The sequence below is a fragment of the Sarcophilus harrisii genome, chromosome 3 (assembly GCF_902635505.1).
Source record: "Sarcophilus harrisii chromosome 3, mSarHar1.11, whole genome shotgun sequence".
NCBI classification, from domain to species: domain Eukaryota; kingdom Metazoa; phylum Chordata; class Mammalia; order Dasyuromorphia; family Dasyuridae; genus Sarcophilus; species Sarcophilus harrisii.
Window position 1 is genome coordinate 588,473,450 of NC_045428.1, and position 128,080 is coordinate 588,601,529.

The following is a 128,080-nucleotide window of genomic DNA, read 5'->3' on the forward strand; positions in this document are numbered from 1 at the left end:
CCCGGGCACTCCCTGTTCCAAGCCCCCTCTCCCCACCTTAACCCTTCCCCTCAAGGAGCTTCCCTGAGCACTCACCCAGGTTCATGCCATAGGGCTGCAGCGGCTGCTGACTCAGGACGAGGAGGGGGACACGTGAGTTTGGGGCTGGGGGCCGGGGGGTCTGGAGAAGGCCACGAACGGGGACCTTCAGCTCGTCATCGCCCTCTGCCCTCCTTAGGCTTCTTCACCTGTTTGCCGCCCAAGGTCTCCGCTGGTCAGCCTATGCCGCGGCTGAGATGCTGCAGGGCTACGGACAGCTGGACATCCGGGAACACCAGGGAAAGGTGAGGGGCTGTAGCCCTCAGGACAAAAGTCAGAGGTCCGTCTGCTCCGGGCTCACACCCTGACTCCTTTCCCCCACAGACGCCCCTTCTCGTCGCCGCCACCGCCAACCAGCCGCTGATTGTCCAGGACCTGTTAACCCTGGGAGCTGACCCCAATGCTACTGACCACCGTGGCCGGACCATCCTGCACCTGGCCGCCACTTACGGCCTGCCTGGGGTCCTCACGGTGAGAATGGCTCCTAGAGATTGGCCTTCGGGGGCCTCAAGGGGACCAGACGCTGGCCTCTGAGCGAACGAAGGGGGATCCGGAGTGGGCTGGGGGACCTAGTACTCAGAATACAGGGACTGAAGTCCCACTCCCAGGGTCCCTGGGGGGGAAACACTGACCAAAACTGAGCCCCACTTCTCTCCCCAGGCTGTGTTTAACTCAGGGAGTCAGGTAGACATGGAGACCAGGGACTTTGAGGGTGAGTCACATTTGGCTGGGGGCCAGGGGGTAGAACAGAGTGGGCAGGTCTCCCCAGGGCAATCGGGACTTAGTGGTTCCCATGATTTCCCCAGGTCTCACCCCGCTCCATGCTGCTGTGCTCTCCCTTAACGAGGTCACCCAGCAGCCAGCCTGTGGCTCCAGGACAATGACCGTCCCAGCACGGGACAGGCTGGCCTGTGTCCAGATGCTCTTACAGATGGGGGCTGACCACACCAGCCAGGTGAGGAGATGGAGGGAGGGGCGGACACAGTGGTCCCCAAGAATGGACCAAGGAGACCCAAGAGTCCGAGCCCCAGAGGTTAGAGGCCAGAGGGTGGCTCGGTTTCCTCGGCCCTCACTTCCCCCTTTCTCTAGGAATTCAAGAGCAATAAGACAGTTCTGCATCTGGCCGTCCAGGGAGCCAATCTCGCCCTCGTCCAGGTGTTGCTGGAACTGCCCAGTGGGGATCCAAGGGCCTTTGTGAACATGAAGGTGGGTCCTGGGACAGGGACCTTGGGAGAAGGGACAGATATGAGAGGTGCAGATCAGACACGCCCTGGGGGAGGTGGAGGATGAGGATCCCCAGAGCTTGGGAGGGGTCCACGCAGTCACTGGGAGCCCTGTCCTGGAGCCCATCGCACCGGAGTGCTCAGCAGCGGCTGGAGAGCCAAGGCCCCCTGAAAAGCTGGCTTTGAGGGACCCAGCCCTTCCTACTTGTCTCCCCACCAGGCCCACGGGAACACAGCCTTGCACATGGCAGCCGCCCTGCCCCCAGGATTCCCCCAGGAGCCTATCATTCGGGGGCTCCTGGCAGCTGGGGCAGATCCCGCCCTGCGCAATCTGGAGAACGAGCAGCCGGCGCACCTGCTGAGCCCCGGACCGGCCTCAGAAGCAGTAAGGGCAGCTCCTTGGACCTGTGCCCCTCCCCATTTGCTTTTCCAACCCCGACCTAGACCTCCGACCTACCCTAACCCCCCACTCACCCTGAGCCCTGACCCAGACCTCTGATCTCTGACCCCTTATACCCATCATGCTGACCCCCAGAATTCTGATCTCTGATTCCTTATACCCATCAATGTTGACCCCCTGACTTCTGATCTCTGACCCCTTATACCCATCATGCTGACCCCCGACCTCTGACTTGTTTTCCCAGCTTCGGCAGCTGTTGAAGAGAAGCCGGCCCCCACCTCTGGCCTCCTCCTCATAGGACTCGTGGCCCATTACTCGGACTGGTTCTTCAGTCCGCATCTGTTCAACCTCCCTGTCCCTGAGGGACAACCAAGCGTATGCTCGTGTATGCAAACCTAGGATAATTTATTGGATCCCTATCCAACGCTGACCTGCCCCCGTCCTGGGGTGTCTTACATTAAAACTCCCGGGGGCAGGCGGCCTGGACAGAGAAGCTGGGGGAGGGGGAGCCTGTGCTGATTTCTGTGAAATCGAAAGCCCCCCGACTTGTTTCTGTGAAACAGACTTAGCCCCAGACGTTCCATCCAACCCTCTGACCCTCTAATTAAATTTGGTTTGGACCCGAATGGTTTTTTCCTGTCCTTGAAGTGGGGAATAAGACAAGAGGCGACCTGGGGCCTCCAGGGTGTCCCAGGGGATACTCTCACAGCCGGCCTTCCCTCGAGGTATAAGAAACTGAGGCGCAGAGCGGATGGAGCAAGGAATGGCGCTGAAGATCCAGGGGCCCAGGTCCCAAGGGCCCATCCCTCACTCTGTAACTCGGGTCTGGGTCCTCCTCCGAAGGGGAGGTTCATCGTTTCTGGAAAGCTGCAGCCTCTAGTGTTCTCGGGGCCCAAGCTGTCCCTCCAACAATGGGGGCCCTGGCTTCATGAAGGGCCGTGCCTTGATTTCTCCCCAACACCCTCCTCCTCCCCACTCTTGGTGGGACACTCCAGGGGCCTTCCAGACCCAACTGGGATCCCTTCTGGGGGGCACCTGGGGGTGGGGGAGGCAAAGGCAGAGCGAGGGGCGCTCGGGCAGGCCCCTCCCCAGGCTGTTTATGAGGGTGCATAGATCTCAGGCTCACCCCCTACCCATACCCACCTGGCCAGAGGGAGGGGAGGGAATAAGCATTTACATAGCTCCGACTGTGTGCCTCTGCGCCGGCCTTTACTGGACTTGCCATAGATTGTCTCTTTTGATAATTCTCATTCCCTGCTGCCCCCCACCCCCTATCCCCCACCCCCCATCCACTTGACCAAGAGAGACAGGGCTATTGGATAGGGAAGGTTTATTGAGACATTAGTTTCACTGGGTCACAAGGTGGGGGGGGGGGCCCTGGGTAGAGGGGGCAGTTTTTCTGCACCCAATTAACTTAGAAAATAAATTAGGGGAGGAGCTTGGGTAGCCATGGGCTTAGGGGCCTCTAAGGTCAGAGAGCAGGAGTTTCAGGGCCCCTGGGGTTGGAGGTTGGGGGTTAAGGGTCCCCCCAAAACAGGAATTGGGGGCTTGGGGATCCTTCAAGGTCAGAAGTTGGGGGCTTGGGATCCCTCAGGGTTAGGGTTTGGGGCTCAGGGGTTGGGGCTCAGGGTCGCTCCTCCAGGAACCGGTAGGTCGGGTTCTCATACCCGTGTCTCTGCAGCTCTCGGAGCTGCTGCTCCTCCAGGCTCAGCATTGGGTCCACCTGGGGCCAGGGAGGGAATCGGGAGCCTTGAAAGGCCTGAGCCCTGGACCTCCCCAGTGACCTATGAACCCCAGTGCCCCGTGGTCTCCCAGGACCCCCGCCCGTCCCCTCCGCAGAGGGCTCACCTCCACAACCCGTGGCGTGGCCCCGGCCCCCCCGGCCAAAGGGACAGGACCAGCGGCCGCCCGGCCACGGGGCCCGGAGCCGGCCACGGCCCGGGGCCCCCCTGTCCCCGCCCCCATCCCGGGCTCCTGTGGGAGAAAGCAGCGTCACAGCCCGGCCGGCCCACGCCCGGGGCCGCGGGCCCACCCCCCTCTGCCAGCCCGCCCCCGCCCCCCGCCCCAGCCGCTTACCAGCTCGTCCCTCTGGATGTCGGGAGAGCGGAACGGGAGGCCGCGGGGGATGGAGATGTTCACCTGGGGGGAGAAGGCATTCAGGAGCCGCTGAGGGCCCCCTTCCTCCGGCGGCCCCTCCTGGCCACTGGCTCCCGCCCCCGAGTCCTTCCTCCCGCCCCTCGGAGAACCCGGCCCCGGCCTCTCGGGGACCCTTGACCAGCCCCCTCACCTTGTGCTCCGGAAGTCGCTCAGCTCCATCCCCTTCAGTGAAGCCTGCACCCAGGAAACCCCCACTTAGACTCCAGCTGGGCCCGCCCCCAGCCCCTTCCCGGAGACCTCCCTGGACCCCCCCCAGTCCCTCCTGGGGACCTCCTCAGAACCTCCAGCCCCCGGAGACCCTTAGGAGCCCCCAGCCCTCCCCGGAGACCTCCTCAGAACCTCCAGCCCCTCCCCTGGAATCTGAACCCCCTCCCCAACTCCTCCCCGGGCCTCCTCAGAACCTCCACCCCCCCGGAACCCTTAGGCCCCCCCCTTCCCGGAGAACCTCCTCAGAACCTCAGCCCCGGGAACCCCCACCCCCCCGGGACCCCAGGGAAAACTTCCCATCCTCACCTTTAAGCCATTTTCTCCCATGTCTGCCCGGGAGGGGGAGGGAGGGAAAGAAAGGTTAGGGAAGGCGGCGGGAAATGTCCCTTCCCCCCCCCCCCCCTCCCCATCGGTCACCTTCTTCCGTGGCGGGCGGGGCACCCCTCCTCCTCTGCTCCCTGGGGCGGCCCTCCAACCCAATGCTCAGCCCGGGGCTCCCCTGCAGGGAGAGATGGGAAGGGGGCCTGAAAGGTCCGCCCTGGGAAGGGGGGCGGGGAGGGCGGGGGGTGTTGGGGCGGGGGCGGGAATTTGGGGGAAGCCCGGCCAGGTGGGTTCTGCTCAAACACCCGACCTATTATGTTCCTAATCCCAGGTGGGTCTGAACCTGGAGTTTGGAAAGGAGGGGCTGTTAGTGCCGAGGGGCCTTGGAGGAGAAACCCCCAAGAGCAGGGAGCCCCGGGACGGTGGCCAGCTGGGATCCAGAAGCAGGAGGGGCACGGGGGGCTGGACCAAGGGCAGGCGCTCCCCCCTCCCACCGGAAGCCATCTGCCTGCTTTCTCCACCCGCGCCACATCGGTAGTGGCGGATGGTTGTCTTTTTCTTTCTCTCCCCCCAGGTACCTTTCAACCTGGAGCACTGCTCTGCCTGGGGGAGACGGTGTCCAAACCCCCGGCACCCTCGGGACTCGGGACCCCCATCATGCCGGTTCCCCACATAAAGGTCCTTGCTCCCTGCCTCCAGGGTCCCCCTTCCCCGCGGCCCCCCCTTTCTCGCGGCCCCCCTTTCTCGCGGCCCCCCCTTTCCTCACGGCCCCAAGTCTGCGGCCTCCAGGTGCAGCCTCAGGAAGCCTGGAGTCCGGGCCCAGCCCCCTCACCTGGGGCTCGTCCCCCTGAAGAGCTGCCAGGAAGCCTTCCAGGGCCGCCCGGCGCTGGTCGTTGATGAGGGCAATGACGCGGGCAGCGTGGGTCTCCACCAGCCGCTGCCGCTCCCCAGAGACCTGCTCCTCCAACGTCTGCAGGATGGACTGGAAGTGCTACGGGGAAGGACGGGGACAGGCTATGGGCCCGCGCTGAGGGCTGGACGCGCGGTCCCCACGGCCCCTCCGGTCGGGCCAGCAAGGGTCCAAGGGGGCGAGCCAGAGGGTGCTCACCTCGTTCAGAGCTTGCCGGTCGTCTTTAGGGAGGTTCCTGGGATTTCGGCCCCGCCCATTCCCATGACCGCCACGGGGAGTCCAATCAGTCCCCCCTTGCCCCCCCTTGCCCCCTTCTCCCCAAGGACCCTCCCTTAGGGACTCGAGGAGGTCTCTTTGGGCCAGACCTTCAGGGGGCTGGGGGGGGGGGAATTCAGGGTTATTTGGGAGTCTGGTTAATTCTCCGTGAAAAGATCAAATTGGGCTTTTTTTGTTGTCGTTTGGTTGTCGTTTGGTTGCTCTTTGTTTTCTTTCCCGGTTTTTCCCCTTTTGATCTGATTTTTCTTGTGCACTATGATCATTACGGAAATATGCATAGAAGAACTGCACTTTAACATATATTGGATCACTTGCCATCTAGGGGGGAGGGAGGGAGGGGAGCAGGAGGAAGGGGGAAGGGTGGGAGGGAGAAAAATTTGGAGCACAAAGTTTCCCAAGCATGAGTGAGTGTTGAAACCTCTCTATGGATGTGTTTTGGAAATAAAAGCTTAAAAAAACCCAAATGTTATGGGGGCGGTCTGTGGGGTGACTGGAAGTTCCGGGGCATTACTGGGGCAGGAACCTCTGGTGTTTGTGGGAACATCTAGGGCATTAGGGTGATTTCGGAAGCTCCAGGGACATGGCTCACACTCCCCACTTTATTAACCTATCATGTTATAGGGAATACTGAGGTTACTGGCATGTCTGGGGTTCAAAGTATGATGCAAGAACCACTGATCTGCCCCATCAAGGAAAGCACCCTAGGATTATTGGGGCAAAATTCTGGGTGCCCGTTGGCTATTGAGGGGTCCAGGGATTTTTTTTTTCTTGCTGAGACAACTGGGGTTAAGTGACCTCCCCAGGGTCACACAGCCAGGGTGCAGGGATTTTTAAAGAGGTCTGAGAGAGGAACGTTCTTGGGCTAAAAGGGAAAAGGGCAGGCCCAGAGGCTCACCCCGAATCTGCAACCCCTTCCCCAGATCCATCGGCCCTCAGGGCCCCGCTTGGTACCCCTCTCCCTGGATCCCGTCCGCCCACACCGCCGGTGGGGCTGGCCGGGCCCCTGTGGGGTCCGAGAATGACCATTGTAATGGCCTCCCTCAGCACCGCCGAGGCTACCGGGGCCGCCGAGAACTAGAGCCTCCCTCTGGGAGTCTGGACCCCAGAACATAGAGGCTTTTGTGGGCGGCCCAGCTGGAGCCTCCTCGCCTTCCTCCCGAGGGCTGCTTGGTGCCAGCCTCAGGGAAGAGCCAGGGCTTCTGGCCAGCCTGACTCAGGCTCCGGGCACCCGGGGGGCCCAGACTCTGGGGGCAGGTCTCACCTTTGCTGGCCCTGGAAGGGGGTTGGGTGCTGGGGTGCTGGAGCCTCCTGGCTTCTCCCTCCCCATCTTCTTCATCCTCCCCGGGGGGCTCCACAAAATAGTCATCCACCGTCTGGGGAAAGGACTCCTCTTCTTCCTCCTCTTCCTCCTCTCCCGCTGGGGACTGTGGCTGGGTAGGAGCGTCACTGCAAAGATGGCGAGACCCCAGAACTGGCTGTGGGGCCCAGGGCCTCCAGCACCCGCTTCCCAGCTTTCGGGGACACAGGCCTCCCAGACGCAGCCTTCGGGTTCCCATTCAGCCCCCCCCCAGTTTCCTACCCATCTGGCAGGCTAGCCCTGGCCCTCCCGGAGCCTCGGGGGCGCACCTGTGGGGGGTCCGCGGAGGCGTGGAGGTGCCTGGAGCGGGGCAGCAGACATACTCCACACCCCGAAATCGGTCCGTTCCACATGGGAGGAGCATCCCCGAGCCGTGAAGAACCAGGCCCTCTGAGTGGCAAGCCTGAGGAAGAAACCATGGAGGGCTTTGGGGGAGAGTGTGGGGGGAGGGGGGAGCCAGAGGGGAGTGGGAGGGGGGGCTGGGAGATGGGCCCTAAACACCAGGATCCTAAGGGAGACGGGCGGATGTGAGAGGACGGGGCACCGGAGTTCCTGCCTCACCTCTTGAGCCTGATGGTGCCTGTAGGCTGAGCCCTCACACTCATCCATCCTCTCCTGGTGCAGGAACTTGCACCCCTCAGGAACCAGGAGGGCCTCGCTCACAAACTCACCGGCTGTAGGGAGAGCGGGCAGATAAATGAGCCCCCCCACGCCCACCCCAGGGACTGGGGGTTGGCTACTCCCCGCCCCCACCTTCTCAGCGCCCCCCGGGCCGAGGCCGCTCGCACTCACGCAGGCAGTGATAGGGGATCACCACGTGGTGGGGGCATCTGCTCCCGCGGGCACCCCCGCACCAGCGCTCCATGGGGATGGGACGTGAGGCTTCCTCCACGCGGCCGATCTGGAGGTCGGGGTACACCTGGGGGGGGCGGGGGGGCTCCATGGAGAAGGAGGCTCGCGGTTCTCCCCGTTCCACCCACAGCCCCTCCCCGAGGCTTTTCCCGAATCCGCGCACGGCTCCAGCCCCGCTGGCCGCCTGCCCCGGCTGCCCAGGCCACCCTAAGCCCCGCCCCTCCAGACCCCCGGCTCGGCCCGGCCCCCTCAGGCCCCGCCCACCTGTCTGCAATAAGCCAGCACGTGCTGCGGGTCTCGGAGGCAGCGGCGCGAGTGCTGGGGGTCAGGCTCCCAGCGGCCTGTGCGCAGGTCTCTGTGCAGGGTCAGCCGCCCGCAGAGCCCTGCCACTTGGGGGACCCCCGCGATCTGAAAAGCGCAGGAAGCACGAGAGGGTTGAGAGGCAAGAACCCCAAGTCCGGGAGGCTGGCCCCGGCCCACGGCCCCGCCCCCTCAGGGACCCAGGAGTCCCGACTCCGACATCCGAGATCCCGGGCGTCCGGACCCCCGGACCCCGCCCCCCTCGAGGACCCAGGCATCCGAGCCCCATCTCTAGTCCCCCCTCAGGGATCCGGGCCCCAGCCCCCGCTGCGGTGCAGATGGCGTTGCCAAGGCAACTGCTCCGGAGGGGATGGGGGTCGCCATGGAGACTGGGTCCCAGGTGAATCGCCTGGCATCACCGGCTGGTTACCGCGGAGACCGACCCTCCTTCCCGCTGCCGCACCCCCGGCCTCTCTGGCCCGCGGGGGCGGGGGGCGGCACAAGCTGGGGTCTTTCTCTGGTCTCGTTCACGCCCCCACCCCGTGACCCGGTTGCTTTGGTCCCCTAAGCCGCGATGCAAGGACCCGGGAGTCTAGGCCTCCAGCCCCTACCCCACTCAAGGGCCTGCAAACGTCCTGATGCTACAACCCTTGCCCCCATCAGGCTCTCGTGCGTTTTATGCTCACCGACCCTCTCCCCTCAAAGAGCGGGCCCGGCTGGCGCAGGGCCGCGGGGGTCAGGGTCCCAGCCCTCCCCTCCCCTCCCCTCCAGCCTCAGGCGGCCAGACCCCCAGCCCATTCCGAGCCCCACCCCCCATTTCAGCCGCAGGTTCTGGGGACTGCAGAGCGAGAGTCGGGGTGGGGTGGGATGTGGAGGGCGGGGGGGGGCGGCTTTGGGCGTCTGGATCCCCCACCTCACCGCAGCCGGGGGCGTGGGTCTCACCTCCCCGGGGCTAGGCGTCCCCCTGGACGAGCTCCCGGGCGCTGGGAGCAGCAGCAGCAGCAGCAAAAGCGGCAGCGACGGCAGCGAACCGAGGCGGCGTCCGGGCCCACGGGCCGCGGGGTTCGCTGACCCCATGTCCGGGCCGGGGCTGGGGCCCGAGCCCCCTTCTCTGCGTCCCGGCCCTGCCGCGAGCCCTGGGCCCGCGATCTGCTGGCTGGGCTCGGCCGGCCTCGCTTCTGGCTCAGCCGGGCTCGCCCTACCCTTCCCCCAGTCCTTGGTTGGTCGCCCTCCTTTCACTCCTCCGGCCCCCTCCCCCGGGTCTCCCCGCCCTGGGCCCGCCGGTGACAGGAGCTCCCAGCGCCGCCGCCGCCTCCTCCGGCTGCTGCCCCCCCAGCCCCGGGCTGCGCCGGCGCCGCCAGCCCCGCCCCGGCCCCGCCTCCCCGGCCGGGACAATAGCGCGGGTGAGCGCGCCTGCCCTGCCGCACGCTGCGGGCCCGGGCCTCCTCCCGGAGCTTTCGGGGGCCCGCCACGCCCCCGAGGTCCGAGCAGCGATGTTCCCGGCCTCGTGACCTTCCCGCGTCCCCGTCCGGCCTCCCGCCCCCACGGGAGAGCGACCACCTCACCATTACGGCATCTGCACTCCCCGCCCCAGCCTGCGCTGCCTGGGCGGCAGAACGTGGGCAAACCGGGGAAGGGTCCGGGACGGGGCTGGGGGGCGGCCAGCTTCCCCTTGGAGCCGCCGGGTTCAGCGTCTCTGGGGCTGTAGGGCTATAACCCCGGAGCGCAGGGTGGCTGTGGAGAAGGCGGGGGGCCCTGGCCCCTAGAACCCCGCCTCGTATCCACCCCAACTCACTCTGCGGTCTCCAGAGCCCACAGCTGAATGGGGGTGGGTCCCCCGGACGCCTGGGTCTGGAAGGGGGTAGGCTGGGATCCGACACCTGTGCCCCTGAGCCCAGTGCCCGCCCTCTGGGATGGCTGATGTTTAAAACGATTTCTCACAGTGCTTTTTTCCATTTTTTTAATTAAACATAAATATTCAAACCCCGACATTCACTCCTCATCTCCGGACCTGCATTTGTCTCAGCAATGGAGCATCCCAAGAAATGCCCCCATGCGCTCCTTCCCTGCATGAGGCTGCTGTGGCACCGGAGCCCACCATCTTGGATCCCTGGTGCCAGAAGCCATCTTGGCACAGTTGCCACCAGACTGCCATCCCTTCTAGGTCCTTACACCGGCACAGATCCGCTTCCTGGGCGAGGCAGCCCCCCCCCCACATTGACATCAAGTCTCCTTGATCCCAGACTTGCCACTTCCCCTTGCCCAGCCCAGCCCATCTGCCACTTTTGAGTTCTCCTGACTCAAGTGAACTGAGAGGCCTGTTTACCCTTGGGCCTTTTCCATTTGCTGAGCCACGTGTCCATCAAAGTCGGGCTCCTCCTCCCCGCCCCCACTTCCAGTCTTGGGCGGCTGTTCTGAGGGGGGAATCCTGGTTGCCCAGTGATTAGACCCAAGAGAGGACTGGACGCTTTGCAGAGGCCTCCCCTTGGCTGGAGGGGGCGGGCGGGTCACACGTGGGTCTGAAGGCGCTGGTGGCCAGGAACAGGGAGGACGGAGCAGGAGAAGGGCGAGGGCCGGGGAGCCGGGTCAGGGGTGCCGTAGGGGGTGGGTCTGACGTAGCTGGTGAAAGCGCAGCCGCATGGGGTGGGGAGGTAGCCCTCCCGAGGCCTGTAGAGCCCGCCCAGGTCTGGGGGGAATAAGGCCAGGGGAGGCGTCGGGTCATAGAAGCCCGAAGGGCTGCCCGAGAAGGCGGGAGATGCCGGAGAGGAGAACAGGGCGGCGCCGGGGTCCTGGCTCACACTCGCCCCTCGCACCTTGTAGTAGCCATTAGTGGGATCCTGGGGGAGATGATTTAAAAAGGGAAAAATAAGAGGTGAGGGTTGAAGATGGGGAGCCAGAGATCACGGGCCGGCGGGGGGAGGCACAAGGACAGAGCTCCCATGTGAGGGGGGCACTCGTGGGCAAGGCCCGAGCCCACCACCAGAGCCCCCCGACACCTTTGGGGGAGGCAGGAAGTCTCGCAGAGAGCAGGGAGACTGGGTGGCGGCTGACAGACCAGGGGGAGAAACCCGGGGGGACCCACAGACAGGGGACGCACCAGGAGGTCCCCCAACTAAGGCGGAGAAGCTTCTGGCTGGGGCTGGAAACTGGGGGGGGGCAGGAAAACCTTCGCGCACGGGAAGGGGAAGCCCGGAGCTAGGAGGGCACAGGGGCTGTGCCGGGACAGAGGAGACCCAGGGACTGGATGACGGGCCGAGCCGAAGACAGACAGACATGGAAAAAGGAAGCCGGGAGGTGGCTGAGGGGACCCAGGGGGAGGAGGAGGGCAGAAGTCACACACAGAGCCCACGGGCCCCAGGCCCCGCCCCCGCCCCGCCCACCTTGCACTCAGGCCCCGCCTCCTCGTCGCCCGCGAGGTCGCTCTGCTGGGGGAGGGAAGTGGCGGCGGACTCGCTGCTGGGGACCTGGGGGGGGGGGTCGGAGCTGTCAGCGGGTGTCCGGGGAGGGGCCCCGCCAGCCCCCGGGAGCCACCGCCCGCGCCGCCCCTCCCTACCCGGGCTTCCCGGCGGCTCCCTTCCTCCTCCTCCTCCTCCTCGGGCGCCCGAGGGCTGGAGCCGTCGCTGTCGGCCACCTGCACCAGAATGTCCCGCTTGGAGGTCCCGGCTCCGGGGCCTGGGGGGGAGAAGGCGGGGTTCGAGGGCGGCAGCCCGGGAACGAGGGGGCCTGCGGGGCAGGCGGAGGCCGGGGCGGGCGAGGGGGCGGCGGCGACACTGACCTCGGCCTCGGCGCCAGCAGCAGCGGGCGCCCCCCGCCATCAGCAGCAGCAGCAGCACGGCGGCGGCCGCCGCAGCCCCTCCGGCCGCGATGCGCCCCAGGGCCAGCGGGTCTGCGAGGGGACACAGAGGCCAACAGTCAGGGGGAGTTTGGGGACGGGGGGGGGGCAGCCAGGGGCCTGGCCGAGGCTGGGGGGGGCCGGGGCTTCAGGGTTCCCGCGTCCCGGGGAGTGGTCGGGGAGTCCCCGGGGCTGCGGGCGGGGGGGCCCCGGGGGCTTGGGGACCCTCTCCGAGCTCACCACTGCGGGTCAGGCCGGCCCGGGCCCCGGCCTCGCCCAGGCGGTTGCGAGCGCTGCAGTTGAAGTCCCGGAGGAAGTCCGGTTCCCGCGTCCCCGAGATGTGCAGCACCGAGACCAAGCCCCGGCGGCCACCGCGCGGGGCCCCCGGGGCCGGGAAGGTCTCCACCAGGAAGCGGCCTCGCGCCCCCGAGGCCAGGGCGCCCTCGCCCCAGGACCAGACCTGGCCGAGAAGACGGAGAGAGGCTGGGGAGGGGGTCGGAGCTGGGGGGGGGGGCGCCCAAGGTTCTTCCCGTCAGAGGGGAAACCCTTACCACGGCGTCGGGCGCGGGAGAGCCCAGCACCAAACACTCGAGCCGGGCCGGGGCTCCCAGGGCAGCCGGGGGCGAGTGCAGGGCAGTCACTGCGGGGGGGCCTGGGAGGGAGGGTACAAGAGCCAATCAGAGACGGCGCGCCCCCCCTCCTGGCCTACCCCCTCCCTTCCGTCCTGCCCCCCAACCTCGGCTCACCGTGCACCGTCAGCGTTGCCTCCCCCAGGCCGCCCCCCACGCCTGAGGGGCCTGGCTCCGCGCGACACTCGTAATTTCCTGCATCCCCGGGCCCCACAGCCGCCAGGCGCAACGTGGGCCCCGAGCCCAGGACCTGGGGAGGCATGGGGAGAGCCATTAGGGGACGGGGCAGGGGGGGAAAGAGCTCAACGAGCCCCTCCCCCCAGGCCCCAGGCCATTACCTTCGTTCCCCCGTGACGGGTCCAGGTCACTCTGGGGGGCGGGTTCCCCTTCCAGGTGCAGGTGAAAGAGGCATCTTCCCCCACATCCACTGCCACGGGCTCAGGTGGAGAGAGGAGGAGGGGGCCGACTGAAGGTTAAAGACAGGCTCTCAGTGGGACTCAGGCAGCCAGATCTCCCAATCTCCCCCTCCCAGGCACTGGGACTATCCTCCTCCTGCAGATTTCAAGGCATCGGAAGTCCCCCAATCCTATCAGCCAGGGGACCATGGCCCTCACACTTCCCCGGGCCTGCGGGAACCCTGCCCAGTGAATCCCCAGCTTCTTTAGGGGTCTCGTGTCCCCCTCCACCCCCCACTCACACTGCACATCCAGTGCTGTGCTCCGGTTGGTGCTGCCCACGGCGTTGGTCACCTCGCAGGACACAGCTTCAGTCAGGAATGAAGCATCAGCTTTCACCTCCAATAGAGGCCCCCGAGCTCCAGGAAGCACAGATCCCCCTTTTGCCCACCTGGGGGAGAGGAAGGATCAATACTGGAGAGTCTCAAACATGGAGGGAAGGGGGGATGGGTCCTGGGACAGCCCCCTCACTGGGGGCCGGGAGCATCTGCAGGGGCTCACCTGTAGCCAGTGACTGGGGGATGGGCTGTTGCTCTGCACAGAAAAGTGACCTTCCCACCCTCAGGCACTGTCTGGGGCTCAGCAGACAGAGTCACCACCGGGGGATCTAGGAGATGGGAAGGGACTGAAGTCAGAGTAAAGAAGTACCCAGCATCCTTTTCCCCAATCAGCTCTCTTCTCATCCAGGTTCCTTGGGAACCCCAAAGTCCAGCCCCCTATTAACTAGGCGGGAGGGATTTCCGCTCCCCGGGCAGGGCTACTCCCCCTGGAGGGAGGCACCATTCCCCCGGGCAGGGGGGTGAAAGAGGCCCTTTCTCCCCAATTCCCTGCCAGCCCAAGGTTGGAGGGGAGGGGAAAGGTTGGGGTGTTGACTTCCGACCCCCTCTGGGGATGGGAAAGTTTATTTTAGTTGGCCCCTGGTCCCTTTTTCCCCCTGCCTGGCTCCCTTCCCCTCCCGGACCCTCCAAACTTTTGCAAAGGTCTCTATAGGTAATTATTTTCCATCCTCTGTCCTCCCTTGCTGTAAGCAAGAACGCTCCAGATTAAGCTACTTTCAAGAGGCCCCTCCAAACACCATCCCAAACCAACCTGGGGGGGGGGAGATCCTGGGTCCGGAGGAGGTTTCGGAACCCCACAACCGAGCACGGGGGGCCCCCACCGGGTGCCTGGGGGGAATGGGCGAAGAAAGGAACCTCCACCCTCAACAGCCCCAGCCCGGCCCACAAGACGGGAATGGGGGAAAGGGAAAGAAACTTAGACCCCCAAACTATAGGTGGGGAACCCCAGTCCCCAGGGCCAAACTACAAATGGGGGCGGGGCTGATATTTGGGGGCCCCAAAGCCCATTCCCCGCTGGGGGTTGATTCAAGAACGGAGCCGAAACCTCCCGAAGGGAGGGCAGCCTGGGAGCCTGGACCAGGGAGGCTTCATCCCCAAGTTCAACTGGCCCAATGTGCAGATCATGGTGGCCACTGGCCCTGTCTCCTGCTATCCAGTACCGGGACCACCCTGGGGAAGGCAAAGAATAAAAGGGGCAGGGTTCATATGTGCAAATCCCAGCCCAGCTTCCTTAATCTCCCTCCCAGGGATGTTCCGGGCCCCTAAAATCGCTCCCGGCCCCTAAAGTGGCTCCCGAGGTGGTCCTCACCAGGCAGATCCCGTTCACCCCCTAGGGCTAATCCATCCTTTGTCCACTGAACCAAGCCGTGGTAGCCGCTGAGCGCGCAGGGGAGGATGGCCTCCTCCCCCAGGACAACCTCTAGGTCCTCTGGTTGCTGTATGAAGTGGGGAGCGTGGCCTGGCGAGGGGGGAGAGAGGAGTCAGAGCTCAGGGAAGCTGAGAAGCCCTGCGAGGCTTGGGAGCGCCCAGACCGCCCCCGTAGGTAGGGGTGGGAGCACAGCGAGACTCCCGGGGTCTGGGATCCTCCCGCCAGCAGCTTCCTTTGTCCCCAGTCTCTCTGACGAGCTTCTCCGGAGGGTGACAGAATTCCAGCCCACCAGGACTAAGCGCCCGGACTCGGCGCCTCCCTTTTATCCTGGAATCCTGGCAGCCTGAGGCGACAAGGAGGCTCGTTTCTGTCCTTCCCTCCCGGAGCCTTGCTCTGAGGGTCTCTCCCACCCCACCAGAGGGGAAAGAACATACGGGGAAACTGAGGCACTGTCCCTCCTCCGGGCTCCCAAGAGCGTTTGCCCTCCTCCTATCCCGTTCCGTCCTGTCCCGTACCTGCACTGCAGCCGAGGAGGAAGAAGAGAAGGGCGCGCAGCGGAAGCATCTTCGTGTTCTCGAGCCCCCCTCAAGTCCTCAAACTTTCTGAGCTAATCGCAGCCCCCCCGAGTGCGCGGCCGCCCGCGCTTCTGCTCACTCTGGCCCAGCCAGAAGCCTGCTCTGCCCCCCTTGGCCCCCAAGGCGGGCTCCGTGACCCCGCGGGCTCAAGCGCCTGCAAGCTCGGCTCTCGGGCTTCCTCCCGCAGGCTCTCCGCTTGCCTGCCGCTCGGTAAGTCCCCGGGGGCTGGGCCTGGCTCCACACTTAGGCAGCCCTCCTCGGCCCCGCCCCCAGCCGGGCACGCCCCCTCCTCATTCAGAAAACGCTCCTCCAGACGAAAATTAAGAGTGGGGGCTGAGGGGGGAGAGTTTGGGGAGGGAGAGGGGGAGGGGGGAGGGGGAGCCACCTGTCGGGAGGGAGGGGAAGCGGAGCCGCGGCCAGGGGACAGAGGTGAGGGTCCCCACGCCGGACTGGGTTTAGGGCACCGAACGCCCGGCTCTCGGGTTGGCGCGTGGCCGCTCGCCCGGGCCCCGGGGAAGGAGTTCGTTCAGTTAGTGGAACAAACTCGCTCAGGCAGGGCCCTGGGGCTCGGAAGCCGAGTCTCCAGGGCTCCCCAAGTGGAAAAGGAGATATAAATGTCGCCGCCTCGGGGACCCAGCTGAGCAGGGGACCGCTGGGATGCGGGGCTATTTTTACCTTGAGAGCAAGGTCAGATCAGGGTCAGCGGTTTGGGGGGAAACTGAGGCTCGGCGATGGGGGGGGCGTCTCCCCGGAGCCATCCTCCCCGGAGCTGCCAGTCTAATCACGGGGACTACAGGACCAGGCTCTCACTACTAAACCCTGCCGGGCCTTTTTTTGTAATCGGAAGCCAGGAATCCCGTCCCCCAGGCCCCTCTGGGGCCCCTTCTCAGTCCTCCACAGGACTAAGCCGCCCGCCCCCCAACCCCTCCACCGCGAGCCCCAGACAGTCCGGTCCCCACACTTCCCTCTGCGGTCACCCGGGAGACACAAGAGAAGTGGGAGGGGCCGGGGACCAGGAGGCTGGGAACCGAGCAGCTTGTCCTGACGGTTCAATGAGGGTCCCAGCCGCGCGTTCCCACGAGGGCCAAAGGGGTCCAGGGGCAGCTGGGACAAGCAGGTGGGAGGAAGGGCGCGCATCCCTGAGAAATGCCCGCTTCCCACAATCTGCCCACAGAAGAGCAGACACCTGGGTCCCCAGGAAGAGGGAAACGTGGGGTGGGATGGATGCCTCGGCCGCTGGGGCAGCGGAGGGGGATGAGGTGGGGGTCTGGACACCTGGGCAGCCGTCTGAAGGAGGGTGGGGAGGGGACGGGAGCCTGGGTCTCTGAGGAGAGCCCCAGGGACTCACATGGGAGTGGGGAGGGGGCAAGGGGGCAGATGCCCCAGGCTCGACTCTGAGAGACGCCATGTCCTGCAGGGTCAGAAATCCGGCCTTAAATCACCCGGCTTCATTGGATTTAGCCACCAATCCAGATGCCTATCTCGGTAGCACCCCCCCCAGCACGCTGCCCGAGGATTTGGGGATCAGCAGGCACTAGACAGCTGGCTGGATGCCTCCGTTCCCGAGCTGGCAGGGGCTGGGATAAGGAGGGCGGGGCAGAGGCTGGAGTAAGGAAACTTGTGAACCAATCTCCCCAGATGCTTTCCCTCCCTGCCCCCCACGATGGAGATGGAAAGAGGGAGCGTCTGGGATGAGTCCCTAGGGAGCCAAGTCAGGAAATAAGCCGTTGCTGGGCAAAGGGAAGGAAAATAAAAGTGCTGGGGGAGGAGAAGTGAAGGGCCATGGTGAGATGTGATGCAAATTAAAGATGCTGAGATTCCTGGCTGAAAGCAAGTATCCCAGACCTCTCGGCTTCTAAGATCTCTGTTCTAGAACCAAACTAGATTAAGATCTGCTGATCTGATCCCCTAGTTCCAAATCCCAGTCCTCCAATCAAACTCCCAAGCCCCTGATTCCTTTATGCCCCTTCCTACCACCCAGTAACCGTGGGGGGGGGGCCTCCATTTTCCACTTTGGGAGCTTGGATTCTTGCCCTTTAACAGCTCACACAACAGCCCCAAGAGCCCCTGGGTTCTTTAGAGCTGGCTTCCCTGAAGGAGCGAGGCTTAGCGTGACTACAAGACATAAGCAAGGGAAAGGGAACGAACGAGGATTCTGGGAGAGATCCAGAGAGAGTACATTAAGAGGGCAAAAATTCTAAAAGAATCAAACATTTGAGATGGAAATCTTAAGGAGCAGTTGACAGAGGGAAAGTGACATGGAGGATTTAGAGAGCTGGAAACTGGGGCTCCTTCTATAAACAATCTTCTCTCAACAGGGGGTGCTAAAAACCTGGATAGGAAGTGTTCAGGGACGTGGTGGGAGGAAATTGCCAGAAGGGGGGAATGGGGGTGCCCAGAGTGATGTGATTGTGTGAGTAAATCTCTGGGAGCTAAAATGAGAGCAGAAGAGGCTTATCCCTTACAAGGGACCAGCATATGGTCCAGGAATTAAAGGATGTGGGTAAGGGGAGAGACAGAGGGACTGCAAGAAGCAGTAATATTCATTAGTTAATAGTTAACATTTATTGATGGTGGCTTAGCTGTACCAGATCTAAAATTATATTATAGAGCAGCAGTTACCAAAACTATTTGGTATTGGCTAAGGAATAGATTAGTTGATCAGTGGAATAGATTAGGTTCAAAGGACAAAATAGTCAACAAATATAGCAACCTAGTCTTTGACAAACCCAAAGATCCCAGCTTTTGGGATAAGAACTTACTGTTTGATAAAAATTGCTGGGAAAATTGGAAACTAATATGGCAGAAACTAGGCATTGATCCATACTTAACGCTGTACACCAAGATAAGGTCAAAATGGGTTCATGACCTAGGCATAAAGAATGAAATTATTAATAAATTAGAGGAACATCGGATAGTTTACCTCTCAGACCTGTGGAAGGGGAAGGTCTTTATGACCAAAGCAGAACTAGAGATCATTACTGATCACAAAATAGAAAATTTCGATTATACCAAACTGAAAAGTTTTTGTACAAACAAAACTAATGCAGACAAGATTAGAAGGGAAGCAATAAACTGGGAAAATATTTTTACAGTCAAAGGTTCTGATAAAGGCCTCATTTCCAAAATATATAGAGAATTAACTCTAATTTATAAAAAATCAAGCCATTCTCCAATTGAAAAATGGTCAAAGGATATGAACAGACAATTCTCAGATGAAGAAATTGAAACTATTTCTAGTCATATGAAAAGATGCTCCAAGTCATTATTAATCAGAGAAATGCAAATTAAGACAACTCTAAGATACCACTACACACCTGTCAGATTGGCTAAGATGACAGGAAAAAATAATGATGATTGTTGGAGGGGATGCGGGAAAACTGGGACATTGATGCATTGTTGGTGGAGTTGTGAACGAATCCAACCATTTTGGAGAGTAGTTTGGAACTATGCTCAAAAAGTTATCAAACTGTGCATACCCTTTGATCCAGCAGTGTTACTACTGGGATTATATCCCAAAGAGATTATAAAGAAGGGAAAGGGACCTGTATGTGCACGAATGTTTGTGGCAGCCCTTTTTGTAGTGGCTAGAAACTGGAAACTGAATAGATGTCCATCAGTTGGAGAATGGCTGAATAAATTGTGGTATATGAAAATTATGGAATATTACTGTTCTGTAAGAAATGACCAACAGGATGATTTCAGAAAGGCCTGGAGAGACTTACACGAACTGATGCTGAGTGAAATGAGCAGGACCAGGAGATCATTATATACTTCAACAACAATACTAGATGATGACCAGTTCTGATGGATCAGGCCATCCTCAGCAACGAGATCAACCAAATCATTTCTAATGGAGCAGTAATGAACTGAACTAGCTATGCCCAGAAAAATAACTCTGGGAGATGACTAAAAACCATTACATTAAATTCCCAATCCCTATATTTATGCACACATGCATTTTTGATTTCCTTCACAAGCTAATTGTACAATAATTCAGAGTCGGATTCTTTTTGTACAGCAAAATAATGTTTTGGTCATGTATACTTATTGTGTATCTAAGTTATATTTTAATATATTTAACATCTACTGGTCATCCTGCCATCTAGGGGAGGGGGTGGGTGGGGGGTAAGAGGTGAAAAATTGGAACAAGAGGTTTGGCAATTGTTAATGCTGTAAAGTTACCCATGTATATATCCTGTAAATAAAAGGCTATTAAATAAAAAAAAAAAAAAAGAAAAAAAATAGTTAACATTTATTAAGCTCAGAGACCCTGAAAAAACTCCCAGGAAGGGACCTGTCAATCACCCATTTTTACCGCCTAAGTCCACCACAGGCCTAGAGATCCCATAACACTTTGTGATGCCAGTTGAGGTCAGGGAACACAAACTAATATACCCATGATCCCTAAGGAAGTTTACCCTAAGTACTGTGAGAACCACAGATCCCTTCCTATAGCCTAGCTGGGACTCAGAAATACAACAGATTAAGATGCCCGAGTCCCCACTGGGATGAGGAGACCCCACAATAACACAGCTGATGGTCTTCCCTATGATACAACAACCACGTGAGACCAAAAGGATCCTACAAACACCAAAGTGATAAACATATATAGTAGGGGGTGCAGAATGCCAACCAAGCAGCCCTAGGTGCTCACTAGGAACTCAGCAATTCCATGGTAAGTCATCTGTGAACCCCCCAGAAACCTCACAGGAAGCAATGGACGAAGCCCCATCTTGTCCCAAAGATGCCATCATAATACTGCTGGAAGTCCAGCAATCACCCAGAAAAGCCACAAAACTGCCAACTGGGGTCAATACCCTATAATAATAGCACCCACTGGGGGGACAGCAGAGTCCTAAATCATTCACAGTAATACATTTGTAAGCCCACTGGGAAATAAAGAATCCCATAATAATATCCCTGGGAGACACCAACTGGACCCCAGAGGTTCTAGAATAATTCCCATGAATCAATGAAAAAAGCATTTATAGAGTGATTACTGTGTGCCAGGAATTGTGCTACGCATTAGATAATAGATACAAGATGAGATACTTGCCCTTGTCAAAGGTTTACAACACATAAAGGGGAGGTATAAAAGGTGTGAGAAAATAAATACTCAAATGATAGGGTTCCCAGACAAACTAAAAAGAATTCCTGCTTTCAAAGAGTTTACATTCTCCTGGGCAAGAGAGAGCAATTTGTAAATGAAAACTGTTTACAGTAAATAACAATTTGAGAGGGGAAAGAGTACAACTACTAGGAGACTGGAAAAACTTTCCAAAGGAGGTAGAAAACACTCAGGAGCTGGATTTTGAAGGAGGCTCAGTATTCTAAAAGACTGAGGGGAGGAGGAAGTACATTCTAGGTATTGGGGACAACCTGGGTAAAAACATGGAGATGAGAGATGAAATTCTGCGTTTTGGAAAACAATAAGTAAACCAGCTTGGCTATAATAAAAATTATGTGAAGGGAGGTGAGGTACAATGGCTCTGACAAGGACCCTGTAGTGTCAAGCACCTTTGGGAACCTCCTATATATTAAAGGATCCTATCAGAAATGCCAGAATGTTGGACCAAAGACAACAAAACGAGTTCTTTTTTGTTATAAGGTTCCTCATCCCTCTTTTTAAATGGGGAAATGGGGGAAGATAATTGGCAATAATGTCAGCAAAAAAGAAAATGCCCCTGAAGTATTTTTAATGCACAAACGAGAATGGGAGAAAATTCATCAGCAAGTACAGACAAGCAGGAAAATTTTGAAAAATTATATGTTGGTGGCACAGCTAGGTGGCACAGTGGATAGAGCACCAACCTTGAAATCAGGAGGACTTGAGTTCAAATGTGATCTCAGACATTTAACTCTTCCTAGCTGTGTGACCCTGGGCAAGTCACTTGACCCCAATTGCCTTGGCAAAAAAAAATATGTTAAATTTATACTTTTTAAAAAGTGATCATTGGTTAATAACAATTAGCTAGACTTAGCCTTTTTAAAAAGCCTTAAAACTAATGTTTTCAAATACAATCTTTTTGTGTTCTGCTTGCATATATATGTAAGTGCCTTGTGTTTAAATTCTGAAAAAAAGTCCAAAAAATTGACAGTTGTGTGGAGGTTTGGAGAAGTGAGAAAGTGATGACGGACTAATTAGAATGTTATTGCTGTAGTTCAGGTTAGAGGTGAAAAGGATCTGAATTACAATGCTGGCAGTTGAGTTGAGAAGAAAACTGATGAGAGAAATGTTGTGGGGGTAAAATCCAGAGAACTTGGAAACTGGATATGGGAATAGAAGGAGAGGGAGGGGGTTCCAAAGTTCTATGACCTGAAAAATAATGGTTCCCTCAAGAGAAATGGGATATATATAGGGAAGGGAGTAAGTTTAGGGAGAAAAGGATAAAAGAGGCAGGAGGTAGAAGGGTCTGTGGGGATAGCTGGATGGAGATGTCAAGCAGGCAATCGGTTATGGAGGACTAGGTACACAGGGGAAAATTAAGGCCTGAATATTTAGGAATCTTTGGAGAGAGAGATAACTGACCCCATGAATCGATGAGATCTCCAAAGAAGAATATGTGGAGAAGGAAAAAGAGGGGGCTCAAGAAGATGCTTTGAGGTACATCCATTTATAAGGGATAGGATATGAATGATGATCCAGAAAAGGGGATAAAAAGAAGAGGACAAATAGGGAGAACTAAGATCAGTAGAATCCTGGAGTTAGAAAAATCCTGGGAGTGAATATATGTAAAGAGCTTTGGTCAGCAGTATCACATATCACCAAATCGATGGGGAATAAGAAAAAGTCATTGTATTTAATTAGGAGAATATGGAAGGCCAAAACTAAGAAGTTTCAGTTTAGTGGTGGGGAAGGCAGCCCTTTTTTATTGTTGGTCAATCCTGCCCACTCCATGACCCCATCGGGGCTTTCGTGGCAAAGATACTGGAGTGGTTTGCCATTTCCTTCTCCAGATCACTTACAATTGAGGAAACTGAGTCAAACAGGGTTACGGGACTTGTCCAGGATCACACAGCCAGGGGGTGTCTAAGGTCAATTTTGAACTCAGGAAAATCGGTCTTCCTGATTCCGGGTCTGCCATTCTATTCACTGTGCCAGCCATTTCTGCCAAAGCCATTTATTGAATCCTAGGTACTGCTAAGTGCTTTACAAATATTGCCTAATCTGATCTTCACAACAATCTTGCAAAATAAATGCTATTCTGATCCCCCGTTTAACAATCAACTAAGGTAGAGGTTAAACAACTAGGTTGTTGCCTAGGATCACACAGATAACGTAATTAGTGTTATGGAAATTATGAAGGATAAGAAGATTTAATAAGCCCCTTTTAGGTAGATAGAAATAGTGGTCGATGATATGGAACCATGAAAGTTGGCTTGACCTTTGGGTCCTGTTTTTTTGTATCAGCAATGGTATGGTAGCAATGTATTGACCTATTCGTAGACTTGCCAGTGGGTTTTGTTGGTGGAAGATGTGTGTAAAATATCCTAGTATGTTCAAGAAGTTATGTGTATGGATTAAGGGTTTAATTGGTATTTTGTTATTATATCAAGTTCTGTGGCAATTAGATTTCCTAATACAGTTACGATTAGGGCTGAGAGTTTTGTTAAGGTAGGCATGGTTATTTTAGTTTACAAAGGGTCAAGAAGTGAGTAGGATGTGAAGAAGGAGAAGAATATAAGCTATTTTCCCTAAGACTGGCATTGAAAAAAGAAGTATGGAAGACGATAATTTGAGGGGATTGCAGGACTAAGTGAAAAACCGTTGGTGTCACGACAAACATAGAAGTATGTTTAAATGAACTGCACAGATTTAACATATCAGATTGCTTGCTGTCTTGGGGAGGAGGAAGATGAGGGAGAAAAATTTAAAACACAAAGTCTTACAAAAATGAATGTTGATATTTAACATGTATTGATTGGACTATCTGCTAGATAGGGGAGGAGGGGCGGAGAAGGGGAAAATTTGCAATAAAAGGTTACACAAGGGTCAATGTTGGGAAAATTACTGATGCATATGCTTTGTAAATAAAAAGCTTTAATAAAAAAATGAATGTTGAAAACTACCTTTACATATATTTGGGAAAATCAAACTACTATTGAACATTTTAAAAAAGAGAAAAAAAATGAACATTGTTGGTATCTTCCCATTGCCTCTGGGATAAGATGCAAAATTTAAGGCTCTTGGCAGTTTGTCTTCAGTCTATTTTTCTAGTATTATTTCAAGGGAAAGTAATGTGAGAGAGATGGAAAGAATATTGTATTTGGAGTCAGGAGAGTTAGGTTCAAATTCTAGACCAATTATTTCTGTGACATTGAATTTGTCAATTAAAACGAATTTTAAAAAAAGCATTTATTAAACAGTTATGATGTGTAATGCTCCGAGGATACAAATAGAAATGACAAGAGCACCTATTCTAATGGTATCACAATATATATATATATATATATATATATATATATATATATATATATATACAAGGTTTCTGTTTCGAATCAAATGGAAATGTCCCATAATCCTTAGGGTGCAGCAGCAAATTGGGAATTTTTAAAAAGGTGGCATTTCATACCATTTCTGATAAAAACCAAGTTTTGATTTGGCAGTGTCTGGGACTTGGGTAGCAAGCATTTCCTTTGCAGTCTTCACTTGCTGGGGGAGCAGCTGCTAGACTTCAGCTCTGAGGGGTAGCTAGCTAGAACAATGGCTGAGAGCACTGTGTTAGAAGCGATGCTATTGCCAACAGTCTCGGTCCAGAGTCCTGGGGTTTGAGGGGACATGGCAGTCAAGATTTGACTTGGCACAAGCTACCATCTGTCTCTCCCTTGGGGCAAGTAACAACCTTTTTACAAAAATCACCAAATCTGAGAGTTGGAAAGGAATTCAGGGGTCATCTAGTCTAGCAAGAAAAGAATAGCTATTATAATAGCTGACAAGTGGTTGTCCGAGGCCTGTTTAAAGGCCTCAAAGGCAGAGGAACCTACCACTTCTTCAGGGAGGTCACTCTACTTTTGGACATCTTCACTCATTAGGTCTTTTTTGGTGATGTCTAAAAGGACTGGCCTGTTTTTTCCTGATGTATCAGGAGACTCACCCCTGAACCAGGATGAAATTCAAAGTGAATGGGGACGTAATATTGGGCAAGTGGCCTAAGGACCCAGGCTTTATAAGCATGTGCAGAATGCTCAGGTGATGCAATTCCCACATGGACTTTGGAGCATTTACAGACATTCTATAACTAGTTCTGGTCTGCTGACCTCATGGTGAAAAAGAGCCTCTTCCATTGGCCACAATTTCGTAGCCAGAAACGGGGATGTATTTAAAATAGATTACTTCAACTCATTTCTTTTTTCAACTTCTCCCTGTTGGAATTTCCAGCCTGCTGGTTCCAAGGAGAAAAAAGAAACCGTGCTAATGTAAGGGGATGTGCCAAGGGCTCTACCCAGCTAATGTTGACCTATGGTCAGTAAATACACGTTCTGAGTTCTGTGGAAGAATATTAAAAACCTTTTCCATTCAACTGAAAATATTAATAATGTTTTTTCCAAGCTAAAAACTCGTTTCTCTTTTAAGATCTCATCTAATGGACCTTAAGGTAACAGACCAAAGTCTAGGAAATAGATAAAAAGCCATAATCAAGCCTCTCATCTTGCCAACCCTTAAGTGATTGATGTCACCATCCCCTTAAGGGCAGTATCTTCTTTTTCATTCAATAATTGAGTTACTGGATCAAAGGAAGCTCTCTTAGTCCTCAGGGAGTGATCAAGGAAGGAAATGGAGAAAATGACTGTTTTGGGAGTGTTAACTTAAAACTGTATCTAACATATGATCTTTTCCTTCTTCAAGAATCCTACAAATATTACTTTTAAACCATCTCAGAAGGCACAGGGGGAACTATGCCAGTTGGGATCTTTCTATTATCTAGGTATGATTTGGATATAGAATAATGTGAAAGATTATTTTTCAGACTTGTGCTTAAAGTTTACAATAGACATTTTTAAAATCCATGACAATTCTTTGTTTCTATTTTTTTTTAATTTTAGGTAAAGGAGATTGGAGGATACGGTTCTGTGAATCTCAAAACATTAAGAGATCAAGTTGCTCAGTAGATCCAGGAGTGACGCTCATGCTGGAATTTACAATTAGCTTTGAGGTCTAAGGAAGCAACCTTTCAGGACCCGGGACAGCAATATTTGAGAGAAGAGATTGGCCAATCTACTAATAGAGTAGCAATGCTACCCTAGACCTGAACTTGGGGGAATCAATGTTATGTAGAAACTGCATTAAGATTGAACCCACTCATCCCAGAGACTAAGGTGGTAGAGGTGCCAGTGTGCCCCTGAAATATTGAGAAGAAAATTTTGTATTTCTGTTCTTGGTAATGGTTAAATGGAAATACGGTACCAGTAGCTGATGGCTAACAGGAGGAAGCACATCAGGGTGTGAGCTCCAGTCCATAGGATTAGAGAAGAGACATCCCAACCTCTTGAGGAAACCCCTAGAAATTGGAAAAGATGTACCCAGCTATCTCTGGTTGGGCAAAGGAAGCTCTCTCAGTCTTTAGGGAGTGGTCAAGGAAAGAATTAGACGACTGTTTTTGGAGAACTAACCCAAACGGGACCAGAAATCTCAACATTCGCATCAAGTCTAAATTTGGTACTTTGTGGTTCCCATCCACTGTTCCTTGTTTTCCTTTCTATGGTAAAACAGAATAAATTTGCTCCTTTCACAAAATACTTTCAAATACCTGAAGGCAACAAACTCTCATGTTTTCCTGTGTAAATCAGCCCAGTTCCTTCAGTCACAGAGTCATGACCTTTTTGAACACAACACTCCAGGATTAGAACTGGCAAAAGCAGGGAATGGTTTTCTATAGCTTCTCTATTCCTAGAAGCTTTGTCTCCCCTTAAAGTGGACCAAGACTGCCTTTGCTTTTGTGGCTACCACAGCATTTATAATGGCTTTAAAGTCCACTAAAACCCCCAGATCTTTTTCTGAACAACTTCTATCTTTCTGTGCTTACCCACCATCTACTTGTGAAATAGATATCTATGTGCAAGACTTTTAATTATATCTCTATTTTCAACATCTTCAATTTGGACCAATGCTTATCAAGATTCTTTTGGAACTTGATTTTGTCTTCCGCTCCAGCTATTCCTCCCAGCTTTACGTTATCTGTGAATCTGGCAAACTTATCATCTGTAGTTTTATCAAGTTATTGATCAAGATGTTAAAATAGCACAGACCTCTCATCTACTTATATTCATTAAATTCTATTTCCTAATATTAACGATTTTTTAAAACATCTATACAAGTCATCTGGACTCTGATCTTTAAGAGGTTACTTGACAACTTGTTCAAGTGGTTACGTTTCTCTGACCTTGGTGTTCACTTTTTCCATTTTAGATTCACTTGGGAAAGTACCATGAGACATTTTAATTTGGGCTGTAAGTGTTCTCATTCTGCCATGCCATCCGACATATGGTAGATGGGCTGGTGAATGACCTAGCCTTGAGTTCAATCTTTATAAAAAGATTTGTAAACTTTCAAATTCAAGTTTTTCTGTCTGCCAATAAAAGCAAAATCATGCTTTAGAAATAGGCTTTTGAAATTAGGAAAAAAACAAAATAGCACAGAACCAAGCAGAGATTCCTATGGTTCCTTACTGGAAACCTCTCGCCATGCTGGTGCTAAACAATACTTGGAACCTAGCTGTCCAAACAACTCTATTGGAATGTCTTATTATCGAATCCATAATCCTCCATCCTTTCAAGAAAAGTTAAATGATCACTCCAGCATACTTCTCATCCATTACTTTCATCCCAATCCTTTCCAAAAAGGAAATAAGTCTGAGTGGGATTTGAACTCAGGTTCTCCTGACTCCATGGCTGGAGCACTGTCTAGCTGTCCCAACAGGAAATGTTTTTGATGAAGCTAAGCTGATTCTTTGCAAGGCTGTTTCTATTTTTAGATGCTTGTCATTCACGTCTTCAATTGAGAATTTTCCCAGGAATCTAAGTGAAGTTGACTGGCCTCCAGGTTGCAGATTGTTTTCTTCCCTTTTGCATTTGTCGGGACATTTTTCCTCCCCCGGTTTGGGAGTCTCTCTCCCATTTTCTGTGATCTTTCTGCTATCACTATGGCCGGGGTCTCTCACAATCCAGAGATTTATGTCATTCATCAGTGCCAGGAGACTTGAATTCACTGAGAACAGTAAGGTGCTATCTTTTACTGTCTCCTTATCTTGGGTATCGATTCCTTGTCCTTTTTTGTTGTGTCATTTCCAGTATAAAAGTCATTTTCCTTAGCAGAGAAAAAACAAAGACTTGAGCACTTCTATTTTCTCTTTGTCATCAGTTATCATCACCCCTTCTGCCCGAAGCAAAGGTCCTGTCCTTTTTGGTTCTCCTCACCCACCCCTTCGTAATGGGACTCAGTTGAAGGAGATGGACTAAGCGGCCTTAGGTGGCAGGGGTTGCCGGGGCACTTGGCAGGTGTCCCACGTGACAACTGAGGTGCTGCCCTACAGTGAGAACTGTCCATACTTGGCTCCCTTTCTCCTTTCTGCACTCCAAGAAGCAGGTTCTCACTTCATTAACTAAAGTAACCAGATGGCAAAACGCTCAATCCCACAGCTAAGTGTTTTCATCAGCACATTATCCAGTGTGCACGTCCGGGCTTTGCCAAGGCTAGCGTAGCTTCATGCCTTATCACAGGACATCGACTCACAAGCTCTTAGACTATTCCGGATAGAGGTGTGCTTTGGAACATACAAAGCTGCCCGTGGTTCAGTTTCAGGGATAAGGAAGGAGAAAAATGGGACATTTTTCTGAAATATCAAATATCAAGGGGGTCCTTGATCAGTTGAATTCCCCAGTTCACTTGTTGAAGTTATAGTTTTTCATGTATAACATATATTGGATTGCTTGCCATCTAGGGAAGGGGGTGGGGGGGGGAAGAGAAAATCTGCAAAACAAGGGCCAATGTTGTCAAATTACCCATGTACATGTTTTGAAAATAAAAATCTTTATAAAAAATATAGTTTTTGAGTGTATCCATTTGCAAAGCGCTTATATGGTAGATGGGCTGGTGAATGACCTTGTCTTGAGTTTAATCTTTATAGAAAGATTTCTAAACTTTTAAATTTGAGATTTTTCTGTCTGCCAATAAAAAAGCAAAATCACACTTTAGAAAGACTTTTACAATTAGAAAAAAAATAAAGCACAGGACCAAGCACAGATTCCCATGGCTCCCCACTAGAAACCTCTTGCCACGTTGGCGCCAAACAATACTTGGAACCTAACTATCCAGACAACACTGATTCTATCTGAATTTCTCATTATCGAATCCATAGTCCTCCATCTTCTTCTCAAGGATGAGATACTGGTTAACCATTGCTCCTTCTTCCCCTTTCTCCCTCTCTCCATCTCACCTCCAACATAAAACTAGATTATTTTGATTTGACTTTTGTACCTGCCATCTCCATTCTGACCACCATTTCCCAACACATAGGCAATCCACAACATGATGATACACCCTTTTTCATACAAGGAAACAAAATGCTGGTTTGCTGGTTAAATGTTACTTGGTTGGGGGCAACTGGGTGGTGCAGTGGGTAGAGCACCAGCCCTGAAGTCAGGAGGACCCGAGTTTAAATCTGACCTCAGACACTTAACTAAGCTGTGCGACCCTGGGCAAGTCACTTAATCCCAATTTCCTTAAAAAAAGGTTTTTTTTTTTTTTTTTTTAAATAAAATAAGAGTTACTTGGTTGAGAAAGTCAGTAGGCTACTCTGGTTGCAATTTAACTTCCCTCATCCTTGTAGATCTTACTCAAACTCTGCTGGTATCTAAAAGCCGATTATTTTCATTTACAACTCTTGCTTTGCAGAATGTTTTTCCCTCCATCCCAAGAAAGTAAAACTACATTTTCAATGGCCTTCATCTTCAAAACATCCCAGTAAAATATTATAGGGGAGGATAGGAGAGGAGAAACATGGTACTCTAGAGTTACACATTTTAGATTGTTGAAGGTTATTATAGGATTTTGTTAACTCACGTACTTAAATTTGAGCAAAAAGGATTTTCTGAGTTAGTATTTGCATTCTACCATTAAAAAACACAATGTATATTTTTAAAAAGTTACTTGGTTGAGCAGAGCTTTTTCCCTTCTGTTTTCTAAATCTGGTGGTAGAAAGATTCTTCAAGGGCAAAGGAAGAAAAGACTTAAGGATCTGGAAATGTACCCGTTGCCAAGCATTTTTCTACCTCCCAATGGTTTCCAGGTGCAGACTTCTGGAAGAAGGCAGATGCTGTCAGGAGCAGGTTTTACATTCTGCCTCTCCACTATCCCCCTTTACAATTCCCTATTTAAGCCACCTCTCCAAACTTGGCACTCCATCTCCAGAAACACTTCTCACCAAGGTGTGATGGTATGGTGTCCTAGGTGAAGACTTCTCTGATCTCCTCTCTCCAGTTGTCAAGTTTTCTTCCATTTCCCCAAATGACCTTGTACATTTGGCACACGGTTTGTATTTGCCTCTTCCCCTGCCCCTGAGTGTGTGTGAGCTTTTGTAGGGCAGGGGACGTCCTCCTTCCGGAATACTCAAGTGTCTAATAAAGTGATTTTCACCAGAGAGGTTCTTGATCAGTGTTGAGTTCAACTGAGCTTATCTGGATCTTGAGATTCTACGCTAGAACGCAGGGTCTCACCATCACATAATGGCAGGAACCTGAGGGCTTCATATAATGGTTCTCTAAAGTCCCACCGTTCTACAAAATCATAGTCTTATGAACCCCCTATCAACCTTTGTTGTCAGTCGTGTGTTCAATTGCATCTTAACTGTTTCTTGGCAGAGAGGGATTTGCCATTTCATCTTCCCATTCATTTTACAAACGAGGAAACTGAGGCAGGCAGGGTGATGTGACTTGTCCGGGGTCACACAGTTAGGGACTAAACTCATGCTGTTATGGGTCCCCCATGACTCTACCTTGGTCCTGAGATTGAAACAGCCTTTCCCCAATGAACCCAGCCAGAGGCCAGAGACCCATAGGGTCCGTTTTTGGCTTTGCTCCTCCCCCCTCCTTTGACCATGGTATTCGAGTTCCAGGATTCTCATTCCTCCACCATTCTTACTATCTTTAACAAGGCAACGAATGGTCATGAATGGTGCCTGAATCAAGAGTTGTTCCTCCAAGTTCAGGCTACTCTTTCCTAAAGAGATATGGGAAGAGAAGGGGCTCATGGGTAGCTCCAGGACTGCTGTCCGGTCCTACCAGCATGTAATAAATAGCTCAATCAGCATAGAAATCTGGGAACTTGCCCCTAAGAATTCTAGGTCTCTTCCCCTGCCCCCCATCCCAAACTTGAACTCTGCCCCAAGTCTAGTTAATGAGTTACCCATCCCCTATCCGCCCACCAAGGAGCCACTGACCCCAACTGTGCTCCCCCCAGTTAATTGGTCATATGCCATCCCAGAGCTGGTTCCATTGATTGCCCTAAGGCTCCCTTGTGTTGAGACCGGAGTCTGGGATTCAGGCCGAATGCTTCGAAGCGGCCGACCACTACTGTCCCGGGGGGTTTCCCAGCTGCGGGCTTCAGGAGACCAGAGGCCCGTTTTGCGGTTTGATGGAGAAGCTTTCCGCCTCAAAAGGACGGGGGAACTAGTCCGGGCTTTGCTGGTGCTTCGGCTCTGCGCGTGGCCCCCGTTGGTCACTCATGGTCTGACGGTGAGTGTCCTTTGCTCCGGACGTGGGGGTCGGCCCAATTCCGATTCTAAAATGGTTCTGCTATCCTTTTCTGCTTGTCATTTCTCTCTCTCCTCCTTCCTGTCGCCCAGCTTCTGTCTTGGTCTCGGAGGCTCCTGGGCTCCCGGCTCTCTGGGGCCCTGCTTCGGGCTTCGGTGTACGGGCAGTTTGTGGCCGGGGAGACCACGGCCGAGGTGCAGGACTCCGTGCAGAGGCTCCAGGGACTGGGGCTGCGGCCCCTGCTGGCTGTGCCCATTGAGGAGGAGCCGGGGACCGATCGGGGAGGGTGAGAACGTGGATCCGGGGAGGGGGAAACGGAGAGTGGTGCTGAGGTGGGGGGGGGGCATCAGGGTCCTGACAACTCAGCGTCTCTTTCCGGTCTGCAGAGAAGCCTGGTACGAGGGCAACCTCAAGGCCATGCTGCACTGTGTGGACCTGTCCTGCGGGCCCCCGGGCTCCCTGCCGCCCCAGCCAGTGCTCATGCAGCTCAAAGTGACCGCCCTGACCAGTGCCCTCCTCTGTGTAAGAGCTGAGATGGGGAGGGGGGCCTGGGCCTAAAACCGATCCCTGAACCGTGTGCCCCCCCCCTCATTTCAGAAGGAACTGACGCTCAGGCTCGGGGAGCCCCAGTCCGCCAAGGAGCTGAGTCCGGAGAGGCTGGCTGCCGCCATGGACAGCGGTGAGGTGAGCGTCTCCAAGCACCCGTTGGCCCCCAGCGCTTGGGGACGTCTCTCCGAAGCCCCCGAACCTGAGTTCTGCTCTCCCTCAGGACCTCGGGATTTCCAGTCTCAGTTCTGAGCAGAACCAGCATCTCGGAGCCTCCCTGAGCCGCTTCCACCGCATCGCTCAGGTACCTCGTGCCTCAGTTCCCGCCAAGGTCCGAGCTCGGTTGGGCCTGGCCTCCTCCGGCCCTGGCTGACCAGCCCACACTCTCCCCCTCCACAGTACGCCCGGAGCCGGGGGGTGCGGCTGCTGGTGGACGCTGAGTACACTTCTCTGAACCCGGCCCTGTCCCTGTTCGTCTCCTCTCTGGCCCAGTGCTGGAACAGCCGGGAGGAGGCGGGCAGGGATGGGACTCCCTGGGTGTGGAACACCTACCAGGCCTATCTGCAGGTAGTTACAGGGGCCGCGGAGGAGCGGGTTGGGGGGGAACGGGCAGGGCCCTCACGCCTTCTCCTCCCCCCAGGACACGCACGAGCGGCTGACGCGGGCGGCCGAGGAGGCAGAGCGCAAAGGCCTGGGCTTTGGGGTCAAGCTGGTCCGCGGCGCCTACCTGGAGAGCGAGCGGGCGCTGGCCCGGGAGAGGGGGACCGCGGACCCCACCCAGCCTGACTATGAGGCCACCAGCCGAAGGTAGGCCGGGGTGGGGGGGGTGGGGGGGCGGCCCCCCGGGAGAAGGGCCTGCTCCGCCCGCGGCTCCTGTGCCTCCCTCTCCCCCTTCCCTTCTCCCAGTTACAGCCGCTGCCTGGAGCTGATGCTGGGACACGTTTGCCGCCGGGGCTCACAGTGTCAGCTCATGGTCGCTTCCCACAATGAAGAGTCTGTGCATCAGGCGGTCAAGAGGTAAAGTGGGGGCCTGAGGGGGGCCCGGGAGTGTCCCTCCCGAGGCCGGACAGTCACAGGGACAGGAGCAAAGACGAGGGGCTTGGGGACTCCGACACAGGGGGAGGGGGGGGAGCGCTGCAGAGGGAACGTTTCAATCCCTATTTCAAGGGAGAGAGAACTGGTCCAAGATGCTTCAAGGACCCCAAGCTGTCTAGGAGGAAGCGGCAGATCTAAGGATGAGGCTGATCTCTCCATCACATCGAGAGAGATCTAGGATTCGGGGGAAATGGGTGCAGCTGTTCTGGCCCCAGGTGCTCTGGAGCACCTTCCTCACCCAACTGCATCGGGATGATCTGTGTAAGGGAAGGAGGCCGGACTGACCTGGCTCAGAGGCCACAGACATTCCTCGAGCTGGGAAGCCACAATTAAGTCAATGAACCTCCCCATCAGTTTGCTCATCTGTAAAATGGGTACAATCTGCCGTCCTTATCCCAAAAGGTTGTTGTAAGGCTCAAATGAGACCAAGGGCTGTATGCATTTGGCTCTTCTGTTAATAGTTTTGTGACTTGACTTTTCTGTAACTGAGTCTCAGTGGGCCCAGCCAGTGTGATTGGTACCTGTCAATGCATGACTCCACATGGGCACCGGAGAGTCAGAGACAACAATGAACCGGTCTCCGCCAGCGAGGGGAACATAAAACACATTCACAGATGAACACAAAGCCAGAGGGGGAAGAGAGAACGGGGAAGCGAGGGCAGCTTGGGACAGACTAGGGAGTTAGGCCTTGGGGACGGGACGGGTGGGCGAGTCGAGGCCAAGAGGCGTGGTGGGAGAGAAAGCTCGGCGCTGTTGGGGCCGGATGATGGGGGGCAGCCCCCCACCTCGCCCGCAGGAGCGTCCTCCCTCTCCCAGAGCGTGTGCCCGGGGGGCACGAGGCAGGCCCATGCTAAGCCGCGCCCCCGGTGCCCAGCAGAGCCCCTACAGCCTTTACTGGAGGGCCTTAACCTTGCTCTCCAATGCCACAGGATGTCCGAGCTGGGCATTCCTCTGGACGGGCCCGTGTGCTTCGGACAATTGCTGGGCATGTGCGATCACGTCTCCCTCGCCCTGGGTATGTGTCCCCAGCACCCCCCAGCCTGTTCTCCACCCCCAAGATGGGCAAGACTCCCAAGGGGAGGGGAGAATGGCCTTTTCCCTGAACCCCCCCTGGTGGGTGGGAGAGTGAGGGCCAGGGCAGGGGCGGGAGGCCAGGGAAGGGAGCGGCCCTGCCCCTGCCCCATGTCTCCTCTCCCCAGGGCAGGCCGGCTACGCCATCTACAAGTCCATCCCCTACGGCGCTCTGGACGAGGTGATCCCCTACCTGCTCCGCCGGGCCCAGGAGAACCGGAGCGTGCTTCAGGGGGCCAGGAGAGAGCAGGGGCTGCTGAGCCAGGAGCTCCTCCGACGGCTGTCTCGCAGCCCATAGGGCGTTGCCCCATGTTTCCGCCTCATTTCTGGCCCCCCCTCTCCTCACCCCAACGTCTGACATTAAAGGTCCCTAAGAAAACCCTCCGCCTCCGTCTACAGCTGGGGCCAGGAAATGCCCTTCGCTCGACGCTGACTGTGGACCTTGGCCCTTCCTCTACAACATTGGGGGGGGGGTGAGATCCTGAGGGGCTCAGTCTGAGCCACTGGGAGATGAGGGGCCTGGTACCAGGGTAGGGGCTGGAGGGAGGAGCTCCTCGAATTCTGAGAGCATCCAACTTGGGGGCCGCCCCCCCCTTTGTGGGAGTAGAGGCTGGGAAGATACCTCGGTTTCTGAGACCTGTGAGAGGTCCCAGGGCAGGGCTTCAAGGCCGAGGTCTTTGTGGCTTCGTCGGCAGAATGGGCAGAGGTCTGAGGGGTGTCTGGGGATCGTGGCTCTAGGCAGCTCCCAGAGGCCCACTCTGGGGTCTCCAGGAAAGCCTGGAGGGGGCCGGGAGAACGCTAAGGGGACAGCGACCTCTCTGAACTGGGTGTCGAGAATGCGGGGTACAGCTCCATCTCCGAGACCCTTTCTCAGGGGTTTCTGACTAGGGGAGGGAGCCGAAAGGTCTCCTGTTCTGTGCCATCCTTGAGGGCTGGCTGATGGAGGCTGAGGGGAGGCTCCTCCAGGGAGTCAACCAGGGAAAGGATCACTCCATGCAGTCTCCACAGGGAGAGCCCCAATGGGATCCCTCTCTCCAGTCTTTGGGCAGAAGTTGAGGGATGGATCCCTCTATTGACATCCCAAATGAGGGAGCGCTCAGGTGGTGTAGCTGAAGAGGCTAAGGGGGAATCCCTCGATTTATGAGGCTCAGAGGGAAGCAAAGAGGACTCTGTGGAGTGTTTGGGGAGGATGTCCTAGGGGGTAGAGTCCCTTGAGCTTTGGGGTCTCTGAAGCAGCTAAGGGGAGAATCACTCAAGAGAGGAGGGCACCAGTTTGTGGAGTTTTGGAGGGTTGTCATTTGGCTTACAAGTTGAGGGGAATCCCTGAGTTTATGGGATCTCTGGGAGGGTAGAAAGGGTCTCGACCTATGGAATCTGTGTGGGGTGAGAGGAATCCATTTGTATTCTAGGGGATTGGGTATCCACAACATAGATCTGGAAGGATCTTTTTTAGAGATTCATTCCACAGGGGGACGGGGAGGTGGGGAGTGTGTATTGGGGTGGGGGGCTGGGGAGCCTGAAATGGAAGTCCTTAAGTTTGTGAGGTCTCTGGGAAGGGACTCAGTCTGTAAGATCTGAGGGGAATAGGTTTCTGTATGAGGTCTGGGAAGTTATCCTTGGTTTCTAGGGTGGGTAAAGGGGGGGAGCTTCCTGTCTGTTAAGGGGGCCCTTTGATCTCTGGAGTGGGCTAGGAGTGACCCTTGGCTTATGGGATCTGAGGATCTATGGGGTTTGAGGAAGGAATCAATCTATGGTACGTGAGGAAATCTCTGGCTCAGAGCTGAGTGGGAGGGGGTCCCTCCATCAATGAAGAGTCCCTTCCTGAGGTCCTAGCGTGGGACGAAGGATGGTTCCCAAGTTGGGAGAGGTGCGAAGTCTAGAGAGCTGGGGGAGTTCAGGCTGTGAGCTGTGAGAGTACCTGCCTCGGGGAGGAGGTGAGTAGGTTTCAATATAAAGTGAGTTAAGGGGTGTCTCTGGGCCTGTAGGGGCCCTCATTCCAGGTCGTGTGTGTCTTTTTAGTCTTTTGGGGGAGAAAGGAGGGGGACAAGATGTCCCTCATCTGCAAGTGTGAGGGGATCCTTAGCATCTAGGAAGGAGTAATTTCTAGGATCGAGGGGGTCCTTTGGTCTGTGGGATGAGGAGGGTCCCTCAGTCTGTGAGAAAGGATGCGGGGTATGAGACCTTCATTCTGTGGAAGCCCTGAAGAAGGTACCTTGGTTTTAAGGTGGGGTAAGAGATCTTTCCAGTCTATGGGGTCTGTGGAGGGCTCCCTCGACCCCGGTGGGTGGAGGAAGGCATGGGGAATGTCCCTGAAGTCTGTGGGGTGAGGGGACTTCCTCAGTCTGTGGTTTGGGGGAGGGAGTTAGTTCTGGGTCTCTGTGTCAGGGTAAGAGGAGTACCCCTTATTTATAAGGTCAAGTGAAGGGTTCTGTCAGTGCTTGAGGTCTGTGGCGGGGAGAGTTCCTCAATCGGAGATGGGAGTCCCTCTGACTATGGAGCAAGGTGGAAGGGACCCTCAGTCTCCAGGAAGGATCCTTCAGTCTCTAGAGGGGGAAAATGAGGCGGATATCTCAGTTATAGCAGGATGAGGGATCCCCTGTTAATCTAGGGGAAGAGCAAGAGGGTCCCTCTGGGTCTTGTGGGGAGGATGGAGAATGTCCCTCAGCTGGGCGGGATCTCGCTGGTGCTGGGAGTTGGGGGGGACCTTCAGTCTTTACAAGGATGAGGGGGATCCCTCAGTCTCCAAGAAACAAAGGAAGCCCCTCACGTCTCTACAGGGATGAGGGGACTCGATCTCTGAGGGGTGAGGGACTCCCCCAGTCTCTAAGGGGGAAGAGGGAGGGTCCTTTCCGTCTTTGGGGAACGGGAGGGGGTCTCGCTGCTAAGGGAGGGCAAGAGGGGCCCCTCCAGGCTCTAAGGGGGGAGGGGCCCTCTCAGTCTCTGATGGGTGGGAGGGGGACCCTCCAGGCTCAGGGGTCCCTTCAGTCTCTCCAACAGAGGGAGGTGATGCCTTAACTTGGGTGGCACTATCCACATCTCTTAAGGACGGGAGAGGGTCTTTCCGTCTCCGGGGGGGTAGCGGAACTTCAAGGGGATCTAGGGGTCTTCTCAGGTCTCTAGGAAGCTGCAGGCCGGGGAGGAGGTTCTGTCTCTGCCCACCGCGGCTCCGGCGCCTCTGACGTCACTAACGGTCCTCAACGACCCCGGGCGCCCTGACCCCCACGTTTCCCCGGCTTCTAGGCTCCCGGGCCGCTCCCACTGGGCAGGCGCAGTGCGCGTGTGGGGGAGGGGAGGGCGAGCCGGGCCACGCCGGCACCGTGCGCATGCGCCCCCTCTTCTCCCGCCCGCCGCCCTTGACAACCAGCCCAGTCCCCAAACCCAGGTCGGGGCGGTGCCCAAACGGCCGCCCTTCGAGGCTGCTTCCCCCCACGTCTTCCCCCACGTCTGTCCCTCCTCCTCCATCCTCCCTGCCGCCCCCACCCCAGGGTCCTCCTAGCCTGAGTGTCTCCCACCCTGTCCTCTCCTTCCCAGAGCCCCTCTGGAAACCCTGGCCCTTCCTCTGACCTGCCCTGGACCCCCAGATCCCCCTTCGGTCCCGCCCGACTCCCCCTAAGCCCTTAACTTCTCCGTGCCCCTCCCACCCTGCAGACTCCTGCCCTCCTGCCTGAGGCCCGCCTCCCTCCCCACCTCACCTCCTGCATCTACCTTTCTGGCCCCGTAGCCCTCCCAGAGACGCCCCGGGCCTCTGAGAGCGCGCGCTGCCCATGGGCCTTCTGCCCCGCCCCTGTCAGGCTCTCCCCTGCGTCCCCGGCCCGGCCCTGGGCTGACCCGCGGGCGGCCCCTCATGCCCACCCTGCCCCCGCACTGCCCCGCGGAGCTGGGCTCCGTCAGTGAGCGGGACAGCGCCCTGGCCCAGCTGCACCAGCTGGCCGTCGTGGGCGGGCCCTGCTGGCGGCTGGCCAGGGTCCTGAAGAAAGGTTCACCTGGGGCGGGCAGCTCGTGCGGGGGGTGGCGCGCGGGGCGGGAAGTAGGGCGGGTGCGGAGGGTGGTGCCGGGCCGCTCCTGAGGCGCCCGCCCCTCCTTGTGCCTCCCAGGGGTCCAGGTGGATGGGGAAAACTCCCTGGGCCAGACCGGCCTCTTCCTGTCGGCGCTGCTGGGTCGCACGGGCGCCGTCCGACTTCTCCTCCGCTTTGGAGCGGACCCCAACCAGTGAGTGGGGCCGCCTGCCCCCAGCGCCGGCTCCCTCCCAAGGGGCCTCCTGGCTCCTCCCTCCCTCCCCCAGCCGGGCCCTCCCCACGGCCTCCTGACCTCCTCCCCTGGCGGGTTCCCTGACCCCTGCCCGTCTCTGCCCGCAGCCGCTGCCTGGAATGGAAGCACCCCGGTGCACGCGGGAGCTTTCTCGGGCCACTGCCAGGTCTTCCTCTGGCTGCTGGAGGCCGGGGGGGACCTGAGGCTGCATGACCAGCAGGGCTGGACCGCCGCACCGGGGCGCAAGGAGGCTGGCCCGAGAGCCGGCGTGAGCGGGGCGGCGCGATCATGGGGTCCGGGGGGAGGCCCAGTGGGACCCTGGGTGGGGCTGGGCCCCAAGAGGTATGAAGCTGCCTGCGAGCCGGGCAAGGCCCCGCCTCCCTGTGGAGAGGTGGCCTTCTGGGCGCTGGAGACCCGGGTCGGGGGGCCCTGCTGTGGGTGAGCCCGTCCCTAGGGGCAGCTAAGGGGCGGCTCAGGCTTCCGCAGGGGCCTTCCCGAGCCCCTCATGGGCCCCTGAGTCCCCTGGCTGCCCGCCTGGGCCGGGGTCCTCCGCTGCATCTGTCCCCCGTGTCCTAGGTCCTGGAGCTGCTTCGGGAATGCCGAGCCAGAATGTCGCTGCTGGCCCAGGGGGGCGAGACGGGCGCTGGCGTCGTCCCTGGGGGAGCTGTGGGGGCTGCGGGCCGGCTCTCTGGGAAACCTGCACCTGGCGCTGTCCTCCCAGCTCCTGCCTCAGGCCGAAGGGTAATGGCCGCTGCTGCTCCCTCCTTCACTGCCTGGCCTGGGCCCTTCTCCCACGGCCCGGGGAAGGGGCCCTGCCAGGCGCTGACCTCCCCCCCACCCCCAGGTCACTGTGGCCCAACCGGATCCAGCGGTCGCCCCAGGTGCCGGGGCTGGGATTTGGCCAGGTAGGCGGGGGAGGGGCTGCCTGTGGCCGGGGAGGGGGGCGGGCGCCTCCGGGACCTGCTGAGAGCGCTTCTCCCCCCCAAGCTGAGCAGCCTGAGGCCTCTGGGCCTGACCTCTGGGGTTCCCCTGGTTGATCCTGAGGAGCTGCTGCCAGCCCAGGGGGAGCCCGACCGGACCTATGAGTGCGGCGCCGCCCACACCATTATGGTCAAGTGAGAGAGCAGGGAAGGGCCTCGGGGTCCTGTTGGCCCAGCTCCGACCCCCACACAGTGACCCCCACCCTAGTGACTCCCACCCCGGTGACCTGGCCCCAGTGACCCCTGACCCTAGTGACCCCCACCCCGCTGACTCCCACCCTAGTGACCCATGCTCCAGTGACCCCCAACCTCAGTGACCCCCACAGGACCCTGCTCCCTGCTGCCCCAGCCCCCCCTCTCAGCCTCCTCTCCCTGGGCTCCCCTCACTCCTCGATTTTGGCCTTCTGCCCTAAAGCCTCCTGTGGAGGGGACACCCAGTGACCGTTCGGAAATTGAAGCCAGCCCCCGCCCGGGCCCTCCCGGACCTGCTGCTGTCTGACCTGAAGCACTGCAGGTACCACCTGCCGGGAGCCGGCCTGGAGCGCCGCCCCCATCCTCCAGGGCCTGTTGGGCACTGCCCCCCCCGGGCACCGCGCTCAGGGCTGGCGCCCACCAGGAGGCGTCCCCACCCTCGAGCAGCTCCGTCCCGCTCCATGGAGCCTCCAAGGGGCGGCAGAGGGAAAGCCCCCAGGAGAGGGGGGGTGGCGCCCACCAGGAGCTTCCCCTGTCTCCACAGCCTCCTCCATCACCCCAACCTGCTGCTGCTCATGGCCCTGAGCCCCTCCCCCGACCTGGCCGGCCTGTGCCTCCTGTTTGAGCCCATCCAGGAGGGCTCCCTGCACCGCGTGCTGCACTGCCCAGGGGTGAGCGGCCGGTCCCGGGCCCCGAGCCCCCCGCCAGAGCTGGCAGAACCTCCCAAGGAGGACGGGGGCCAGAAAGGGATGGGGCCGAGGGCAGCCCTGGGGTGAGGAGGGGAGGACGGAGGAGCTGGCCCAGGCCAGCAGGGACGTCCCGGCTCCAAGGAGCCCAGAGACCTAAAGGGTGAGGCAAGGGACACAAGATTGATCTCAGCGACCCCTGGGGCTCACTGGAATAGCGAGGAGACCCTCCTCCTCATCCTGACTCGGAGCCGGGGGTGGCTGAGGCCGTCAGTCCCGCTCCTCTGGGGACAGGAGGCCGTGGGGGGTCACTGACCGTGCCCACTGCCTTCTCTCCCACTAGGATGCGGCAGGCCCCAGAATCCCCCCTGGATTCCCCCCAGGACAGCTGCTATTACAGGTGCTAGAGGCCCTGCTCTTCCTCCAAGGCCAGGCCCGGGCCCACGGGGGCCTCAGCTCCCACGCCGTCCAGCTGGTTCGACCAGGGCTGGCCAAAGTCAGCAACCTGGAGCACGGGCGATCCCTGCCCCGGCCCCAGTGAGTGAGCCCAGGGGCCCTGCTGCGCTCCGCCCTGCCCCCCAGCCCTGCCCCCCCAGCCCTGCCGCCCACCTCCCCCTTACTCTCCCCCTCGGCTCTGCAGGCCCGAGCGAGCAGTTCCGTGGGGGGGCCCAAGGCCAGGGCCGCCTCCCCCCCCTGAGCTGTACCCCTGGCTGCCTCTGGAGCTGATTCGGGGGGACTCGCCCACCCTGACGTCGGACTTGTACAGCTTCTGCATCTTGACCCAAGAGGTCTTTACTGGTTGGTGCCCCCACTGTCCCCCTGCCCCGGCTCCTCAGGCTGTGTACCGGCCGCACCCCTAATCACAGCTCGCTTTCCCTCCTGCCTCCGCTGTTGTCCCTGCCCCCTCCCCCCCCACGCTGCAGGGAGCCTTCCCTGGGCTGGGCAAGAAGGCCTGCAGGTCAAGGCGAAGCTGGAGTCCGGGGAGGGTCCGGCTCTTGCTCCCCAGGTTCCCCCGACCTACCAAGCCCTGGTCAAGGCGGGCCTGAGGGTGCGGCCCCGAGACCGGAAGGGCAGCCTGCAGGACGCCCGCTACAAGCTGAGGGTGGCCTTGGCTCAGGTACCGGCCAGGGGGAGAGGGGGGCCGAGGCTGGGGGGGGGGAACGAGGCTGGGCCTGGGGGGGCCGGAGCCAGGGGGCCGTGACCAGGCTGTCTGTCTTCAGGAGCCTGCGCTCAGAGAAGCCTCTGTGGGCACTGTGGGCAGCCCCTCCTTGGAGCTAAAGACCCCACCGCCAGCTCCCGGGAAGGAGGGCGACCTCTCGCCTTGCCCTCCACACGTGGAGCAGCTGCCGGAGCTAGATCCCAAGGTCACCAGCACGCCCAGACCTCCGTCCCCCAAGATGGCCCCCAATCCCAACCCGTCGGAGGTAATGGGGGTGCCGGTGGGAGGGGGACGGGGGGACCGGGCCAGGGCCACCGAGAGAGCAGGCTCTGGGTCCCTCCGATGCCTCCCTAGACCTTGAAGTCCCCAGAGAGCGGCGGGGCCTGGGGAATGCCGGCGCCCGGCCTTGGATGAAGCAGCCTGCCCGGGCAGCAGCCTCGCCGGCTCCCAGCCCAAAACCCAAGGGGGGGAAGCCGGCCAGTCCGGGAGGAGGGGCCCCGCCCCCCGCCCCTTCGCCGACCCCCAACCGGCCCCTTCCCCCTTTCAGCAGAGGCCGGCCCTGCTGACCAGTCTGAGGGAGTCGGCCTCCCTGCTGGGCCAGGCCCAGGGCTCCCTGGAGAGACTGGAGAGGAGGTTCTCGGCCCGGATCCGGGCCCTGCAGGATCTGCTGGGAGATGGCCCCGAGGCCTCGGCGGCCCCCTCCACCTGCCCCCCAAGTGGAACAGGGCCCCCCTCTCCCCGTCTTCAGTTTGGAGCCCGCCCCCCCATGCCTCCCCCCTCCCCCCCTCTCCCTCCCCAGGGCCCGGTTTCAGGGCATTGACCTGGCAGCCCAGGCCCGGCGGCTGGACAGACAGGAAGGGAGGACACAGGTAGGGACTGGGGGACCCAGGCAGGGACGGGGGGAGGGGGGACCCAGGCAGGGACTGGGGCCCTGGGTGCTAGGGGGCTCCCTCCGGAGGTCTGCCGTGCCCGAGCAGGCCCTTCCCCTGACACGCTGGGGCCTTGAGAAGCCCTGCTACCTGCGTGATCCCATTGGGGACGGATTAAGTGCTTGAGCTGGCAGGCGTGGGGGCTGGGCTCAGGGTGGCATTTTGAGGCACCCACAGCCACACAAGATGACCGAGAAAAAGTGGCTATTCTTGGGATGCTGCCCTTAGGAGGCGCACTGTGGGTGTTCAGCTAGCATGAAGCACCTACTGTGTTGCCAGGTTGTGCCCCCTTCCTTCCCAGGTCCTGGTCCCTGAGCTATCCAAGGAGAGCCCCTTCACCAGCCTGCAAAAGTAAGCTCCCCTTCTTGCGCTTCCCAACCCGCTCCATCCAAGCATTTCCGACTTGCTTTGGGGTCTCCCTCCTGACCCTGACCTCGTTTCCCCACCCACAGGCTAGACCTGCTCGAGGAGATCATCACAGAGCTACAGGGTGAGGTGGGGGATGGGGGGTGAGGGGTGGGCTCTTTCCCACTAAGAATGGGGTTTCTGAGGGGTGGGTCTGGCTCAGCCGTGACCCCTCCGACTCTGCCCCTCAGGAGCCCCCAAACCAAGGAGCTGAATGTGGATCGCCGGGCCCAGTCCAGCTGTTGTCGGCCACCTGACCCTAAACCCAATAAAGCTTCCCCCGCCTGCCACCTTCTCTCTGCCTCTCACTCTGGCGCGGACACTAGCATGAGACAAGGCTCCCTCTTGGTTTTCACTTTTATTTGTTAATGTTAAAATCTGCTTTTTGGCCTTTTCTGGGCCGGGGCTGGGTGGGACTTGCACACGCACACCCCCAAGGCCCTCCTGGGCACATCGGCAGCTGCACGTGGCGGGGGCCGGGCATGCTGGGGGACTCTGGGGCTTGGGGCAAGATGAAGACGCTTCATCGAATCCCAATTAGTGCAAGAAACCCCAGATGACGGTGGGGGGGGGGGGGGAGAGGGCAGAAACTACGACAGGTCATGAGATCACATTGGAACCATCCGGTTTACAAAACTTGTTGGGAAAAAATTACAAAATGGATTCGAGTTTGGGAGGGGGGCCCCAGGGCCAGTGATGGCAGGAGGGTCCGTGGTCATCAGCAGGCACACCCGGCTGGGGCCCCAAAGCTTCCCATTCACCAACATTTTACAAAAAGGAGGCGAGGGGATCTCCGGCCTCAGCAGTAGCTATGCGTCTGGCCCTTGGCATGGAGGGTCCAGCTTGGGGGCGGGAGGTAGGAGGGTGGGGGGCCAGCCCCCTCTCCGTGTCCATCGCCGACATTTCCATACGCGACCCCGTGAGGAGCCTGGGTGGGGGTCCTGTAGAGGAGCAGGGGATCCGGGGGGCCCCAGGGTCGTGGAGGCCGGGGCCCCCAAGGTGAGCGCTGCTTGTGAGGGAGGCGAGGGGCCGGGGGGCCCGGGTCCGAGCGACTTCGGGGGTGGGCAGGAGGGGAGGAAGAACAAGAGGAGGAGGTAGGGGAGGGCCCCCCCCCACCTAGGGGCAAGTTGACGTAGACGGGCTCCAGGTGGGCCAGACGTCGCCGGGATTCTTGGGGGTGGTAGCAGAGGCGGCCGTGTTGGGGAAAAGGCTGCAAGGCCGGGGGGTAGGGGTGAGGAGGGGGGGGAGGGTAGCAGAAGAGAAAATCCGGAGGACCCTGGGGCGGGGAAGCAGTGAGTCCCTCGGGGGCCTGGTGGAAGGGGGCCCAAGGCCGAGGCAGGCCCGGATAGGGAGGCCCCTCGGCCCCACTGATCTCATAGTACAGGCTTTCCCCCTTGTCGGGGGGCAGCGTGGGACCACGGAGAGTCCTCCGGCTGGGGGGCTGGGGGCTGGGCCTGTAGGGAGGAGCAGCAAGGGAGTGCAGAGGGGGTTTGGGGGGGCCAGGGAAGGGCGAGGGGCGCTCCTTGGGGTTGGGAGAGGTCACAGCAGCAGAGAAGAAGGAGGCGGGCACCTGCGGAGGAGGAGTCGTCGTTGAGGGCCGGCCAAAACCTCCCGGGGGCGTGAGTGCGAAGACAGCTTTTGGGGGGCTGGCTGGGGGCCTTTTGTGCTCACTCACCTGGGCAGGACCTCGTCGTTCCCTCCGTGGGGGGCCAGAGACGTGGGGGCGCAAAAGGCCGCCGTCACTCTGCTGCCGCTGCAGGGAGGCTGGGGGCCCCAGGGCTTGGGGACTGGAGCTTCCCATGGAGTAGAGGGGCCCAGGGGCTCCCGTCCCTGGGCCTTCCCCACCCGCTTCCAGTGACAGGGAACGTCGGAAAGGGGAGCGAGGGATGGGGGGGACTGTGCCCCCCAGCTCCTGCTGGCGCTGGCGCTGGGCCGCCCTCTGAGCCCGCTCAGCCAAAGCGAGGGCCATCAGGCGGGCCGGATTCTTGGGGGGTGGAGGAGGGGCCCCTCCAGGCCGGAGCAGAGACAAGGGCATCGGTGGCCCGGGGCCTGCACAGAGGAGAGGAGACGGGCCTGGTCAGGAGTGTGGCAGCAGACACAGCTGGGGGTGGGGCCCAGGGCAGAGGTGGGGGTCCTGGGGGGAGGAAGGGGGTACCCTAGGGGGGTAGGGACCCCAGAGGGGCGGTTACTCACTCAGTGACCCCTGCAGGTCTCTCTGGCAGGTCAGGGACAGTTTGCTCCGGATCTCCCTCTGGCAGCTGTCGCTCAGCTCCGTCTCGGCACTGCGCAGCAGGAGGGGGATGAGCTGGGGAGCCGGGGTGCCAGGTGGAGGGGAAGGCGTGGCAGGGGCACCGCCCCCCAGCAGCTCGAGCACAGCGGGGGGCACAGAAACGGCCACTGGCTCCGAGATGTCCAGGGCAGTGGGCGGAGCGGGGCTGGCTGGGCCCCGGGGAGAGCGAGGAGGTGGGGTGGCTTTATGGAGGAATGAGCCTGTGGGGGCTGGGGGGGCAGGACTGGCGGGAGGGGCGGGGTCCCCAGGTGTGGGGCTGCTGCAGCGAAAGGTGAGGGGATCGAAGTCGAGGCCCCTCAGCCCCTCCAGGCACCTTGGGGGGCTAAAGTCCAGGTCATCCCCATCGTCCAGCCAGGCCGAAACCCGGTGTGGGGGGGAGCCCACCAGCTCCCCGCTGCCCACGGACGAGGTGCTGGTGGAGGACGACGATGACGAGCTGGAAGAGAGGCTCTCGCAGGAGCCGGCCAGGCCCGGAGCCACGGGGAAGGCATCGCTGCTAGAGCGGGGCCGGCGCAGCCGGTGGAGCCTCTGCAGGCCTGTGGGGGGAAGCGGGGGGCTGCTGGGCCCTGGTGGACCCCGGACCTCCCTCCTCCCCTCCAACTCTCCCAAGTCTGCCCACGTGGAGACTCCCCACCTCGGAACCCCAAGGGGCTCCTTGTTCGATGAGGGCCCAGACAGAAGCCAGCTCCAGGAGCGGAGGCCCATCTCTGGGCGCCCATTGCCCCAATCCTCCTGGAGCGCACCCCGTCTCCCTACACTTCCGCACCGGCAGACTTCAAATCAGTGCTCAGGGCTCTGGACTCGCCATCCCCCCGGCCACCCGTCCTGGGCTCTTCGTGGCCCTTCCATCTGGCTCCCAGCTCCCCCTCCCACTCTCCCTGTAAGGGCCATCCCCCCTCCCTACTCCCCTGGGCCCAGAGCGGGCTGCCCCGCCCCCTCCCCAGGATGCTCGGGGATCCTCACCGGCTCCGCTGGTCTGGGACGACAGCGACTCCTCGCTCTTGGCCGCCCGCAGCGGGGCTGCCTCCACTGGGCCACCTAGGAGTCAGCAAGAGCCAGGAGGAGCCAGTGTTGGGAAGACCCTCCTCCCCCACATCCCCACCCCCGTCTCGGGCTCAGGCATCTCGCTCACCTGGGGGCGGCTGGGACCCTTGGCCAGCTCCACGCCAGGGCAGGGGCTTCTTCCGGACTGAGGAGGGGCCTCTTCCCAGGGCAAAGAAGGTCTTCCAGCTGCTGCCCCCCGGTTTCCTGCGCTTCTCCCCGAAGATCCCCTTCCTCCTACACAGCACGGGGGGGGGGGGGAGAGGGGTGAGATGGGCTGGCCTCAGGTCAGGGCCCCTGCCCCCGCTCCCCCCATCCCGGGGTCACTCACTGGTCTTCAGGTGAAGGAGCCTTGGCCCCCTGTGTGGACAGCCGGCCCTGGGACCGAGCCTGAGCCTCCTCCAGGGAGAGGAGGCGGGTGGAGGCTCCGCCGCCCACAAGAGACTTGGGCCTGGAAAGGAGACAGCGACCTGGGGGAAGGACGGTGGGAAAGTCCGTCAGCCGAGCAAGCCATCCCATGGGCCCTGCAGGCAAAGCCAAGCACAGCCCCCCCCCCCCCCCCACCACCCCGGGAGCCCTGGCAGGCCAAGCCCCCGGCCAGGGATCAGCAAGGCAGGGACCCTGGGGTGGGGGGAGTGAGAGCAGGGTCCGGGGACATCGGAGGAGGGAGAGGGGCATCAGCGACAGGCGAGGAGGAGGCAGAGGCGGCAGCAGCTGCAGGAGGAAAGCCGCTTCAGTTACCTCGGGAGGGCCCGGCCGATGATCCGTGTCCCGCAGGGGTCCGGGGTTTGTGGGGCGGGGGTGGGAAGGAGAGAAGGGGATGTGGCGGGGTTTTCTTGGGAAAAGGTCATCTCTAAATTGGGGGGAGGGTCTTCAAAGCCAAAGGAGCTGGGAACCCCAGTTGTATACCATCAGTCCTATCGGCAGCCCCCCCGCCAAGTTTCCCCTGGTCCCAAGGGGGCCCCTGAGGGAGCTAAGGGAGGGTGGTGGAGATGCAGCGTCCGGGACCAGTGGGGGGATCCTGAGTCGAGCTGAAATGAGAAGGAGGCTGGGGAAGGGGGAAGGGGGCAGGGTTCTTGGAGTCCCGGGGGGCTGAGCTGGAGGCTGGCAGAGATCCTGGGGCCCGCCCCGCCCCCAGCCCACGGCCTCCATCTCCCCGAGCGCCCGGGAAGCCGGAGTACCTGCAGGATCCAGGCCCGCCGAGGCGAACGTGTCGCTGAATAAAACGTCCACGTGGCTGAGCAGGAACTCCACGACCACAGACTGGACCCGGACCTCGCGGAAGGCCGCGGCGCCGCCCAGCCCCACCGACTCCAGCTCCATCGACCTGTGGGCACCAGGAGGCGGGGCTCAGGGCATCCCACAGATGGCGAGAGTCCGCGCAGCTCGCAGCGGGGGGGGGGGGGGGCCGCCTCCCAGAGCCTGGCACACTCACCGGAGCAGGTTGGGGGCCCACACGATGGCCAGGTTGCGGGCGTGCATGCTGGTGTTGGCGCTGTGCTGGGCCATGCGGGAGAGGTGGCGCAGCAGGTACTCCAGGGTCCTGGGGGGAGAAGGCGCACTCACTGACCCCCCCTCCCCACCACGCCCCTCCCTGCCCGGCCCCGCCCCAGCCCGCCCTCACCATACCGGTAATGAGGCGGGGGCAGCTGCTGGATGACATCGTGAACCCGGACCAGCCGCTCCTCCTCCCCGGGCACAGACATGGCCTCCTGGGGGAACAGGGCCCAAGTGAGCGCGGGCCGGGTCGGGGCCTCGGGCCGCAGACTCCCGGCGCGGCCCCTTCCCACTTACGCTGAATTTCCCGTAGAGCTGGTAGGTGAGCAGGGGATTGGGCAGCTCTCGGAAGTAGAGTTTGCAGAGGGAAGAGACGCTGTGGATGTCCTGGAGGAAGGCCGGTCCGCGCAGCTCGGGGATCCGCTCGCTGTCAAACTCGTGCCTGAGGGCCACGGGGGGAGAAGCTGGGACCTCCTCCCCAGGCCCGGCCCCATCCCCCCTTCCAGTCCCCCACCCCCTCCTGACCTCCAGCCCCCCCCCCCTTTCCCTCCTGGCCTTCAGCCTCCTGACCTCAGTTTCTGGATGTTGGAAGAAACGCCCGAGAGGCGGTAGATCCCGTCCACCACCCCGTGGGCCTCGATGAACTCTGAGCAGCAGCGCAGGACTTGGGGCACTACAAGCGGGAGGGCAGAAGGGAGCACCATCAGGTGCGGGGGATGGGGAATAGACAAGGGGTTGGGGAGGATGGAGCCAGGTAGAGAGGGATGCCCTACGGGGGGGTGGGGAAGCCTCCAGGAGGGCCGTGTGTTCACTTCTAAGTTAGTGACGGCTTTAGCCGAGGCCTGCATTCAAATCCTACTCTGGCCTTGGCTAGTGACCATGAGGCAAATCACCGAGCCTCAGTTTTCCCATCTATAAAGTGGGGGTCATGCTTCACAAGATTGCTGAGAACAGCCAACGCAATACTGTCAAGTGCTTTGGGTGAGAGAACCAACAGGGTGGGAGCCCCGGAGTCGGGAGGGCCGGGAGCTCACCGTCTTGGCCGGAGTTGCTGAGATGCTCTCCGAGGTCACAGCCAAAGACGCGCTGCCGAAGGATGCCCCGCTGCCTCAGCCGCTGCCGGGACGGGCGGGAGCGAATGAAAGAACGCAGGAGGCCCGCGAGCTTTCCTCGGGGCCGGGGCACTGCTCAGCAGGGGCAGCGGCGGGGGAAAAAGAGGGGATTCAGTGTCAGGGGGAGCCACGGCCGTCGAGGGCAGGGGGTCTGGGGCGGGGCCCAGGGGATGGCAGCCCCACTTGTTACCTGCTGTTAGAGAGGGAGGGCCCTCCCTTAGGGGAGCCGGGATGCCGGATGTGGGGCCGTCGGGATCTGTGGGGGAAACCAGCAGCGATGGCTCCAGGTCCCACCCCTCCCCCACCCTCTCCCTGGCACTGCCCGCTCCTAGTTACCAGCTTTGACCCCCAGGCCTGGTCGTTCAGTGAACAGTTCCACACACTCACTGGGGAAGAAACCGACCTAAGGGAAAGGGCCAAAAGCCAAAGGTCAGAAGGTCCTATTGTCCCTCAAGGTCCATATCTTCTTAGGTTTTCCCCTACCCCTTTTCTACCTGGAATCCATGTTTCCCACGCCACCAGCTTCGGTCCTCAGTGGGCGGCATGTCAATCACAGAGACGATGTCACCAACCTGAGAATGGGGAGCAGTGGGAGTCAGGGGGGGGCAATGTTCTGAGCAAGCCCTGCAGCCCCTTCCCCTGAAACATCACCTCAAAGGACAGTTCATCCGGGGCCTGGGCTGTGTACCGTTTGACCACGTGCGCTGCGGCCACCGCGGGGACGTTCAGGGAGGCCTCCTCGCTGAGCAGCAGCCGCCGGCCGTGGTTATCCAGCTGAGAAGGAGCAGGACGTGGAGGCGGGGACCCTCATACGACCTCGCTCCCCTCCTCCCGCTTCACGTGGCCCTTCCGCCGCCCCGCCCCCCCCTAGACTTCCCAAGCAGTGTCTGACCCACACCCCGGCTCCTCCGGCCCTTCCCACAGCCCACTCTACTTCCTTCCCCGCTCCCACTCTCTCCCTCCCTCCCTTTCTCTCTCCCCTCTTTCTTTTCTTCTCCCCTTTCCCCTCTCGTCCATCCCTCCCTTCTCTTGCTCTTCTTCTTCTGAACGCCCCCCTCACCCCCCTACCTCCATCCAGGTGAGCACAGGGCCGCAGTTGAGGTTGCTGTCCACCAGCCCAGAGAGGGTCTCAAGATACTGGAGGAGCAGGGGCACCAGGAGCTGCGAGGGGAAGAAAGCGGCCTGGGGATGAGGTGGAGCCCAGGAGCCCCCTTCCCGCCACTGCTCCCTGGGGCAGGGGGCAGGCTCTACCTGGCTCCGGGAGCCCTCTGGAGCCGGGGGCAGCTCTGGGAGGCGAGAGAAGCGCCGGTCAAAGATGCAGCGGTGCAGGTGGCTATCCAGGGAGCGGAAATCTTCATAGCTTCGCAGAACAGGCCAGGACCGGCCCTGGGGGAAACGGGGGCAAGCAGGGACCAGTGACACTGTGGACCTTCAGCCGGAGAAGGTTCAAGGGCCAGAAGCTGGGATGAATTGGGGGCAAAGCTAGTTACTGATCGGTCGGGGTAGGGTCTCACCTGACAGGTCACCTGGACCCCAAACACCAGCTCATTATCACTAGGGAGATTGGAGCCTTCACGATCTGGAGACAGCAGCAGCTGAAAGGGGAAATCAAGGCCCCAGGGCCCAGGACTCGTGGGCCTTCCAACCCCTCCCCTCACCCCAACTGCCTAAAGCCGGAAAGACACCTCACAAAAGGGGACAGAGCAGGCAGGGGGGAAGGGGCTGCTTTGGGGGAGAGTGGAGGGACGGGGGTCAACTTGGGGACCTCATGCTGCCATGCCCAGAGAGGGGGGACCTCGAGTACCTGAATGTGGCCAAAATCGACGTTCTCATAGTGGAAATGGGCACAGTCAGCCAGCCGGGGAAAAGGGCCCCGAGGGGCAGAAACCCTAGGGTGCAAGTCACAAGTCACCCGGAGCGTCGGGGCTCGGGCCCTGAAGCTGCACTTAGAGCCGCGATCTCCTCCAGAATCGGGGAGACCTTGCGGAGCTCGGGAGGTGCCCTCACTCCGACAATCCAAGCAGCGCCCACCTCTTCCTACCTCTTGCCAGGTTTCCCTTTCACATTGGAGCTCCCCGAAGGGGGTAGGGGCTGCACCGGCCCCTCCCCCGGACCATCCAGGTTATCTGTGCTTCTGGCCTGTGGGAAGAGAACGAGGTCTGAGGAAGGCCTGGCCCCGTCCCGGAGGTCTCCGGGCCCCGGGCTACACCAGGCGGTCGCAGTACAAAGGGGAGGCCTCAGGCCTCTCGGGTGGCAGCGAGAGGACCCTCCGAGCAGGAGCCAGCCGGTGATGAGATGCCACGAGCTGCACAGCAGGGGGCCCGGGAAGGAGGTGCTACTATCCTATTTACAGATGAGGAAACTGAGGCAGACAGGGGTGAAGCGGGTGTCAGAGGCAGGAGTGAGACTCGAACCCCAGGCCCTGCGCCATCCACTGCACCACCGGCTGCTCCAAGACCTCCATGAGATGGAACAGGAACGGTGCAGAAGGGGGAACTCGGCAAATCAGGAGAGGAGATGCTGCCCTAAGAGCCAAAATGGGAGAATGTGTGCACAGAGCAGGGGAAGATGGGGATCCTAAGGAAAGGGGGGCAGAAAAGAGCCCAATCAGGAAGAGACAAGAGGGAGGGCCAGCCCCCCCCCCCCAGCTGGAGGGCAAGGCTATGAGGGCGCTGGAGAGACCCAGGGCAGAAGGGCTGCTCAGGGGCTGGGGCTGGGAGCGGGAGGGAACGTGCTGGCAGGAGGAGGACGGAGCAGGCGGCCAAGGCAGAGCTGAAGGGCAAGACAGGGACTAAGGCTAAGCTTGGGGAGGGAAGATTCTTGTATGGGGGGATAGATACTCTGGGAAGGGAGGATGGAGACCCCGGGAGGAGACAACGGAGACCCTAGGAGTGGGGGATGGAGACTATTAAGAGAGGACAGAAACCTTGGGAAGAAAAAATGAAGAGCCCAGGAGGAAAGGATGGACCCTGGGAGGGGAGTTTGGAGGCTCCAGAAAGGGAGGATTTAGGACGGAGACCCTGGGAGGGGAGCATGGAGACTATTAGAGGACAGAGACCCTGGGCAGGAAAGATGTTCTGGAGACCTTAGGAGGGATGGATGGATGGAATCATTGGGGGAGACAATTAGAGGAGAGGATGCAGACCCCGGACAGGAAGGATGCAGACCCTGTTAGGGAAGGATGGGGACTTGGGGAGGATGGAGGTGGCCGCTGGCAAAGATGGGGCCTCCAGAAGGGAGGACGGAGACAGGAGAGGAGGGAGCCTCCAGGAGGGGAGGATGGAGACCCCAGAAGGGAAAGATGGAGACTCTAGGAGGGGAGGATGGAGGATGGAGACCCCGGACAGGGAAGATGGAGACCGGGGGAAGGGAAGACGCCTCCGCAGACTCAGGGAGGGGAGAGGAGAGCAGATGCGCACCGAGGGAGGAGGAGGCCCGGGAGGGAAGGAGGATTCGCACCCAGGGAGGAGGACGCCCCGGGAGGAGGACGGAGGCCGCCCAGTCTCCGTGCCCCGCCCCGCCCCCACCCGGCGGCCGGACGCCGCGCCCGTCCCGCTCACCACCATGGCCCGTCGCGTCGCCCCCACCGCTGCCGTCCCCCTGTCACTCCGGGCGGGCGAAGGGCCCGGAGGGAACAGGCCGCGCTCCTGCTCCTCCTCAGGCCGGGGCCTCCTCCTCCGCTGCCTCCGCGGCCTCCGCCGCCGCCATGGCGACACAATGGGGAGAGGGGCGCGCGGGCCGAGGCCACGCCCCTAACGGCCCCAACGGCCGGGCGCGCGCGCGGGGGGCGGGGACCGGGAGGGCGCCAGCCAGCCAGAGGGGAGCGCCACTCCAGGCCCCGCCCCGCAGGACTTTCACTGGCCGCCGTTTCAATGGGCCCCGCCCGGGAGGGCCCGCCCCTCGGGAGCTGTCCGCCCGGGCTGTCAAACAAAGCGGCTCTCACGGAGGGGGCGGGGGCCGGGCCCCGAGTGTGGGGGGCGCCCGCCGCCGGGGTCCGAGCCATTGCCAGTGCCCGAACGCGCTGGGCCTCGGTGTCCCCAGCTGTAACACGAGGCGGGCGTTTTCCGAGGCCCGTCCTGCTCTAGGAGGAGGGTCGCTGCCCGGCGGACCCACCCCACGCGGACCCACCCCACGCGCCCACCTCGGGCGGACCCACCCCACGCGGACCCACCCCACGCGCCCACCCGTGGCCTCCCTTCCCCTTCGCGGCCTCAGCCCCCTTCCTGTGCATCGTTTGCAAGCTGCAATAACCCCCTCCCCGCTTTTGCCCCCCCCCCCCCATATTCACTGCCACACGAGGGTCCCAGAGGCGCCTCCCGGGCCCAGGCTCTGCCCACCCCCGCCCTTCTCCCTCACTGAAGAAACAAGTCGGACACAATTCATAGAGCATTTATTCCTTAATCCTGCGTCTGCTGGAGGTCTCTGTGGGGGAGCCGGGCCCCAGGTTCTCCGGGTCCATGACCTTGGACAAGCGCTTGTCAACCTCCCTGAAGGGGTGGGAGGAAAACGGATTATCGAGAGGGGCCGGAGGCCGGGACAGAGGAAGGGCCGGAGGTTTGGGCTGGGAGGCCCCAGGGCAGGGCTGGGGGGCTGGGGCTGAGGAGGAGCTGTCTGGGAGGGCACAGGAGGGTCACCTCAAGCACGACCGGAGCTCTGAACGCCTGGCCCGGAGCACCCGCAGCAGGGCATCCTCTTCAAATTCTGTCCCATCTGAGTCTGGGAAGGACAGGAAGAGCGCTGCTCCTCTGGATGCCCCATTCAAGGATACCCCGTCCGAACCCCCAGTCCCTCCCTGATGTTCTCACCTTCAGCAGCTTCCAGCAACCCGGAAGCCAGAGCCAGCAGCTCCCTGGGGGGCGAGGTCTCAGCAGGAGAGGGGGGCCCATCACAGGGGGAGGGGGAGTCTTCTGAGGGTCTCGAGAAGAGGCGAGCAGCCACCACCTGCTTGAGGGCCCCCCTCAGTAGTGGCCCAGGCTTTGGCTCAGGCCTGGGACCCCGAGCCTTTCTGGGCTTGTGGTCACGCCTCTTAGCCTCAGAGGGGCCCCTAGAACTTGGGAGAATGGCCCCAGACCGGCATCTTGTGCAACCCGTTTCTGGCGTGGAGTGGAGAAAGAAAGGGCTCCGACAGAGGGAGAGGGGATCTGGCCCTGAGGGCTGGGGGCTTGGCTGAGGGGTACAAAGAGGCAGCACAGAGCTCAGGTGGGGAGGAATCGGGGAGGCTGGAGGAAGATGAAGGGGGATTGGTGAGTTTGGCTGGGGATTAAGAGAAACCGAGGGGTTTAACTCATGTGGACAGACAACAGGAAGGCTCTGCTGGGACCCACAGGGGGGGAATGGGGGGCTCTGCTGGGACACACAGTGAGAGACAGGGGTGCTCTGGTTGGATACACAGAAGGGGACCAGGAGACTCTGCTGGGACCCACAGCGGGGGACTGGGGGGCTCTGCCGGGACCCACAGAGAGAGACAGGGGGGCTTTGCTGGGACCTACAGAGAGGGACTGAGGGGCTCTCCTGGGAGCCAGAGAGGGAGACTGAGGGGCTCGGCTGGGACCCAGAGAGGGGGACTGAGGGGCTCTGATGGGGCCCAAAGAGAAGGACTGGGCTCTGCTGGGACCCAGAGAGGGGGACTGGGCTCTGCTGGGACCCACAGAGAGAAACACGGGGGCTTTGCTGGGACCCACAGAGAGGGACTGGGGGGCTTTGCTGGGACTGACAGAGAGAGACAGGGGGGCTCTGGTTGGATACACAGAAGGGGACTGGGGGATTCTGCTGGGACCCATAGAGAGGGACAGGGGGGCTTTGCTGGGACCCACAGAGGAGGACAGGGGGGCTCTGCTGAGGGTCACAGAGGGGGACAGGGAGGCTCTGCTGAGGGTCACAGAGGGGGACTGGGGGGCTCTGTTGGGAGTTGCTGAGAGGGGCCAGAGAGGTCAGCTGGTTGGCAACAACAGGTCCTGGGACATACATCTGGCGAGTCTTAGGTGGATCGTGGCTCCTAGTCTGGGTGACCTAGGGAAGGAACACAGAAAGATCTTCGAGTGGGTGTGCCTTGGCCATCTTTTCCCATTCCCCTGGGTCCCCCGGGCCTCTTCCACTGCGTACCAGGGCCCTGCTGGGGAGCCAGGACTGTGCCTGGAGCCCATGTGCGCACTCCTCCCGGGCCACTTCCATCTTCCTCCGGAGACGCCACTGGAAGAGGATGTCATCCTTAGGGTGGCTCACAGATGGCAGAGAGATTCGGGTCCGTGTCAATGAGGCTGTGAGAAAGAGCTCAGGGTTCAGGCCAAGGCCAGGGTGCCTGTGCGTGTGTGTGCTTGTGCATGGGCAAGTGTGCCTTCTGTGTGTATTGTGCGTGGGCATGTGTCTGCGTGTGTGCATGTGTGTCCGTACGTCTGCATGTGCCGGTGTGTACACGTGTGTGTGTGTGGGGGGGTATGCTTGTGTGCAATCTCGCATGTCTCTCATGGGCCTCCTGATAGTGGGGGGGGGGGGGGGTCAAGCTCACATGGTTTCCTGAGGTGGGGGCCTGGTCCAGGGTCAGAGGTGAAAGGTGGCGGGGAGGAGGGGAGGCCCTCAGAGCTGACTGGAATGGAGGTGTCTTCATCATGGCTGCCATTGTTGCTAGAAGAAATCTCACTGGGGGAAATGAGAAAGATTGGTGGGTTAGGGGTGTCCGAGTGGGGGGTCCCACAAGGCTTCTCCTATTCCCAGTCTGCCTTAGGTTTAGGGCATCCAACCACTTCTCCCCATAAAGAGCTTCTGCTCTAAGTAGGACAACCATTAATGTCCCCATTTGACATTTGAGGAAACTGAGGCAAACTGGGCAAAGTGACTTGGCTAGACTCATGTGGCCAGCAAGCATTTGAGGGATTCTAGCAGGAAGAACATTAGGGGAGAGGGGCACAAAGGTGGGGACAAGAGATGGAGGACCAGCCATGTTGTGGCCACTGGTCAATTGGACTGGGGTGAGGCTGATTAGGAGTGAAGGGAAGTAAGACCAGGAAAAGGCACAGGGGCAAATGGGAGGCATGGTTACATGCCAGGCTGAGGATATACCACAGCTCTGGGGGAGGAAGGGAGGAAGACGGGTGACAGAGTGGGGAGCTGTGATGAGAAAGGCAGGCACCTCCGGAGGAGAAGCTGGGCCGCCCTGTCCTGGAGACTCAGGGTCTCGAGGTCCAACGTTGGGGTGTCGGAGGCTTCCAGTGGAGAAATGGGGCCCTGGGCCAGAAAAGGAATGATGGCTCCAGCCCCAGGGAGCCCGTTCCTCTCATCCCAAAGGGTGTCCAGCCCCATGGCCATTTCCAGGTAGAATTGCTAAGGGGAAAGGTCCAGAAGCTGGGGGCATCCGAGGGCTGGGGTCAGGGGGTGTCCGGAGCCAGGCTCTTGGAGGCTTCAGTCCCACTTCCAAATCCCTAGTCCCGTTCTTCTCCCAGAGGAAGTAGGGGGAGGGAACACACAGTAAAACCAATGTGCTCAGAATTCTGAGTCCCCCTCAAGGCAGGGCGGTCTCCCCATAACCTGCAGTCACCTGGCGAGGCCCTGATGCGCACGTTTCCGTCCAGGAGGATCCCCTCCCCGGGGGTGAGGTCCGGCCCGGGCTGAGGCCGCCGCCTCCGTCGTCCTCATCTGCAACAAACACAGTCCCCAGCATCCCTCCCTCCCTGGGATGCCCGCCTCCACCCGCCGTCAGCTGGGGGGCCCGGACAGAAGGGGTCCCTGAGAGGGGCAAGGGGCAGGTACCTGCCGAGGGGTCGGGGGGCTGCAGCCACCAGAAGCTGGCGGCGCCGGGGCCCGCTGACTGCCGCTCCTGGCGGCTGGTGGGCTGGGCCTGCCGAAACCGGGCCATGTACCTGGGAGAGGAGGCCCGGCTCAGTCCAGGGAAGCTCCTGCCCTCTCACCCCTTTGCGGGGCCCCACCCCTCCCAATTTCTGGTTCCTCCTCCTTACTTGGCGAGCACAGAGTCCCCTGATTTCTCTGTCTGCTCTGCAGAGTGTTGAGAGGGGGATGAGAGGCTTGTGGAAGGCCATGACTCGCTAAAGTCTGGGGACTTGGAGGCTGGAGGAGGGGGTGGGGGGCTGGGCTGATGTGCTGGCCATGGATTCGGGACCTGGCGGCGGGGGAGGAAAGCCGGAGCTGAAGGCATCCCCTCCTCCCAGACCTTGCCCCTCTCCCCCACCCCCCACAAGCCGGTTTCCCGGATTAGCCCCGATTTCTGACCCGATTTAGAAACTGTCGGACTGCGACCCTTCCTATTCTTGTCTCAGAAATGAGGCGTCCCTACGCCACTGGGGGGCAGTCATGCGTTCCCAGTGCCTGACCCAGGTGTGAAGGGCGGAAAGCTTTTGCTAGAGGAAAGGGGGCGAGCCGGGGAGGCGGCCAGTTCAAGGTCACCCAAGCGGTAAAAGGCGGAGCTGAGGTCGGAATCCACCCCCTTCCATACTGAACCCTACGGGCAGTTTCCGCCCCTCGCTCCATTTTCCTCAGGGCGTCTCATAGCCCAGGATGCGGGGTCATCCTCCTCAGACCCATTTTACAGAAGGTAACGTTACACCGTGGAGGCGGAAAGCCTAAGGGTCACAGAGCTGCTGTCAAGGCCTTCCCGCCCACTAGCTCCCCGCAGGGCCAGCAGCCGTGGGACCGGAGTGAGCGGGGAAGAGGGGCATCTGTGCCCGGGCCTGGAACCAGACGCGTTGGGGCTCGGTTTCTTCCTCTGCCCAGCGGGGGACGGGCTGGATCCCTGCGTCCCTCGCAGCCCAGATTCCATGACTCTGAGCATGGACCTAACCCTCGGACAGTATCCATCCCGCGGAGAACTCTGGCGAGCGCGACAGCAACAAAGTCCCCGTGCTCCCGGGAGGACTCACTTGGGCGAGGAGGATGCCCGCTGGGCCCGGCTTCCCCCTCGCCCTGCCTGCACCTGCGGCTTCTCCCGCCGCGTCCGCCCTCTCCCGGCTCCGAGCATCTGTCCCTGCGGCCCCTCCTGCCCGGCCGCCCCTCCCTCCCCTCCTCCCCTCCTCCCCTCCAGGCCCTGCTTCCGGGCTCTCTCCCGGGCGCATCTGTCCCGGCGGCCCCTCCTGCCCGGCCGCTCTCCCTCCCCCTCCCCCTCCCTCCCCCCCCTCCCCTCCCCCTTCCCGGCCCCTCTTCCCGGCTCTCCCCCTTTGCCCGCCCCAACCCGAATCTCCCTCCAATTTTTCCCCCACCACCCCCAAAACAACTTCTAACTTTCTTTAAACCCACCCCCCTAAATAAACGAAAAATACTCCTATCGGCAAACTCCGTAAACCTAACCCAAACCCAACCAACCAAAACCCCAGAAAACGGCCAGGGAACCATCCAAAGGCCCTCAAAACATCCAGAACAACAAAACCCCACCAAAAACCCGGAACCCCACCCAAAACTCCAAAAACCCCAATCTCCCTCCCAAAACACCCCGAAACATTCCCTCCCTCAACCCCCCACTCCCCCCCCCCTTCCGAAACAATAACCAAACTCCACCCTTAAAACACAACCCTTTAACCCCAGAAAAAAAAACAAAACCGCTTCCAAAAAAAAACCCGGAAAAACCGAAAAACTTATTCCCAAAACTCTCCCGAAGCCCCAAAAACCAAGCCCCCTCGAAAAGCACACCCCCCAAAAAACCGGGGCTTTTCTACCTTTATCCCCCACCCCACCACCCCTCCCCCCTCTCTCCCCACCCCCACAAGCAAGCAATTTGCTAAACAACAACCTCAAACCCCCCCTCCCCGGGCACCAAAACGGAAAAAAGCAACCCCTCCCCTCAACCCCCAAAATACCCCCCCAAATACGCCCAAATAATGCATTCCTCCGCCGAAATTTTAACGGCAAAAACCTTTGGAAAAACTTCCGCCATACCATGCTTCTCTCTTTCTAAACCCCTTAAAAAGGCAAAACCCCCAACCCCAACCCCCTTTCGCACCCGGTATCAATTATCCCTCAACAATTCCACTCTTTCCAAAACACCCCCTCACCCCTCCCCAAACCACCCCCCCACCAAAGCCCCAATCCCCCACCCCCACCCCCCCTCCCCACCCAACTCCCCCGGCCACGCCCGTCCCAGCACTCCCCCCCACCGCCCCGCCCCGCCCCAAACACACCCACCTGGCCAAAAATCCGCCCTAAACCTGCCCTTTACAACCCGCCCATACTCTCCCCGCCCCAACCCCCCCCAAAACACCCTTTCCACCCACACCCCAAAAACTCCACAAAAAAACCCCCCCCCAACTCCCTTAAAAACAAACCCCAAAAACCCCTAAAAAATTAACCCCAAAAGGGGCCCACTCCCACACATCCAAACTGTATCTCCCCCACTTTCCCTCCGGAATCCCTGGAAACCTCCCTCCAAATTTCCAAATCCCCGGGCAAACCCCCCCCTCTCCCCCCTCCAAGCTGGGGCCATGGCAGGAAAGGAACACCCCAAACAAAACCCCCCCTCCCACATACCGGTTCACCCCACCCCACCAAGGCAACCCCAAAAGGGAAAAACACCGGCAAATCTCCACTCCGTCAAGGCGGCAAAGGGCCCCCCAATGCCAAACCCCCCCCTTCAAAACCCCACCCCCCTCCCCCCCCGGGCCCGGCTTCTCCGTAAACTCTCCCGCCCGGTTTTCTCCCCCAACTCCCCAAACACCCGGTCCCTCTACCGGCTTCGGCCTTGGGGAAAACCGGGGTCTCCGCCAACCTGGAAATCAAAATTGCCGGCCCTTTCCCCTCTGGGGCATCCGGGTCCAAAACTTTCTCCCTCCTCTCCCGGTGGCAAAACTTTCTCCCGTCCTCTCCCGGGAAAGGGAAAGGGAAACTGGGAAGGTGGGGGCCCAGTATAAAGGGCCAGGCCGAGTGCCTGCTGGGGACTTGCTGCTGCCCAGCCTGACCATGGAGATCCCTGTGCCCATCCAGCCGTCCTGGCTGCGCCGCCCAACCCCCCTGGCATTCCCCAGCCTGACCACCCCCACCAGGCTCTTCGATCAGCGCTTTGGGGAGGGTCTGCTGGAGGCTGAACTGGCTGCCCTGTGCCCGCAGGCTCTAGCACCCTACTACCTTCGGGCACCTAGCGTGGCCCTTAGGGCTGATCCTGCTCCTGGAGAGGTATGAATCTTCCCAAGGCCACCTTGTCAAGGAGGGCATGGCTCCCACTTCCCAGCCCCTCCTGTCCTGACTCCTCGGGGTCTTTTTGTTGAATGCCTGCTCAGCTAGGGGAGGGGAACTTTTTTCAAGGCCAGGGAAAACTCCCGCCATTGCCAAAGGGCCCCCAGTCAGCTGGAGAGAACCTTGGCTCAATTTCCCTTTCCTCTTGAGTGCCCCCCAAGACCGACCCCTCCCCAGGGGACCCCTTTGGCGTTAACCCTTCTCCCTGTGCCCGGAGACCAGTGTGGTCCTCCCTCGGGTACCCCCTCTGAGCTCCCTCTCCCCTAACCTACAGGGGACCCTGGCCAAGGGGGAGTTCTCCGTGTTACTGGACGTGAAGCACTTCTCCCCAGAGGAGATCAACGTTAAGGTGGTGGGGGAGCACGTGGAAGTCCATGCCCGCCACGAGGAACGCCCAGTATGTTGGGAAGGGGGGGCAGAGGCCCAACAGGGCCAGGTTGGGGGGAGCAGAGGAGAAGGCGGGGGGAGGGGCATGAGTCACCCCGGCCTGAAGGGGGGTGCTATCATATTGCAGGATGAGCACGGCTTCATCTCCCGAGAGTTTCACCGCCGCTATCGGCTACCAGAGGGGGTGGACCCCGCCGCGGTGACCTCAGCTCTGTCCCCCGAGGGGATCCTGTCCATCCAGGCCTCAGCCACCACCCCGGGGACCCAGGCAGCTGAGCGCACTGTGCCCATTGCCCAGGGAGAAGTGTCTGGGGCAAAGTAGGGGGGGCACTCCTTCCTCCAGCTCTGACCCTGCTGTCAGCTAGCTCTCCCTGGGTGCTGGCCCCCATCCCCAATGCCTATTCCTGCCCCCCAGGTCCCCCCCCCTCCTAGCTCTGTCCTTCCCGATGGCCAGCCCCAGCTCTGGAGAGTCCCTGCCTCCAGGACCCAATAAAAGCCCTGGACCTCTCCCCCCGTGGTGTCCAGTCTGTGGGCTTCGTGAGGGGAAGAGAGCAGATGGAGGTGCTGGGCTGGGGGACGCTTTTATTGGGGGAAGGTCACTGGCGCTCATACATCTCGCGCAGGATCTTCATGCTCTCGGAGTACCGCAGCTGGTTCCGATGGGAAGCCTCCTTCCACCTGGGGGACACAGGCTGTCAGGGCCGGGCCGGCCTGTGGGCCGTGGGGGGTGGGAGCAGCTTTGGGGCTGGGGGCCGCATACCTCTGCCTGATGCGTTTCCAGCGCTCCATGTTGCGGTAGATGAGGGAGGACATGGTTGGGGCTGTCTCGGGGGGCTGCGTGGCAAGAGGGGGAGGCAGAGTCAGGCTGGGGAGCCGCCATAGAAGTACCCTCTTCCCCCCATAAGGCCAAGACCCGGTTCAGCTCTTCCCCAGAGCTCCTGGAGGGGCTGCAGCATCCACTTACCGGGTCCTCAGAGGCCTCCTGGCCCTCTGGCCGAAGTGGGGAGGGGATCCTGGGACTGGGGGCTTCCCCAGGAGGGCAGGGGGCAGTGGGGGGCGGCAGCTTGTACACATCTCGGCTCTTACCGTTGGTGACCTCGGTTCCCTTGGGAAAGAACCGGCCCCAAAACCCCGTGTCAGGTATGGCATGGGGAGGGCAAGGCCCTCCTTCCTCGCTGCCCCCCAGCCCTGGCGTCCTCACCTCCTCATCCTCCGGCCGGGGAGCTGGGGCGGGGCTGGGCGAGCGCTCTGGCTCCCGCACCGAGGGGCAGTTGCGCATCCAAGCCCGGCAGATGGGGTAAAGCGGCGTGTTCTCACTGAACTGGGCCAGGTCCACGCTGCGGTCAAATAGCTTGATGGTATAAGTGTCTGGGGGGTGAGGGGTGAAGGTCACAAGGACGCCAGCGAGTGCGGGCTGGCCAGCTGACCTCTAAGTCCGGCTCTGCCCCCCCACCCCATCCCAGGCCCATTTTATAGACGGGGCCGGCCTTGGACTGGGCCTTGGGCTTCCTGCCGGGCCCGGGGCTGCTTGTCCCCGACAACGCCTTTCTCCCCGACCAGCACTCACTGGGTCTCTGCTGTCCCCCCTCAGCGAGCCCATCCTCCATCTCCTTCCTCTTCTTCCTCCTGTGATGGGGGAACCGGGCTGAGGGCCTGTGGGGGAGAGGGATGGAGAACTGACTGGACAGAGGCTTGAGGTGGACCCAGCCCAGGGGGCCCAGGGGGCCTAGGGGGCCTGGAATGCCACAGTCTATTGCAAGAGAGCAGAGGGGGCTGGGCCACACAGGAGTGGGAGGAAGGGAGGCTGGGATAAGGGGGAAGAGTGAAGGGAGGGCCCCAGAGACAGCCCAGGCGGAAACTGCCCCCCCAAGCTTACCGTTTGCCAGCTGAGGTGAGAGAGCAGTCCCTAAGGGAGGAGAGAGGCAGCGTCACCCCGGCCCCGGAGCATCCCACGTGGCCCCCTCCCCCCAAACCTGGCCAGCGACCTACTTGCTGTGAGCATCGGAGGGTGTTTTCCCGGCCTCCTCCTCCAGCTGGTCCCTTTGGGGGAGACAACAAGCGAGGCTCAGAACCGAGGGCCAGGCTCAGACGACCTCCAGAATCAGCCCGCTGTGCGGCTGGACAGCTCCGGCCCCAGAGGCTGGAAGCCCGCCGGCTGCCTGGGCTGGACCCTGGGGATCAGGCCCGTCCTCCGGGGTCTCCCCAGTACCTCACCAGCCCTAATCACCAAGCTCCTCCCTCTCCCCTCCCCCAGAGGAGGCTCTGAGAGGACGAGGACCTTCTGAACTCAGCCCAGCCCCCAAAGCTGCCCCCCTCACCGGTCCACGTCGCTCTTCTCCAGCAAGCACTGCAGGACGGCATCCAGATGGTTCCTGGCTTTGGACATCTCCAGCTCTGAGGGGGCAGAGAGTGGTCGCTGCCGGGAGGCCCATGGGCGTGTGGCAGAACAGAAGGAAGGGGGGGGCGAGCGGGGCCAAGGCTCTCCCACACAGGAATCCTCAGCCCTCCCTCCCATCTTTTCCTTCCTCCCCAAAGTGCTTGGTCAAGTGGACGGAGGCCCTATCTCCCCCCTTCCCCGTGGTCCTGTGTGAACCCTGACATCTTTCCCTCCTGCTGAGTCTCCTTCATCCCTCCCAGCCCACTCCCCCACGGGCCCCGGAGCTCCCTCCCCAGATTCCAGGAGCCAAGAGCCTCCCCTCGAGTTCTGTGCCTGGGAGGGAAAGGACTCAACCTGTCTCCAGCCCCTGGGCCCTCCCAGGCTCGGCTCCAAGCCTGCCTCCTCCAGGCAGCCCTTCCTCTCAGAAGGTGCCAGCAGCCATCCCAGGCCCTGCCTCCCACCCCCATTTCTCTCCCCTCCAGGAGGCTCTTCATCCTCCCCCTCCTAGCAAGTCCTCATAAGCTTAGGGTTTCTTCCAGCAAGTATATTCCCTTCTCTCCAAAGGCCAGCTCTCTTTCTGAATCCACTGCTCCCCGATGCTCCCCCTCCTCTTCCAAGCAGCCACTTGCACCTGTCATTGCTCCCATCTCCTGGGATAGTGTTCCCCAACGCTCCCTCCTCCTCCTCCTCCAAGCAGCCACCTGCACCTGCCATTGCTCCCCCCACTCCCTCAAGCAGACACCTGCACCTGCCATTGCTCCCATCTCCTGGGACAGTGCTCCCCAACGCTCCCTCCTCCTCCTCCAAGCAGCCTCCTGCACCTGCCATTGCTCCCATCTCTTGGGGGCAGTCTTCCTCAACGCTCCCTCCTCTTCCAGGCCACCCTCCCAGATTGCTGTCGCCTCCTAGTCCCGGCAGCCCTCCCGGATCGCTTCCTCCTCCCCGGGGGTCCCCGGGAGCCTCCTCTGACCACCTGATCCTCCCTTACCTGACTTTTCCACTTTCACCTTCACAGGGAACATCGTTCCGGCCGGGCTCGGTTTCCGATGGGGGCAGCGGGGTACCCAGCAGTGCCCCGGGGCGGGGACGGGGGCAGGGGTCAGGGGTCAGTCCGGGAAGTCCGGGGTCAGAACTGGGGCCAGCCACGAGGCAGATCTGAGCTCAGGTTTGGGAGGAGAGCCTCTCTCTCAGGCCAAGTAGTCTCACCTTCCCGGCCCGGGACCTGGGGATGGGCCGTGGACAGACAGCTCTTCACCTCCGTCTTAGGCCACCGCAGCGGCTTAGGTCCCACGGTCTCACCCTTGCCCGCCCGCCCGTTGCTTCCATTGGGCAGCGTGGCCGCTCGTCTCCGGAATAGACCAATCAGAAGCCTTAACGGCCACCTCCCGCTCGAAGCCCCACCCCCAACCATTCTTCCGGAAACTAACTAACGTCCCCCGGCCCAGCCGCGCGGCGCCTCATGGGAGGTGTAGTTCGTGCCCCGATCTTCCCTTCACGTGTCTCCTGAGTCTGGCCGCGCGAGGCACTATGGGAGGCGCAGGCTGAGACTGCCGCCACGGTTCCTGGGACTTGTAGTGCCAACGGCTTAAAGGGGCTCCTGGAAGAAAAGGGAAGGAAAAACTCAATCTCGTGGCAGTTCTGCGTTGCTAGGCAATGGATGCCGCCTCTGAGCCAAGGAGCGGCGGCGCAGAGCCGATTCCTAGTGCAGGTTCAATTACTGATGTGGCAAGTGAGGTTCATGGGGTGGGGCATTCTGCTGCCAAGGGTCACCCCTTCAAGATCCCAGCAGCCGAGAGTCGAGAGGGATCGTGCAGCCGAACGCGCCCTCCCCCCGCGCCTGCAGGTCACTGTGCACTTCTGAGCCTCCTTCGCCCTCCGCGGTCCGCCCACGTGGAGCAGCCGTTGCCAGAGTCCAGCCCTCCCGGTTTAAACCCCGCCAACAGCCCGAGTTTCGCTTTCCTCATTTATCAAATGAGGGGGTGGCCGAGGCCCCCCGCCCCTCCCCCACTCCTGGAAGTCAACCTCTCTCCGTTCCGCTTCTCCTTCCCTCAAAGGCCACTTCCTCCAGGAAGGCTGCCCTGACTGTCGCCCGTCCTCCCCCACCCCCGCGGGTCCGCGCCGTCTGGGGCATCGTCCCAAGAGAACGTTAATTCGGGGGCCCCGGAGCCTGGGGCGCTGTCCGGGCCGCGATGTGCGTCTTCTGTCATTGCCTGTTTTATATATTCTCCGGGTGGCTCCGTGTGGAATGGAGGGAGCTGGGGGGGAGGGGAAACCTGGAATCAACGAGTCCCGAGTTCTAACCTAGTCTCAAACACTTCCTGTCGGTGTGACCCTGGGCAAGTCCGCGGCACCTTGTCTTCCTTCCTCCATTCCCTCATCTGCAAAAGGAGCGGAGGAAGGAATGGAAAACCCCTCCAACGTCTGCCGAGAAAACCTCAAATGGGGTCGCAAAGAACCAGACGACAGAACAAGAAATAGGCCCTGTCCGCATCTGCATATTCTCTAGCCTAGCGTTACACCCATCACTGAACTGGACCGGAGGCTGGTCCAGAGTCACTAGGTTCTGGTTCTGGGTCCAGGCCTTCTTCCCCGACAAGTGATCCTTGCTCCTGCGTCCCGGAGGGGCCGGCGCCCCCGAGTCCGCCCGGGGGTGGATGATGCTGCACGTACAAGCTGCCCATCGCCGAGGCGACGAGGGAGGCTAGCCGGCCGCTTGTGGTTTGGATCCTTTCTCCGCATCTTCCCAGATCTGAGATCCATGACTCCAGGGTGTGATCTCTCGGGGTTTGTTCCCACCCCTCCCGGAAGGAAAGGGAGCAGGGAGCGGCGGCTCTCATGGAATATGGGTTTTTATTTTTATTTGGGAGTCTCAATGGAGGCTACAGGGGAAAGTGGGAAATTAGTCAGGGAGAGGTGTTCCGGCAGCCGTTCCGGCCGAACAGAAGGCTGGGGGTACGCAGGGTAGGAGATTTCTCCTCTTCTTTGGAAATCATACTGGTCCAGCGCCAGAGATAAGGCGGGTGAGAAGGGCACCGGGCCACGAACCGGCGGAGGCTCGAGCTGATCAGGGTATGCCCAAAGGGATGGTGAAGGACAGGTAGTCGCCCAGGGCGCCCCAGCGGGCACGATTGATCTGGAAGATGGTGATCCAGGAGGTCAGCGCCACCAGCCAAAAGACAAGCCCCAAGGCGGAACGCCAGACGTCTGGAAAGGGAGAGAGAGGGAAGAAAAAGAGGGGCAAGTCAGGTCTTGCCCCCAGACTGGTGAGGGGGCCAGAGCGTCGCTGCCCTCACCCCGGCACCCCCAGAGACTTACAGCCTTTGATCTGTCCCTGCTCCTCGTAGGCTGGCGCCAGGAAAGCCTCTCGGAAGAACCACAGGACGTTCACCAGCCAGAGGAAGGGCAGGAGCGCAAACCCCCCTGGAAAGGCAGGAGGGTGGGGGGCGTTAGCGGGGCCACCCCCCGGGGGGCACCAGAAGGCTCGCCCTTCTGCGGGCACTCACCACGCTGGCTACTCCCTCCCGGGGGGCGAGGGGGCTGAGCCCCCCCGGGGCGCCCGTGCCCGCTCACCTAGGTAGTACTTCCGGCAGAGGTTCAGCTTCTCCTCATTGGACACCCGTTCCAGGTTCATCCTGGTCCAGGAGGAAGATGAGGAAGGGCTGCAGGGAAAAGGAGACAGTCGGGGTCGCCAAAGTCCCCCGGGCGGTGCAGGCCACTCCTGTGGCGAGTGAAGGGGCGCCGAGTCAGCGGAGGAGCCGCCCCCGACCCGGAGAAGGGAGAAGAAGGGGGCGAGAGATGGGGGGGCAGTCCCCTACCTCACCGGAGCGTTTCCTTCCTCCTTTCCCAGTGCGCTTGCGCCCAGTGCCGCCGGGGCTCCTGGGGCTTGTAGTCCATGCTCCGCGCGCACGCGCCCTGCCCTCGCTCGTAACCCTCCGCCTCCCTCGGGAGCTCTGCTCTCTGCCTCGCGCTCAGCTTCGGTCTCTCTCGCCTCGCGATTGGCTGGGAGGGGCGGTCCGGGCAGCCTCTCGGCGCGGGCACCGCCCCCTGCCCGCTGGACTACAATTCCCAGGGACCCTCACCCCCAAGCTAGCCGGAAACTCGCGCCTATAACCGGAGGTGACGTGCGAAGCAGACAGGTGGAGGGAGTCCGTGAAAATGGCTAAATGTTCAGCTTCGATTTTCGGGGCAGAAAAACACAAGTGCGAAATGATAGTGACGATAGGAGGGGCGGTCGCGCTGGGGACCCAGCGCCGGAGTCCCCAGGGGAGGGGCGGCGGCGGTCTCCTTTTGACAAGGTCCTGGGGGGAGGGGTGGCAGGTTCCCCCTTGATGGGGGAGGGGTAATAGGTCCCACTTGATGGGGGAGGGGTGGCAGGTTCCCCCTTGATGGGGGAGGGGTAATAGGTCCCACTTGATGGGGGAGGGGTGGCAGGTCCCGGGGAGAGGGGAGGCCGGGTCCCTGGATGGGGGAGGGGCAGCAAGGGCCCTACCACCTCATTCACCCCAAACTCTCGCACTTTTTCAGGGTTAACTGCCCTTTTTACTTTAAGATCGGGGCTTGGAGGCCCGGGGACGGTGCTTGTGACTCCACCACAAGCCCCCGTTCCGTCAGGGGAGGCGGCCGGGCCCCAGGAGGAGCCCCTCCCAGCCTTGCTCGCTTCCCGGCGCCGCCTCTTCCGTGCCCGCTGCCCCAGCCTTGGGCCCCTGGCTGACCCTCTTTCCGCCCTCACCTCCGACCGTGCGGCGGAGCCCTCAGAAGGCGGCCGGGCCCGGCCCCACCGCGAGGGCTGGGCAGGGGTGGGAGTGACGGGAGGTAAGGGGCCCGCCGGGCTGGCCGCCCCTGGGGGGAGGGGGCCTCCGGAGTGGGGGGAGCTTTGTGTGCTGGGGGCCGCGACATGAAAGACTTGAATGTCAGAACTAGGGGAAGGCTGGGGGGGGGGTTGCTTTAGCCCCAAGACCCTTCTTCCCCCCGAGTTCCCCAGGCCGCGGAGCACTGGCGGTTTCTTAGAGGTGAGGGGAGCTGGCCCTGGGGGAGACGTGGGGGGCTGCCCCACTCCCCGAGCCTGACCGCGCATCCCTCCCTCCCTCCCTCCCGGCCGCAGGAAGGGCTCTCGGAGCTGCAAGAAAAGCGCGGGGAGATGCAGGAGACCAACGCCTGCGATAACGGGGGCCACCTGGTCGGCGACGTCTGCCTCAGGGTGTTTGGGCCGCCCGCTCTTGGGGCCCGTGCCCCCTCCCAGCCCGAAGCCTCCCCCATCCCTTGGATTCCCCAGCAGTCTCCTTCCTGGGGCCCTGGGCCGGCAGCCCCTGCTCGCCGGGGCCTTCCCGCCTCCACCTCCCGGGCCGGCGGGAAGAAGACGCGGGCGCGCTGTGACCGAGCTCAACAGCCGCTGCTTCAGCGGGCAGGCCGCGCAGGCCGCGCCGGGACTTCCGGGAGTCCTGCTGTCGGCGACAGGAGATGGGGGCGGCGGCGTGGGGGGCGAGCTGGGCTGCGAACCCACCTGCCCTCTGATGCCACAGCGAGTGCGCCCGCGGCCCATCTCCCGGGACCTTCGCCGGCAGCTCTCTGGCCGTGGCCCCAGAAAGTATCGGCTGGGAGCAATGGGAACGGGAATGGGGGTGCCGACCCCTTTGTTGACCCCGCGAGCCCCTGACGCCTTTCCCCAGGGGATCCTCGCCCACAAGACCCAGACGGGGACCCCGGCCTCGGCAAAGGAACCGACGGCGGTCTCCGGACCACCGCCACAGATGCTTCTGAGACCCCTTTCCAGGACAGCAGCTGCTGCGGTCTTCCCCACCCGACTTCTGGGGACCCACACGGGAGGAGCAGGAATCCCCCCTCCCCCCAATAAAGTATCTGGTCTGTCCCTTGGCGTCTCTGTGCTTGGAGTGGCGGGGGCTGCGGCCGTTGGGGCGGGCAGGGAGCAGGCACGTGCCCGGCTGGCTGGAGAGGTTCTAGGCGCACCCTTCGTTTTACAGAGGCAGAAACTGGGGCCAGAGAAGTCTTCCAGAGTCCAACTGGGGCCACCCCACCCCCACCCCAGGTGGATGACTGGCTCTGCCCGGAAAGGGAAGTTAAGGGAGGGGCTGGGGCTCTGAACCCGGCGGCAGGACCAGCATCAGGTGCCGGGGTAGGGGTAGGGAGGCTTTGGGACCTTCTTGTACCCCTTAGGACTTTGTGGGTCTGGGGGAGGGGAGGCCACCGGCTCGATGGGCCGGATTTGTTAAGGGGAAGGGTTTCCGGGGACGTGGCAGAGGCCAGTTTTAGGGACAGGGCCCCGCAGGGTCTCCTGGGTCTTGGAGACAGGAAGTTGAAGGGCCAAAATTTGAGTCCTGGGGGGGAACGGTGTTGGGGTCCAGGGGCTGAAGAGCCCTGGACCTTAGTTGGGGGAGAGCGGGTGGAGAATCTCAAAGCGTGAATGGGGGGGCAGGAAGCAAAACCTTCTGGAGAACACGTGGGGTCTGGGTGGAGAGGGGGTTCCTGGGCAGGAAAGGGCCATTTGAGGGGCACTGAGGGGGGCCACAGGAGGGGTTCCCGGTGGGGGATGGGTTGCTCTGAGCCCGGCCTGTTCCTCCGGCCTGAAGAAGCACCATCTGGGTGGCGGGCGGAAACTCCGCTGAGGTTTTCTCATGAAGCTCTCGGTTCCCTCGTTCCCTCACCCAGGGAGGAGCTGTGACTGGGCAGGGGCTGCAGCCGTCCATGGGGCTCCGCCTCCTGCTGTGGGGGGCCACCCTGCTGTCCTGGGCCTCGGGCTTGGTCCCAGTCTCCTGGCGCTGCGGCTTCCTGGAGTACTGGGACGGGGACTACAAATGCTGCAGGCGCTGCGTGGAGCGCTTCGGACCCCCCAGATGTCCGGGTGAGGGACGGGGACGATCCAGGCCAGGTGGGCGCCCTGGCCGGCTGGGCACCGAGCCTCTCCTCTCCCTCCTCCCCTCAGATTACGAGTTCACCCGCCACTGCGGGGTCACCGGCGACGGCAATCAGCTGGATTTCCCCTTTGCTCCATGTCCACCTGGGCTGTGCAACAGGAACTGGGCCGAACAGTGCGGGCAATGCCCAGATCGACCTCTGCCCCCGGCCCGACCCCCTGCGGCCCGGGATGGACGCCTCCAAGTGCGCTGCTCTCCAGTAAGTCCCTGGTGGGGGGTGGGGGGCAGGGGGCAACCTGCTGAGATGAAGGCCACCAGCCTCAAAACCTGTGACCCTTTTCTGCCTCCCAAGAAACCCATACCCTCCAGGAGTCTGTGCCAGATGGAAAACGCAACGGTGCCCAAGATGCCCACCGCACCCTCATCTCCGAGCCCCCGAAGTCCAGGACCGAGCCCTGGGGAAGGCCCCAAGGGGCCGCCTCCGACCCTGGTGCCTCCTTGTAAGTGCCACCACCCCCGCCCCCCCACCCCCTGACCCCACAGCGGGGCCCACACCCCACCAGAGCCTTTTTCAGTCTTTGCAGGGAGCATGGTCTGGTTCGTGGTGGGCGCTGCCGCCTTTCTAGCCACAGGCCTGCTGCTTTGGGCCGCTGTGCAGGTGGCGAGGCGGAGGGCCGACAACAAGAAGGTGGCACAAGCCGGGGAAGTCTGGAAGTTCTTCCCCCTAAGTGAGGAGTCTGGTGAGTGGGGGGGAAGGGGAAGGGGTGGGCACAGGGGCTCAGGACTCTCGTTACCATGTCCCCTTTCCTTCCAGTGCCTCCCACTTTGGCCCGCCAGCCCCTCTCGCGACTTCTGGACGAGCTCGAGGTGCTGGAAGAGCTGGTGATCCTGCTGGACCCCGAACCTGGGCCCTATGGGGGTTCTGCCTGGGGAACCACTCGACATTTGGCTTCCCGCTACGGGCTCCCGGCCTCCTGGGCCACCTTTGCCTACTCCCTGCGGCCAGCCCACTCCCCGCTCCGAGCCCTGCTGGAGACGGTGACGACGCGAGATCCCACGGCCCAGCTGGGACAGTTGGCCCACCACCTGAGCCAGCTGGGGCGTGGTGACGCGCTGGGGGTGCTGCATAAGCTCCTTCAGCCGCCCCCTCCCCCCAGCCCAGCCTGGAAGCCCCCTGCCGTGGGGACAGATCCTTTGTAAAAAGAAATAAACCAGGCTGTCCCTGCACGCTGGCTCTGTGTCCTAAGTGGGGGAGGGGGGCACGCCACGCAACCGAGTGCGGGGGGGGGGGGGGGGTGGTGGGTTCTGGCTTTACAGATGTGGAAACCGAGGCAGGGCTGAGGAGGGCTCTGGATGCCGTCCTGATGGTGGGGACGAAAGGGTCTGGCAAAAGCCCAGGGCCCCCTCCCATCAGCACCCCCCCCCCCAGTCAGAGGCCACAGATCCAAACATTGACGGACTTTATTGTGGGGGGAGCCCCCCCTGGGACCCCACCGTTTAAATAAAAAAGTGCATAGAAAAGAAGGGATTTAGAAACCTTTGTACAATATATCTACATCCTGGACCCTGCAGGCAGGTGCTAACTGGAAGAGGGCAGGCAGGGCTCCCTGGGGACGCGTGCTGAGGCTGGGGGGGGGGACGGGGACAAGATGGCCAAGGACATGGGTGGGGTCCCCTCAGGGCCAGGCCAGGGGCGACAGCTTGGGCTGGGGGGGCGGGTCAGTTGAGGAAGCGGCGACAGCGCTTGGCCCCACAGTTGCAGGGCAGCTTGTTGCTGGCGTCCTCGATGGGGAACTTGTAGTCGTAGGTGAGCTCCTCCCCCCGGAGGATGCGCCGGAGGGCGAAGATCACGATGTGCTTCTGGCCCTCCACGTGGATCACGCGGGAGAAGCAGTTGGGCTCACACGAGTGGTTGATGAAGCGCGCCGCGTTGCCGTGCATGGTGGCGTCCACCACGTCAAAGTCGTCCATGCGGAACATGTAGCACCCGATTCCCTGCCGGAAGGACCTGTGAGGTGACCTTGGCCCCGCCGGAGGCCCCAGCCAGCCGGCCAGACCCACCACCACCCGTCGTGAAACTACCGGCGGTGTTCGTTGCGGTTTGCTGGTGTTTTCTATGGTGTTTGGATGGGTTTGTTCTTGTAGTCATTCTAGAAGCACCAGCTCCCCCTCACCTGTAGACCCCCACGGCCTCTTTGGACGTCTTCTTGGTGAGCCTTGTATGGGCAGCTCAGAGCTAAAGATGGTGCTTGCGCCTAGGGCAGAAAAGGGGCAGCCTGGCCGCCTCAGGCCCACCCCCGCTTTTCTGTGGGGTGCCCCCCCACCCCCATCTAGACCGCCCTCCCCCACCCCATACCTGGTGGACCTGAGCTGCACCTCGTCCTCCTCCTCATCACAGGTAGCTCCCTCAGGCAGCACCCGATGCTGGGACGCCAGGAAGTTGAACATGTCGAAGGTGCATTTCCTGAGGGCACGGGATCTGTGTTCAGTGGGTGGGTGGGTGGGGGGCCCCTCCCCAGCCCTGGGGTCAGGGGCCACCTCCCCAGAGGGCCCGGAGGCCTCCCTGCTCACCGGAGGTAGACTTCGGCGCGGGCGGCTCCGTGGGGGTTCAGGGGGGGCTCTTCTTGCCCCTCCCCCTGCTGGTGGTATCGGAACTTGTAGTGATGGCAGCGCTGGGCACCAGGCAGCTGCTCCGCCAGGAAGATTACGGCGTCATGGTGAATGCCCAAGAGCCGCGCGCCGCTCATCCCTGCGCCACAGAGGGAGGGGGGAGGGCAGGGGCGTCACAGGGGCTCCCTTGGCTCTGTTCCCTGACCCCTTCTGCCTCCCAGACCCCAGCTCACCACTGAAGGAGAGATGCCTGAGCCGGGCGTGCCCTCGGGCCTCCTGGACTTTCTCGATCAAGGTGCGCCAGGCGCCTGCCGGGAGGGGTCTGTTAGCACCCGTGCCCCGCCCACCCAGACCCCCAGGCCCCCAGCACCCCCTTGCTCACCCTCCAGGCTCTCTGCTTCCACACTGAAGCCGTCTTCACTGCTGATCTCAAAATTCTGAGGGCCTACCACTTGAGACCCCTAGTTTCTCTCTTAATGTTAGAGCTGGCCGGATCGTCTTCACAATTGGTACTCCTGCTGGCCTGAGGGAAGCTAGTAGCTGTCTGCATGGACTTGGCTCCCTCCCCCACAAAGCCTTGGTGCTCCCAGCCCTCTCCCTTCCAGGAGAACCCGGGGCTGGCTGGCCCCCAGGCCCGGGAGGCTCCCTACCTGAGTAGTGGTGCCACTGGGGCTCAAGCAGGTGGAGGGCCTTGGGAGACATGGGAGGCTGCGTTCAATGAGGCTACGGTCAGGGAGGGTCCTGGGGAGAGGAAGAGGCCGGTCAGGGCCCACAGAGGCAGAGGCCAGGATGCATGGGGGAGAAGGAAGGCGGCACTCACATGGGACTCTCCTCCCTGCTCGGCTCCCCAGGGGCATCCAGGTCCAGGACCCCCCGCACGGTGGGCGTTTTCATGCGTACTCGGCTCAGTCTGGTTGGAAGGAAAGGATGGGCGTTTGAAGAGAAGACCTGGACCTGGGCCTGTGGCTCCCTCCCCTCCTCCCCCCAGTTCCTTTTTGCCTCCATCACCACTCACCCACTGCCCAAGGTCCCCACTGGTTGGTGGATACTCTCGAGGGAATCCCCCTCCCCATCCAGCCGGGGGGCCTTGTTTGAAGTGCGAGGACTCTGACTGGCGAGTCGCGCCTCTTTGGGCTCGGTGGCTGGGCGGGGCTGGGGGCCAGCTGTCTTCCGGAGACCAGCGATGGGGGTGGGTGGGCACTTCCACCCGCCTGGGCAGCACTCGGCGGGGCCGGGCGGACCCCAGGCCGGGCTGGCAGTCGGAGGGGTCGGTGGGGGCCGTTTGGGCAGAGGCGGGCCTGGATCGCTCTCCCCGGCCATTTTCACAAACACCTGGCCCAGTTTGTTTACCAGAATGATCTTGGAGGCAGCAGTTTTGGGGGGCTCGGGGGCGGGGCTGAGGCTGAGGACTCGGACTCCAGGAGCCCCGGGAAGCCAGGCAAACGTCCGGGGGGGGTCGGCTGGGGCGGGGAGCGGGGCTGGGGGGGCCTGGCTGCCGTTGGCCAGGGAGGGCGGTGGCAGGGGGGGTTCTTCACCGGGGCCGGCCCCGCCCTCACCAGCTCCACCTAGGTTCTTGAGTACAAACTCAACAATCTCTGAAGGGAGGTCCTCGGGGGGCCTTGCTCCATCCCCCCCCCACCCCCTACCCCTCCCACTCCTGGCCCCGAAGCGGGGGCTTCCTGGCCCCGCGGCTGCTGGACGGCCTCAGCTTCGCTGTCTGTGCCGTCATCCACTCCGTCCAGTTGTTCGATTCTGGGGGTTCCGGGTAGTGGACCAGGAGGTGGGGCGGGGCCAGGCACCACAGTGGGGGGGAAGTGAATGTAGTGGGTAGGGGGGCCGGCCTCCTCCTCCGAGCTATCCCCCGGCCCCCCTCGGCTACTGCCCCCAGCCCCCTCCGCCACAATCTCCTCCTCCTGGAAGGGCTCGGACCCTAGAAGGCTGGCCGCAAAGTCCAAGTCGGCCGCGCTCAGCCCCGGCACCACCTCCATGTCCTCAAAGTCAGGGCCCAAGTCCTCAGGAGGAGGTGGGGGGGAGGCGGCTGGGCCGGGGGGAGCCAGCTCCCCTGAGGTAGGCATGAGGGCCTCGAGGGCTGAGGTAGGAGGGGGCACCCTGAGCTGAGGAGCGGGCCGGGGGGGCGGGGACGCCCGTCGGGGCAGCAGCCGGGACGCCAGGGGGCTGGGACGGCGGGAACGTCTTGGGGGAGCTGGGAAGTCAGGATCCCCGACCGTTGGGATGTGGTGGGTCAGAGATGATGGACTTCCTGGAAGGGAAGAGACCATGGGACCGCTGACCCTCCCGTTCCCACTTTCCCAGGGGCTGGGCAACTCCCGTCCCCGCACTCCCGGGGGCCACCCACCCTATCAGCCGGGGCATTCACACTCACCAGGGGAGGGCAATGGCCAGCAGGAGACGCCTCCCAGGGGCCTTCGGGAAGGGGAGTAGTTGGGCACTTTGATTCTAGCCCCTGAGACAGACCGCGGGGCCGGGGAGGGGGCGACGCTTGGCTCTGGAGGAGGGGGTAAGGGACCCGTGCTCTGGGCAGGGGAGTAGCGCTCAGGACCCTGGCAAAGGGTGTCAGGTCCTGGTTGGGGGGGCTCGGCTCCCAGCAGCTCTGAAATCACATGACACACAACATCAGGGGAAGGGGAAGGTGTCCTCCCCGTAGCCGTTAACCTGTGGCACTCCCTTCCCCACAGAGCCCGAGGGGTTCAGAACCAAGTTCTTTGGCGCTGAGACACCTCTGCCCCCCCCCCCCCCCCCCCCCCCAGAGCCAACAATTCTGGTGTTACACTGAACAAAGTGGTAATAATAGGTATCCATATGATTACAGCCCGTCCTTCTCCCGGCCGTCCCATTTCCAGTACTGAGGCTCCCAATCCCAACCTCTGCCCCCTACAGACCTCTCCGTCTCCGACCCCTCTCACATGACCACAATCACCTTCCTAAGGCACGAGACGTACCCACAGTCTCCACCTCTTCCAGCTCCATCAAGCTCCGGGCTTCCCACTGAACCACGCTGGCCCAGCCCGCTCCTGCGGCTCTGCCCGTGCCCGGCAGACATTACAGCCTCTCCCCTTTTATCAGTCTGTCCTAGTCCCCTCCTCCGAGACCCAGCTCAAAGCCGCACCCCTGCACCAAGCCTTCTGTGAGGACCTGTGACCCCAGCCTCCAACACCACAGACTGAGGAGACAAACAGCCCGGAGTCCCACCCCCAACGGCTACTGCGGAGCTGGACGCGGAGTCGAGAGAGGGACAGGTGGCTGCCGAAGGTGGGAGGCGTCCCGTCCCTAACGGGCGAGGGCAGGGCATACCTGCGGGGGGGATGGGGCTGTGCACAATGGTCCGGTTCTCCTCCGCTGCCCCGATGTGGTCAGGCTCCTCCCGAGGGCCCCGGGGTCGATACTCGAGGATCCGGCACCGATACCAGCAGCGCCGCCGGGCGTCCACTGTGCTCCAGTACAGACGGGAACACCTGAAAGGCAAGGAGGAGAGAAGTGACCGAGAGGGCTTGGGGCTGGCTCCTGGTGCCCCTCCCCCCCCCCCCCCCCCCCCACCCCGAAGCACGTCCGGGCCTCTCACTGGTAGCCAATGGGAAAGAGTCTTCCCTCGCAGTCCGACAGGTCAGAGAGCGTCCCCAGAGAATCGATTCGGATAGAGCCTGTGAGAAGAGCGCAACGGGCTGAGCTGAGGAGCCCATTGTCCTGAGGGGGCAGGGAGAGAACGGAGAGGAAAAGGACGGGGTGGGGTCTCACCAATGAGCACGTTGATGGCATCTGGCTCCAAACCCGTCAAAAACTTTCGCTTGAAACTGATGCCCTCAAAATCAACATAGACGCGGCGCAGAACGTCAAAGCCGTCGGGAGTCACGATCTCCTAGGTGGGGGAGAAGGGCGTCAGCAAGCTTCGCAGCCCCCACACTGCAGTGCCCCGGATAGCTGGCCGAGGGTCTTGGGAAGAGGGGGTGGTGATGGGGCTGGGGGCAGTTAGAGGGCAGCAGGTCCGCAGAATGTGACAGAAGGGCGAGACTCAGAGAGGACCAGGCCAGCTCAGGGGAAATAGAAGAGAGAAAACCCCTCCCCGAAGGCCACAGCCCCACCTTGCCATCCAGGAGGTCCGTGTGTTTTTGGCAAAAAACCTTCTTGTCATCCTGGAAGATACAACAGCTGGCGCGGGCGCACATGAAGTGGAAATTGCTAAGGCAGGAGGACAAGCAGCAGCCCACGGTGGCCCCAGGCTTCAGGCACAGCTCACACCTCTGGGGGGACAGCGGGGATCAGGAACACCCCGGGCCACCCTCCTCCCAGGCCCCTCGGCCACGAGCCCCACCCCTCCCCGGTCAGTCAGAACCCCGTGGCTTCAAGGTGATCCCTGAAGGTGGTGGGCAAAGCCAAACAAGCATTTTCCTTTTAAACCTAATGGTGACCCCAAGAAATAGGAGCCGTGGGTAGGATTTCCAGTTTCATTTCTGGACTAGGAAAAAGGCTGGCACCACCACAGCGGCTGCCAAAGTGCCCAAGCCCGATGCGGCCCTGGCCCTCACCATCTGCCGGCCACGGGCCACAGCGGCGTGAACGTTCTTGAGGGAGCCATCGTTCTCCTCAAACACTTCTGCTGACCAGATGGCACAGTTGACGTGTGTCCACTCGTTCTGTCCGATGTACAGGAGCCTTCCAGCCTCCTGGGTGGGGGGTAGAGTTAAGAAAGAAGAGGGAAGAGGACCCCAGAGGAGGAGGGTCCTAAGTGAGGATCCCAGGGTGGGCTGGGGGCTGAGCAATGCCCACCCACAGAGCCACCTGTCTTACCTTGGAGTCGGCGTCCCCATACTTGAGGCAGAGCGCACACTGACGAGGGTCCTCCAGGTGGGACTCCAAAGCGGGCTCCTTTGTCTGCACGACTGCTGAGCAAAGAACGCCATCAGGGCCCCAGCTCCAGCCTCCTAGCTGGGCCTGGCCCCGCACCCACCTCTGGACCCCAGGGGTCTCTCCCAGCCTCTACCTGGGACGGCGCCCCCCCCGGGGGGATGGCTTGGCATCGGCACCTCGGACTCTTGTTGTCTCCACTGAGCATAGATGTGATCCGCCGAAGGCGGCAGGACGGCATTGGGCAGGACGCCGCTGCACAAAGGAGGGGAGACAATCAGCGCCCGGGGAACCGCTCCCGTGGGGCGGCCCTTGCCTCCCCCCTGGGCCTCAAAGCCCTGCTCACTTGGGCAGCCGGGTATTCCGTCTCCAGTACTTGGGATCATGGGCATCGAACCAGCCAAAGGCAGACTCCAGGAGCTAGGGAAAGACAAGGGTGGGGGTGGGGCATCAATGAGTGAGCGGGCAGATGGAGGGCGCGGAGCTCCTCCCACTCCCACTCAGCCCTCCTCACAGGGAGGAGCCTTTAGCCTGCCCACGCACAGCCCGGCGCTCAGGGCATCTCAGCTACTCCATGTGTCTCATTAGGATCCCGACCACGTCTTCCATGAAGCTGTGCTGTAAGGGGGAAGGGAGAGTTGCTAGGGAAGGTCCCTCCTTTAGTTCTTTATTACCCCGAATCCCCCAGACTCCCTCATTATTCTGGGTGGGCCCAGCGGAGGAGCCTGCTGCAGGCTGTAGTGCCCCTCTTCAAAGAGCTGGCTCACGGCGCGAAGGTCACAGGGTCCTCGGTGCAACTGTTCCCCGTCCTGTCCACACTGCAGTGGCACAAAAAGTGAGCGCTTCCCTGCGAGGGCCCCTCACCCAGCCCCCAAAGCCCCCATACCTGGGTGCACACATGAGGTCAGTCACCTTGGAGCTCAGTAGCCCTTGCAGAACCTGGTGCAGCCCCCCCCGAAGAGCCCCATCCAAGGCTTCTCGCCATCGGGGAGGGGCCGTCCCAGCACAGGGCCCACACGTGTATAGCACCGAGTCTGGCAGCCCAGACAGAATCTCGTAGCCCTCGTCTGAAAGTGGGCAGAAAGACAAAAGGGTCAGGGAAAAGCTTGGAGCCAATGACCCCTGACACCCCTGAGAGTGAAACACAGGAGGCTAGGGGAAGCTGTGCCCAGGGAGCTCACCCCGAAGGAGAAGGGGACTGGGGACCACCAGAGAGGGCAGGGCTGGGGTTCGGGCTGGTCCCCCCCACCCACCTGAGAGGCCCTCGCACTTGGCGTGCACCCAGTGATCACACTGTGCGCACTGCATCATCTTGCTCTCGTAGTCGTTATCCTCATAGCAGCGTGTACAAATTGGGCAAAAGTTTCCTGGGGGAAGAGATGGGGGTTCAGAAGGGACCCTCTCTTCCCACACGGTCTGGGGCACCTCCCCTTCTGGTGGGTCCCCACCCTCAGAGGCCCTTTACCTTTCTCATAAAGCTGGGTACAGCTCGGGCAAAGACTACAATCCCCCGACCACTCGCTGTCCCAGTTCTTCCCCGGAGCCGCTCCACAGCTTTTACACCGGACACAGGCCGAGCAGATCTGAGGAGGAGAGGAAGAAGTCGGTTTGAGGCCGGCCCAACGGCGTGGGCCAAAACAAGTGGCCAAAGCACGGGGGTGATGGGGCCCAGACATCTCACCCAGTGACGCCTTTTTCGCGTGGCCCGGGTCGGGTAGCTGGGCCCCAAACAGGCGGGGTGGTAGGCATGGCGGCAGCGCTCACACTCCAAGAGGTGCTGTTGGGGTTTAAGACGAGAGGAAAGGTCACGCTCCTGGGATCTGGCCACCAACCCCCCGCCCAAGCCCCGCTCCCCGGGGCTTGTCCTCGCACCTTGGTGCTCCGGCCCTTACGACCACAGACGTGGCAGAATTTGCACCGACGGCAGCACCAGGTGTCGTGGTGCTGAGGCAGCGGCCGTTCCGCCTCCTCCAGGCAGAAGGGGTGGAAAGGGTCGCAGCAGACCTGGCAGAATACCAGCTGGGGAGAGAAAAGACCATGTGGCTGCTGCTCGGGGAGGAAGAGGGGGTGCTGGGGGACGGAGGAAAGGAAGCAGGAGACGTAAGCAAGGTTACGCTTGGGAGGGGTGGTGGCCTTGGAGGGGCCGGGGTGGTCTCAGACCTCATGTAAGCCTTTGCTGGCACATAGCAGACACACGAGGGGGGGACCCCCAGGCACAGAAGTGAGCACGCTCAGACCACCCATCAGCCACACGTTTTCCAGGTCACAGTCCTCCTGGAAGGAGGAAGGGGTGATTGCAATCAGAGGTAGTGAGACCTTTCCTCCCCCCCGCCTCCCCTCCCAATTCCTGGCGCTCGCCCTATAAACCCTGGGGGCCTTTCACCTCAGCATCTTGTTCCAGACACCCCCCTGTCCACTCGTGTTTCTCATTCCAAAGCCGGGAGGCCAGATCTTCCTACCCCTCCACCTCCCCCAAAACCCGCGCTCAGACCTAAGGCCCGTCTGGCACCTGCGTCTTGGACCCTCACCCAAACCTCAGAGTCCGCTTTACCTTGAAATCCACACGGACTCGGTGGATGCCATCAGGAGATTTTTGCTTTCCAGTCCAGCCATTGGGGAAGGAGGCGAAGGGTCCGGGGGCAGAAGTGTCCTGGGGAGGGGGGTGGGAGGGAGATGGGCCTGGAGGCAAGGCAAGGACAGCCAGGGTGGGGGGAGGAGATCCTGGCTGCACCCTCTTTTTTCTGTCCTAGCTCCCTAACCCTCCTCCCCTAACTGGAGTGGCGTGAGTGCTCCTGAGCTCCCTCTACATTTTCTTCAGAGCCCAGCTCGATGGTCCCCTCCCATCCCCCTCTAACCCATTCCTTTGGGTCCAAAAGCATACATTGGGAGGGGCTGCTGCGGCCCGCTCCCGCCCCCCTGCCCCATCTTAAAAGCTGGGCCCAGGGGCCCTTTCCCAGGCGACAGAGATGGGGCTGACCTTTTCCAGACGCCGCCGAGCCTTAAGCTGCACCACAGGCTGCAAGGTGGCCTTTCTGGGCCGGCTCTGTTCCTCCGGCTCCAGCAGGGGCAGCTCTAGGGGAGAGAGGGAAGGGTGAGACCTCCAGCCTGTTCCTCACTTCTCACGTTCTCTCCAGCTATTTAAGAAAACCTGGTCGTCTCACAGCTTGTGTTCTTTGCTCCCACTGAGTCGGAGAATGGGCCGACTCTACAGAACTACAGAATAAGCCCTTCCCTGTGCTAAGAACCCAGAAAAAGGTCCATCCTTTCGGTCAGGGAATTACGGGAAATGGGGAAGGGCGGGAAAGATGATGACCCTCACCGTTTTCTCGAGGGGCACGGCGGCGAGAAGTTGGAGGGACACCCGGATCAGAATCGTCCGAGTCTTCGAAAATGTCATAGGAAGGCCGCTGTTTGACGCAGCGCCGGGCTGACTTGCGCTGCAGAAGGGGATCCTGCTCCTCAGGGCCAGGTGGGGCCACTGCCTCCTCCCGGGGCCCTCCGCCCGCTGACCCCCGCCGAGGCCCGGGTGGCCCAGGAGACGCTTCCAGGGATTCGTCGGAATCCCAGGGTAACAGGGTCTTCACCATTGTGCGGCCTGTGAGAGCGGGGAGATGGTGTGGGGTATAAGAAGCACGAGCATGGGGGGTTGAGGGGATAGAGAGAAACGATCAAAGAAGGCAGGGATGAAATAGAGGGGAAGAAGTGGGAGAGGAAAGGAATGTGGAAATGAAAAAAAGATGGGGTTCAGAGAATGAAATAGGAAGGACGGAGAAGAATGGAGCTGGGGCGGGGGCAGCTTCCTCCCCACTCCAGCTCCCGCGGTCACGGCTCTGCCTAAAAGTGTTTTGGGTCTGGGGGCCTTTTTGGGGGGGGGGGGGGGCGGCTTGTGTCGGGGGGGTGTTGCTTGGGTGAGGCCAGAGCCTTTCTGCTGGGGTCACATTACCTTTCTTGGCCAGGCGCTCCATCTTTCGGGCCTCAATCTTATCACACTTCCGGTACCTGGGAAGGGGAGCGGCCCATCACTGGGGGAGGGGACTAGAGATCAGGTGGGGAAGGGGAGGGCCAACCTCCGGGGGGCTCACGCTGCCTTCTGAAGTGACCGGCAGGACCAAGCCTGCGCTAGGTGCTAAGATCCCTCAGGTAACACTTGGGCACAAAGGGCGGGAGCAGGGACCTCAGGTGATTCACAAAATGCTGGGGGGAGGGGGATCATTCACAAGCATCAGGGGGGTGGGACCCCAGGCAGAAAAGAGCAGCCCTACAGTAACTCACACACAGCACTGCTTTTTGGTGTTGGGGCCTCCAAACTTGGGTTTGTCCAGACAATTGACACAGGACCCACAGTCTTGCAGTCGCAGGCAGCCTCGGCAGCGGCCGCACCGTGCCATCCTCATCTTCTTGCCCTGGTGGGAGGGCAGGGAACGCCTCGGGGCGTGGGGCAGGGTACCCCCGGTCCCTGTGGACCCCGAGCTCCCCCCCAGGCCGGCTGGTTCCACCTTTCCCCTTCGGGAGCGTGACGGGATGCCTTCGGTCTCAGATGCTGAGGATGTATCTGCAGAGGTAGGAATGAGCGGCATTAGGCCCAGGCAATCTCTTCCTTGGCCTTGGGTTTTCTTCTCTGCTCAGGGGGACCCCGACCCCCAGCACCCTCTCACCATCAGCCGCAAGGTCGTGCCGCTCCCGAAGGGGCAGGGCACTGAGCCGAGGGACGTCCTCAGGCACCATGGCCCGGGCCTGGCCCAGCGCCACGGCGGCGTGCCGACACACGTGTTTGATCCGAGGGCCCTGCACGGGAGACTCGGGACCCTGCGGGACAAGCAGAAGACACTATGGGCCCTCTCGTCAGCTGGCTTTCGACCCCCTTGGCCAAGTAAGGGTTTTCTCCGCCCTCCTTCCCCGCAATCAGTCCCGGGGCGGCGCATACCGGGGGTCTCTCCTTCTTGGCTTCCAGGAACTCGTCCTCAGACTTGACCACTCCTCTCTCAGGGCTCTGCTTGAGGATCCTCACAGCCTCTTCCACCTTCATTCCGGGGCTTGGCTGATGAGGAGGGGGGAGATGGGGTCAGGGTGGGGAAACCATGGACCCGAAGGCCAAGCGTAGGAGAGATCTGAAACCCTGAGCCTCAGAGGGGAGCCCGGGCGGGAGAGCAGGAGATAAGGAGCCCGAAGGGAACAGGAAAGGAGGTCGTCTCACCGGAACTGGGTGGGCCCCCTTCTGCTGGTGCTGCTGCTGATCGATCTTAAACAGCTGGACTTTCGCCTTCTTGAGAAGACTGAACATCTTCTCTTCTACTCCAGAGAGAGGAAGCGAAATCGTGCCCCGGGCACAGAGACTCTGCTCCTCGGGGGGGCGGGGGCACTCTCTGTTGCCATTAGGGGCAGTGAGCCTTAGGGCCCTCGCGCCCTTGGTGGGGGTGGCTGCCGAAGGGTGAAGCAGGGCAAGCTGAGGTGATTGGTTCGACTCCCCGTCCGCGCCTCAGGCTCTAAAATCGGTTCATCGGCTGGGGGAGGCTCTGGCTCAGGGGGGTCGGGGGCCCCAGGCAGGGGTGTGGCTAGCACAGATTCATAGATCTTCAGGTGGGCTTCACTGGGAGTGAACTGGGGAGCTCGAAGCAGAAGAGGCCTTCGGGATGGGGTCATGGGTGCTGGGGGAGGGGCTGGTGGAGGAGCTGGAGGCGGAGGTGGGGCTAGCTCCAGACTCGGTGAAGTCCATCGGAATGTGGGCTCCCTCAGGATAGAACGTCTCTTTTCAGGAAGAGGGGCTGGTGGGGGTGTTGGTGATTGGGGAGGTGGAAGGGTAGGGGTAGGGGTAGGAGTGGGAATAAGGGTAAGGGGTAGGAGTAGGGGTGGGAATAGGGGTGGGGGTAGGAGTAGGAGTAGGAGTAGGGGTAGGGGTAGGGGTAGGAGCAGGGGTAGGAGGTGGAGGTGGAGGTGGGGCCGAGCAGAACAGGGCTTAGAAGCTGGAGCAGACCAGGCAGACCCGGAGCAGGAGATAAGACAAGAGTGGGATCAGGAGCTGGAGTTGGTTCTTGGGGGGCTGGTGGAGAGAGACTTGGGCAAGGGGGCCGAGAGGCTTCAGTCCTTGGGGGTCGGGGTCTCTTGCGTCCATGAACCCGTGAGGGGTTTGATGGGAGCCAGGGAAGATCGGGCGCTCACCACAGGCATGATAAACTGTCTAATGTTTTTCAGGAAAGTGGTCCCCTTGGGGGGGGCTGTAGGACTGTCTTCAGGAGGCCCTGCAGGAGGGACAGGGGTAGGGGGAGAGCCACCTTCCGGCCCTGCTCGGGCCGCTTCTCGTTCGGCTCGCTGGGTAGGGGTCAGGGGAGGCCGGCCTCTTTTTCGAGATCTAGTAGCTGCTGTGGCCAGGGGAGGGGGCGTCTCTCCCTCCTCCTCAGGAGCTGGAGGGGGTGGAGGGGGTAGAGGTGGGGCAGGGGGAGGGGAAGGTGGAGGAGGGGGAGTAGGCAGAGGAGGTGGTGGTGAAGGTGCCTTTTCTTCCTCTTCCTCAGTCACCCTCTTCTCTTCTTCGTCTTTTTCTTCTTTTTCCTCTGGCTGCCACTTTGGATGTTGGTCCTCTCCTCGGTCAGATCCAACTCTACCTGGAGGGACTCCCCGGCGGCACCCCCTTCGACGGCCTCGACCCCGTCCTGGCTCGGGTCCCAAGGTCAACTGTCCCATCCTCATCTTTTTGGCCTTTGAGACGAACTTGAGTAGGAGAGGGAGCCTTCCCCGGCCACGGCCTCTACCTCCTCGGCCCCCACGGCCCGAGTCCCCTCTTTTGTGGCTCCCGGGGCCTGTGGCCTCTCGGTGTCTCCAGGCCCCAGCACGTCGACTTCCCGGGACTACGGGGAGCGCGGCCTTGGGAGTCGGCACAGCCTTGGGAGTCGGCACAGCCTTGGGAGTCGGCACAGCCTTGGGAGTCGGCACAGCTTTGGGAATCGCTGCGGCCTTGGGAGTCGCCGCTGCCACCTTCTTCTTCTTAGAAGAGCCTGGTGGCCGGCCTCGAGGCCGACGAGGGGTGGGAGATTCGGAGATGCGGCCCCGGGGACTTGGCGGGGCCTGGGCCCGCTGAAGCAGCTCAGCCAGTACCTGCACCATCCGCTCTTTGCCAGTCTCGCCCCGTCTCCGGGACGGGGCCTTCTGGGGGGGAAGGGCCACTTCGGCTGGGCGGGGAGGTGGAGGGGGAGTGGTCCTGTGTTTGCGGCCCCGGCCTCTGGGGGTTCCACCTGTGGGGAGAGTGGTCGTTTGTGGAGATGGATAACGGTGAACCCAAAGCACGAGGAGGCAGGAGCTGGATCCGGTGAGAAATTGGGACCCGTTATGGAGATGCTTTTCTAGAGGGTTGGAAAGTCTCTGCCCCTCACTCACCTTGCTGGGACCGCAGCGCAGAGCGCAGGGAACTGGGGGCCACATCTTCATCTGAGTGGAAACCCAGAAACTCCTCCTGATGGAGGGACCAGGAGTGAAGGGAGTAGTCAGTGCCAATGAACCCTCCTCCGCTTGACCCCGCATTAGGCTGTACCCCACTTCCACCTGCGCTAGCCCCAAACCGGGAGAAATTTGGGAAAGCAAAGCAGGATCCAAGGAAGGCTCCGATTCTTCCCTGTGCTCCCTCTCCTCAATTCGTGGCCCCGAGCCCCTCTAGAAAGGAATGGCTTCTTATAGGACTCGGCAGAATAAGCCTAAACTCAGGGGCTCATGGAGGCATCTACCTACAAGTGGCTCCAGTCCAGAAAAGCTCTTCAAGCAGAGCCTGGCACTGAACCCCAAAAGACAGGCACAGGGTCAGGATCCGGCTGGGATCCAGCCCAGGCCCACAACACCAGGACAATGCTCGGCAGCTCCTCGGGCTAAACATTTCAATCAACCTCAAGCTTCCTGAGCCCCCTCAGGCTAAGATGCAGCCACAGTCCCAAACTGCACCTCCGAACAAAGTCCCGCAGACTGGGGGCGGGGGAGGGGGAGGGGGTGGGATCTACAGCTAGCCAAGCCTTCGAGACCTCGCACTTCCTGGTTGTCACTTTACATCTCCCCATCCAAAATCCCTGGGAGGAGTCTTCCTTATGCCTTCATCCCCACCCCAAATCAGAAGGCAAAGAAACTGAGGTATCGGCAAGGCCAGGTGGGAGTTTGGCCAAGGTCACAGGGCAAGCCAAAGGCGTTCATGAGATGAGGATCCCCGGGGTCTTCCCAACCCGGGGTTCCACCCACCAGAGCCACGCTGTTTCTAGCAACTCCCGAAGGCTGGGCATCCCGAGACATCCTGCTCTGTTTTCTGCGGGTCCTCTCACAAAATTCCCTGAGTTTCTAGACACTGGGGACTACTGGCGTTCTTAGTTTCCAGCTCTTGAAGGGAGCGTGGTGCCACCTACTCCCAATTCCCCAGTTTAGCAGCGGGCCTTGCCAGCCTCCAACTCTGGTTCCTTCCTTCAGTCCCCCACCTGCCCGATGCAGAGGAGGGCTCCCTCTCCAGCCCCTCCCCAGCTTCTACGAACCTGGAGGTTCTCCCTCAGGGCTGCTGGCCCTTCGCTCAGGCTGCTCACCTCCTCCTCGTTCTCCTCGTCAGTGCTCTCCTCCTCCTCCTCCTCCTGCCCCTGGCCCGGGTCGGACTCCTCTTGCAGGCCGGCTCGGCCCCGGCCCCGACTCCGGCTCCGGCCCCGGCGGGTGTGCAGCCCCTTCCACAAACGGCGGAACCGGCGCAGGCCCCGGCGGAGGCCGAGCAGGCGGCGCAGGCTGTCTCGCTGGTTCTGCTCCTCCAGCCCTCGGTCGCGCCGCTGCCTCGCCTGCAGGGCCACCTGCCTGCTCTGCGCCGCCTGCCTCGGGAGCGGCCCCGTCCGCCGGGCCCGTGGCCGGCCCGGGAAGCGGCCCCGCGCCGAGCCAGGCCCCGGGCAACCGCCGCCGCCCGCCGCCGCCGCCATCTTGGCACCGTGAGAGGGGCCGGGGAGGCGGGGGGAGGGGCGGCCGGGAGGACGGGGAGGGGAGGGAGGGCAGCCGCGGCGCACGATAACGCGCCACAGCGCTTCGACCCGGCTTCGGGGAAGCGGCGCCCAGCCAGCCCACCAACACTCCACAGCACTCTCCACCTCCACCTCCAGCAGCAGCAGCAGCAGCAGTAGCAACAGCACCACCACTACTTCCACTACCACTACCGCTTCCACCACCACCAGCACCACCACTACCACCGCGGGGCACCACGGGAGCTAGAGCCTGACGCGCCGCCCGGCCCCTTCTACTCCCCGCCGGGAAGACAGAGGCCTGGGGTCTCAGGGAGGAGCAAAAGAAGTGCGGCGCGGGGGCCGCTGGGAAATGTAGTCCCTCCACCTCACCGCTTCCGTTAGCCACGGGAAAGGAGCCGGGGGCGGAGAGTGGCCGACTACGTGCTCCCGAGCAGGGCACCAGAGGGCACGAGGTAGGCCGATGTGGGGCTCGGAGGCCGCCGGTACATGTGGTCCTCCTTCCCCACCAACTCCATTGTTCTTTCCGGCTCAAACTTAGCAGCGCGGACTACAGCTCCCAGGGGGCAATGTGGCCAAGAGGGAAGAAAAGAAGGGCGGAGCGACAAGGCACACGGAGAACGAACCGCCTCGGTTTTGCGGAGGGAAGGACTTGGGGGGGAAAGGGCGTCAGACCCCCACGCACTGGGGCCCCGGGGGCTGGGCTGGCGGCTTCGCGTGGAGACGCCCACTTCCCCCACCGGGGGAGCGCGTTGCCAAAGTTTGGTGAGCGCGGGAAGCCCCCAGACCCTTCGGGTCTGCTCGTGGTGCCGCGCCAGCTGGACGCTTCCTTAGAGTAAGAGGCATCTCCGCCTCCTGCGGGCCCTCCCTCCCCCCGCCACTGCCAGGGCCTCGGGTGACGCTGCGGGGGGAGCCCGCACTCCGTCCCCCAGGAAAGCGACCGAGGGTCTGGAGAGGCGGGGGCCACAGGCGCGACGGTGGGGGGCTGCTCGCGTGCGACCGCTAAGTCGGACACGCTTTTCCTCCTTATCCCTCCTCCTCCGAGAGCCGAGGCTCCGGCAGCTTTATTGCCTATCCGCATCCCCTCCGGCCGCGCCAGCGCGCGCGCACTGAGGCAGGCAGCCGAGGAGAGCGCCCCATCTCCGGGCTTGGCCGCGCCGCTCCAGTGCCGTTTGTGGCCAGAGAACGGGGGCACACAGAGAAGACGAGGGACGAGGTCCGGAGGAAGACTAGAGGGAAGCGGCCTGGACGGCCCATCCAGGGGGCAGTTGTCCCGGTGGGCAGCTCCGAGTGTGGGCCCGCCCAGGAGCCGCGTTGGGGCAGCTAGCCTGGCACCGTGGACGCCGGTAAGGGTCCGTGCCGTGTGTTCCGAGGTGCTTGGCTGCGGCAGAGAAGTCCCGGAACGGTGGGGGCGGAGGCGCCGAGGTTAGGGCTTCTCCCCTAGGGAAGGTGGAGAAGCACAGGTGAAAGGCCTGCGCGGCTGGGCCGGCCCCGGGCCCAGGTATGGCCATTGGGGCGAGAGGGGAAGGGGGAGCAGCCTCCTGGCTCTGTTCTGCTCAGAAGGACCCCCCCCCCCCAAGGTGGAGGGGAAAGCATGGACTCCCTAAGGCAAGACACCAAGTACCTGCCCGGACTCTGCAGCGAGTCTCCATCTTTCCTCGTCTGGGAGGGGGACATGGGCTCTGCTAACGAGTGGGATGAGCAGCAGCCTCGGGGGAAGGGCCAGCGAAGGCTCAAGGAAGTCCCTGGGGCTGGCCGCCAGGGGGCAGGGCGGGCACGGCGGGGCCTGCCCGTGGGGATCCCAGCTCTTACCTGCCCTGTTCCTGCGCTCAGAGGTGGCCTCCATCCTCAGTTGGAGGGACCTGCTGGAGCCACGGGATCTTCCCTCTGCCCATCCGAGGGGCTTGGCCTGCCAGTAAATGAGAGGTGCCCAGCCCAGGCCAGGAATGGGAGAACTTAGCAGGGCAGGGGCGGGAGGAAGCACCCCAGCCTCTGCTCCATGGCCTGGCTCCCAGAGGGCACTCACTCTGCGGATTCTTTCCTGCCTTATCTAGGCAAAAGTGCCTTCTTGGCCGCTCCTGACATCTCCATGTTCCCTCCCAAGAGCCTCCCTCTTGTTCCACCTCCCCAAACTCACCTCTGTTACTGAGGCCACATTTCTCCTCAAGACTCCAGGGACTGGGGTGTTATGGGAGGAGGGGGTCCCGTGGCCTCTGAGTGGCCTGCTGCTGGGGGCATGGGGATAAGGGGCCTCCTCAGCCAGCTTTGGGAGGTTCCCAGACTCTGAAGACCCTTGGGGAGGGGTCTCTGCCAAGGGCCCCTGCCTGTGGCTTCATTCTGTGGTAGATTCTCCTCCTGCTTTTAACGGCACCACCTCCAGGCTCAGCAGCTCTTCTCCCACCTTCTGGGAGATGTGCTTGACCTCTGCCCATCAATAAGGGGTGTCCCCAATTCCAACCTTTTGGATCCATCCTTCCTTCCTCTTTACTCTCCAATTGGTTCTTGCTTGTTCTGGGACCATTCCAGGCCCTGATATCCCTTTTTGACCACTTTCCCAAGAACCCTCCTGCACTCTACTTCCAGAGTCTCTGCACCCAAACCCCAGGCTGCCTCGCAGAGGACCCAGCTCTCCAGGCCTCAGCATCAGGGTTTCCCCATCAGTAGAACAAAAAATGGGCAGAGATGGGAGGGCCGATGCCCTAGAGGTCCATTGTCCTCTCCGGGGCGGCTACTGGCTCCTGTTTGCCAGCACCAGGCTGTGTGTGGCCTGGGAACTTGTGCATCCCACACTGACCACAGCATCACAAAGTGCTGTCCTTAGATTAGCTGCTGGTCAAACTAATCTGTCCACACCGTGGAGGCTGGGCAACCGCACTGAAGGCAAGGCAGTCTCCTTGTCCAGGGAGGGAACTCAGAAACTCTTGGAGAGAATCTGCCGGGTGGGGAAAGGCCCAATGAGGAAGAGTTGTTGGACCAAAGCCCCTAAGCCTGAAACAATAGTAACTTGAAAAGAGAAGAATTCTGTCACCTACCAAGAGAGGAAGAGTTAAAATTGTGCTAGGACGGATGGAAGCTAGATCTAACTGAGGGGTTTTAGGGAGAGAATATACATAACAGAATTTTTGAGTCCCTCTGTAGTTCAGACTGAGGGAAGAATGGGAAGATTTCAGAAGCCTTAAAGGATAGAGGGCCAGGATTCCAATGATACAAAATAAGAGGTAGACTTTGAGGGAGTTGGGAGCTTTTCCATCACTGACCAGGAAGCACAGCTAGCAGTCACTGAATATTCTTTTTTTTTTTTTTTTTTTTTTTTTTTTTAGAAGTTGGGTGGTAGGTGGAAAGGAATCACTATTAGTGACAGAAATGGAATCAGGCATGAGATCAGAATTTCCAGGGGAATAAGATCCCAACACCTTCAAGGAAAGCCCTGAAACTGAGGTCTCCCCAGCAATGATTAGAAAGGGGATGAGCGTCTATTCTTAGGGAGTTGTGAGAAAAGGAGAAACTGAGTTTGGGAGATCAAAAAGACACGACTCCAGGGAAGAACAGAAACCAAAAAGAAGAAGAAAAAACAAGACTGAAGGCAGATTTTCATTAAAGACATTTGCAGGAATGGAGGCTTATTATTTCCCAGCTTTAGAGAAGGGTGAAAAGATTGAAAAAGCCCAATACTCCAAATGACTTTAAATTAGTATTTTGTGAAAGAAAAACGAAAATGAAGAAATGTGACAGTCATGTCTCTTACAAAAAGAAGAGGATACTCTGGATAAAAGTCTCAGAGACAAAATTATTTTCATGGAAAGGGGGATAGAGTATTGGATAGTATACAAAGACTGTTAAATGGGTTTTAGAAACAGGTATAATGTGGGGTTGGGAAAGTAGATTACTTACCAGTTGGAGATAAACAATTCAAACCTCTAAGCTACTCTTGGAGCTTCTGCTCCCCAGACCTCAATTTCTATTGGCTCCACCTACTTCCCTTGGGCCCCCTTATTGGATATCCAAGTCTTATTCTCTTTTGTTCAAGAATTTCACACCCCATTATGTGCCCAAGTATCAATTTTTGCTACTAGCATCACCTCTTTTGTGACCTTGAGCCCTTTTCCTAGGATTGACAGCAAGTTTGTAGCTGACTGGGTTAGAAAGATGGAAATTATTTATACCCTTGGTCCTGAAAGGGACATAGATTCAAAAGAATGGACACAAGTCAAATACAAAATGATCTTATCCCTCATGCTGAATCATACTGGATACCTCTGGATCAAGATTTGCTTAATGAGAATGTTCCTTATTGCCTAAACTCCACTGTTGGTGGAAAGGAATATTGACCAAATGGCCTGACTTTAAAGTATCCACCAAATTCTTAAAGAGAAGCTCCAGGGTAGATTTAAAATGTCTCAATATTCTCATTCTCTCCCCCCCCCCCCCCCCCCCCGGGTTTCTTTTACTTCCTGGACAAAAGGCACAGCCAATACTTTCTGATACAGGATAAAAAAGAAAAACTCAAATTATTTATGCTTTCTTCTACTTCTCCCACAAGCCCCTCAGACTTGATGTTCCATCCTAGGACCAGACCCTTGTCCTTCCAACCCTTTTTCCAGTTGTATATTTCTTCCTAGCACCCAGCTGTGAATAAGAATGGCTTTAAGAGTTCCACCTCCTCCCACATCCCCGTGAAAATCCTTTTGAGAGTGGGCTGTTTTGTCCTTTTATCTACATCACCTAGCACAGTATCTTGTACAAGGGTGATTAGTTCGTTTGATTGAGTTATTATCTGGACTAATTTCTTTTTTTTTTCTTTTTTTTTTCAGATATCCTCTCCATTTTCTGCTTTCTTCCAAGAAAATTGGTTTGTCTTCTACCTGTCATGAATAATTAAATTGAGTGTGCCATTGGAAGAGAAGATAGGGAAAGGTAGGGGCAGTGAGGAAAAAAGTAGTGGTTCTGAGTCAGTTGAGGGGGAATGTGAGTCAGAATGAAAAAGGAAAATGCAAATAGGTTATCTGTATTCATTTGCCCCTCCCTTGAACCTCAGAGATTTTCCGTTACCGTGCTTTTGACTCTTTATATCCTCTTACTCATGGACAAAGCCAGAGATCCAAGTAAAGGGACACACTCACATTAACTTAATATATTGATCAATAAGTCACAAAATACAGACATAGAGAATCCTCTCCAAAATATGCTAAAGATATGAGAAGAGAGGAATCAAGAAAAGGAAAGGGACAGTTGTGACAGCTTGGGAAAAAGACTGGGGAGATAATATTACATGGGGATGATTACCCCCATTGTGCCCTGCATCATGTGCCAGTGACTCAGACCTTTGCTTTTTTGATCTAGAGATTTTAGGGGCTGTCCCCAAAGAAAAGAGTAACCCCCCCTTACAAATTATACCTGTAGGAGCAAGAATTACCACCCTGGGATCCTACGATGCCAACATAGGGTAGATCCTGTGACACAGACAGCAAGGGGACTCTCCTCTAATGAACACAAGACCTCAGAGAACAGGAAAGAGTCCTGTTAAAAGACCCATATTTTCACTGGACTAGGAGTAGAACAGGATTTTCATACTAGCTCTGTCACAAACTAGTTGTGCCCAATTCAATAAGCATATATTAAGTGCCTAGTATATCCATTTTGTTTTTACCATCATGTTCCTGCCAATTGAGTGTCAGGTCTTTGAGGGCAGAAATTATTTTCTTTGACTCTTTCTGTAGCACTTATTACACAGTATTTAAAGGTAAATCCATGAGAGAGAAGAACTGCTGGTTGAATTGAAGTAAAGTGGGGACAGAGCTTAGGAAAGAGATGAGAGCTGAATACTGGGGCGGGGGGAATAATAGGAAGGAAAAAGATGATTGAACCTGCAGGAGCTGGAGTTCACTAAGAGTAGAAATAGAGAAGGACCCAGGGTCTTGGAATACAACTAAACAGAATGGAGGATGATCCTTCAAAGGAGCCTGAGAAGAGTCAATCAGAAAACTAGAAAGAATCATGAAAAAAAACTCGGAACAGAGTACCTACCCCTAGGAAGAGAAGGAGCTTATAAACAATGTTGAATGCAATGGTCAAAGACAAGGACTGAAAAAAGGGCATTAGATTTAGCAACTGAGATATTGGTTTATTTTCTTGGAAGAAGCCATTTCAGTCAAGTAATATCTAAACTGAAAGGAAATAACCAGCCCCCCCCCCCAAAAAAAAAAAAGATATGAAAGACACTTGTTCCACTATTATAGAAATAGGTCCACGAATTATGTAGAAAATTTTATTTTGGGGGGGTTCTCTTTTGGGGAGGAAGGTAATAGGAAATTTCTAGGAAAGAGGAAAGAACAGGAACATGGACAAATTTAGAAATATAAAAAAATATATATGTCATTAATTTTGTTGTTTAACAGAAGGCTATTGTGACAGTACAAGAAAGAAATGATGAGGACAATAACTAAGATGGTAGCTTCATGAGGGGAGAGAGCTTTTAAAAGATGTGGGAAAAAATTATCAAAAGATGTGGCAATGGATTGGCTATAGGGGCTGAGAGTGAAAAGCTGAGGATGATACTGAAGTTTTGACTAGGATGACTGAAAGGATGATAGTGCCTCCAGCAGTAGTAGGGAAATTTGGAAGAGGAATGGGTTTGGTGAACAATTTGAGTTATGTTTTGTATCTATTGAGTTTGCTCAGATACTACACAACATTTATTTCATAATGTCCAAAAGGAGTTGGCTATGTGGAACCGAAGCTCACCAGAAAGATTAGGGCTAAATAGATCTATAGAGATGTTACCTGCATTCACAGACCAGAGACTTGGAAGGATACACATAGTCATCATAAAATGGATAAATATCTAGCAAAGGGTAAAATAAGTCCCCTACAGCTCTAAAGATTATATGACTCTAAATGGAGTTTAATATCCCCAACTATGTCCATTGGAGCCCTTTGCTTCTCACCTTGAAGTCAGTAATACATTGAGGCCCTTTTAGTCTTAGTTGTGTTGTTCTGGGACAGTGGCAGGAAATTGTATACATTCGAAGGTGAGCTGTTAGTTGTCCCTGAAAGCTCTCACTTCCCTCACATTCTCAATAAGAATTTAGCTGCTCTGCTATTTTCCTAGAGAGGAAGCCAGAAACTCAAAGGTTCTGAGAACCTAGTCCAGCTTCAGCCTCATGGGAAGAGGAAATAAGGATTAAGATGCTAAGGAAGGATCTAGGCAGTCAAAAGCACGCTGGAAGAGGTGGAGGTGAGCGTGGACTACAAATGTATTTCTTAACCATTTTCCATAGTTTGAAATATTTCACATGGGCTTGAACCAAGGTAGTTAAACAGGAGTGTGCCATGCAAATCTGAAATGCATTCTGTCAAAGGGTTCAGAACCACTGATAGCATATCTACAGGAGTACAAACTTCCAAAGAACTACAATCAAAATCATACCTTTTGAGCACAACCTGATTTAATTCTGTCCAGTTCTAGACTCTGCTGAGCTCTAGTCTCACATTGCCAACTGCCTAATAATGAACATCTTGAATTGAATATCCTGTAGGCACCTCAAACTCAACATATCCAGAACAGTTCATTACTTTTACCTTCCCCAAGTCCCCAAACCCTACTCTTTTTCTAATTTGCCCATTGCTGTTCAGGCACCACTATATTCCCAGTCACCAAGGTTTTGACTTTTCATTCCCACTCAACCAACATATCTAAAACTTTGCCAAATCTTGTGATTTCTACCTTTACAACATTTCTCCTATATAAACCCTTTTTTCCAGTCACATAACCAGAACCCTAGTTCAGGCTCTCTCAATTGGACAATTGGAGTAGCTTTCTAACTGGTCTCCTTGTCAGAGGTCCTTTCCCCATTCCAATCAATCTTCACCTCAGCATCAATAGGACTTTTCTAAATCAAGGATTTTCAATATTTTTTTTTTATTTCAAGGACTCTTTGGTAATCTGATAAATACAGGGTAATGTTTTTAAATGCATAAAATAAAGTATATAGGACTAAAAAGAAATACTATTATCTTGAAATAGTTATCAAAATATTAAAATAGAAAGTGTTCTTTTTTGTCATTTAAATTACTTTATAATCTAGCTCTTTCCTCCCTTTTCAGGTTTGTTTGTTTTTTACACTTTATCTTCTACACATTTTAAGATCTAGCTACAATGGAGTATTTTCAGTCCCTTAAACTGGACAGACACCATCTCTTTGCATTTTCACTCACTGTCTCCATCTGACTAAAATGATCTTCTCCCTCATCTTCTGACTCAGTTTCCTTGGCTTCCTCCAAGATTAGGTTCAAATTTCACCTCTTTCAGGAGATTTGTCTTTATCTCAATCCCTCTTAACAACCCCCCCCCCCCCCCGGAGTGATTTCTCTTCTCAGATTGCCTTCCATCTCCTCTGTATATAACTTCAATGTTAATAACAAGGTGATTTCTCCATTAAAATTTGAGTTCCTTGAAGGACAAGAGTATTTTTCTCTTTCTTTTTCTCCTTACTCTTCAAAAAAGTACCTGCCTTCCTTTAAGTGTGCTAAAAAGCCCACCTTCTATAAAAAGCCTTCCCTGATTCTTAATCTCAGTGATTTCCCTAAGATTACTCCCCAATTTATCCTGCATATATTTAGTTTGGTCCATTATACTGTGAATCCCTTGAGATCAGGGACTGCAAGTATTTCTTGTCCATTGTATCACCAGAACTTAACACAATGTATGGTATATAAAAGGTGCTTAGCTAGCTGAAGAATGATTTAATAAATGCTTGCTGACTGACTCGTTGGCTATTTGTTATACAGACATTCTTCAATGTAAAAAAAGATTCATCATAAATATTATTTAAATAATTAATGACAGGCCATGCAAAGTAGGACTGAGTTTACAGAAGTTCAGTTTACATTTATCCTTTCTCAGAAATACATCTATTTTGGTGCAGTGGATAGAGCACTAGCCTTGAAGTCGAGAGGACTTGAGTTCAAATCTGGTCTCAAACACTTAACACTTCCTAGCCGTGTGACCCTGGGCAAGTCCCTTAGCCCTAATTGCCTCAGCAGAAACTAAAATAAAAAAAAAAGAAAAGAAAAGAAAGAAATACATCTATTTTGCAAAAAGATGTCTTCTTAGATCTTTAAGAGAATAAAATTTGCCATAAAGTTCCATGAAGGTAAATGGAAATGTTTGACTCCTAGTAAGTTGATCCAGAGTGTGCCAGAAAAGGAATGGAACTAACTTCTTTCATTAAATTGCAACATAATAATTGCAACCTGGATAGGTGAGCCATGCCTGAGCTGTACCATTACATCCCTAGAGGTTCAGATAAGGACACAAGACACCACAAATAATACCACCTAGCAATAATCTCAAGGGAAGTAACAAAAAAAGAAAAAGCAAGAAGTAAAAGAGCTCTAGCAACACTAAATTTCAAATGGTACAATATAACAAGAATAGTCAAAACATTTGGTACTGGCTAAAAAATAGAAAGGTCTATCAATAACAGATTAGTAGATAACATATAGATGCAAGTAAGCATAGTAATCTAACTTCCAACTTCTAAGATAAGGAATCACTGTTTAGTAAAAACTGCTATGAAAACTGAAAAGCCATTTGGTATAACATAGATCAACATCTTATACTAATGAACTAAAAATGGATATATTACTTAGAAAATATTATAAACAAATTAGAGGAGAAAAGAATAATTTAGCTTTCAGATCTAAGGCTAGGGAAAGAGTTCATAACCAAAGAGCTAGAGAGGATCATTGAAGACAAAATAGGCAATTTTAATTACACAAAATTAAAGTTTTTGCAAAATCGATAAAACAAAGTTAAAATGAGAAGAAAAGCAATTAACGAAGGAAAAGTTTGCAGAAAGATTCTCTGAAAAAAGTCTCATTTCCAAGATATAAATAGAATAGATTCAAATTTATAAGAACAAACATTTCCCAATTGATAAATGGTCAAAGACTACGAACAGGCAATTTTCAAAGGAAAAACATCCAAGTTATCAATAACCATATAAAGTGCTCCAAATCATTATTATAAAAATGCAATTTGAGGCAACTCCAGCTTTACCCAACCCAACAGTAAAGATGGGGGAAGAAAGTGAGGAGGAAAAAAAAGAAAATAACAAATGTTCCAAGAGACTCTGAGAAAATATACACATTACTGCATTACTGGTGACTGTGGCCTTACCTAGCCATTCTGGAAAGCAATTTGGAATTATGACTAGTACTATTACTAGCTCTATAACTTCAGAAATCAAAGAAAGAAGAAAACAATACATAGGTACAAAAATATTTATAATGATAAAGTACTGGCTGCTAACAGACTGTCCATTAATTGAAAAATGGCTAAACAAATATGATATATAAATGCAATGGAATACTATTGTGCCAAAAAACAAAACATGGTTGGAAGCATGGTTTCAAAAAGCCAAACAAACCTGAGGAGCGAGCAGAACCAAGAAGACAATTTTTGTTTAGATATACATACAGAATAATATAAAGAAAAATAACTTTGAAAGACTTATTAACCATGATCTGACATCTCCAATGTCAGAGTACCAATTATGAAGCATGAAGCATCAAGATGGACTCAAGATTCAGAATGAGACCTATATTATTGTATACATGCAATGTGGGAATTCGTTTTGCTTGATTAGGTGCATTTGTTTTTATTGTTTTTCTACTTGTCTGATTCTCTGTGATCCCATTTAGGGTTGTCTTGGCAGAGATCTGAGGTTGTTTGCCATTTCCACCTCCAGCTTATTTTACAGATAAAGAAACTGAAACAAATAAGGTTAAATGACGTTTCCAGGGTCACACAGCTAGTAAATATCTGAAGCCAGATTTTAACTCACGAAGATGTAAAAAGATAGGAGGTAGAGTGCCACGGGTGAGAAAGAGGTCATTTTGATTGTGTTGCAAAGTACAGAAAGGGAAGTAAATTGTCGAGAGAAGTTGGAGCCAAGTTATGTAAAGCTTTTAAAAGTTAAAGAGAGTAACGTATATTATTAAAGGAAATAGTGAGATACTGGAGCTTATTGAGGAGCACTGAGTGATATCAGATATATACTTAAGGAAACTTACTTTGGCAGCAGTGTGGAGGATAGACTAGAATGAGGAGATATTTGAAGCAGAGAAATCAGTTAGGGTGCCATTATAATAGGCAGAAGATGTTAAGGTCCTGGACTAAAGGAGTAGTGGTCCAGATACAAGAGATGGGTTAGAGGTGGAAGCAGCACGTCATTAGCAAGCGAATGAATAACTCGGGTGGCAGAGAGAGTAGGGGCAAGGATAATACCAAGGTCACAAAAACCTAGAGAAATGGTGATATCTTCAACACAAATAACTCTGGAAGATGAGATTTAGGGGGAAATTAATAAATTCTCTTTTGGATCTTTGGGACATTCAGTTTGAAACGTTAGTCAATGAGCAATGCAGGAAGCTCAGGGGACAAACTAGGGCTGGATATAACAATAGTCTTCTGGGCCACTGGTACAGAGAAAACAATTAGACACTTGGAAGATGGTGAAGGGCCAAGAGAACAGGTGAGAACGGGCCAAGGACAGAGATCCGGGGAACACAGTTAATGTCAGGGAGCGGGGCAGAGTCAAAGCAGACTGAAAAGCAGCAGTTACCCAGGCAGCAGGGGAACCAGCACAAAGTGCCGGGGAGATCCAGAGAGGAGGGCAAAGTGTCAGATGCAGCAGAGGGGCCGGAGGGACCAGGAGACTATCAGCCCCTCGAGAGACGCCGGTTTAGGGAAGGTTGGAAGCAAACGAGGACGCCCTGAGGGGCACCGAAAGCAGCCCCCTGCCCTTGGCCAGCTCCGTTCTCCAGATCTGCCCTTTCCGTGCTGCGCTCTGTTCCACCAGGGCTCGGGTGTCGTGTTCGCCCTTTGCCCCCAGTTCGCCGCTCCTTTGGAGCCAACCCCATTTCCCAGATGCGCACATCCGTCACTCAAGTCCTTCCTGCGCTCTAGCCTGGCGCTAGCCCCGGGACGCAAGGTCGGGCAAAACGCCTAGCGCCTGCCTCCCGCCGCCGAGACCGAGCCGCCTCCCGGTCATCTCCGAAGGCTCCAGCAACAGGGGGCGGAGAATGGGGACGCGGGCGGCATTCCAGGCCACAGACGCCCCAGAACCAAGAGGCCCAGAGCTAGGGAGAGGGGCTCCGAGGTCACGGGGAGACCCCCTCCCCCCGGCACCTTAGAGACCCGCTACAACCACCACCACCACCTTGGATGCACCGCAGCCGCCCAGGCTCTCCGAGCTCCGCCCCAGCTCCCGCTCTCAGCCCCGCCTCCATCTGGGCTCTCCAGGCCCCCCCCCCCCCCACAGCGAGGCTCTCCGTCCCTCCCCACTCCGAGGCCCCCTCCTCCCCCCACATCAGGGCTCCCCCAGCTAACTCTCCGCCCACCCCCACCCCCCCGCAGGAAGGCTCTCGGCCCCTCCCCCCATAACGAGGCTCTCCCGGCGTCCCCTCCCACGCCGTCCCCTCCCACGCCGTCCCCGCCTCGTCCCAATCCTAGGGAAGGAAGGAATTTAAAATCTGGAGGCCTCACCGCCACGGCGCCTCCTCCTCGTCCGCTGCTCCCTAGTCGAGCCGGGCCTCCGCTCCCGGGCCTCGCCGCCGCCGCGTTCCCATAACGGCCCCTCGCCGTTGGGCCCTTTCCCGCCTTTTCTCCCAGGCTCGCTCCCGCGCTCTGGCGGTTGGTGGAGAACGACGGAGAGGGGGAGGGAAGGAGGGCTGGGTCTCTCCGAGCCTCGTCCCAAAGTGCCGGGGGAGCCCTGAAGTCATCGAAAAGCTCTTCCGGGAGAGTTTGGCCGTGTCCTGTTGTGTGTCCTGCCACCACCTTCCTCTCAGGTTAGAGTGGTCGAAATGGTGACAGAGGTTTCTTTCCCGCCAAGATGAACGGTCCCCTCTGTGATTGGTTGAGGAGCTTGCACCTCGGGGCACGTGAGGGAGAGGAGGTGGGAAAGAGATAGGAGGAGGCAGCCCTCACTGCTACCTCTGATTGGTTGAAGAACTCGCGCCTCTTCTTCCTATTGGCCGAGGTTAATCGAAGGGGAGGCGGAGACTGTTTTGGGGTAAATGTGTCTTCCAGCCAAGTGACTGATTGGAAGTTGTCCGGGTCAATAGGTAAAAGAGGTGTATGTCCCGGGATCCCCTTCTCCTGCCTCGGGCCCGAGGGGGCAGGCCCGCCCCCAGAGCGGGGTCAAGAAGGAGGAGATGCGGAGGGAGGGCCTCCGACCCATCAGGCCATCCCCCCTTTGTTTGGGGGGGGGGGGTTTCCCCTTTTTCCTCCTGGCCGCCTCTTTGCCCCCCCCCCACCCCCCCGCGGGGGGAAAGAGGGCGCCCGCCTGCGGGGGGCCCGGGCAGGGGCGCCCCGGGGGCAGCGGGGGGGAGGGGCGCCGGGAGCGGAGGGGGGGGGGGGCGGGAGGGAGGCGGGGGGGGCCAGGCGGGGGGGAAGGGGGGGAGGGGAGGGGGGGAGGGGGGGGGGGGAGGGGGGAGGAGGGGGGGGGGGAGGGGCGGGGGGGAGGGGGGGGGGGGGGGGGGGGTGGGGGGGAGGGGCCAAGGGGAGGGCGAGGGGCCCGGGGGGGCCCTGGGGGAGAAAGGGGGGGAAGGGGAAAGGGGAGGGGGGGGGGGAAAACCCCCGGGGAGGGGGGGAGGGGGGGAGGGGGGGGCCCCGGGGGCCCGCCGGGGGGAGGGAGGGGGGGGGGGGGAGGGGGGAAGGGGGAGGGGGGGGGCCGGGGGGAGGGGAGCGGGGGCCGGGGGGGGTGGGAGGAGGGGCGGGGAAAAGGGAAGGAGGGAGGCGAAGGGGGGGGGGGGGGGCGGGGGAGGGGAAGGCCGGGAGGGGGGGAGGGGTGGAGAGGGCGGGGGGGAGGAGGGAGGGGGGGAGGGGGGTGCCGGGGGGGGGAGGAGGGGGCCCAGGGGGGGGGGTTCGGGGGGGGGGGAGAGGGGGGGGGGGAGGGCAAGGGGAGGGGAAAGGGGGGGGGTGGGGTGGGGGGGGAGGGGGGGAGAGGGGGCAAGGGGGAGAAAGGGAGGGGAGGGGGGGAGGGGGATGGGGGTTGGGGGAAAAGGGGGAAAGGGGGGGGGGGGGGGCCCGGGGTTTTGGGGGGCCGGGGCCCGGGGGGGGGGGGGGTGGGGGGGGGAGGGGGAAAATGGGAGAGGGGTGAGTGGTTTGGGGCCCGGGGGGCCCCGGGAAAGGGGTTAAAAGGGGGGGGGGGGAGGGGGAGGGAGGGGAAGGGCGGGGAGGGAGGGCCCAAGGGGGAGGGGGGCCGGGAAAGGGGGGGGGAGGGGGGGGGAAAGGGGGGAGGGGGGGGGTAGGGGGGAGGGGGGCGGGGGGGAAGGGGGGGGGGGGCCGGGGGGAAGGGGCAGGGGGGCGGGGAAGTTGGAGCGGGGGCCCCAAATTTGGGGAACCCCCCCCCCCGGGGCCCCCCCCCCACCCGGGGGCCCTGGGCCCGGGGGGGCCCCCGGGGAAAGGGAGGAGGGGAAAAGCCGGGCCCTTTGGGGAGGGGCCCGGGGGGCCCAAGAAGGGGCCCCCTGGGTTTTAAAGGGGCCCCCCGGGGGCCCAAGGGAAGGGCCCCGGGGGGGGCCCAGGGGAGGGCGCCCCGGGGGGACCGGGGGGGGGCCCCCCGCCCCCCCCCCGGCCCCCCGGGAAACCCCCCGGGGGGAAAAACGGGCAAACCCCCGTGAAGGGGGGGGAAAGGCCGGGCCGGGGCGGGGTTTAAAACCGCCCGGGGGCCTTCCCAAACCCCAGAAAAGGGGGCCGGCCCTTTCCTCCTTTCCTCCCCCCGGGGACCCCGGGGCCCCCCCTCAAAAAAAAACCCTCCCCGGGGGTTGGGGAAACAAAGGGCCCCCCCTAGTTTCTGGGGCCCCCTTTTGGGGGAAAAAGGAAAAAGGCCCCAAAAAGGGGACCCCGGGAAAGGGGATGGCCCCGGGGGCAAAAAGGGCCGCCCCCCCGGGGGCCCCCTTTTCCCGTGGGCCCCAAAGAAAGGGATTTTCCGGGGAAAAACCCCCCTTTTTTTTTTGGGGAATCCCCCCAAAGGGTAAAAAGGGAAAGGGGGCCAAAAAACAAGAATTTTCCCCAAAAACCCCCGCCAACTAACCTGCCTTATCTGCACTCCCCCAAAAGAAAAAAATTGTCATTCAACTGGCCAGTGCAATTCCCATCGTTACTGATGAGATATAATGAAGCCAGTCACGCTTAGTGAAATGTGTCCATCAGCCAGTCATCAAGCTCTCCTCGCCTGAGTGAATTCCCTAGGTCCCACCTTCTGGGCTTATTCCAGAAAAGAGAGGCCTCACCTTCAGGACCCCCTGTCCCCAGGGTCTGAGTTCTGTGCTCCCTCCCCCTGCATGCACACTGGGCAACGGCCGGCTCCCTCCCCTTTGCTCTACTCCCCTTTCTCACGTGTCTCTCCCCTGCAGCAGCACAGAGCTCTCCTAGCGGGAACAAGAAACGGGCAAACCTGTTTTACTCGTTGAGGGTGGGTGGAAGTAGCCAGCCCAGAGCATGACTGTTCAGCCCCACTCTTGGACATGAACACGGCCAGCAAGGGAATGTAGCCAAACTGGAAGTAAAGGATGAGGGCCTGGACCAAGCTACCATTCCCTTCCCCCTCCCCTTCGGCCCGGAGAGCCTTCCAGCCAGAACAAACCAGCTCAGAAGGAGAGAAAAGAAACCTTTATTTCATACAAAATAGGTTCAGGCAGACAAGGAAAGGCTCCATGACTGTTAGTGGGAACTAGGGATGCTTGGGGTGGAGGAAGAAAAAGAATAAAATAGGACCAAAAAACAGGAAGGAGGACTTTAAGAGAGAAGAACAAATGAGACTTTAAGAGAGAAGAACAAATGAGGAAGAGGTTCGGTGGGGAATCTTTCCAAGGAGCCCACAACAGCATCCGTGGGGCCCAGCAGGAAGGGATGCTTCTTCTGGGGAAGAGGGGCATGCTTCCGTGAGAGTCTTAGAGTATTGTGTAGTAGTACATGGCCAACAACATCACAGGGAGCTGAGGAAGGAAAGAGGAGATGGGGATGAGGAGCATGTACTTATAATCACACTCTTCCTCTGCCCAGCCCCCTAGGGGAGAGGGAAAAGGGAATCTTCTGAAAGGAGTTTGGGTTAAATGGGGAAATAACAATTCCAACTTCCCCCAGTTTCTTAAGCACCCCCTCCCCAGCACCCTTCATTATGGGTTTTTGCTTTCCCAAATCTTGGCTTTTTCTCTCACCGTCCACATAAGGATGGCAAATCCAAACCAAGAGATACCCCAGGTGTAGCTGTCGATGGCGTGGCCAATATGTTCAAAGCAGCCCTGCGAGGGAAAGTACAGTGTTGGGGAGGGTGGGTGAAACAATAGCAAGGTGAATTTATAGCGACTCTTTCTGTGATGGCTAAGAAATAGAAATCGAAGGGATACCCACCCACTGGGGAATGGCCAAACAAGCCATGGTATATTATTGTCATGGGATATTATTGTGCTATAAGAAATGATTTCAGAAAAACCTCAAAAGACATGAACGGATGCAAAGTGAAATGACCAGAACCAGGAGAACATTGTACACAGCAACAGCAATATTATTCAATGAAGAACTGTGAATGATGTAATGATTTTAAGCCATACAATGATTCAGGGGACTTATGATGAAGCACACTATTCTCCCAGAAAAAGAACTGATGGATGATTGTTTGAATATATACTGAAGCGTTCTCTTTTCATCTTTCATTTTTTCCTTTTATTCACATCATTCGAAATGACTAATAAGAAATGATTACACTTAGATAACCTATATCTGATTGCTTACCATCTCAGGGAGAAGGGAGAGGGGGAGGGAATGATAAAATTTAGAAAGCAAAACTTTAAAAAAAAATTTAGATATTGTTTAATATGTAATTTGGGGACATAGGTATATATGCATAAGATGATTGATAGAAAAAAAAAAAGCAAAAGTGGATTGAAAGGCAGGGTCTATTGGTACCTTAGTGAAGAGGTAATCTCGGTGGCCAAGTCGACATCCCTCCTCGTTGAGAGGGTTGAAGTTGGCATCCCTACGGCAACACAATGGGGGCCAAGGGAACTCGACCTCTGAGGTGGTCTCCCGGAAGGCTGATGTGAAGTTCACCCAGTCTAGGGGCCCTGAGGTACCACAGCATTGTTGCTGGAAAGACAGGCAGGGAGACAGGGGGAGATGGCATAGGACAAGAGACTTTGTGTAACATGCACCAGTATCTGACACAAACTTGGGTTTCAAGATACCCATAACTTCTAGATGCCCACATTACCCTCCTGCCCACCTCAGGGAGTCACGCTCACCTCAATCATGACTCGATCCCAGAAACGAGTCAGTTCCTGGCCCTGGTCCGTGGGAGCGTTGTAGAATGTCAGCATCTGTTTGGTAATGAGGGCTGGGTTGGACACCATCTGTGGTAAGAAGAAGAAAGAATGGGCGCTTCCCTAGAACCAGGAGAGGGAAAGTTCCTCTGGAAGGTCATGCCAGCCCCTCTCCCTGCTCTGCCCTGCACCTGCTTGGCAGGCCTCCCGAAGGGTCCTTAACATTTTGTGTCCTGGACCCCTTGGGCAATAGGTGACCTGCAGATCCCTTCCTAATCCGCAGTTGTTATTAAATGCACAAAACAAAATGTCCCTTACGTAGCAGTAATTATTAAAGTCTTTTAAACTACAAAGTCACAGACTCTAAGTTAAGAATCCCTGCTCTGGGGGGCAGCTAGGTGGTGCAGTGGATAGAGTACCAACCCTGAAGTCAGGAGTACCTGGGTTCAAATCTGGTCTCAGACACTTAATACTCTAGCTGTGTAACCCTGGGCAAGTCACTTAACCCCAATTGCCTCAGCAAAAAAAAAAAAAAAAAAAGAATCCCTGCTCTGGCCCCAAGTTTCCAGTCTCCCTCCACAAACACCCTCTGCCCCCTTTCCTCCACCCCTTCAATCCTCCGGGTGCTCACATAGTCTCTGTGGGTATATGAAGTGATGCTTGAGGCACATTCAAACACATAGATAATCAGCATTAATACCAGGTACTAGAGAGGAGAGAGAAGAAAGTCAAAAAGGAAGGGAACAGGAGCAGGGATGGTGGGGGTGGGGGCAGAGCCCCAAGGAAGTTGGTTTGGGGTCATCATGTTTAGATGCTTCTGTTTAAAAGGGAATGGATTCAGATGGGAATGGTTAGCTGGAATTTGATCAGCAAACTGGTTCACAGGCTCTTGGAATTAATCCCATTGGAGAGATGGGAAGACCCTCACTAAAGGCCATTTCTGCTATTATCCATTTCCCTCCCCACCCCACTCCTGACCGTGAGAAGCATTCCTCGACTGTGGCACAGCACTGCTCCTATGCCAAAGCTGGCCACCACAAAAAAGGAGAAGCCAGTGAAAATGGCAATCCAGGCCCCTGCGAAGACGTCATCCTTGCCAGAGACCCCGAGCAGGGGGTAGACCCGGTACTGATCAGCCGTCACCCAGACAGTCTCCGCAAACAGCGCCAGGCCTGACATCTAGACCGAGGGACCAAACAGGCACACGGAGTCTCTCACCCGCTTTGGTGCCTCTTGAAATCCCCCACGCCCCTCAACTCCAACCAATCCAACAATAATTACTGACCACAAGCCTTGCTGCTACATATTCCCCTAATCTCCTTTCTAATACCCACTGTAATGTTTAATATCACCTGCCCTGTTTTTTGATATGTTCAGACCACATTTGAGTGTATATATATATATATATATATATATATATATATATATCCATTCTCCCTATATTTTCATGAATATGATCCTATATTATCAGACTGCAAAGCAACCAGATCAATGTAATTTTTTTTTCTTTGACTCAGCTAATCCTGTTTCCCCTTTATACTAACTCAAATCCCTTGCTAAGAATTTCTTCATTGCCAAATGAAAGTTCTGGGCAGTTGGCAGTAGGGCAAAGGTATCCTTCGTCCTGCATCTCCCTCGTAATATTGCCCCACTAATCCCTGTGCCCTGGGATTTCCTCTTCTCTTTCCCATAATCCATTCTTAGATCCCTAAATCCTCAATTTTCCGATCTAGTGCTATTCCCCAACCCTATCTCCCACGAGAAGAATAGAGAGATAAAGGGCACTGGGATTTATTTACCAGAATGATGATATTTCCAAGGACCAGTAAGCCCACCACACCTGGGGATCCTTTCTCTGCTGCCATGACCCCCTGAAACACATGTGGAATTGCAAGGATCCCATCTCTATTTTGCTGCTCAGCTTCTCCCCTGCAACAGTCACCCCAGTCCTCCCAGTCCAATTATGTCTATCCCCACAAATCCAGAACCCAGATATTTATTCTACTCCCTGCTCCCATCTCCTTTCTTACCCTTTTTATGGCCCGGTGATTGTCAGTCTTTGCTGGGACCCCAAGTCAGCTTCTTATATCACCTAGAGGGGTGTGTATATGTGTGTGTGTGTGTGTGTGTGTGTGTGTGGCCACACCCTGCATTCCCTTTCCTTTGGACAGACTGGGGCAGAGTGCAGCACATCTCTAGGTTTTCTTAAGGTTTAAAGAACCTGAAAAAATTTTTTACTTGATTTTTAAAAACTTTATTTATTTATTTAATATTTCCCCCCAGTTATATTCAAAACAATTAAAAAAAAATGTTTGAGTTCTAGGTTCTCTCCCTTATCCCCACCAACAATTAAGAAACCACTTGTGAAATTATGCAAAACATTTCCATAAAAGTCAAGTTGTGGGAAAAAAATAACATAGATCTCTCTCTAATGAAAATAAAAACTCTCAAGAAAAGTTAAATTTTAAAAAGAGAAAGAGAGAATGCTTCAATCTGCAGTCAGATACAACCAGTTCCTTCTCTGGGTAGGAATAGGATTTTTCATCATAAGTCTTTCAGAGTAGACATGAATCATTGTACTACTGAGAATAGCAAAGTCATTTTCAGATGGTCATCCAAGACATTGCTGTTACTTTGTATATAATATATTTTACTTGCATATAGTATATATATTTACTTGGCTTGAGTTAATGGAGGACTTTCCAGGTCTTTTTTTCCCCTGAGAGCATCCTGCTCATCATTTCCCACAGAACAATATTTCATCATAAACACACACCATAGTTTATTGAGCCATTTCCCCAATTGATGGGCATCCTCTCAATTTCCTTTTTCCTTTTTCCTTTTTTTTTTTTTTTTGCCTTTAGAAGGGAGTTGCTATTTTTTTTTTTAATAGCCTTTTATTTACAGGATATATACATGGGTAACTTTACAGCATTAACAATTGCCAAACCTCTTGTTCCAATTTTTCACCTCTTACCCCCCCACCCCCTCCCCTAGATGGCAGGATGACCAGTAGATGTTAAATATATTAAAATATAACTTAGATACACAATAAGTATACATGACCAAAACGTTATTTTGCTGTACAAAAAGAATCAGACTCTGAAATATTGTACAATTAGCTTGTGAAGGAAATCAAAAATGCAGGTGTGCATAAATATAGGGATTGGGAATTCAATGTAATGGTTTTTAGTCATCTCCCAGAGTTCTTTTTCTGGGTATAGCTAGTTCAGTTCATTACTGCTCCATTAGAAATGATTTGGTTGATCTCGTTGCTGAGGATGGCCAGGTCCATCAGAACTGGTCATCATATAGTATTGTTGTTGAAGTATATAATGATCTCCTGGTCCTGCTCATTTCACTCAGCATCAGTTCGTGTAAGTCTCTCCAGGCCTTTCTGAAATCATCCTGTTGGTCATTTCTTACAGAACAGTAATATTCCATAATATTCATATACCACAATTTATTCAGCCATTCTCCAACTGATGGACATCCATTCAGTTTCCAGTTTCTAGCCACTACAAAAAGGGCTGCCACAAACATTCGTGCACATACAGGTCCCTTTCCCGAAGGGAGTTGCTATTAATATTTTTTGTATTTTCCTTTTATTTCCCTGAATCTCTTTTGGTATTCATACCAAATAGTGGTACTATTAGGTCAAAGGATATGCATGAATGTATAGCCCTTGGGGACAGATCATATCTTTTGATCATTTAGCAGTGATCCTCAAACTTTTGTTCTCATTATCTTTATCCTATTAAAAATAATTGAGGATCTGTCCCAAGAGTTTTTGTTTATGAGGTTTATCATTATAGATATTGATCACATTAAAAATAAAAACTAATTATGAATTTGTAGACTCTCTGAAACCCAGGATGCTCTGGACCAGACTTTGAGAACCACTGATTTAGATCATTTATCAATTAGGACATAGTTTTTTTTTTTTTTTTTTTTTAAATAAATTTGACTCAGTTCCCTCTATGCTTGAGAAATGAGGTCTTAGAGAAGCTTGCTTTGAAATTGTTTTTTTATAATTTCTTTGTCTAACTATGTCCACCATTTATTCTCTTTCTCCTTGGTCCCAGTCTCTCCTCAAAAGTGTTTTGTTACTGACCACTCCCTCCCCAATATGCCCTGTCTTTTATCACCTTTCCCCTCTCCCCATAATCCCATTCCTTTCCTATTTTCCTGCAGAATACGATAGATTCCTATGCCCCTATTGAATATATATGCTGTTTCTTTTTTGAGTCAATTCTGATAAGAGTAAGAAAAAATTTTGGTGTTCCAATACAATGGGCATGGGTGAGGGATGGAAAGGGGGGCTATAAATGATGGGTGTAGGAGAAGTGGGATTTGAATTCCAAGGCAACCAGTTAGAATGAGAGAATTTTTTTTCAGGGAGGGGGAATCCAGATGGGACACTTTGGAGGCAAAAGATGGATTTGTTTTTAGGGTCTGTCAAGAAGGAACCATTGGTTTGGGAGTATTGAGGTGGTAAATTTATTTCTCATTCCTTCTTTCTCCCTCCCCACAAACTTTTCCTAGACCCAAAATTCTAGTTTATAGAGTTTGAGTGTCTCATTATTTCAAATGGAATTTCTCTTTCTATCTCTTCCTGATGGCTTTTGTTGGTAATATAGTTTGTGTAAACTTTTTGAGGGCTGAGATTTTTGCCTTATACCACTATGTTATAATCCACAGTATAATGGGTCTTAGTATAGGACCTCGAATAACAGCAAGTATCCAATATTTTTTCCTGTTTTATTTTTATAAATTTGACAGAAATCAACAAATGGACATTTCCCTTTAAAAAAAGACAAAGGAGATTGCATATGAAACTATGAATCTTCACCATGTATAGCTTTTTAAAAAACATTAATATAAAATAAGATTTGAGCTAATATTTGTAAATTTTTATATTTATACACAAATATAAATATTTGTAAAGTGTTTTTGCAAACTTAAACAACTATATAAATGCTGGCTATTATTATTGTCAACATTATTTTTTTTTTCCTTTTTAAGGCTTTTTATTTTCAAAACTTATGCACAGATAATTTTTCAACATTGACCCTTGCATAGCCTTGTGTTTCACATTTTCCCCTTTCCCCTACCCCCTCCCATAAATGGCAAGCAATCCAATATATGTTATACAATCAACATTGTTTTGTAATTATTATTTTGAATTTAGTACAGTTATTTCTGTTCCCTCCGAACTTCCTTATATGTATTTTTTAAATGATTCACTGGGTGCACTTTTATTTCCCATAGAGTCCCATAAGACAAATGTACATGGTGGCTGTGAATGAAAATGAAAATTTTTGCCTTACTTTGTACCTCTGGTCTATCATCATTTCCTGAAAAGGCTCTTACCTTTAGATTAGTCGCGGCATTCATTAGAACTCAATCTTTCCAAGTTGTTTATTTTTTTGCTGTTTTTGTATAATTGTAATATACATGCAATAATGTAATTATATAAATTCTTCCCTGGATTCTGCTATTTTGGTCCTGCATCAGTTCACACAAATCTTCTGAGATTTCTCTAACTGCATTCCTTCTGCCATTTCTTGGGGAATAATTATGTTCCTTTACGTTGATAGACCGTAATTTGGTCATTCCCTAGACGAGGGACATCCCTCCTGTTTTCAATTCTATGTTACAAGAAAAAGGCTGTTTCCTGTCCCCGGTCCTTCAGGATTTAGCTCAAATCCTTCCCCTAGAAGAGGACCTTCCTTCTGAGACTACTTACTATTTGCATCATACATATCTTGCACGTATATTGTTTGCATGTATCTTACAGTTAGATTGTGAGCTTCTGGAAGCTCATATTGTTTTTCCCTTTCTTTGTATTCCTAGTGCTTAGCATGGTGTTAGGCACACAGTAGGTGCTTAATAAATGCTTTTTTTCCTGACCACAAATATTTTGTATATAGGAGACCTTTTTCTCTTTTTTTCTTTTTAATCTTTCTGGTAGTGCTATCATTTGATCAAAGTAAGCACAATGCAGTTACTTCTTGGGAATAGGTCCAAATTACATTCCACAATAGTTGGAACGACTCAACACCACCAGCAGAGCATTAGAATTTCAGATTTCCTGTCGGAAAGCACCCTAAAGGTCACTGAGTTCAATTCCCCTTTTATAAAAATGAGAAAACCGAGACCCTGAAAATCTAGTGTCCATAGTCCTGCCCCTGGCCACGGCCACTTCCCATGGGGTCTCCTCAATCCTAGGCCGAGCCTCCACAATGCCTTCCACCCTACTTAATAATGTTAGTGTGTTCTCCCCGCCCTCCCTCCCCCTCCAGCTTCTGTAATGTTAATTTTCCTTTTTGGCTGTCTTGTCAATCTGTCGGATGGGAAAGAGCACCTCAGAGTTGTTTTTACTTTCATTTCTCTTATTCTGAGTGAATCAGAACCTTTTTTCATAAAGTTGTTGATCTTTTGGTAACTGTTTGTTCTTATCCTTTCAGTCAATCAATTAACATTTATTAAGCACCTGTTATATTCGAGGTATTGAACTAAGCACTGAGGATACAAAGAGAGACAAAATAAAGTCGTAGCCCTCAAAGAGCTTACAATCCAATGGGGAGAGAGCATGCAAACAAATATAAACAAACAAGATAAATAGGAAATAATTAACAGTACGAAGATACTAGAATTAGGAGAGTTTGGAAAAGGCTTGCTCTTTAAAAAATGGGATTTTAGGAAGAACTCAAAAAGTCAGGGAAGCCAGTAAGAGAAGTTGAGAAGGGAAAATGTTCCAGGCCTGGGGAACAGCCAATGGCAAGAGGCCATTAAAGAACATATAAGATAAAAGAAGATTGGAAAAGTAGGAGGGGGTGCCAAACAGAATATTTTGTATTTAATTCTGAAAGCAATAGGGAGCCACTGGAGTTTATAGAATAAAGTAAAGATGTGGTGGTGACCGGGTGAATTCTGTAAAAATTGTGTCCCCTTTAGTCTATAAAATAGTCACTGAAACCATGTCCCCTTTGATCTGCAAAAGAACAGAGATGGGGTTTCCAAGGCTCCAAAGAGTCTAGGAGAAGGCATACTTTCCAAGCTGGGCTTTTATTTGATTTTACAACTAAGAGTTGATTAATAGCTTTGGAGAGAGCAGTTTTAATGGAATAATAAGGTTGGAAGTCAGATTGTAGATGGTTAAGAACAGAGTTTAAGGAGAAGTGTGAAAAAAAAGATTAAGATTAAGAGACATCTGTTGCCTTTGGTACGGACATTCCACAGCCCACGGTGAAAGGTTTGGGTGGCATTTAGTTGAAATTTTGGAGTGAGAGAGATGGGAATAAAGAATAAGAGGGAACGGAAAATGGGATTTGGAAGATGATCTATAGAAATTCAGAATCACCAGGAGGATTGATATGACAGCAGGGAGAATGTTTGTCCTTGAGTGGAGGGGGCAGCTCCTCATCCCAAAGGGTCTTGGAGATCAGACTGGAGAAAAGTACAGTGTGAGCCGGGAAGTCCTGCTTCATTTCTCCTCCTCCCTCTGAAGGATGGAGGTTAGACTGGCAATCCTCTGATCATTTGTACATAAGAACTAGTAATGTGAGTTAATGGATGGATGGATGGATGGAATAGAAAAACAGGGAATTCTGGGATGAAGGAATATGGGCCAAGGTTCTTTGGTCCTTTGCTGGAGGCATGGATAAGAGAAAGGGTGGTGATTTTTATTCTTCTCATCTCTTTTCCCTTAGATTATAAATTCTAACGATAGGTTGTTTTACTCATCTTTGTATTCTCAGCTATGCTTTAATCAATAAAATGTATTCAGAAAATATTGGTTGAATTTGTGGAGGGCTTTGAGACTCAGGCAGAATATCATAGATATCATATCTGATTCAGTTTCCTCATCTATAAAATGTAAAAAAATAGTATCATCTATCTCCCAGGGTTGTAGTGAGGATTAAAAAAAACATAATATTTCTGAAATGTTTGGCAATACTTTTTTATATATTTTACTGTATTTTCTAATAATTTTATAAATGCTAACTATCTTAAGTATTATTATTGTCATTAAGACTATAAGTTGTCGGGCTGGTATTGACCCGTCTTGGCGGAGGGTATTTTTGTACCAATGAAATCAGGTTGTCGTTAAGTCGTTTTTCACTCACTGTCGAGGATACTGGGGTGATTTCCCATTTCCTTCTCCAGCTCATTTTACAGATGAGGAAACTGAGGCAAACAGGGTAGAGTGACTTGCTTAACGTCACACAGCTGGATTTGAACTCATGAAGATGAGTCTTCCTGGCACTCAGTGCAGTAGGACATCCCTAGCTGCTCCTAATGAAATCACGAGTCCTTACTCTCCCCATTCACATAGCATCTTCTTTTGATACTCAAAATACTCCTGGGACGTGACCGTTATTATTCCCACTTGATAGAGCATCAAATGGCTCTTATGTGTCACAACTACTAAGTGCCAGAGTCTGGATTTGAATTCAGTCTCCCTGCCTCTGCTTATTACACCTAAAGGTAGGGAGGCCTTTCTAGGACCCCACCCCCCGGAGTAGCAGGAAGTAGAGAAAAGAGGGAATCACTCCAAGCTTTCTAGTCGGGTAGAATAGGGGTGATGGGGACAAAAGTACTGTAGTTGGGGGCCAGGGCTGATGGGAAAGGGGAGTTCAGGAGGAGCATCCTGGCCCGGAAGAGAGATGGCAAACACTCTAGGGTTGGCCAGGTTTTTTCTGGAAGGGGAGACGCCGCTTCAGGTGGGCACCGAGCTAAGGATGGACCCCAAGCTAAGGACTCAGCAGGAGACCCCCTCCCTTTGGAAGGTGCCGGATGGCGGAGGAAGCTGTACTCTGGTGCCCTGATTCTGGGTTTGGGGGGATTGGCGTGGGATCAGAGAAAACCGGGGAGCACCCACCCCTCTGTGAGAGCTCGCCTTCCCTCTCGGATTGCTTAGGAAATCTCTCCGAGCCATATCCTGGTATACTTTATTTATTGGACAAGCTTAGCCTGTTTGCAAAGTGGCAGGACCATGGGCTGTTTCAGACACGCCTACTGGCCAGAAGCATCGATCGCTATCTTGAGAGTCAATTGGAGGGCAGCACTAACAGCTTCAAGTTCTCGGGCCTTAGACCAACTCCCCTCTGAGGTGGAAGGGCAGGTAATTGTCCCCTGCCCCAGGCAGGTCCTCAGACACCAGGTCATAAATCCTTCCTGGCTCCGCTGGTGCTGCTTGTGTTCCGTGGGGCCATTCTCCATACTGATAAGTTCCCTGGGAAACAGAGAGAAGAGAAAAAGGAGAAATGGATCATGGCAAGGGGGGAGCACAAGGACAAGAAGATTTGCCAGAGTGAGCTCCCCATGGGCCTGGCGGAGAAGCAGAGGCCACAGAGGGGCCCTTAGCATCCTCACCATTTGGGTTCCTTGGTAGGGAGGTTCCCAGGCACCAGACAGGGGGTACAGCCTCTCAACTTCATCATAAACAGGCCCGGGGCCTGCCACCTCCTCATATTCGTGACCCCAAAAGCCTACAAGAAGGGTAGAAGTCAGGGGAGTCGGCTGGTTAGATTCCAGGCCCTGACCTGGAAGGGTATTTTCATCTTTAAAGGACTGGAGGAAATAGGTAGGGGGGAAGGGAAGAATTGGGGGCTAAACTTACCTCGATATTGAGGTTCCTCTTCAGGTGTTGGGGGAAGCTGGGGACTAAAGTCCCTCATAGAATGGTAATAGGGTTCCATCTCTGCTGAACTCTCCTGTCCACCCCCCAAAAAACCCTCAAATCACTCATCATCCATAGTCAGAACCAGGGAGTCCGAAAGAAAGAAAGCTCTCCCCTCTCCACTTTGTACTTGGGACCTGTAGAACCCCTTCCCCATCCCACCCCCTTCAGTCGCACCCGCCTGAATACGTGAAGCAAGGCCAACCATTTCCCCTCTCATCCCCACCCCCTGTATCCAACGCTCTCATTCCTGTCCAGGAAAAGGTCCGGAAAATTCAGCCCCTGGAAGATCTTGACTCCTTTCAAGACATAACTATTTGCTTTTTAAAAGGGCTAGAACAGAGAACTTTACCCCTCCCTCCCCCCCATAACAGAATTCCAGGCACAGGGACACACGGATTGGGGAAAATCATTCAGGAGCACAGGGGACTTTCCTAAACCTGTTCAAATCATAGAGGCAACTGGGGAGCAGGAAAAAGAGCTGGCTCTGGTCTCAGAAGAGCAGAATTCTAAGCCAGCTGGGTGACCCTGAGCCAGTCAGTTCCCTTTAATACCTTACTGTTGTGTTGAGAAGATTTACAGGTACATGAAGTAATTTGCAAGTATTGCAAATCAAAGTGCATTATCATCCAATGTTAAATGAAATCGCGCTCTCTCTCTCTCTCTCTATGTGTATATATATATATATATATATATATATATATATATATATATATATATATATATATCCCCGAGGCAACTGGGGTTAAGTGACTTGCCCAGGGTCACACAGCCAGGAACTGTTGAGTGTCTGAGGCTAGATTTGAACTTGGGGCCTCCTGACTTCAGGGCTGGTGACTTTAGCGCCACCTAGCTGCCCCTAAAACTATATTTCAGATAGCCAAATGGCTGCAGTGGAGTGAGCCCTGGACTGGAATCAGGAACCTGGAGTTAAAATCTGGTCTCAGATATTTTGCCTCAGTTTCCCCATATGTAAAAAAGGGAAAATAATAGCATCCACCTCTCCCAGTTGTTGTGGGGATCAAATAAGATCACATTTTTAAGTGCTTCATCAAACTTAAAGCTCTCTACAAACAGATACCAGCTATTATTATCAAAGTAAAGGACCCAGCTCCTCGGAACTCTCCTCTCCAGCTCGAGTTCTCACCGCGGTGCTTGGGGTGCGCCGGCCACTCCATTGGCTCTCTTCATATTCATTTCCAGTTCTCGTCTCTGACCTGGCCGGGGACAGGAGTCTGCCCATCAGCTCCTGTCTCCGCAGAGAACAGAGCTATGTCTCCTGCTTCCTCCCCGCCCTCCTCCCCACCTCCCTCCTATTCCTCCCTTCTACCCCATCAGTCCTCCCATCCACCCCATCAGTCTTCCCTTCCATCCCATCAGTCCTCTCTTCCACCCCATCAGTCCTCCCTTCCACCCCATCAGTCCTCGCCTCCTCACCCTTCCTCGGACTTTTCCTCTTTGGTTCCTGAGGGCAGAATGAGAGTACAGCAGTTAAGGTCAACCCATGTGGGGGGTCCCCACTGGGTGCTGGGGAATCAGGCCAGCTCTTCCCTTGGCATGCAGGGTACCACTGCCCGCCTCCTGCTCTCCTCCTTTGTTCCCCTGGCAGATGCCCTTACCCTCTGAGGGAAGCCCACGATGTTTCTGCCTCCAGAGCACGTATCCTATGCAGGAAACATTGGACAGCAGTAGCAGAACTCCTAGGGCAAAGAGTATGGGGAGCAGGAACCACCCAGGGAATTCTGGGGACAGAAACATGGGAATCTTCAGAGAATTTTCCTCTATTTTCTCCATCCCCTGAGAGCAAATTCCCGTTCTCTCTCACCTACCTGCCTTACCTCCATCGCCTCCTAAAGGGTCTAACTACCCAGCTTTTCTCTCACTAGTATATCCTGTGCATTGATATTTAATTCAATCTTAATCTATTTGCATCCAATCATTCATTTAGTGTTAGTCCGTCAACAAGCACTTAGGAGCTATTGGAGTTATAAAGGCAAACCATCCCTCAGTGAGCTTGCAATCTCAGCGTTAAACCACTGTGTACAGACAAGGTATACAAGAGGGCCAGATGAGAGGCCATCTCAGAGAGGGGGGGTCCTGGTGCTCTCAGAGGGGGGGCCCTGGCCATCTCGGGGGGGGCCCAGGAGATCCTGGGGGGGGCCCTGGCGATCCCAGAGGGGGGGGGGCCTGGCCATCTCAGAGGGAAGGCCCTAGTGCTCTCAGAGGAGAGGCCCTGGCGCTCCCAGAGGGGAGGCCCTGGCTCCGGGGGAAGCGGAAATGGGGTGGAGGACCCCCAAAGAGGTGAAATTTGAACTGTCTGCTTTAAGGAAGCTAGGAAAGAGTATTGACTTTGAACAGACAGCTAGTGAAGTGATGGATTGTTTGTCCAAGGAGCAGTGAGGAGGCCAGAATATTTATCTGCCAAGGCCTGACTGCCAAGAGGGCTGGATCTGGCATCAGATAACCAAGTTCAAATTCCAGCCATGCCATCTGGGTGACCTGGAGCAAATCATTTAGCCTCTGAAGCCTCGGTTCCCTAATCTGGAAAATGGAAGAATTAGGCTTGATGGACTATAAAATCCTGTCCACGGCTAAATCTATGATAATCCTGTTCTCCCTGATCAGAAACTGGCAACAACTCCCACTGTGAGCTGGACCAAGGAGACCTCTACTGGACGTTCAAAGCCCTTCCTGATTCAGCCCCAAAGCCTTCCTTTCTAATCCTATCTCCCATCACCGCCCATCACACACCTCTACTCCGATTGGGGGAATGGCTCTTCCTTGTTTCTGAAATGTCCTCCTCTAGGCAAATATTAATGAGTTTTCAAAGCCCTGCTCAAAGCTCACTTCTTTTATGATTGCCCCAAATACTTACTAGCAGTAGTAGAGGCTGTAATGACTAGTAATATGTAATAATAATGTAATATGTAATATAATGTAATGTAATAATAATGTATGTAATAATTTAATAATATTGTAATGTAATATAACAACTAACATTCTGTATAACTATTTAAGGATTGCAAAGTGCATTACAAACATGTCCCTTTATCCTCACAACAACCCCAGGAGTTAGATGCTATTATTGTCTCCATTTTACGGAAGAGGAAACGAGGAAAACAGAGGTAAAATGACTTGCTCGGAGTCGCACAGCTAATAAATATCAGAGACCAGATTTAAACGCCAGGTTCCTGATTCTGGCCCAGGGCTCGCTCCATTACGGCCGCCCGTCTCTCTGAAGTACAGATTTCATTTAACATTGGATTATAATATACAATATTTTGCAGTATTTGCAGATTACTTCATGTACCTATAAATCTTATCTTCTCAACAGGAGAGGAAGGTATCTAAAAGCAAGAGCCCTATCCTGTAACTTTCTCTGTTTTTCTCCCAGTGCCTTGTTCAGAATTGGGTACCGAGGCTGTAAATATATGATGAATTGAATTTGATAGAGAAGGAAAGAAGCGTGTGGAAGGGCTTCTGAAAGGATAATAAAGGAGAGAAGTAAAGGCAGTTGAGCTGACAGGTCCAGGAATGTCAGGAAACTAAAGGAGATGTGGATGGGGCCACATGGAGGGAGCAGGTAGGTTATGGAAAGGAGCTAAGTAGGGCGATAGTAAGACACACTTCTTTCCTAGGTAGAGGAATAATGGAGATGGTTCCAGGAAGACCTCACCAGATTCTATAGGGATCTGGTCTTCCGTCTTCTCAGAGGAGTCTTCAAGGCCTAGAAAAAGGAAATGGGTTGACTCCAAGATGGCAGGACACCCTTCTCACCCTGGCTAGCCATGTTCACCCTCTCCCAGCCAAGCCTAGATGAAGAGTCTCTGAATGGAGCCTATAGCACAATTCCTATTAATCGCTAAAGCAGAACTGATAGCCAACTTCTTTTTCTCATTTTTTATTAATTTTGGTTGTATTCCACCTGGCAGGCCCTTTCCCCGTCCCTTCTTTCTCTCCTAGACTTCAGAAGCAGTGCTAGGGCTCCCCCCGGGGTCTTGGTGAGCCAGTAGGCGTGTGTTCTCTCGGGGTCTCCCCTCATCTCCTCCTTCCTTCCCTCTCTTCCCTCAGAGCTGGAAGAGAGTTCAGGGACTACCAGCCTGACCAACATCCAGACAGCAACTCCCTGGGCAGCACAGCTGATCGATACCCAGCATCTCCTGGGAAAGAGAGCCCGTGCTTTGGACGGGTTGGCTTTGGAGTCCTTTATTTCTGGGAGGCTGGAATCTTCCTAGCATTACCCCACCCCTAGTTCCCCTCGCTCTGGAGCCAAGCAGAAAGTCACTTCCCCTTGGCAAGCCTTCACGCTGGAGACCCTTCCCTCACAAAGCCGGGTCCTGAGCCTTTTTGCCATCTTGGTGGAAAATGGAGATCCCGAGAGCACTCACTTCCCAGGGTTGTTGTGTACCTGGTTCCTTCCCCCTTCCCTGGGGGCCCGAGGCCTGAGAACTATCGTTCCTGCTCCTCCCAAGGACTCCCTAAATTCCCCGGACACTTTGGGGAGCTTTTTGGGTTTTTGGGGAAAAAGGGGTTTGGCCCGGGTTTGGAAAAAAGGGGGGTCCCTCCCCCCTTTTAGGGAGCAAGAAAGGGGATCCCCTTTTCCAGTGGGAAAATTTTCCCCGGGGACCTTTCCCCTTTTGGGAAAGGGCCCGGGTTTCTTTAGGGTTTTTTTTTTCCCCTTTGGGGCGGCCCCTCACCTCCCCCCTCCCTTTGGGCAACCGGGGGCCCCGGGAGGGCCCTTCCCCCCCTTTGGGGCCCTTTGGGAAAAAATTTTTAATAAAGGGGGTTTTAACCTGGGCCTTTCCCGGGGGCCCCCCTAACTGCCCGGGCCAAAGGCCCCCCCGGGGTTTGGGGGGGGGGTGGCCCTAGCCCCCTTCCCCCCCCCCCCCCCCTCGGTGGAATTCGCCCCCCCAGGGAACCCTTAAACCCCGCCCTGGGGTCCCCACCCGGGGGGAGGGCGGGTGGCACAGAAAGCTTCCCCCCCTTCCCCCCCGGCCTACCCACCCCTTTTCCCCGCCACAACCCGGGCCCCCCCGGGGTTGGGGGAGCCCTCCCCAAAGGGTGGTTTGCCAAAAAGGAGGGGACCTTTCCCCCAAATTTTCCCCTTCCCCCCCTTTGGGGGGGAAAACACTTTGGGGCCCCAAGGTAAATTCCCAAAAGGGGTGGGGGAATTACCCCCTCCTTCAAACACCGGGCCCCAACCCGGTGGGCCCCGAAGGGTTCCCAAACCCGGACCCCCGGGTAAATTTTAAAGGGCCCGGGACGGGGGGGGGCCCCCCCCCCCTTCTGGGGTTGGGGGGGGAGGGGGGCCCCCACCCCCCCGGGTCCCCCCGGGGGCTCCCGGGCCTGGGGGGAAATGGGGGCCCCCCTCGGGGGCCCCAAAACCCCCTTTTGTTGGGGAAAATAGGGGGGGGGGCAGGTAAGGGGGGGGCCCGGGCCCCCCTTTCGTGGACCCAAAGGGGGAAGGGGGGAAAAGGGGGGAAAAAAACGGGGGGGGGGGGGGGGGGGGGGCTGGAAGGGGGGGGCCCGGGGGGGCGGGGATTTAAAGGGGAACCCCTTCCAGGTGGGGCCTTGGGGAAGGCCCGCCCGGGCCTGCGGGGAGGGGGCCCCTTTGGGGCCTGGGGGGTTTGGGAGGTTTCCCCCATGACCCGGAAAGGGGCCCCGGCCGGGGGCGGAAATTCCGGCCCCCTTTGGGGGCGGGCCCTTTTTGGGAACGGGGGGGGGCCCCGGGGTTTGGGGGTTTTGGGCCCACCCCCCAAAACTCCCCCTTTTCCCTGGGGGGACCCAATGGGGGGCCCTATCGGGGCTCCCCAACCCTCAAAACACCCCAAAACTTTTTTAAAACCAAATTTCCCTGGGCCGTCCCCCCCGCCGGGAAAACCAGTTTTCCCCCAAAAACCCCCAACTTTCTTAAAACCCCCCTCCCTTCCCCAAACCCTTCCAAAAAAACCCCCAGAAACCAATTTCCCCCGCCCCACTAAAGGTTCCCCCAAACCCCACCCCTTCCCCCCCCCCACCCACCCAAAAAAAACCCCCCGGGAAACCCGGGCCCCCTTTTAAAAAAACCCCAAAACTCCCCCTTTCCCCAAAGCAAAAATTCCCAAAAAGGGGGGGCTCCCCCCCGGGGGACCCTGCCAAACCCCCAAAAAGGGGCTTTCGACCCTTCCCTCCAGGGGCCCCAGGGGGGCCCTTGGGGGAAATTTCCCCCCCCCCGGGGGCCCCCCAAAACTGGGCTCAACCCCCCGGGGGCCCCCCCGGGCCCTGGCCCCGGGGGCTCGGGAGGGGGGGCCCCCCCGCCCCCCTTTTCCCCCCCCCCTTTAAAAGGGGGGCCTAAAAAAGGGGCCCCCCACCCCCCCCTTTCCCCGGGAAAAAAGGGGGCCTCCAAAAAAACCCACCCCAAACCCCGGGGAAACCCTCCCCTCCCAAAACCCACCCCCTCCGCAACCCACCCAAAGCCCCCCCCTTTTCCCCAAATTTGCCCAAAACCCCTCCCCCCCAAACCCCAAAAACCCCCTCCCCCCCCCTTTGGCCCCCCCCCTCACCCCCTTTTGGGAAAAAGCCCCCCAAAACCCCCCCCCTTCCCAACCCCCCCCCCCCCCCACCCATTAAAAAACCTTAAAAACCCCGGGGAACCCCTTCCCCGGGGCCCCCGGGACCCTTCCCCGCCCCCCCCCCAAAAGGGCCCAAAAGGGGGCCCCCCGGGGAAAAACCACCCCCCCCCGCCCCCCCCACCCCGGCAAAATTCCCCCTAGCCCCCCGGCCCCCTGAAAAACCCCGGGCCGGGGCCCCGTCCCCCCCGCCTCCACCCTTCCCCCCTAAAAACCCCCCCCCCCCCCCCGGGGCCCCCCCGGGAAAGGGGAAAACCCCGGGGGGGGCCCCCCCCGGGGGGGCGAACCCGGGGCCGGGGACCGGGGAGGGGGCCAACCCCCTTTCCCGGGGGGGGGCTAGGGAAGCCCCCCCCAAAACCTGGGGGGAAACAGGGAAAAAAAGGGGGGACCCCCACCTTTAAAAACCACCAAACCATTTCCAAACAAAACCTACTTGGGGGATCTCACACCCCTTTTAAAAAAAAACAAAAAACCCCCAAAAAAAAAAACCCCTTAAACCACCTAAACCCCAAAAAAACCCAAACAAATTTCCCCCCCCCCCCCAAAAAACCCACTTCCGGGGACTAGGGGGCTAGCCCCAAAAAAAACCCCAATTTAAAGGGGGGGGTTTAAACCCCCCCAAATTCCCCAAAAGGGGACCCTAAAAAAAAAAAATTTCCCACCTTTACCTTTAACCCCTCTAAAACCCGGGGGGGGAAAAAAAAAGGGGAGGGGGGGGGGGGGGGGGGGGGTGGGGAGGGGGGGGCGGGGGGGCTGTGGGGGGGGGGCTTAGGGCTGTGAGGGTGGGGTTTGAGGGCCGGGGAAACCCTGGGCCCTTTGGGGCAGACAGGGCGGCCTTCCCGGGGGTGGAGGCGGGGGGATGACCCCCTCTCCCCTTCCTTTTCCCAGGACAGGTTGACTGGGGGGTTACTACTGAGGCTGACACAAGTGAGGTTCAAGGGTCCCCGGTCCGAATGGGCGTTCCAAATTCCAGTGGGAGGGACTGCAATAACGAGGGGGGGGTTCAGTGGTTCTCGGTCTGTCCCAAGTTTCCCCAAAAGAGAATTTCCCAGGAACTTGCAGCCAGTGCCCTCCCCGGGGCCCCCCCTGGGCCCCACCCCCGTTCGGGCCGCCCCGGGGGGCCTCCCGCGGGGCTCCACTGCAGGGGAACCTCGGAGGCGGTGGCCGGGTCCCCCGGGGCCTTGCAGTTGGAAGTGGTCTTGCAGGTGTAGACGGCCTGGTTGTCGCTGGGGTCCAGCCTCAGCACCAGCTCTCTGGACAGGGTGCTCCCCGACTTCTCCACCGCACTCCTGGGCCTCCGCTCCGCGCCCGGCCTGGTCTCCACCACTAGCTTCTTGTCCTGCCGAGCGTTCCCACCCAGGGTCCCGGGCTAAGACCTCCTGCTGCCCCTCCTCTCCCAGGAGACCCACACTTGCCCCTCCCCCCTCCCTTCCTTCCGAAGCTGTTCTGGGCTCGGACCCTCCCCCCCTTTAGGCAGTTCTCTCCCTGACACTTCAGAGGAGACTCGGGATCCCCAGTGTTTCCAGAACCTCCTTCCAGCTCCTCCCACACCGGCCCCCCACGTAGGGACAGGCCCCGCCCCCACAGTGACAGGTTCCGCCCACACACAGCGACAGGCCCCGCCCTGCGGACACGCCCCCAGGGCAGGGCCCCCCAGACCCTTCCCTGACCCCGAGGCCCCGGCGCCCACCTTGCACCACGAGAGGGAAGGATCCGGATTGCCCCCGATGGCCAGACACAGGAGCCGAACCTGGTTTCCGGCTCGGAAGCTGTCTCCTGGGGGAAAAGTCTCGATCCAGAGCTTCTGGATAGGATCTGGTGGGGTCAGGAGGGGGTCAGGAGGGGGGAGGGCAGCCTTTTCCCTCTTCCTTGCTGGCCTGGGGTGGGGCAAACCGGGGAATGGCCTGGACACGGAAACACCTCCCGCTCCCAGCTCTCTCTTCCCCGCCCTGGAATGCATGCTCCTCAGTCCCAGGCCGGACTCTAGAACCGTCTGGCTCCTATCCCCTTCCTACTCCCTTTGCCCGCCCGGCTTTCCCCCAGCCGTTCGGCACGTGCTCGGAAAAGGGACCCCGATGGCCCCGGACCCCCTCGCTCCCCGGCCCCCCCGGGCCCGTTCTCAGGGCGCCTTTCCCTGTCGGTGGGTCCCTGCTCCCGCGGCCCCGGGGCTTATTCTGTGGCCCCTCGGCCCCGAGCACAAGCCCCCCGGCCTGGTCTCTTGCTTTGTTGCTCCCGGCGCCCAGCCTGGCAGCGGCCCGAGGGGGACGTTCTCCTAAAGCCCTGGGGGACGTACATTTCACGTTCAGTGTGACCGACTTCTTGAGGGTCTCCTTGGCAAAGCCCTCGGGGCCGAAGGGTTGGCCCCCTGGTATTTCTGGCCTCCCCCAAACGGGCCCTGAGGATGGAGGCGGAGCCTCGGAGTTGGGCCCCTCCCCCCTGGTTCCCCCCCCGCCCCTGGCTGCTCGCCCCTCCCACCCCGGGCCCTCCCTCCCCTCCCTCCCCCCCCTCCCCCCTTGTAGGCTGGGCCAGCCCCTGGCTGCTCCCCCCGCCCGCTTCCCTAGCCTCCCCTCTGTGACCGCCCTCGCCCCCACCCAGCCACCGCGCCAGGACTGCCCGGTTCTGGGCGGGTGGAAGGGGAAAGGGTTTGCTTGTTTCTTCCAGGCTCGGGGAGCCCAGGATGATAGAGCTGGGGGAATGCGGGGAGAGGGACTTAATGCACCAGAGCTGGGGGGCTTCCCCGGGCACCCAGGGCCAAGACTTCTCCCTTGGGACCCCCGGCCCCCCTTGGGCCCCCTGCTGCCCCACCTCCCCCGCCCTGGGGGTCCCTTCCCCCTGGGAGAAAGGGCTGGCCCCGGCCTGTACAAACCGTAGGACCGGGGAGGGTGGGGACGTTCCTCCCTCTCACTGGGAGGAAGCTGTGTCTGCTCCCTCCTCAGATGGGGGTCCGAGGGTCTCCGAGGGTTGTTCCCCGAGCTCTGCCCCCTTGCCGGGGGAACTGTGGAGGAGGGAGGCAGAGAGGGGGCCGGGCCGCTGAGAGGCGCGACTCCGGGGGGACTCGGCGGGAGGGAGCGGGGCAGGGGCAGCCCCCGGATCCTCACAGGTGACGCGCAGCGTGATGACGTGCTGCTGAGCCCCGGGGGACACACTGTTCTGGGCTTCGCAGCTGAGCTGCGCCCCGTTATCCTCCGGCTGGATGGTCAGGGGCAGGATGCTTCGGGCCAGGGCCTGCTTGTGGTCCGTCTCCCAGACCGTGGAGATCACCTTTCCATTCTTGGGATGACACAGAAAAAGTGAGCAGGGGGCCCAAAACCCAAGGCCCAGATTTCCGAGCCCCTGCCTCCGTAGGTCCCCCTTCACCTTCAGCCACTGCAGGGTGGCCAGAGGGTTTCCCCCTCGTGACACGCAGGGCAGCTCCAGGTCCTCTCCAGCTTTGGCTTTCCCCTCCATCTGGCCAGGCCACTCGATGACGGGAGGGCCGGGGGGGACTGGGGAGAGGGGACCCCCAGGGGACTCAGCAAGGAGCCTCTCCTCAGGCCTGGCGGCCTTCAGAGAGACCCGGCACTTACCCCTGGCCGTCCCTCCCTGGTCTCCCCTTCCCAGGCCTGAGTCTGACACTCAGGCCTCCCAGGCAAGAGCACGCTTGGCCCTCCGGGCTAAGGAGGCCTCCCAAGGGGCCCAGGCCCCCTCCCCTTCCCACCATGGCTGGAGGCCAGGCTCACACAGAATATTCATGGTGAAGGAGGATTTCAAGGACTCCTTCAGGGCTGGGTGGTTCACTTCACAGGTCAGGAGTTTCCCGTTGTCAGAAGGCTTGGGAGTCACCCTGTGGGAGAGAAGGACTCCAAGGTGGGCCCCAGAGAAAGGACTGGGGGAAAGAGCCTGGGTCCTCGGGGCTCCATACCCCATACCTGACCGTGGCCTCCGTGGTGACAAATTTCTCCTGGGATCCAGGATTTGTATAGGGGAAGACGTCTGGGACCGCCCAGTGGTCTGTTAGTGGGAAAGGAGACACACAGAGCTGGGTCAGAAGTTGGGGGGGGACCTCTTCTCCCCAGATTTTCCCTCTCTTATTCCACATGCACAGCTTATCTCTGTCTTTGGTCCCACTTCTGGGTCCCCCCAAATTAACAGCACCCTCCTTCGTAGCCCGCCCTTGGAGGGAGATACCCTCACCCAAACTCAGGCCTGGCAATCCCACCGCCTTCTTCCTGCCTTCCCCACCTTTGTAAGCAGCCCTTCCATCCTCCCAGTCTCCGCTCCCCGCACTCCCCCAAACAACCCCTCCCAAGATGGTGCTGATTCATCCTCCCCAGACCTCCAGCCGACGCAGACATTCTCGGACCCTGGCCTGGAATCTCCCAAGGCCTCTCCACTTGGGCCCCTGCTCTTAGTCCCTCCAATCCCGCCCGGCACAAAAGGCTGGATGCAGCCGTGGCCGCTACGCTTGGAGCTCTCCCGGGGCCCAGAGCAGGAGGTCCGGCTTCCTTAGCTCCACATCAGTGGCCGCCGTGAACGTCCCCACAGCCCTGCCTCTCCTGGCTCCCATTTATGCTCCCACCAAATGGGGCTTCCTTGCGTCCTCCCCCTGGTGCTCTCCTCGGGCATCCTTCTGGGCCAGACCTGCCCACCCAGTGCCTGCCCCCCTGTCAGTGCCTCAGACGTCCCCTGCACACTGCGAGCTGTCCCACCACCTGCCTCCCATTGCCCAAGGGGCTCCCCAAGGAGCAAACAACAGGCAGGAGTCGCTGCCTCGGGCCAGGCTGCCGGCTCCACAAGGGCTGCTTCCCCTGCTCCCACCAGTGCCTTATCCCAGCTTCCCTACCAGGGAAAACGGGCCAGAGCTGGGGCTCCCACAGGGCCTCACGGTCTAGTCAATATGGGAGCCTTGAGGACGAGGAGCTTTCCTATATCAGTATGGGGACCCCCAACTGGGGCTCCCCCAGAGACAAAGGGGGGCACCCATGGCCTTTTAAGAGTTTGTGACTTGGCCAGGAAGGTCCGGGGATGTCAGAGATGAGGCGGAAAGGATGACTTTTGGATTCCCTGTAGAGCTCCCTCCCAGTCCTATAAGGTGGTTGGCACTCGAGCATCTCCTCGAATTGGTTTCTGCAAAAGTGACATAGACTTCCGGGCGCCTCCACCCACTCACCCTGATGGAAAATGATCTTGGCTTCTGGTTTAGACTCTCCGGAGGTGCAGGTGACTGAATATTCCTCTCCAGCAACCCAGGTCACCAAGCTCCCAGCCTCTGGCGACATCTGGATCACCTTGGGGGGCACTAATGGGGGCACAGGTTAGAGAGTTGAGAATTGCACCCCAGAGTCAGAGTGACCCCGAGACTAGACAGCCGAGTCCCCGATACAAGACTGGGTGACTGATGTGTCCCCCAAGGTTTCTCCCAGGCTCTCGGGGGCATAGGTCAGAGAGCTGAGAATCACACCCCAAGTCAGAGTGGCCCCGAGACTAGACAGCCAAGTCCCCAACCCAAGGAAAGACTGGGTGACCGATGTGTGCACCCCCGAGGTTCTCACAGAGACCAGGAGCTGGATGGAGGCTCGCCCTGGGGGAGGGTACACGGAGCACTGAGAACTTGGGCTGCCCAGGGGAAGACTCCTACCCAGCACGGTGACCATGATTCTGGGAGAGATGAGCTCTGGGCTGCTCTCGGACCGGCTGACTTGACATTCGAACTCCGCATCGTCGGTAATGTCACACTTGGAGATGTGGAGGTGAAACTCGCCTGTTGGGGAGACCCAGGAACAGGGCAGGAGTCAGTGGGCCGGGCTGGGGGGCCGGCCCTCCCATTTGTAGGGTGACATTCAGCTCCCACACAGTCCCAGGGCCCCAAGGCCCCTCCCCAAAGGGAGCCTCCACCTCCTAGCAGCACAGGCTCTCCTTGGAGACCCCAGGGGGGAATGTGGGAGCCCGATGCCATCTTCAGGTGGCCAGAATTATTGGGAAGTGTTTTCCTCAGTCTGTTCTCGGTGAGGTCGGCTCTTGGCTGAGCCCTCTGCCTGTGGGGACACAGCTGAGTGACACAGTGTGGGGGCTGGAGCCCGGAAGACTCCTCCTCCTGAGACCCTCCTAGCTGGGTGACCCCGGGCAAGTCACTTAACTCTGCTTGCCTCAGTTTCCCCATCTGTAAAACGAACTGGAGAAGGAAATGCAAGATGCTCCAGTGTCCCGGCCAAGTGGTCAGAGAGTCGGACAAGGGGAAAGGACCACGCGACACTGCCCCCGGGAGCCGCTGGTCTGGCTCCGGAGCCAAACGGAACTCACCTTTATCAGGGCTGCCCGTCATGCGGTATCTAGGGAACCCTGGGATCTCGGGGTTGGGGCCCAACCCGAAGCCATCTTTCACCCACTGCACGTGGCCTTGTCTGCCTCGGACGCCACATTTCAATACTACGTCTTCTCCTGCGGCGACTGTCACGTTGTCCGGTAGTAGCCAGAAGTGCTGTTGGGGCGGGGTCTGTGGCAGGGCTTTGGGGAGGAGAGAGGTAGTCGGACCAAGGGCTCGGGACCCGAGGCTGAGGTGGGAAGGGTCCAAGACAGGTGGTCTCTCTTACCTGCCGCCAGCAGCTGCAGGAAGATTCCGGCACGCAGAGCTCCTCTGGCCATCTCCAGCCTCTCCGCTGCCCAAGTGCACTCTCTGCTCTGGGGGGTCTCAGAGACTTAGAGACCTCCGGGATTCTGAAGGGGCTCCGGAATCACCCAATCTAGCCCTGCTGCTTTTCCGTGGAGCTGGTGAGGAGCAGAGCAGGGACCGGAGGCAGGTCTCACTCCCAGGACGGGCATCTGCTCCTCCTCTGTCCAGCCGTCACTTCTCTCCCTCCTCCCGCTGCTCCGGGGGCAGCGCCCAGGGCCAGGAATCCCCCTGTGTCAGCACATGCCAGAGCCACTCCTCAGCCCGGTGACCCCTCCACATCCTGGAATGGCCGGCCCCCTCCCCGACCCCACACCCGCTGGGAAACTCCCAAGCACCAGGGGCTTGGCAGGGCACCCACAGCTTGGCGCTGGTACTGCGGGTCAGAGCCAGGCAGATGGCAGCATAAAGACCTTGCACTCTGCCCACCCACTACCTGCAGAAGTCATGTACCTTCTGGCAGACATTTGCCTTAGGGCAGCCAGAGGGATAGAGCACGGCCCTGAAGTCAGGAGTTCAAGTCCGGCCTCAGACTCCTAGCTGTGTGACCCTGGGCAAGTTACTGCACCCCAATTGTCTCCGGAAACCCCCCCCAAAAATAAAATATTAACACTGAAAAAAAATGGTTGTGATGAGAACTCTTCTCCTTCACAAGGCTGTTGTGAGGGTCCAAGGCAAAGATGTATATAAAGAAAGCACTTTGCAAAGCTTAAATCACATATAAATGGGAAACTGAGACCCCGGGAGCCTCTGGCTTCAGCCAAAGTTCAAATCCTGCTTCTGCCACTAACTGTCTGTGGGACTTTGCTTCAATTTTTTAAAATTAAAGCTTTTTATTTTCAAAATATATAGATAGATAATAATCAATCTTCACCCTTATAAAATCTTATGTTCTAAATTTTTCTCTCCCTTTCCCCTCTTCCCTTGGACAGTAAACCAATACATATTAAACATGTGCAGTTCTTCTATATATATTTCCACAATTATCTTTCTGCATAAGAAAAATCAGATAAAAAGGAAAGAAATGAGAAAGAAAATAAAATGCAAGCAAACAACAACAAAGAGTGAAAATGTTATGTTGTGGTCCACACTCAGTTCCCATAGTCCTCTTTGGGTGCAGATGGATCTTTTCCTCACAAAATCAATGGAACTGGCCTGAATCATCTCATTGTTGAAGTTTGTTCAAACTTTTTGACCTTCCCGGGTCTCAAGTTTCCTTATGTGAAGGAATGGGAGCCCAACTAATAACCCCATTCTGGATTACATCCATGAGCCCAGATCTCGCCTTTTTGGATTCCTTCCACTCTCTCAGAGACGCCGTATCTTCCGGCGCCCCTTTCCAAGGCTGGCTCCTCCTCCTCTCAAAGCCTTTATGGAAGGTCAGGAGGAGAAGGCAGGGGATATTTCTCCTTTTGGCCCTTCCTACAGCTTCTTATCACTCAGAGGTCCAGTTTTCTCCTTCAAAATTGACTGTGTCTTGGCCAGATCCCGGATGGCTCTCCCTTCTCCCTCCTCCACAAAGAATGAATCCAAAGGCATGAATTTAGCATTTATCAAATGCTTAGGCAGCTGGGTGGCTTAGTGAACAAACAGCGTGCCAGGCCTGGGATCAGGAAAAATCATCTCTCTGAATTCGTATCTGGTCTCAGATTAGCTATGTGACCCTCGGCAAGATATTTAACCCTGCCTGCCTCAGTTTCCTCATCTGTAAAATGAAAAGGAAATAGCAAACCATTTTGGTATCTCTGCCAAGAAAGGTCCAAATGAGGTCACAAGGACTTGGACATGACTGAAAATGACTGAACCCCAACCCCCAACCCCCCATCTTTCAGTGGAATTCATCCCAGACGCTAAAATTGCTAGATAACAACCCCGTTTTCCATTTCCCTTCTGAGGCCTTCTAAAATAATACCCCTTCCTTAGGGACACAGTGCCATTTTGTGGGCAGGAATGGTTGCCTATGGGGTCCTTTGAGGCCCCCAAGGCCCCCATTGGGAGTTTCCCATGATTAACAATTACTTGCATTCATATGTAAGCCCTGGAAACTGTGAAAGCAGAAATGACCTGCCTTGGCAAGTGACAGGCTGTGTGGGGGTGTGGGAGATGATTCTGAGATTGCAGAAATGGATGACTGGGTTGGGGGGAGGTCATGTCAGCAGTGGGAGTGCAGGGAGTCAGGGGAGGGAACACGGCCTTGAGAGGCAAGGACAGTTTTCCAGAGGATCGAATCAGGCTGGAATTCTTTTTTTTTTTTTTCCTCAGTAGTGCTTTGTTTTTCCAAATACATGTAAAGATAGTTTTCACCATTCATTT

At 57.4% G+C, this 128,080-nt stretch overlaps 15 protein-coding genes, 1 long non-coding RNA gene and 1 other non-coding gene across 22 annotated transcripts in view; 6 read left to right on the forward strand and 11 right to left on the reverse strand.

The window, feature by feature from the left end:
- Positions 1-2,972, forward strand: part of NFKBID (NFKB inhibitor delta) — a 5,443-nt gene extending 2,471 nt beyond the window's left edge. Inside the window, exons 2-9 of the mRNA XM_031961585.1 lie at positions 80-132; positions 218-323; positions 403-549; positions 739-790; positions 885-1,033; positions 1,168-1,284; positions 1,522-1,686; positions 1,946-2,972. Of these exons, the coding sequence (XP_031817445.1) occupies positions 80-132; positions 218-323; positions 403-549; positions 739-790; positions 885-1,033; positions 1,168-1,284; positions 1,522-1,686; positions 1,946-1,999 (843 nt within the window). The 3' untranslated portion in view covers positions 2,000-2,972. The remainder of the gene's footprint in view (positions 1-79; positions 133-217; positions 324-402; positions 550-738; positions 791-884; positions 1,034-1,167; positions 1,285-1,521; positions 1,687-1,945) is intronic.
- Positions 2,973-3,014: 42 nt separating this feature from the next.
- On the reverse strand, positions 3,015-9,371 carry APLP1 (amyloid beta precursor like protein 1). Its single transcript, XM_031961586.1, has 16 exons — positions 9,024-9,371; positions 8,046-8,189; positions 7,722-7,848; positions 7,491-7,603; positions 7,199-7,332; positions 6,632-7,018; positions 6,524-6,575; positions 5,495-5,671; positions 5,219-5,377; positions 4,881-4,989; positions 4,483-4,564; positions 4,372-4,394; positions 3,989-4,032; positions 3,778-3,840; positions 3,550-3,675; positions 3,015-3,424 (listed from the first exon to the last, which is right to left on the reverse strand). The coding sequence occupies exons 1-16, from the start codon at positions 9,156-9,158 to the stop codon at positions 3,326-3,328; spliced, it is 1,974 nt and encodes a 657-aa protein (XP_031817446.1). The 5' UTR covers positions 9,159-9,371; the 3' UTR covers positions 3,015-3,325.
- Positions 9,372-10,708: 1,337 nt separating this feature from the next.
- On the reverse strand, positions 10,709-13,686 carry LOC100929220 (kirre like nephrin family adhesion molecule 2). The gene is made up of 9 exons (XM_031963791.1): positions 13,499-13,686; positions 13,240-13,388; positions 12,881-13,008; positions 12,660-12,792; positions 12,465-12,565; positions 12,154-12,373; positions 11,857-11,967; positions 11,462-11,545; positions 10,709-10,918 (listed from the first exon to the last, which is right to left on the reverse strand). The coding sequence occupies exons 1-8, from the start codon at positions 13,678-13,680 to the stop codon at positions 11,469-11,471; spliced, it is 1,101 nt and encodes a 366-aa protein (XP_031819651.1). The 5' UTR covers positions 13,681-13,686; the 3' UTR covers positions 10,709-10,918; positions 11,462-11,468.
- Positions 13,687-14,040: 354 nt separating this feature from the next.
- LOC116422644 (kin of IRRE-like protein 2) lies at positions 14,041-15,619 on the reverse strand. The gene is made up of 4 exons (XM_031961587.1): positions 15,220-15,619; positions 14,645-14,794; positions 14,375-14,505; positions 14,041-14,163 (listed from the first exon to the last, which is right to left on the reverse strand). Exons 1-4 carry the CDS (start codon positions 15,266-15,268, stop codon positions 14,041-14,043), a joined length of 453 nt encoding a protein of 150 aa, XP_031817447.1. The 5' UTR covers positions 15,269-15,619.
- A 15,206-nt stretch (positions 15,620-30,825) lies between these two features.
- PRODH2 (proline dehydrogenase 2) lies at positions 30,826-34,327 on the forward strand. The gene is made up of 10 exons (XM_031963788.1): positions 30,826-31,011; positions 31,122-31,315; positions 31,416-31,551; positions 31,627-31,713; positions 31,799-31,879; positions 31,975-32,142; positions 32,216-32,382; positions 32,482-32,592; positions 33,600-33,685; positions 33,870-34,327. Exons 1-10 carry the CDS (start codon positions 30,826-30,828, stop codon positions 34,037-34,039), a joined length of 1,386 nt encoding a protein of 461 aa, XP_031819648.1. The 3' UTR covers positions 34,040-34,327.
- A 3,133-nt stretch (positions 34,328-37,460) lies between these two features.
- On the forward strand, positions 37,461-41,766 carry LOC100915286 (inactive serine/threonine-protein kinase TEX14-like; the record flags this gene model as incomplete). Its single annotated transcript, XM_031961588.1, is given in 16 exon segments — positions 37,461-37,718; positions 37,836-37,950; positions 38,097-38,109; positions 38,111-38,341; positions 38,566-38,628; positions 38,630-38,730; positions 38,834-38,894; positions 38,977-39,104; positions 39,385-39,483; positions 39,706-39,832; positions 40,191-40,384; positions 40,488-40,645; positions 40,771-40,964; positions 41,068-41,271; positions 41,361-41,440; positions 41,496-41,766. Coding segments are annotated over 16 exon segments (2,172 nt in total), but the record flags the coding sequence as incomplete, so codon positions are not given.
- Positions 41,767-41,812: 46 nt separating this feature from the next.
- LOC111719920 lies at positions 41,813-42,629 on the forward strand. Its single transcript, XR_002769841.2, has 4 exons — positions 41,813-41,875; positions 42,237-42,286; positions 42,388-42,425; positions 42,532-42,629. It is a non-coding gene; the product is annotated as an uncharacterized LOC111719920 (long non-coding RNA).
- A 54-nt stretch (positions 42,630-42,683) lies between these two features.
- ARHGAP33 (Rho GTPase activating protein 33) lies at positions 42,684-52,071 on the reverse strand. 3 transcript variants are annotated; one of them, XM_031963766.1, is made up of 23 exons: positions 51,841-52,070; positions 50,322-50,419; positions 50,085-50,169; positions 49,795-49,875; positions 49,532-49,666; positions 49,349-49,441; positions 48,932-49,054; positions 48,775-48,852; positions 48,617-48,683; positions 48,471-48,536; positions 48,203-48,352; positions 47,739-47,841; positions 47,466-47,610; positions 47,301-47,383; positions 47,107-47,214; positions 46,853-46,998; positions 46,003-46,141; positions 45,763-45,908; positions 45,594-45,668; positions 44,944-45,166; positions 44,534-44,622; positions 44,016-44,389; positions 42,684-43,910 (listed from the first exon to the last, which is right to left on the reverse strand). In XM_031963766.1, the coding sequence occupies exons 1-23, from the start codon at positions 51,844-51,846 to the stop codon at positions 43,140-43,142; spliced, it is 3,384 nt and encodes a 1,127-aa protein (XP_031819626.1). In that variant the 5' UTR covers positions 51,847-52,070; the 3' UTR covers positions 42,684-43,139. The 3 variants fall into 3 exon arrangements, with proteins under 3 accessions (XP_031819626.1, XP_031819625.1, XP_031819627.1); XM_031963765.1 differs by having other exon boundaries at positions 44,534-45,166; positions 51,841-52,071; XM_031963767.1 differs by lacking the exons at positions 49,349-49,441; positions 49,532-49,666; positions 49,795-49,875; ... (1 more) ...; positions 50,322-50,419; positions 51,841-52,070 and having other exon boundaries at positions 44,534-45,166; positions 48,969-49,054.
- A 582-nt stretch (positions 52,072-52,653) lies between these two features.
- Positions 52,654-57,373, reverse strand: PROSER3 (proline and serine rich 3). The gene is made up of 10 exons (XM_031963768.1): positions 57,148-57,373; positions 56,230-56,390; positions 56,024-56,133; positions 55,812-55,909; positions 55,407-55,501; positions 54,786-54,916; positions 54,383-54,537; positions 53,086-54,289; positions 52,915-52,996; positions 52,654-52,767 (listed from the first exon to the last, which is right to left on the reverse strand). Exons 1-10 carry the CDS (start codon positions 57,337-57,339, stop codon positions 52,671-52,673), a joined length of 2,325 nt encoding a protein of 774 aa, XP_031819628.1. The 5' UTR covers positions 57,340-57,373; the 3' UTR covers positions 52,654-52,670.
- Positions 57,374-59,137: 1,764 nt separating this feature from the next.
- Positions 59,138-60,342, forward strand: HSPB6 (heat shock protein family B (small) member 6). The gene is made up of 3 exons (XM_031963802.1): positions 59,138-59,386; positions 59,721-59,843; positions 59,961-60,342. Exons 1-3 carry the CDS (start codon positions 59,174-59,176, stop codon positions 60,153-60,155), a joined length of 531 nt encoding a protein of 176 aa, XP_031819662.1. The 5' UTR covers positions 59,138-59,173; the 3' UTR covers positions 60,156-60,342.
- Positions 60,343-60,398: 56 nt separating this feature from the next.
- LIN37 (lin-37 DREAM MuvB core complex component) lies at positions 60,399-64,087 on the reverse strand. Of its 3 annotated transcripts, none has more exons than XM_031963796.1 (9): positions 63,417-64,081; positions 62,152-62,227; positions 61,823-61,873; positions 61,710-61,739; positions 61,401-61,486; positions 61,035-61,201; positions 60,798-60,938; positions 60,594-60,667; positions 60,399-60,511 (listed from the first exon to the last, which is right to left on the reverse strand). In XM_031963796.1, the coding sequence occupies exons 1-9, from the start codon at positions 63,619-63,621 to the stop codon at positions 60,430-60,432; spliced, it is 912 nt and encodes a 303-aa protein (XP_031819656.1). In that variant the 5' UTR covers positions 63,622-64,081; the 3' UTR covers positions 60,399-60,429. The 3 variants fall into 3 exon arrangements, with proteins under 3 accessions (XP_031819656.1, XP_031819658.1, XP_031819657.1); XM_031963798.1 differs by having other exon boundaries at positions 63,199-63,543; XM_031963797.1 differs by lacking the exon at positions 61,710-61,739 and having other exon boundaries at positions 63,417-64,087.
- A 954-nt stretch (positions 64,088-65,041) lies between these two features.
- On the reverse strand, positions 65,042-66,149 carry PSENEN (presenilin enhancer, gamma-secretase subunit). Its single transcript, XM_031963805.1, has 4 exons — positions 66,026-66,149; positions 65,781-65,869; positions 65,526-65,630; positions 65,042-65,414 (listed from the first exon to the last, which is right to left on the reverse strand). Exons 2-4 carry the CDS (start codon positions 65,839-65,841, stop codon positions 65,275-65,277), a joined length of 306 nt encoding a protein of 101 aa, XP_031819665.1. The 5' UTR covers positions 65,842-65,869; positions 66,026-66,149; the 3' UTR covers positions 65,042-65,274.
- Positions 66,150-68,224: 2,075 nt separating this feature from the next.
- IGFLR1 (IGF like family receptor 1) lies at positions 68,225-70,323 on the forward strand. 2 transcript variants are annotated; one of them, XM_031963792.1, is made up of 6 exons: positions 68,225-68,332; positions 68,874-69,066; positions 69,148-69,338; positions 69,432-69,579; positions 69,655-69,819; positions 69,894-70,323. In XM_031963792.1, exons 2-6 carry the CDS (start codon positions 68,910-68,912, stop codon positions 70,277-70,279), a joined length of 1,047 nt encoding a protein of 348 aa, XP_031819652.1. In that variant the 5' UTR covers positions 68,225-68,332; positions 68,874-68,909; the 3' UTR covers positions 70,280-70,323. The 2 variants fall into 2 exon arrangements, with proteins under 2 accessions (XP_031819652.1, XP_031819653.1); XM_031963793.1 differs by having other exon boundaries at positions 69,664-69,819.
- Positions 70,324-70,522: 199 nt separating this feature from the next.
- On the reverse strand, positions 70,523-85,464 carry KMT2B (lysine methyltransferase 2B). The gene is given in 42 exon segments (XM_031961589.1): positions 70,523-71,193; positions 71,404-71,543; positions 71,651-71,828; positions 71,923-71,997; positions 72,072-72,126; positions 72,340-72,430; positions 72,510-72,599; positions 72,705-73,332; positions 73,335-73,949; positions 74,073-74,300; positions 75,002-75,162; positions 75,270-75,348; positions 75,443-75,563; positions 75,787-75,945; positions 76,231-76,368; positions 76,493-76,587; positions 76,686-76,804; positions 76,896-76,969; positions 77,030-77,033; positions 77,064-77,167; positions 77,275-77,387; positions 77,452-77,616; positions 77,803-77,916; positions 78,015-78,132; positions 78,231-78,326; positions 78,422-78,568; positions 78,710-78,823; positions 79,101-79,199; positions 79,527-79,621; positions 79,869-80,144; positions 80,493-80,548; positions 80,822-81,101; positions 81,205-81,355; positions 81,474-81,587; positions 81,744-81,860; positions 81,863-82,341; positions 82,560-82,683; positions 82,685-83,772; positions 83,915-83,990; positions 85,090-85,310; positions 85,313-85,386; positions 85,388-85,464. Coding segments are annotated over 42 exon segments (7,743 nt in total). The 3' UTR covers positions 70,523-70,798.
- On the reverse strand, positions 72,416-72,784 carry LOC100926753. Its single transcript, XR_004233514.1, has 3 exons — positions 72,705-72,784; positions 72,510-72,599; positions 72,416-72,430 (listed from the first exon to the last, which is right to left on the reverse strand). It is a non-coding gene; the product is annotated as an uncharacterized LOC100926753 (transcript).
- Positions 85,465-101,386: 15,922 nt separating the features above from the next.
- UPK1A (uroplakin 1A) lies at positions 101,387-104,919 on the reverse strand. The gene is made up of 8 exons (XM_012546244.2): positions 104,856-104,919; positions 104,625-104,696; positions 103,804-104,004; positions 103,457-103,531; positions 102,808-102,915; positions 102,473-102,652; positions 101,725-101,808; positions 101,387-101,502 (listed from the first exon to the last, which is right to left on the reverse strand). The coding sequence occupies exons 2-8, from the start codon at positions 104,688-104,690 to the stop codon at positions 101,458-101,460; spliced, it is 759 nt and encodes a 252-aa protein (XP_012401698.1). The 5' UTR covers positions 104,691-104,696; positions 104,856-104,919; the 3' UTR covers positions 101,387-101,457.
- A 6,857-nt stretch (positions 104,920-111,776) lies between these two features.
- NPHS1 (NPHS1 adhesion molecule, nephrin) lies at positions 111,777-125,794 on the reverse strand. Its single transcript, XM_031961590.1, has 20 exons — positions 125,691-125,794; positions 125,401-125,604; positions 124,739-124,861; positions 124,271-124,399; positions 123,030-123,111; positions 122,841-122,944; positions 122,479-122,606; positions 122,027-122,391; positions 121,713-121,807; positions 121,415-121,516; positions 120,812-120,936; positions 120,244-120,460; positions 119,957-120,103; positions 116,190-116,282; positions 114,133-114,255; positions 113,951-113,978; positions 113,661-113,730; positions 112,454-112,547; positions 112,207-112,322; positions 111,777-112,066 (listed from the first exon to the last, which is right to left on the reverse strand). Exons 1-20 carry the CDS (start codon positions 125,740-125,742, stop codon positions 111,923-111,925), a joined length of 2,541 nt encoding a protein of 846 aa, XP_031817450.1. The 5' UTR covers positions 125,743-125,794; the 3' UTR covers positions 111,777-111,922.
- Positions 125,795-128,080: the final 2,286 nt, after the last annotated feature.

Bases quoted from the DNA above. Each gene is read 5' to 3' on its own strand.
- PROSER3 (XM_031963768.1), bottom strand. From the start codon at position 57,339: ATGCGCCCGGGAGAGAGCCCGGAAGCAGGGCCTGGAGGGGAGGAGGGG. The intron at 55,502-55,811 runs GTGACTGCAGGT...TTTCTGGCCCAG, and splicing joins GCGCATCAGGGCCTCGCCAG to GGCCCCATTTCTCCACTGGA. The intron at 54,917-55,406 runs GTGCCTGCCTTT...CATTTCCCCCAG, and splicing joins GCCCAGCTTCTCCTCCGGAG to TGAGATTTCTTCTAGCAACA.
- IGFLR1 (XM_031963792.1), top strand. From the start codon at position 68,910: ATGGGGCTCCGCCTCCTGCTGTGGGGGGCCACCCTGCTGTCCTGGGCC. The intron at 69,339-69,431 runs GTAAGTCCCTGG...CTGCCTCCCAAG, and splicing joins TCCAAGTGCGCTGCTCTCCA to AAACCCATACCCTCCAGGAG. The intron at 69,580-69,654 runs GTAAGTGCCACC...AGCCTTTTTCAG, and splicing joins TCCGACCCTGGTGCCTCCTT to TCTTTGCAGGGAGCATGGTC.
- UPK1A (XM_012546244.2), bottom strand. From the start codon at position 104,690: ATGGCAGCAGAGAAAGGATCCCCAGGTGTGGTGGGCTTACTGGTCCTT. The intron at 102,653-102,807 runs GTGAGCGTGACT...CTGTCTTTCCAG, and splicing joins GGGATCGAGTCATGATTGAG to CAACAATGCTGTGGTACCTC. The intron at 101,809-102,472 runs GTACCAATAGAC...TTTCCCTCGCAG, and splicing joins GAGATTACCTCTTCACTAAG to GGCTGCTTTGAACATATTGG.
- PSENEN (XM_031963805.1), bottom strand. From the start codon at position 65,841: ATGAACCTGGAACGGGTGTCCAATGAGGAGAAGCTGAACCTCTGCCGG. The intron at 65,631-65,780 runs GTGAGCGGGCAC...CTGCCTTTCCAG, and splicing joins CTGCCGGAAGTACTACCTAG to GGGGGTTTGCGCTCCTGCCC. The intron at 65,415-65,525 runs GTAAGTCTCTGG...CTCCCTTTCCAG, and splicing joins GCAGGGACAGATCAAAGGCT to ACGTCTGGCGTTCCGCCTTG.
- PRODH2 (XM_031963788.1), top strand. From the start codon at position 30,826: ATGCTTCGAAGCGGCCGACCACTACTGTCCCGGGGGGTTTCCCAGCTG. The intron at 31,012-31,121 runs GTGAGTGTCCTT...CCTGTCGCCCAG, and splicing joins TGGTCACTCATGGTCTGACG to CTTCTGTCTTGGTCTCGGAG. The intron at 31,552-31,626 runs GTAAGAGCTGAG...CCCTCATTTCAG, and splicing joins TGACCAGTGCCCTCCTCTGT to AAGGAACTGACGCTCAGGCT.
- ARHGAP33 (XM_031963765.1), bottom strand. The intron at 49,876-50,084 runs GTACTCGAGGTC...TTCCCCTTTCAG, and splicing joins TCGATTTTGGCCACATTCAG to CTGCTGCTGTCTCCAGATCG. The intron at 46,999-47,106 runs GTGAGTGTGCCA...TGGTGCCCACAG, and splicing joins TGGGCCCCCAACCTGCTCCG to GTCGATGGAGCTGGAGTCGG.
- LOC116422644 (XM_031961587.1), bottom strand. From the start codon at position 15,268: ATGCTTCCGCTGCGCGCCCTTCTCTTCTTCCTCCTCGGCTGCAGTGCA. The intron at 14,795-15,219 runs GTACGGGACAGG...CCCCCTCGCCAG, and splicing joins CCTCCTCGGCTGCAGTGCAG to GCCACGCTCCCCACTTCATA. The intron at 14,164-14,374 runs GCTCCGTTCTTG...CATTCCCCCCAG, and splicing joins CCTCCCTTCGGGAGGTTTCG to GCACCCGGTGGGGGCCCCCC.
- HSPB6 (XM_031963802.1), top strand. From the start codon at position 59,174: ATGGAGATCCCTGTGCCCATCCAGCCGTCCTGGCTGCGCCGCCCAACC. The intron at 59,387-59,720 runs GTATGAATCTTC...CCTAACCTACAG, and splicing joins CTGATCCTGCTCCTGGAGAG to GGGACCCTGGCCAAGGGGGA. The intron at 59,844-59,960 runs GTATGTTGGGAA...ATCATATTGCAG, and splicing joins CCCGCCACGAGGAACGCCCA to GATGAGCACGGCTTCATCTC.
- NPHS1 (XM_031961590.1), bottom strand. From the start codon at position 125,742: ATGGCCAGAGGAGCTCTGCGTGCCGGAATCTTCCTGCAGCTGCTGGCG. The intron at 121,517-121,712 runs GTGGGGGCGAGG...CTCCATCCTCAG, and splicing joins AGTCCTGGCGCGGTGGCTGG to GGCCCGTTTGGGGGAGGCCA. The intron at 114,256-116,189 runs GTGAGGTCTTCC...TTCTGTCCCCAG, and splicing joins CCAGATCCCTATAGAATCTG to AATTCCCTGGGTGGTTCCTG.
- LOC100929220 (XM_031963791.1), bottom strand. From the start codon at position 13,680: ATGAGAAGAGAGCTGATTGGGGAAAAGGATGCTGGGTACTTCTTTACT. The intron at 12,566-12,659 runs GTGAGCCGAGGT...CCTCCCTCCCAG, and splicing joins GGCAACGCTGACGGTGCACG to GCCCCCCCGCAGTGACTGCC. The intron at 11,546-11,856 runs GTCAGTGTCGCC...CCCCCCCCCCAG, and splicing joins CTGCTGGCGCCGAGGCCGAG to GTCCCCAGCAGCGAGTCCGC.
- LIN37 (XM_031963796.1), bottom strand. From the start codon at position 63,621: ATGGTTGGGGGTGGGGCTTCGAGCGGGAGGTGGCCGTTAAGGCTTCTG. The intron at 61,874-62,151 runs GTGAGGGGGGCA...TCTCCCCCAAAG, and splicing joins GAGAAGAGCGACGTGGACCG to GGACCAGCTGGAGGAGGAGG. The intron at 61,487-61,709 runs GTAAGCTTGGGG...TCTCCCCCACAG, and splicing joins CTCACCTCAGCTGGCAAACG to GCCCTCAGCCCGGTTCCCCC.
- APLP1 (XM_031961586.1), bottom strand. From the start codon at position 9,158: ATGGGGTCAGCGAACCCCGCGGCCCGTGGGCCCGGACGCCGCCTCGGT. The intron at 7,604-7,721 runs GTGAGTGCGAGC...CTCTCCCTACAG, and splicing joins GATCCCCTATCACTGCCTGC to CCGGTGAGTTTGTGAGCGAG. The intron at 4,565-4,880 runs GTGGGAGGGGGG...CTCTCCCTGCAG, and splicing joins AAGCAGGCAGATGGCTTCCG to GGGAGCCCCGGGCTGAGCAT.